This window comes from Cyprinodon tularosa, unplaced genomic scaffold, assembly GCF_016077235.1.
Source record: "Cyprinodon tularosa strain WSP-4 unplaced genomic scaffold, ASM1607723v1 ctg352, whole genome shotgun sequence".
Taxonomy (NCBI): domain Eukaryota; kingdom Metazoa; phylum Chordata; class Actinopteri; order Cyprinodontiformes; family Cyprinodontidae; genus Cyprinodon; species Cyprinodon tularosa.
The window spans coordinates 137,683-259,578 of record NW_024039066.1 but is presented as its reverse complement, the minus strand read 5'-3'; the positions used below and the strand labels follow the sequence as shown (position 1 = coordinate 259,578).

At 38.9% G+C, this 121,896-nt stretch overlaps 7 protein-coding genes across 12 annotated transcripts; 4 read left to right on the top strand and 3 right to left on the bottom strand.

Moving 5' to 3' along the window:
* The first annotated feature begins 438 nt into the window (after nucleotides 1-438).
* On the top strand, nucleotides 439-7,727 carry rundc1 (RUN domain containing 1). Of its 2 annotated transcripts, XM_038295292.1 has the most exons (6): nucleotides 439-980; nucleotides 3,503-3,511; nucleotides 3,603-3,761; nucleotides 5,998-6,196; nucleotides 6,293-6,388; nucleotides 6,476-7,727. In XM_038295292.1, exons 1-6 carry the CDS (start codon nucleotides 600-602, stop codon nucleotides 7,336-7,338), a joined length of 1,707 nt encoding a protein of 568 aa, XP_038151220.1. In that variant the 5' UTR covers nucleotides 439-599; the 3' UTR covers nucleotides 7,339-7,727. The 2 variants fall into 2 exon arrangements, with proteins under 2 accessions (XP_038151220.1, XP_038151221.1); XM_038295293.1 differs by lacking the exon at nucleotides 3,503-3,511.
* A 2,922-nt stretch (nucleotides 7,728-10,649) lies between these two features.
* rpl27 (ribosomal protein L27) lies at nucleotides 10,650-15,561 on the top strand. The gene is made up of 5 exons (XM_038295219.1): nucleotides 10,650-10,738; nucleotides 11,227-11,309; nucleotides 12,901-13,070; nucleotides 15,215-15,325; nucleotides 15,478-15,561. The coding sequence occupies exons 2-5, from the start codon at nucleotides 11,229-11,231 to the stop codon at nucleotides 15,524-15,526; spliced, it is 411 nt and encodes a 136-aa protein (XP_038151147.1). The 5' UTR covers nucleotides 10,650-10,738; nucleotides 11,227-11,228; the 3' UTR covers nucleotides 15,527-15,561.
* A 1,967-nt stretch (nucleotides 15,562-17,528) lies between these two features.
* ifi35 (interferon-induced protein 35) lies at nucleotides 17,529-23,133 on the top strand. Its single transcript, XM_038295210.1, has 10 exons — nucleotides 17,529-17,640; nucleotides 17,950-17,978; nucleotides 18,162-18,239; nucleotides 20,242-20,400; nucleotides 21,512-21,628; nucleotides 21,698-21,842; nucleotides 21,920-22,029; nucleotides 22,112-22,295; nucleotides 22,404-22,507; nucleotides 22,602-23,133. Exons 2-10 carry the CDS (start codon nucleotides 17,964-17,966, stop codon nucleotides 22,809-22,811), a joined length of 1,122 nt encoding a protein of 373 aa, XP_038151138.1. The 5' UTR covers nucleotides 17,529-17,640; nucleotides 17,950-17,963; the 3' UTR covers nucleotides 22,812-23,133.
* A 3,439-nt stretch (nucleotides 23,134-26,572) lies between these two features.
* bcat2 (branched chain amino-acid transaminase 2, mitochondrial) lies at nucleotides 26,573-41,584 on the bottom strand. The gene is made up of 11 exons (XM_038295233.1): nucleotides 41,094-41,584; nucleotides 37,181-37,252; nucleotides 36,635-36,835; nucleotides 36,361-36,471; nucleotides 34,710-34,829; nucleotides 34,445-34,608; nucleotides 30,269-30,411; nucleotides 30,088-30,173; nucleotides 29,847-29,987; nucleotides 28,908-28,982; nucleotides 26,573-27,488 (listed from the first exon to the last, which is right to left on the bottom strand). Exons 1-11 carry the CDS (start codon nucleotides 41,109-41,111, stop codon nucleotides 27,447-27,449), a joined length of 1,173 nt encoding a protein of 390 aa, XP_038151161.1. The 5' UTR covers nucleotides 41,112-41,584; the 3' UTR covers nucleotides 26,573-27,446.
* Nucleotides 41,585-41,595: 11 nt separating this feature from the next.
* Nucleotides 41,596-48,719, bottom strand: hsd17b14 (hydroxysteroid (17-beta) dehydrogenase 14). The gene is given in 10 exon segments (XM_038295234.1): nucleotides 41,596-41,750; nucleotides 42,749-42,792; nucleotides 42,795-42,841; nucleotides 43,890-43,957; nucleotides 44,029-44,133; nucleotides 44,976-45,067; nucleotides 45,165-45,231; nucleotides 48,223-48,320; nucleotides 48,452-48,490; nucleotides 48,574-48,719. Coding segments are annotated over 10 exon segments (789 nt in total). The 5' UTR covers nucleotides 48,656-48,719; the 3' UTR covers nucleotides 41,596-41,603.
* A 3,396-nt stretch (nucleotides 48,720-52,115) lies between these two features.
* LOC119789969 (potassium voltage-gated channel subfamily A member 1-like) lies at nucleotides 52,116-62,127 on the top strand. Of its 2 annotated transcripts, none has more exons than XM_038295232.1 (3): nucleotides 52,116-52,361; nucleotides 52,748-53,485; nucleotides 60,599-62,127. In XM_038295232.1, exons 2-3 carry the CDS (start codon nucleotides 52,796-52,798, stop codon nucleotides 61,532-61,534), a joined length of 1,626 nt encoding a protein of 541 aa, XP_038151160.1. In that variant the 5' UTR covers nucleotides 52,116-52,361; nucleotides 52,748-52,795; the 3' UTR covers nucleotides 61,535-62,127. The 2 variants fall into 2 exon arrangements, with proteins under 2 accessions (XP_038151160.1, XP_038151158.1); XM_038295230.1 differs by having other exon boundaries at nucleotides 52,117-52,361; nucleotides 52,745-53,485; nucleotides 60,599-62,125.
* Nucleotides 62,128-73,543: 11,416 nt separating this feature from the next.
* On the bottom strand, nucleotides 73,544-117,373 carry slc1a9 (solute carrier family 1 member 9). 4 transcript variants are annotated; one of them, XM_038295214.1, is made up of 12 exons: nucleotides 117,355-117,373; nucleotides 113,839-113,953; nucleotides 94,729-94,887; nucleotides 93,848-94,000; nucleotides 92,800-93,053; nucleotides 91,042-91,147; nucleotides 90,819-90,945; nucleotides 85,062-85,295; nucleotides 84,154-84,348; nucleotides 76,570-76,704; nucleotides 74,022-74,448; nucleotides 73,692-73,934 (listed from the first exon to the last, which is right to left on the bottom strand). In XM_038295214.1, exons 3-12 carry the CDS (start codon nucleotides 94,880-94,882, stop codon nucleotides 73,692-73,694), a joined length of 2,028 nt encoding a protein of 675 aa, XP_038151142.1. In that variant the 5' UTR covers nucleotides 94,883-94,887; nucleotides 113,839-113,953; nucleotides 117,355-117,373. The 4 variants fall into 4 exon arrangements, with proteins under 4 accessions (XP_038151144.1, XP_038151142.1, XP_038151141.1 ...); XM_038295213.1 differs by lacking the exon at nucleotides 117,355-117,373 and having other exon boundaries at nucleotides 113,839-114,000; XM_038295215.1 differs by lacking the exons at nucleotides 113,839-113,953; nucleotides 117,355-117,373 and adding an exon at nucleotides 103,194-103,342.
* Nucleotides 117,374-121,896: the final 4,523 nt, after the last annotated feature.

The window sequence follows — 121,896 nt, the reverse complement described above, 5'->3', positions numbered from 1 at the left end:
ACCAACATTCACTGAGAACATAAGACATGAATCTAGATCCAGATATAAAAAATAGTTTATCACTCATAGACTCGTCTTATGATCTGGTAAGTGATATAGAGATTTCCAAAATATCTTGAAATCAGGAGTTTGTCTGAAAAAAAAAGTCTATAGGTAAAAGATTTACAAAACAAATGCATATAAATACTATACTCATAAGGTATAGTCATTTAATGCATTCCCCAAAAGAAATAAAAGAGGAAAAAAAGAAACGAGAGAAGAAAAAGAGGAAAAGAAAAAATATCGTTTATCAAAAAATCTTTAAAAGGAAATTATGTGAAAAAGTCCTTAAACTCCACAACCAATAGTTTTTTTAATTAATATTAAAGGCTTTTAATTTTGAAGGTAAGTGGCTGTTCTTCCGGTTTGTTCTTGTTACTTGAAGCTTCACTTTCCTCTGTTGACGTATGAATCATCATTCCCAAGATGGCGATTCACCTGTTTCTTCGGTGATGATGCTGCTCCATTTTACACACTTTTTAAAGCATAATCCCTGGGAATAAGTTACCAACTAACTGACATCTTCGAGGGAAAATCTGGATTGACCCACACCGTCCAGGATGTCCACGGAGGAGCTGTCAGCTTCGGATAGCGAGGCTGTGTTCGCGGGCGCCGGGGAGCGATGGGCACCGGTGGGTGCCGTAGCCAGCCCCGAGGAGGAGAGCAGCGTTAAGCCGAGGCAGAGAGGCTTATCGTCAGCCACGGATGAGGAGATGGCCTTCCGGCTGAGGAAGCTGGAAGAGGAGCAGGACTTGTTGAACTCGTCTCTTTTAGCTCTCACGTCGCACTTCGCCCAGGTTCAGTTCCGCCTGAAGCAGATCGTTCACGCTCAGAGCGAGGAGAAGGAGAGGATGCTGGCCGAGCTGGAGGAGTTCGCCTTCAGGGGCTGCCCGCACGTCCTGGGCTGCAGAGCTCAGGATGCCAGGCAGCTGGAGAACTCGGTGAGGCTTTCAGGGCTTCGGAAAATACGTTTATTTACTCAATTACATGTGACTGTTTGTCTAGAGATGTGGTTGAGCTTATTACAAAAAAATGTAAACAAAAAAATCTTCCTCCATGTTTCACAAACATGGGAACAAAACTAAACAAAACGCCATATAAAACATTTTAATTTTCTATATACAAAAATTAGAGTAGGCTAAAATCAGGAACGAAAATTAATATTTATATCGCATTACATGTTCATAGGCTATAAAATTAGAACACACAACCACCAAGAAAACATACTTTTGATAAATGATGTTAAATGACTATTTTATTTCAACAATGCTTCAACTATCCATTCATTCTTCAAAGCGAGATTTCTTTTTTTTTATTATTAGATTAGGTATTCTATATCACATAATAAAATGTAAACAAAGATCAGATATTTTGGTCTCACTCAGAGATGCTTGGATTATGGCTGAAACAATTATTCAGATTAATCGATTATTCAAATAATCCTCAGCTAATCTAGTAATCGATTAATCGTTAACTGGAGTGTAGAGACTCTAAAACGTGCCTTTAGTTGACAGAGCGACCCACTTAGAGCAGTAATTATATGAAAATTGTAAAAAATTATATATGAATATTTTGCATTTAAGATAAAAATAAAAATGTTTTCCTCAAGTGGAAAATTCTTTGTTTCACCTGGTTTGATTTCATAAAAAGTCTTCTATCAGATTATTAATCGGAAAAATAATCAACAGATTAATTGATTTGCAAAGTAATCATTAGTTTCAGCTCTAGTTTGGATTTTTTTTATTTAGAAAGATAAAAAAATGAACTGATGCTGAACCAATAGTTTATGGTAACTGGAGTCCAAAAAAAATGGCTTATTTGTGTTTTATGAACTGAATATCTTATTAACTGGGTCCAAGCTGAGAATCACCTTTTCTATTTTACAAATAAATGAACCAACAGCAAATACAGTTGATTAACTTCATATTTAAATGCAGAAAAGACATACTTTTTATAGCAAAGGATCGTCATTTGGTAAGCCATCAATGTTCCTTTGCATTCAAAACTAGTCGTGCTATCAAAGTACTGGCTGCTTATTTATTTATTTTTTTTTTGTACTTTATTTTTGATAAGATTTTCCAGAATACAACACCAACACAAAAAAAGTGGTGTTAACATGTATATGTATAGAAAGAGAAAAAATAAATAAATAAAATAAAAATAAAGGAAAATAAATAAACAAAATTGCAACGAACACAGTGAAAAGCAATCAAAATATGGAGGTCACCAAGGGAGGGGTACGAAAATACATCACGGAAAAAAAACTTTCATTTTGAACAGTTTTTAGGTGTATAGGTCAGAGTATGTAGAGAGCCTTAAAGAGTTAAACAGGTTAAAGTCCCTGTGCAGAATTACCATGTCCTGCCCAACAGTACCGCACAAGATCACTATTATCACCCCGAATGTTAAGTTAATGATCCTCAACTTACTATAGAATTCCTATAACTTAGCCATTTCAACCAATATTTATGGAATTTGTTTTCCTGGAGTCTTAAGGAGAATGTTATTATTTATTTTCTTATTTTTTTTTAGTTGTTCAGAGAGAAACAAGTCAGCTTAGGCAGCGTTTCCATCTGACAAACACTCTTTGGTTCTGGACCGAAATGCAGATAGTCTGTATGGTGAGATTTGAGATCTGACTGAAATTAAATGAAAACTCTAAAAATGAGAAAAAAGAGAACTAATCTAGAAATACAGAATAACCAACTAGAAGAACTAGAGAAGCATATTGCATTCACCTGAAAAAAAAAAGAAAGTGGTACATTTTTCTGAATTAATGAGATACAATTTTATAGAAATAAATGACAACATAGGATTTTTCTGAAGTAATGAGATTTTATTTTTTAGGAAAATAAACAATAAAGCCAGTTTCTTGAATTATGGAGATAGAAAGTGGAGAGAGGAGGAAGGGGGGAAACAACAATGGAGGTGTTTTTTGCAAATTCGAGAAACTAATGATTGCATCTACATAACTTAGAGAGAAGAATTTCCCAGTGTCTCAATCCCAAAAGAAAGTAAAAGTGAGCTCAACTCAACAAGCAGGAAACGTTGAAGCCTCTCTGAAGGAAAGGTGTCATGATTAGGACACAATCACAAGCCAAATCAAAACCCAACTTGCAGATCCTGACACAAAATGTAATCCATCCTGGAAGTGATTGCAAATGATCTGATTTAATGGTTGCAGCTCAGCAGACATATGCAGATTAAGTGACATGCTTTATGTTCTGTGATCTGTTTTATTTTAATCTGATATATGTGTTGAATTAATGTGTTTGTTTCTGGAGTTTTCTGAGCCCCGTTGGGAAAATGCTGCCCTTTGATTCAGTGTAAATGCCTGCTGCAGATACTTAAAAAACGGATAATGCTGCTTTATTCCTGTTGCTTTTCCTGATGAGAACTTTCAGCTCACTTTTTTATTGATCTAAAAACCTCTTGTTTCTTTTGCCACATGCTTCATTTGCAGGAAGATCTGGTGAGTAGACGCCCTGTGTGCCAAAAACCATCTCCTGAGACGTGTCTGCCTCTCACTTTCCATGTGTTTGTGTTTGTGTGTCTCCTGTCAGAGCGAGAGGGAGAAGAGAGAACGTTTGGAGGCTCAGAGGGAAAAACAAAAGGATCTCATTTTCCAGCTGAAGACGCAGTTGGACGACCTGGAACGTTTCGCCTATCAGGAGGGCAGCTACGACTCGCTGCCGCAGTCTGTCGTCATGGAGAGACAGAAGGTGTGGAAATGCAAACATGCTTAAGCTCTGTCACATCCAATGTTAGTGCTTTGTTTAAAATCCTACAGTTTATCCAGGCGAATGACTTGTAATTTCAGTAAATTATAGTTGATTCCTCTTTTAAACAGCCGCCCTGTCACGCCAAACATGCTTGTCTTTCGTTTTTTATGAAAACATTTAAAACATTTACTCTTTGCTCTCCTACCAAGGACGTATCCACTGGGCGCTGAAGTTATAATTAGACAAATATGAGCTTGTTTGCTCTTCCCAGAACCAAAAGGCACTTCCTTGTTTGCATAACTCAGCGATGTACATAAGGAGGACCAGGTTTGACCGCTTCTGGAAATCCCTGATTTGAGGGCTCGGTTATTTGACGGGAATCAGCAGCGAGTTTGTTTAGAATCAACTTCAGGATCAGGAAGTGTTGAGCGTGTCCTGGGTTCCCTCACAGATATCTGGGTTCTGCTGGACCTGAACTCAGCTGGTTCAGCAGGAGTCGCTTTGCATCAGCTTGGTGTTCTAACTTATAGTCTTTAGCAGTCTGGAGAAATATCGCTCAGATCTTAATAAAAAAAAAAAATTTAATTTTAACTTTTACAACCTGATCTGGTTGTTTTTTTTAGTATCCTGCTGATTGATCTAACTAACAGCTCATTAAATAATGACAGCTCAATGATTCCAACTCTGGACCCATTCTCTCAGACCTTATTTTCAATTTAATATCAAAGACACACCGCTGCATGGGTCGGTTGATATTAGGGGTGTAAATCTCACCCATCATGGCGATTCGATTCAGTATCGGTTTCCTGACCCAACGATTCGATTATTTTCTATACTCAAGAATACACCACGATACGATTCGATTCGATTAATTGATTCTTCTTTTTTTTTAACACTTTACAGGCTAGACAATGTTTCAAATTTAAAATAAATCAATCAAAGCTGTAATATCGTTATGCATTTTCTTTTTGAGAAACTACAGATAATAACAGAAGTAGAAAAGTTGCACTCAACCTATTCCTATTAAAACCTCATTCACTGAAAAATAATAATACCCCTGCGTTATAGATTCTGCAAGGCCTTGCATAAAAAATACTGCACAAAATCAGTGCAATTCAATAGCTCGGCTCCAGACGTCCCGCCCCCTCCACAGACGCTCCACTGCTCCTCTCCCAAATTGTAGCTGACCGCAGACAGGAGGCCGGCTTGTTTTGTTTTTATGACCGAAATTGCGGAAAACAACTCGTGAAGTTTGACACGCTAGACGAGCGAGGTGCGCGAGAACGCTGGAACCCTTTTATCACCTGGATCTCCGCTCTTTTTGGCCCTCATGTCCCTCCGTCGTCGGACTAAACTCGCCCCCCACTTCCTCACCGCCTCAATCGTATCTAGACCCACAGTGTGTAGCACAGACCACGCTTCAATATTGAGCATAATTTAAAAATGTCTGCGTCAAGCTTGCTGCAACGCACTGCTGTAAGAGTATAACCAGGAAGCGAGGTAGGAGGGCAAAATAGGTTTAGCGCCACCGCAGCACGGGAGGGAGAATTACGTCCAGGAGCAAATGGATAAAAATAGACCGGAGAAAAAAAAACATGAATCGATTCTCTTGCGGACGTATCGATGCATCGATACAAAATGACTATTATTTACACCCCTAGTTGATATATCTGGTCGATAGCGGTTTATTTTTTCTCCGCATCAGTATCGATCTGTGCAAACATTCGCCGATTCATCGCCATACTTAGTAGCCATGCCTTAAGATGCACAGGATAGTTACACATCAAAGCTCTATACATTTGTGATCCATGTTATATTTGTTTTGGTAATAAATTTTTATTTCATGTTTAAGTATTTATGGAGGAAAAATTGGCGGCATGTATAAAGGGATCAATTAGGCTGACGTCAGAAAAAAAACAAAAATAAACTCTTAACATTCCAGGAGTTTTTCAGCTTGGAATTTGATCATTAACAGTTAATTTGATGTATTATTATTTTTTGTTAGAATTAAATCAAAATCTTAAATTACCAAAAATATTTACGGAGGATTATTTTAGCAATGATAAAGAGATTCTGGTTTATTTATTTTGATGACTGGAATTTGAAAGTAAAGTTGATGAAAATTCCCACAAAATGTTAATTTAATGCTTTTTCGACGAGTTTCTACTCTGTACGCTTTAAGAAGCCTTAAAATCCCAGCGAAGATGTTTTATCTTCACCCTGTTTCTGTTTTCAGGTCATCATTGACGAGTTGATAAAAAAGTTGGATGTGAATCTGAACGAGGACCTTGGGAACCTGTCCCCAGAGGAGCTGAGACAACGCGTGGACGCCGCCATCGCTCAGATCATGAACCCGGCCAGAGTCAAAGAGCAGCTGGTTGAGCAGCTCAAGACTCAGATCAGAGACCTGGAGATGTTCATCAACTTCATCCAGGGTATGCAGGATGGCCACGTGTCGCTGAGATAATTAGCAGCCTTTTCTTTACTGCTTTTATGCCTTTTATTCAGATTTTTGTCTTCTCCTCCTAAAGATGAAGTGGGAAACCCTCTTTTGCCGGATGGTGGGCGGAGTCAACAGCCGAAACCCGCAGCAGCCAACGCCGGAGCTGCGCGAATGAAAAAGAAAGGTAAGACGGTTTTTTAAAGACGTCGGACTCTTTTAAACTGGAACATCCTCCTCATCCTGTGTGAACTGCTCCCCCCCCACCCTGCAGTGGATCCGGTCCAGGCGCAGAGGATGCGGGAAAGCGGCCTGCAGCTCATCCAGAAGGCTCTGGCTGTGCTGCAGATCTTCGCTGCCAGTCAGTTCGGCTGCTCTGCCGGACACGTCCCTCAGAATATGTGGCCCCAGGACTCGCCGGGGCGGGACTACGGCCCTTTGCTCCAGCGTCTGGACGCCGCCGTGGAGAAGGTGCGAGTGCTGGGCTCGTGCCGACATCCCTCAGTGGAACATGTAGTCAGTTACAGCAGCGCGTCCACTTTAGGGGCCCGAGACGAGCTGACGACCGCCGTGAGGAAGGAGCTGTCGCTGGCTCTGAAGGACTTGTTGGCTCACGGTCTGTTTTCCCCTTCGCAGACCATGAGCCTGGTGCTGGCCCCCATCTCTTGCCTTCTGCCTTACACACCCGCCCCACAAACCCTGCACCCCTGGGAACTCTTTGTGAAGTTTTACGAATCCAAAAACGGGAAAGCCTTTGTGGAATCGCCAGCACGGAAGCTCTCCCAGTCCTTCAGCCTGAACGTCGGCGTCGGCCCAGGACCGGTGACCCCGAAGCAATCTCTGCTGTGGGCCATCCACACGGTGCTGAAGGAGCACGGACGCTACAAGAGGGGGCCGGACACGGAGTTCAAAGCTCTGGTGTGCATGGCTCTGAACGAGCAGCGCCTCGTGTCGTGGCTCAACCTGCTGTGTAAATCTACCACTGTGATACACCCCCATTACCAGTGCTGGAGCTACATGGCCCAGACGGGCTTCGAGGGAGCCCTACGCATCCTGGGCCGCATCAGCCACCTCAGGTTCAACCTGCCGGTGGACCTGGCTGTACGGCAGCTCAAGAACATAAAAGACGCTTTCTGACGAGGCCCATCATTAAAGCGTTTAACCAGCTTGTGTTCGGGACCAAAAGCATGATCCTGTTGGTATTCTTTAACCCTTTAAAGGTTGTTTACGTGTGTGATGTGAGCAGTACGTGTATGGATGTGGTGTTAATCTGCATATCCCACTAAGACGGCAGCGCTGCTTGCACTGTGAACATGCCTTAGATCTCCGACAGCGATTACCTCACCTTTAGTAAGCCTTCTTGTACGATCTATGTGACCTATGCTCAGCAGCATGCATCTTCCTCTGCTGTACCTGATAGTGCCCTGAACCTATGCAGCAAACATGGTGGGAGTGATAAAAAGCTACCATAAATGGAAAGGTAGAGAAGGAAAAGATGTGAAACTGTGCCGGATGCTGTTACCAAAACGGCATCAAAATCGAAGCTCTCTGGCCGTGCCAGAGGAAAAATGTCCGCTTTGCGTGACGCTGGTGTAAACATGCAGCTTTCTGCCATGTTAAACGAACCACCGAATGTGTTCCTGTGTTTCGGCTCCGAGTGTTTTTCATATTAAGTGAGTTTACCGTCCGGGATATGAGGAAATCTCATAATTAAAGGAATCCTTTTTATTCCAGAATCTCTTTTATTTTCCATCAGCAGTAGATTATCTCAGTGAAGACCTGAATGTATGAACCGTAAACGCTGTTAATCTTCAGTTTAACTCATATTGGTTGTTTATTTTATTACCATGTATGACACTAAAATCCTTTGTATGTATTTTCAGCTGTATTCTCGTTGTAGAGCACCTTCTTCAGTCACATTTACTACATGCTGTCTCACTTTTTCCTTGTTTTTGTCTAGATGTTTATTTATTAGATGCAATTCAAACACTTTAAGTACGTAGCTGCTGTGCTGTAGCAGTTGAGTCTTGGAGCTTCACATGGGATCATTTAAAATAACTTATGCTATATTTAATTAGTTAAAGATAATATATGAGGATATATGAAATTTTTTGGTTTTACTATATTTAATGTAAACCTGCAGTTGTAAAATAAACTGAATCTATTAAATTAAAAGAACAGTTTTTCTCTTTATGTTTGTACCTTTAGAGGGCGCCAAACTTAATTACCTGCCTCCATCTCACCCCATCCTATCCTATCAAGAGTGGTGTGTTTGAGGTCCGTGAAAATAAGGGGTCCGGAAAAGTTTTGGCTTTAGATTCAAACAGGTCCAGGCTACTCCAGCTTTCACTGCCCATACGCTATGTCGCCTAGCAACCGCGACACACAAAGCAGGCAAAGAATAGATATCAAACTTCTCACTATTGTCTTATGTGCTAATTACATTTTCAAGGATTTTCAGCAACATTGTTGTGAATATCATATTTATAGTCCCCAGACTGCATAAATATTGGAATCTGTGCTAAATAAATTTGAGTCTAAGTCTGAATGACAGTTAACCCATTTGCAATGGGATAGATAGAACCTTTTAATAAACCAAACATTATCTGCTACATATCTGACTCAATAACCATTTAAAATGACAATTTCCAATAATTTCAAACGGAAATATTCACATACTTGTATTATATAAAACTGCACTTACAATATTCAACACTGTTCAGCACCATTTGCCTTTTTCGTCTGAGCTCGGGGCAGTAAGTTTTCTTGGACTCTCAATGAATCATGGGATACCTATGGCTGTGTAGGATACAACGGATCTGTCCTTCAAAATGGGCAAAAAGAAGGCTGCATTTCTCAGCCGCATAATGAGGAGTCTTCCAATCTGAATAGCACACCGCGCTGCGCTATGACATAATCTGGGAGGATGCTGCCCATGAATTCGATCTCAGCATACACTGCCGTAAGTGCTGTCTGAATAGTGCTGGCAGCAAGTAGGAAAAAAAGCCTGTATCCTTCTTATCTTAGTTCCTTTAACATTGCTTGGGTGGTCAGATGCTGAGGACCTATAAGAAATCCCACAATCATTTGCAGAAATAATTGTTTAGGTACAGACCTCCTTATGGAAATTAACCAAAATAGTTTTTTGCTACAGGTGTGACACAGCAATGTTCACATGATGGAGAACTTCAGCATGTCTCCATGGTGAAGTGTTCCGAGCACGTCCCACAGGTAGGAGACCCAGGACACGCTGGAGGGACTATGTGGGCCGGGAGCGCCTTGGGGGTTCCTCCAGAGGAGCTGGCCCAAGTGGCAGGGGAGAGGGACGTCTGGGCCTCCCTACTGAAGCTGCTATCCCCGCGACCTGACCCCGGATAAGCGGAAGAAGACGGATGGATGGAACTTCCTCACTTCGCCACATTCGTGCGACCTGGGTTTTTCATGGTTCTTTTCTGGAAGGCTGTGGTTCCAGATTTACAATCCTCATCAATGTGCATTTTCATCACACAACAAAATCCTGAAGACTGACGGCCATCCAGAATAATCACAGCAGAATCTTCCTTTCCACAATAGAGTTCTTACCGTTGACCCCATGAAAGGTGAAGGAAGATCCTAATTTACTACATCGAAGCTGCAGTTCCTTGTTTCTCCTACTTTCTACTTTCACCATGTCATCTGCAAACAAACATCACCTGTCAACCTGTCGGTCACCTTTGTAAACCATGGAGCTTATATCTGATTCTGTACAATCCATACTGACTATGATCCCATCTGTCAGCTCGATCTCTAATGTCCCCTCATTTACTCATTCTTTAATGCTGGTTTCCCAATCCATACCACTGTTCTGCTCTTGGCACCAGGATTTCTTGATATGCTCTGTGAGGCTGTGAAACTATTTTTTTAGCCTTCTTTATTAACCCTTTAACATCTGCAGAAATCATTCTTTGCCTTGTTTTAAACTGCTGCTCTGTGATTTTATACTTTTATTCTCAAACTAGCTTCAACAACTCCTTCCAATATTTCTAATTGTACGGCTCATCCTTACTCCTCTGTAGTAACTAGTAGCACAGATTTCCATTGTTTTTGCCATAGTCTTCAACATACTCTTACAACCCTTTAAGTAATGTTTGTGTTTAAAAACGACCAAATTTTTTGCATGTTTTTTAATTTTTTTAGTTAAAAAATAAAATTATGCATTTCTTCCTGATTTTGTTAAGCTCTTATTGATATTATTATCGTTACTTTGCAATCATAAATGAGTGACATATTTTAATGTGTGTTTTTTTCCCGTTTTGTATCATCTTTATTTGCCAAATATTTGCAAGTAAGTACATTTGTTTAAAGTCCTTTTTTTCCCCAAATGTTTTCTAAAAAGTGTTGAAGTATTAGCCTGTGTTTTTGGTTTATACGTTAAGTTATACTGCATTTTATTTTGGCAGGATTCCTAAGTACTGTAACATTATTTAGGAAGTGACGTAGGTCATGTTAGGCCTCTGGACTTCCTTTTCCTGCTAGCGGCGGCCGTAGAGCAGCATCAGTGAGTGAAATTTTCTTCAATTTTATCTACATCCATCGCCTTAAATCTCCCCTAATTTAATGTTTCTATTACCCCGTATCCCAGGCAATCATCTCCATTATCAAAATATACCTGATATTTAGTGAGATATCGCTTGATTAAAGAAGAAAATGATTTGTTTTGTTCGAGTTAGTTTGCCTTCCGAATGCTCTTTCCAACATGGCAGCCCTCTGAAGGCTAATGCTGGACACTAGTTAATAACGTTGTTCGTTTATTATTAAACACGAATTCACCTTTGTGGTTTTTGTTTTGATTTTAAAGCATGTTGCTCAATTTAAGGGAAACACCCAGAGAGTCTATGTAAGCATAGAAATTCACATATTGACTGCTAGGTTGGCTTACAGTTAGCATAATGCTAACTAGCCTTGCTGTAGGGGAGAGACCGCTAGGTAATGTAAACGTTCACATCGGATTTTTGCAGATGGAGTAATTATGTTTGTTTTTTCCAGCAATGGGCAAGTTTATGAAGCCTGGGAAGGTTGTAATGGTCCTGGCTGGACGCTACGCCGGGCGAAAAGCTGTCATCGTCAAGGTATGAGTTTGTTTTCTAGAATTAAATGTTGGATCAATGGAAAGTAACAATAGGCTACAGTCATTCATTTAAAGTTTATCCAAACTATAGACTGCTTTGACAGTTATCATGTGAAATGTTGGTAAAGATATCATAGATCAGTAAATCTATTAGTTCATAACAAACTAATATAAATATAAATTGAGATAAAAAAAAACAGTTAAAACATGATTCCCAAGGTAAATAATGAAATGAAACCGTTTTGCTGACAAAAAATAGCCGAACATTTAAATTGAATTGCAACTTTTAGCTTTAGGAAGAATTTTGCAAATTGTTCAAATTCTTGTTTAAGTATATTGGGGCTGGTGTGGTATTTTTAGCTGTTTTCCTGCCTCGGTGTACCTGACATATCTTAAGATCAACAGTATTTTAACTGTTGAAGTTCCTTAAATGCAGAGATTATTTTCACCATTCGATCTGTGTGCATTTGGTAAGGGACTTCTATGCAGTCAAGATTTAAAAAATTGGCAGAAATGTATATGTTCCATTAATCTATTGATTGACCGTATGTCTTATTCAGAGCTTGCATATTGAGCTTGCAAAGTTAGGCTAAACTTATATTTACAATATACAGATACTAAATGTATAGTTTGCAGATGAATTCTCTCTGCATAAAGACATTAAAGTAATAGTACACCCAAAACATGATTAGCCTTCATTTTCTACTCGCCCCCATGCTGAACAACACCCTGGAGTACTTTTTTGATATCTCAAATGCATCTGGAGATCTGGGAGGCTTCTTGCTGTCTGCTGACATTCAAATAATGGAGGTCTATGGTGCCCGAGGCAGAAAGGTCCATAAAAGTCCACAAAAAACGTGTCAATATTCCTCCATACTGCTCGTCCAATGTATTCCAAGTGTCCTGAGTGGCGTAGCATCCAGAATTTACTCAAAACGAAGTCATTTAGAATGTTTTCAGAGCATAAACAGTAGTGTATAGGATTTCCTTAAAAGCGCGCACATGCGCGTTCACGACGCTACGGAAGCCGGCAGACCAAACCAGATGAAAGTGCGCATTCAGCGTCTGCTCTGCCAATAATGCAAGCGTAGAAGAAGAAATGTGCTGTTTACCTGTGCAAAGAAAGAAACAACGAAAGAAAAATGTCTGAGGACTTCAGTGTTGAGGAAGAGCATGAGTTCTTTGCCGAGCTGAATGCGCTGGTTTGGTCTGCTGGCTTCCGTAGCGTCGTGATCGCGCAGGTGCGCGCTTTCAGGAAATCCTATACACTACTGTTTATGCTCTAAAAACATTCTAAATGACTTTGTTTCGAGTAAATTCTGGATGCTACCCACTCAGGACACTTGGAATACATTCCAGAGTGGTGTTCAGCATGGGGGTGAGTAGAAAATGAAGGCTAATCATGTTTTGGGTGTACTATTCCTTTAAGCATATTAGAATATTTTAAGTTAAATATTTAAGATTTTGGTGCAGGATCTGCACTTGGAGAAGTTTTAATCATCAATTTTTCTTGTAATTATATTTAATTAAATGTTTTAACATGTTTCCCAATCTTACTGTAGTCAAACGTTCTGTTATTGATCTTCTTACAGAACATAGATGATGGCACCGCTGATCGTCCCTACAGCCACGCTCTGGTCGCAGGCATCGACCGCTACCCCCGTAAGGTGACCACCACCATGGGCAAGAAGAAGATCGCCAAGAGATCCAAAATCAAGGCCTTCGTCAAAGTTTTCAACTACAACCACCTCATGCCCACCAGGTCAGCGCCACACAGCCACCTATAATGTCTGGTTCTGCTTCTGGGATCATTGAGTGTTTTTGTCTGAGACAGAAAATTGATTTTAGTGTAGAAACAGAAATATTTGGCCAAATTATTGGGGATTCTGATAGTATGACTGATGGCAAAAATATCGTTTTTTTTTTTTTTTCACTGCAGCATTGTACTTTTATGATTGTGATGCTGCAGCTGCACTTGCTCTCTGAGGTTTATACACAAAAATTGCTTATATCATTTAGCATCAGAGAATTTTAATCCATTATTGGTGTTAGATATGAATCTTGGCAGTAAATCTTGAATCATCTGTTAACTAGGGGTGTGTATTGGCAAGAATTTGTGGATTAAAATGTGTATCACTATACTGGTTTCCTCCTCTTTATATGGCTGTAAAGATAAGTCTTTCGTTTTGTCTATCAATAACCATCTAACATTTAGCTATTTGAGCAAGGACCAGGGGAAAATGTGACCCATTAAAGGGGTCAGCTCTACCACCAACTTAGCTTTGCTCTGAGAGTTTTAGAGGCTAAATCTTTTCCTCTGCCTGTATTTCCCAGAAAGCCAGCCTTTCTTTTACTCATGGTTATGTCAGATATTGAACTGAATCCACTGTGTTTTATCAGTGTTTCTCCCCTTTCTCTGTGGAGAAGGATGAAAATAGCTTATATTAAGCATCAGCTTGCAGTAGTAATACCCCTGAAAAAGCCTTTAGAACCCAGGAACCATCAGCTTTTAGTGGCAGTGGGAACAGCTCACTGATCCGTGTCAAACCGCCAAATCGAAGGTTGTCCTGTGTTTGGAAAAACCCAGGTTATCCTTTTAGTTTCAGGCTTCACAGGACTGCAGTTTGTTTCTTTTCAGGCCAAAATGATTGTGAGCCATTAGGATTGTCAATGCATCTGGTCTGAAGCTTTGCATTCATTAGAAATTTTCTAGTTTGGCCTTTTTAAACTACATTTGTAGCTTTTGGTAACATAAAAAATTGGCCAAGATTGCAGGTCAAGCTTTTTCTTTTCTGGATGTTTTTTTTAACCAAATTTTTAGCAAATAAAAGAAATGGGCAGTCAGGATCTAAAACATCCACATCGTTAGATGGAGTCTGTCTTGTTTAATCAATAAGGGGTTTTTAGATGCATTTATTGGTACTAAACGGGTTTCTGGGGTTCCTCTGATTGCAAATATTGCACCCAATCTACCAAAGATGGACAGATTTTTTTTGTGTCGTTTAGATACAAATCTTAACTCATTTGAATCATTTGGAGATGCAGAAATCAAACTGATCAAAACCTTCATCTGCTCTGATAAAAGATTTGTCTAAAATTCTTAGTGATATTTTTTTTCTCCCAGTTCATTAAATACAGCTTAACTAATGACTAGTCCATAAAGCCTTTTTGTCATTACATAAAACTCAACAGTAAATGAGAACATTAGAGTGCTTTGAGATAATCTCTTAAATCCTTATTTTTTTCTGTTGAACCCACAGCCCCTACTAAAACAAACCTGCTGCACATTTTATATCCATGTAATTTAAAAAGATTCATAATAAGCCCACAAGACCTGTGGAGAAAGTTGGGCTTCTTTTTCGATGGTTAAATGCCTGATTGGTGCATCTTTGGTAGGACTCTTGGTCATTAAAACAATTGCAAGAAAAAAAAAAAGTATATTTCATAAATTTCACAGTCTTTTTAACTAACGCCCACCCACATACACCTAGAGCAGGGATTCTTAACCCCGGCGCTCATGGCCCCTTGTTAGCCACCTTTTCATTCAGGTCAGGTGTGTGAAGGCTGAGAAATGCCTAAAACATGTAGGAAAGTGAGCCTGGTTTAGAAGAACGAAGCCATTGAGTAAATTTGTGATCAGCTTTACTTGTAGTTGCTTCAGCTTTTTGCCTTTTTTTCCCACATCTGAAGCTTTGTTCTGCTCATTTTGCTCTTCTCCATTGGAAATTGGCCCAAAATGTCAAAATTTTGTTAATACACCGATTTATTTGTCCTGGTTAAAAGCATTTAATTGTCTCTTTATTCCTTGCTTTTTTGGCGGGTTGAAACTGATTGAGGTGTAGAAACCTGCTAGCAGGATCCAAAAGGTCCCTTCATATTTTCACCACTGTGCTCGTTCATCCTCAGATACTCTGTGGACATTCCTCTGGACAAAACTGTCGTCAACAAGGACGTCTTCAGGGATCCTGCTCTCAAACGCAAGGCCAGACGGGAGGCGAAGGTCAAGTTTGAGGAGAGGTCAGAACAAACTTTGTTTTTTCTTTCTATCTAATTTTACTATGTAGGGTTTTGGTGCTTTATTATTTTTTTTCCTTTGGTGTTTTAATTGTAATCATCCACCATGACCCTGCTAAAATTGTGCTATTTTTTTCCTTTGTTTCTGTTTTCAGGTACAAGACGGGCAAGAACAAGTGGTTCTTCCAGAAGCTCCGATTCTAATTTTCCTCGGTTTCAGAAAATAAATGTTTATAAATAAAAATTTGGACTCTTGTTTTTTTTTTGGTTCAGAATCGGTGCTGGTGAAAAAGGAAATGCTATTTGAGCTGTAAGGACGTCAAAGTAAAGCAAATGTTTTTCCAGCGCAACATTCCATGGTTCTACGACTATATGATGATGTGCAATATTTGATCAACTAGTTATCCTGTCTACATGGAAATAAGTAAAGAAAAGGCAGAAGTTTGGAGGAAAAAATTTTTTATAAATTTTACTTTTCTTCATCAGCGACATGTTTCTAGCATACTGAACATGACTACAACACAAATGTTTTTTATAAATACTGAGCCACTACAAAACTCCAGTTAAAATCCTTTCAGACTATATTCTGCAACCACTCTCCCATCAACAAAAGTAAAAATCACATCCTTATGCTTGTTTGAAAAAATTATTCAAAACATTTTTGTCTCGAACCAAACCCCCCTGCTCCAAGATGTATTTTTATTTAATTCACAAATCTTGCTTGCAAGGTAATTCCATCGCACCCAAAAAGACTAAAATGCTAACAATATGACAATACATTATAGAAAAAGAATCTGGCTTGTCAAAAATATTCTTGGATTATGTGTAATTTAGAAGGAAGCCGGAGTACCGGGAGAGAACCCCCACATGATTAGGGACAGCATGCAGAAAGACCCCAGGCTGGGAATCAAACCTGGAACCTTCTTGCTGCAAGGTGGTAGTGCTACCCACTGCTCCTCTGAGCAACCCTAATTAAAGCTAATCTATTATGAATTTACTGCTTGCAGCAGTTTTCTATGTCTTACTATCAACGGTTAGCTTAGCTTTGTGTCCATCAGCCCTTCAGAGGGAAATGACATGTCACCAGTCCATCATAGCCAGAGGGATTAAAAGAAAAGCAACACATTTCTTGCAGAGGTTGTAGCAGCCTTTAATGCCACACCTGAAAATAAAAATTTTTAAGCACATGGCTTACCATATTAAGCTACACAGAGATTTTCCAAAGACATACTTATTTTTGTTTTTCTTTGTCAATGGCTGCTTCTTTTGCATTTTAGTATTGGGCATTTTTAGAAGAGACTTTTATGTTTTTGTAGGAGCATTTTGGTCAGATTTCTCCCAATGGGTTTTGTATTACAATTGAGACCCTGTTACAGAAAAATTCTAACTCAAAGCTACTTTTTTATCATACCACTATTTTTACAGTCTACCTCAAACTGATTAGATTCATATGCGTGCAATGAAAACATATTCACCACTAGATGGCCTCAGTGAGCATAGTATGAGGCTTAAAAAGCTTTGGAGAAACGAACCATTTTCAACACTTTGAATAGCTTTGAATAGCCTTATCTCACCATCAAATGCTTTTTTTAAAAACCGTTTTACTATTTCTATGCTATTTTTAAAAACTGATTTATATTGCATCGTAAGAAAATGCATACAAAAGTGAAACTTGCAAAAAAAGATGCACTTATATATATAAAAAAAAGATGTATTAATTTTGAATTATTTAATCAAAAACCTCAAAGCTCTTCTAAATGCTATAATGCAAAAGAGTTTCTTTTTCATGTATGACCTGTTACAGTTTACCTGCAGCTGGACAGACATTGATGTTATAATTTTTAAACATTGCAGTGTTTCTAGGTGAATTTGAGTAAATTGCCAAAAGATAATTTATTTCTGTAAGTCGGTTGAAAATATATGCTTATGTTAATAAATTATGCATGAAAGATGCCTGAAAAAAGTCAGTTTCTGTTTGTCTTCCTGATTAAAGAGAGCAAAAAAAAGAAAAAAGCTTTTTTTCAGAAATAAAAAAAAACAGAATATTATGTTAAACAAATAAGAAGATAATGGAATGTAAAAATAGTATGGCCCATATACAAAACACATGGAAGAATGTTTTATTTCAGCTGCCCAGAAGACAATCCCCGATTTACGCCTAGGGAATGTATCTGAATTCCGACAGTCCCTGAACGCAGCGTCATTGATAAATCAAATCGCCCTCTAGTGGAGAGGGGTGGTACCTCCATGTCTTTTTGGTTTGAAGAGAAAAGAAACTGAAAGAATAAATAGTTCAGAATAGGGATCGTCGCTGGAAGGTAAGTTCACAGCGAGCTATCTACTTGTAAATATATATATTTATGTTACTTTGAACGCTTCGAAATTTAATTTAAAGTTTACATAAAGTCAAATTGTTTGTGTGATTTTTACAAGTTTGATGTCAAATCTGAAAGGAGGCCTACAGATTGCCTGTACAGTTCAACTACCTGCGCATTTAGTTATTGAGATTATGTAAACATGTTGATGAGTCATATTTATATGTTTTTGCTGAGTGAAAGTCACCCATTTCTATAAAATTTTAAATATGTTTAATCTGTTAAATATCTAATATGTTGTGATGATTTCAGGGATTATTTTCACCATGTCATCAGACGAGGTGAGATTAAGTTTGATCATGTGCATTATTCAACCACTCAGACACTTTCTCTTTCTTTATTGACTTAAATCCAACTTTCTTTACTGTTCTCCTTTATTCATCAAACATATCTATCAGGAATGTATGTTTATCCCATATGTTTGTATTCGCTTGTTTTTCTGACTTCCTGTTTGCTCCTGTCAGGACTTCTCCCTGGTTGTGACGTCAGGGCCAAATGAAGACACCATAGAGGGAGTCCAGGCTCTAATTAAAGAATACCAGGTGCCCATGTAACTACCGCCCACAGTTAACTGCTGCTGCTCCTCTAATTTTGTTCTAGAATGTGTAAAATAATTTAAAATAAATGCATCTTGCCTTGAAGTGTTTGAATCGCACACTGAAACATTTAAGTCTTAGAACATGTTTGATATTTTTTATGACCCGTCCTCCAAATTGGAGAACATTTAACCTTCTTCTGTTCAGTTTTCTAGGGTTGGATGATACAGAGTGTTGGAAATTAGCATTTTTTTCCCTCTAAGTCATGGATTTCCTGTTATGTCCTGTTAAGAGAAACAAGCCCACAGCATCACACACTCTCTGCCATACCTACCATTAGGCAGTAGTTGCTTTTCCACATGTTTGTATGTTGTTGTCTTCCCTACCAATATGGAGGAATAATTGCTTTAAAGCGATCAATTTCAGTTTAATCTGATCGAGGAGGAATGTTAAGAGTTTGGGCTGATTGGACAGAGAGGGCCTTTTAATGAAGCACGGCTGTCGAACACATAGAAGACCTACAGATCATCTCTACTTTGGGTTTTCCCAAAATGGCTCTCATCATGGCTGTTTTTTTTTTTTCTTGCATGTTTGCAAGATAAAATTAGACCCACAGCTTCTTGCTTTATTTGAATGTTCTGTTCTGAATAGAGGCTCAAATAAACAGGTTTTTCACTTTCTGGGGAAACCATAGAGTTTTAATTAAAGGTTTGTAATCAGTCTGATGACCATAAATTGAAAACGGCTTCAGCTTTAATCATTTATGCAAATAGTTACTGATTCTTTTTGAACGTTAGGAATTTGTTACTTAATGACGGAATGTTCTCCAGGTCCAGAGAGTAAAAACCCTGTAAAGAGATTACCATATTTTCGCGGCTATAAAGCGCATATAAACGTCATTTTTTCCCCACGAAAAGTGCGGTGCGCCCTATGTGTGTTGTTACTGCGGACGTTGTTGAGACCACCATGAGAACGTTAAAGGGGGAGGTGTGGGCGTGGTTTGTGTATAAAAGAGCAGGTAAGCGCTTTATGCAGAGCATTGTTGTCTTAACGACCCTGAAAATGGCACAGTTTAAACTGCAGGCTATCAGCTACGCAGAGGAACATGGAAATCGAGCAGCCGCGAGAGAATTCAAGATTAATGAATCGATGGTTCGCAAGTGGAGGAGGATGGAAAACCAACTCCGACAGGTGAAGAAGACGCAGCTGAGTTTCCACGGACATAAAGCGAGGTGGCCCGAGTTGGAGGAAAGACTCGAGCGTTGGATCATCGAGCAAAGAACGAGTGGGGCGAGCGTTTCGACGGTCACTGTTCGACTAAAAGCAGTAATGCTAGCGGAAGAAATGAAAATTGAACATTTTCAAGGAAGTCCGTCGTGGTGCTTTCGTTTTATGAAACGGTGCCATTTTTCCATCCGGACCAGGACTACAGTAGCGCAGCAACGTCCGGCGGATTATAATGAAAAGCTGGCGAGCTTCCACTCTCACTGCAGTGAACACATCGCCGACAAATGCATTCAGCCAAGCCACATCACCAACATGGACGAGGTGCTGTTCTATTTTTAAATACGCAGTAGAGGTATTTAAACAAAACCCGCGCCCTATAGTCCGGTGCGCCTTATGGTCGTGAAAATACGGTTCCGACCCTATCCAGCTCTATATCACAGACTAGGAGCTAATCTCCTGGTTATGTGAACAGGAGGAAACAAAACAAGGCAGGATTTTTACTTTCTGGACTGGGATTACCCACCTATGTTTTTCCTGCATTATTTAGTGTGTTATCAAGATACTAGAACAAAAGTTTATTTAAAGGCTGCTAACACATCTTTACTGGGAGGGAGGTGGGTTTAAAAAAAATGGATGAAGTTTCCATTTTTACCCTCTTCATCTCTTATATTGAACAGATGGGTCTAAAACTTACATTTATTGAAGTTTTACACGTTCTGTACATTCCTATGTTCTTTGTCAATGTTTTCATAGTAAAATGCAACTGTTTCTGTTTCTTCAGAAAAAGTATTCTGAGATCCTGCAGGAGGAGAAGGAGCTAAAGACCTCTATCAGCCAAAATCAGGATATGACCAAAAAGTTCAAGGAACGAACCCAGAAACTGACTAAGACTCTGACGTTGGAAGAGGCCTCCTACAAAGAACAGTTTGAAAATGAAAAGGTTGGTTTGTGTTTCTGTTTCAAGCTCCCACTTCCTTTTCAGAGTATTTTGCAGCACAGTCCAGGGAAATAAAACCAGCGTTTTGTTGGATATAAACCCTAGGGATCCTGAAAGTTTCACAGAATAGAAATGAACAAAAGTTTTTCTTTTTATTGACAAAAAAAGAAAATGTGTTTTCCTGTATGAGGCTTTAAGGAATGGTTCTGCAGTTATCGACAGGAAAGAGAAATATCTTCAGAACAAACCCAAAGGAGAAAACTTTTCCAGGCTATTTTCAGGTTTAATAGTTATTTAAAAATGAAAGGTTTTAGTTTAGCTTTATTTCTAGGATCATGCTGCGTTGAGTCATGCTGTAATAATAGTTGATAGAAAAATGGCTGAAGCTGTCTTGGTAGGAAACCTGTTAGGCTGGAAGAGGTTTTCTTCATCAGGAGGAGGGACATCCACATGCAGACAGAGCTGCGTGAGATGGTTTACATCAGGGGTTGGCAATGTCTGTCCACTTTGTCACCTGCAACTTTCCATGCATTGCTTCTTCAACACACCTAAAGCAAATGAATAGTTAATGGCCAGACCTCTACTAAACTTCCCAGCATGCTGAGGAGGTCATTTGGCCTTTTGTTTCAGAGCAGGGATGCATGCAAAAGCTGCAGGACAGTGGCATTCGAGGAACAGCGTTGCCTACCACGGTTTAGATTTAACAATATCTATTTGTAGAAATGGCCCAGTCAAAGTCTACACCAGCATCCAAGCAAGAAAACAGTTGGAAAATATAAAAACTGCTTTTCCCAGGCGGTTTCTGACCGATCAGACTGAGCTTGAACTGTTCTGCAGAGGAACTGGTAAATATTTAAGTCTCTAGATTTGCAAATGAGTTTAAGGCAGCATTCGTTCTGCTGTATTTATTAATATAGTGTAATAAAAATGTTACACTTCAACCTTTATACAGACAGGAATTATGAATCATTCAGGCTCTTATTTTTATTCTACACTGAAGTATTTGTGAATCATAAAATGAAGTTTGTTTTAAAGATCTAAAAGTACATTTAAGAGAAATGTTATTACTTTTGTTTTGAACATGCAAGCTGTCTGCTCACTGTCTGAACTTTAGGCCAGGCTGGCTGCTCTGAAGGAGGAGGAGGGCCAGCTGAAGGAGGAGCTGCAGAGATTCCAGAATGAAATAGAGGAGGAAGACTCCAGAAACAGCCACCTGATGGATCGGGCCGATGTAGGTGATGTTCAGGTTTAAACTTCAGCTTCTGCGCTTCTCCTCTAAACACAGACCCTTTTATCGTAGGTGTTCGCCAAAATGCCAGAGAAGAAATTTGTCTTCTATGGAAAGACAGGAAATGCCAACGATAAGGAGGATTTTGAGATGAAGCCGCAGATCACTTACCCCATGGAGGAAGGAACGGCGCTGCTCACGTTCGAGGAGGAGGACGGTGAGAAGACAGAGGATGTTGTTTTTCTAGTGGATATAAAGCTGACTTTAACAGGGATTTTAAAATGTTGCTTCCAGTGGCCATGAAAATTCTGGACATGGGGAAACATAAAGTGGATCTGGGAGGAGAGTGCAGCATCACGGTGGAAGCCCAGCCGGTCCACCTGATGATGCCCAGTCGGGTCGAGGTAAAACCTCCTCTCATGCCGAGGTAATAAAATCAGCCATTAGAGCGCAGCCTGCAGGTAACCCCACTCTGTCTCCGCTTAGATCGACACTGAGATCTGTCCTCAGCGGGTTTTAGTCTCCAACCTGCCCAAGATGGACACAGAGGCTCTGCAGAACAAACTGGAGATCCACTTCTCCAAATCTAAAAACGGAGGCGGAGAGGTGGAGACCTGCGAGTTCCTGCCAGACTCTGGGACGGTGGTCATCACGTTCGTTGAGAAAAACAGTGAGGAAGCATGAATGTTTTATACTTTTCTGAATTTACAGCTGCTGGGTGCAAAGAAATATCTATATTTTTTCTGAAATGGTTTAACTGAACGTCTTGAACTTTCAGTTGCAGAACGTTTGACGCAAACAGAACACCATGAAGTGAAGCTTGCCAAAAAGCACAAAGTGAGAGTGACTCCTTTCATAAACGGAAAGATCACACGCTTAGAGGTGAGAAAGTTTTAGGAAAACATTAAAAAGCAAAAAATTTAATAAAGAAATTACACATTTGAAGCTGGTTTGCTTTAAATGTTTTCTCTCCCAGACCAAGACATGCATGTGCCCTCGCACCGTCCTGCTGACGGGAATACCCGACATCATGGAGCAGGAGACTCTGCAGGACATGCTGGAAATCCACTTCCAGAAAAATGGCAACGGTGGAGGGGAGATAGAGGCCTTCCTGTACAACCCGGTGGGTCAGCAAACCTTGGCCTTGTTCGGAAGCACCTCCTCAGCGGATGAAGAGGAGGAGTAGATCCAGCTGCTGCTCCTACAGAAAAGAACTGCTCACTTATTTGTTGTTTTGGGAATAATCGGAGTGGTGAAGGATTATTTAAAGGTGCCAAACTTCATGGATGAGGAAAAAAATGTTTGATTCCCAAACTTCTAGTTAAAATTAATGCTAACTATAAACTCATGCAAATGGTTGACTTATTCACATTGAATCTTTACATTTACTGACAATTACTGGTACCAGTGGTTCATGGAAAAAGGTTCCTTTCCCTGGTTACAATGATTTGAACTAAAAGTTAATACATAATACATGATATTTTACTGTGCTTAAGATTGTATAATAAAAAGAATAATCAGGGAAATCTTTAGTGCATCTTTATTCATCAACAGCAAATCAGTACAGATACTTCGCATCAACAAGTGTTTTAGTGGGTCATGGTCCCAGACAGAGCCGTCGTTCTGACACAATGACAAACTGGTACCTAACGTGCTTTTAACTTAATAAAAAGGAAAATGATTAGATAAAAGGGCTGATTTCCAATGTAGGACTCCTGCCTATGACAGATCCTTTGGTCATGACACCTATGTTGTACTCTATAGCATAATGTGTGTTCCTACATTGAAAAAGACTACTACTTTCCCAGGATATCGGCCCTGACAGGCATAGTGAGAACATGTCATCCTGAAGCTTTTCTTTAGAAGAGCACCATGTTTGATAGAGCCTTAAATTGTATCTGCTGGAAGTGCCTAAAACCTTAAGTTTTTGTAAATAAAAATTGCCATTTGTTTTAGGAACATCAAAGCCCCATTTGAAGGATTTTAAGGAGGAAAAAAAAAATAATCAAAGGTAAAAAGTGGGTGATTTTAGATGCTAACAAAACCTTTTTTTTATACATGTCATCACATACACCATACCCTGACCAAGACTCCGCAGAAAGGCATTGACATTTTGTATTGTCTTAGTCTCTATTATGAATTTGTTAGCAGAGCTAACACAATAGCTTACCTATAATTATAATACATTTAATTTTCTCACTATATCAGCTTCAGTTTTGCTAAACAGTAAAACATTTCCTTAAAGCAATTACTTATTGGTAGACGCTAAGGTTACCACGACCAAATTCAATTCAGTGTATTTATAGTCCCAATTTACAACATGTCACCTGAAGGGACTTTACAGAGACGATTCAACCAGATCATACAGTCAGATTGGTTCATAGTTTTCTATCTAAGGAAAATCAGCTGACTTGCATCGACTTGCAGGGTACACTCCTCCCTGATGAGCATACCATGTCAGTAGATATTGTTGACTCTACAGCAATCCCTCACATGCAGCCAGCATGCATACATAAACAGTGAGGATAACTCTGTTTGAGCAGATTAGGTCTGAGCAAGTTTTCACATCAAAGGGATTGAAGAGACCACATAGAGTTGGGGGTGGATCTAACTAATACAACAGAATTGGAGAATAGAGATAGAATGAAGCAGAATGATGTAAAGTGGTCCTTATGTCCTCCAGCGGTCCAAGCCCATAGCAGCATAACTATAAATTTGGCTCAGGATAATTAGTTTAATTCATTATAGTTGTCGGACTTTCTGATATTGAATCGTAATAGTCCAGTCTTGAAATAAAAATACGTAGACTAGTTTCTCAGCATCACTCCTGGACAATATATTTCTAATTTTTGCAATATTCAAGAGGTAAAAGAATTAAGCCTGTTTAAAATTTAATTTGAATGACGTCTTGATCAAAACAAACAGCAAGTTTTTTTTTTACTTTATTATCTGATAGCAATTTAATCCCACCCAGATGAAGTGACTGATTACTTATTTTTCAGAGACTCTGGTTTATGTTCAAGACATGCCTGTAGTCTATGTAATGGGTTAGTTTCATCTGGATTTATAGACAGACATAGCTGTGTATCATCAACATAACAGTGGAAATTAACCCCATGCTGTTGGGAGAATATATAATAAAGAAAACTGGCCCTAGGACTGATTCCTGTGGCACCCCACAGGTACTAAGCATGGAGAATGTATAAGATAAATGATTTAAACCAGCCTGGTGCAGTTCACTTAATTCCTGCAAAATATTCAAGTCTTTCTAAAAGAATATTATGATCAACTGTATCAAATGCAGCACTGAGGTCTAACAGGACAAATACAGATACAAGTCCATTATATGAGGCCATGAGAATATCATTTCTGACTTTCACCAGAGCTTTTTCAGTGCTATGATGAGCTCTAAAGCCAGACTGAACTCTTCAAAAAGTTCATTATGGTGTAAATGATTGCACACTTCTTTGGCAACTACTTTCTCAAGAATTTTAGATAAGAAAGGAAGATTGGATATAGGTCTATAACTGACCAAGTCATCTGGGTCAAGAGATGGTTTATTTACAGCTACCTTCGCCTGAGGTACATATCCCTGTAACAGGAACATTAATCACATCTAAAATGGAGATCAAAGTTATCCTTTAATAACTTGGTTGGAACTGGATCTAATGTACAAGTTGAAGGCTTAAATGAAGATAATAGTTTTGCTAACTGAAAGTTCAACTGGATTAAAACAGTCTAAACCTGGTTCAGATTCTATAGTTACCTCAGATGCATCTTATGAAACAGCTCGGGTATAAATTCTTTGTCCTTTTCTTGGTAATGTTAAAGTTTAATTTTTAGTCTATTTGGTTCCACGGTGGCATTAAATGAACACTCCATGCAACAATTCAAACTCGTTATCAGGTAGCTGCTGTTGCATCAAACAGTGCAGGAGGACATTTTTTTTTGTGTGTACATTTACTGAGCTGATAGCATCCTTAACAGGCTCTTGTACAAAATGTACAAATCAGAGAGAATGACATTTCTGAATTGTTTTAATCAACTTGAACTTGAGGAATCTTAAATGTCCGATAACAGTCCAACAGGAGGTCGGTCTGATTCTATTTTTAAAGTCTGGATCAGAGGAAAAATTACTGAAAACTCTTACGTTTTCTAAACCTGTCAGTGAAATTCAGAGTTTTTAGTTTCAGAGTTTACTCAACCTCTGTTTCTGTAGTAACATTCTCCTCAGAGCTAACCTGGTCATGAGCAGGTTTTCTTCAATAAACTCAGTGTCGTCTGCCTCTGCCCCCCTAAGGCAATCCTGTTGCTTTTCCTGATTTTAGTCGGGGGGAATTCTGCTTTTGTTTTGTGCAAAAAACAAACAAAATCATTTACTCTGTCATTAGACACACAAGGTTTCAGAAGCACAAACCTAGCATGGCCTTTTGATGAGGATCCCATTAAAGAATAAGCGAAATGAATTGAGAGAATTAAATATTTATAAGGAGAGGGTCTTGAGGCTGCATATAAATGTCACTTTATATTCATAATATATGAGAACTACACATACATCCATGACATCATCGCCCTCATATTTGCAGCATTGACTTCTTTTACAGGTATTTGATGAAAAAACATTCAGGTGTGATAGCAGAATCGTACAAAACAACTGCACAGTCAAACAACCACTTAGTTTGTCTAAGGATCAAAATGAGGAACCCCATGAGATGATGCACAGGTCCTACCTGTTTGAACAACTTTAAACTTTTAAATCTTCAGCTGCTGATATGTGATTGCACCTAAATAGAATAAATCTACTCAGATTGATGGGCAGCTCCTTTAGTCATCACTGATTTCTTTCAATTATGTCACTGAGTTAAACATAGTGCACGTTGAAAGTGTGCAACTGGGAGCCCTTGTGGAAACTTTTTTTTTTAAAGAAAGAAAACAAAAAGACAAGCATTAAAACCTAAAATAAAAATTTACTGTAAAAACCAAATAAAAGTAACAGCACGTTGAAAAGAAATCTAAAAATGACTCGTTTACAGCTACAATGTGTAGAGAGTAAACACAAGAAGTAGGGGCTAACCGGAGGCGGTCAGGCACTTGGAAGAGAAGGACACGGGTACAGGCTGTGCACAAATACAGTACATTCAGAAAGAGGAGAAAGAAACCGTTAAAGGAGAATACAGCAAGATGTCGGTGACATTTTGGAAGACAGCTGGCCAAATTTCACATCAACAACAAGGATACAATAATTTACATTGCTCTCATAAAAACACAAACTAGTGCAGGAGTAACAGTCAGCGTTTAGTTCTCTTATGCATCTTTGCTTTCTACCACTTGTGCTTGGATCAGTGAGTGCACAACAGTAACAGGAAATACTCACACAGGTGTAACAGCTAAAAAGTTGTTCTACAGTGAACTAATAGTGCAAACTGCAGAGAGGCTGATCTACACACTCATTATATGTAGCTGCTTTTTTAAAATAACCCAAATGTGTCAGTTTGTGCTGACAAGTATGATCACAATGTATGTTTGTTCAGCTAAAATTACATATGGAGCTTTCTTATTCTAAAACGTTAAATGAAATAGTTGTATTCTGCTATTTTTTGTCCTCTTGGTGCTTTCCAGAACCGTTACATTCAAACCTCCAACTGTTTTCCTTTGAGGGGGTCCGTAATAAAAGTAGGGAGGGGAAAAGAGCCCGAGAAGACAGACGGGGACACCCATCCGTCCCCTCAGGCTGGTAGAGTTTAGGAGGAGTGCATTAGTGGGCCGCTGGTCATTCGAACTGGAATCACAGGACTTCAAAACCGTGTGCAAAGACAGCTGCTTAGGCAACCACTGGCGCCCATTCGCTTGGTTTCCGTCCGTACTAGGTGGAGCAAAGAAAAAAGGAGGAGAAAAAGAAAACAAGCCAATGAATATTTATTTAATTAGCACTGAAAAGGTTAAAGAAATTCATATTTAAAACAAAAAATGAGTAATTGATCCAATCAAAAGTGTTCTATGGCCACACATGTCGCTCCTACCTGGCTTTGCTGTGCTGGTTGCTGGGAGACCAGAGGAAGTTGAAAGTTAAAATGAGTGCGCAGGAGGAAAGCATTCTGTCTTGAGCTCATTTAATGTATTTAGGGACTAATTTACAAATATTTCAGATTAGAGGGGTAAATGACAAGCATCTTTTCTGCTCTGCAATAAGTTGGCGTATTGTGGGTGATCTACAAAGATGGCTGCACAAATGTTATGACCTGCAAACCATATTGTATTTAAGGGGGCAGGCTGTTCACCAGGCAGTTTGAGAGTGGCGGTAAAAGGCAGATGAGGTTCAAAGCAATGGAGATGGAGGTAATAATGATGATTAAGAAAAAAATTGTGAGTACTAACTGATATTTATAGTGCACCTCATATGTGCACTATAGGTAGGTAGCCTACCTCAGAGTGCTACCACGCTTCATATAGTGTTATGTTTTATACACTAATGGAGAAAATAAAATATGATTTAGAGATGTGTGCTTTCATATAGCCTCCAATGTCTATTTGTAGACTGTTTTTTTTTTTTTTTTTTTTTTACCAACATGTTCAGTCATTTGTTTAGTTTTGGTTTAGTTGTATAAAGATTCTCTGCTCATCTCACTGCATTATTTGGTGCCAACCTGTGTAAATTTTATTTCTTGCACACAGAATCTCTCCATCCTCTGTAATTGTACCAACAATGACTTTGTTTAATGTTTCCTGTCAGTTGCACCCGAGTTTCACACTACTAAAAAAGATGCAATAGCTGCACCTGCAGTTTATTATTAGAAATGGAAAATCTGCATTTTTCATATAACTTGTGAATTTGCACAGTTTGGTTATTAGAATATGATCTGAATATTGATTCAAACACACCCGAAAAAAACTGGTTTCGACACACTTTGTTAAAAAAAAAAAAAAAAAAAAGGGCACTTTGTGGCTCCTGGAAAGATCTATTCTGTTTGAACAAACATGCTTACAACTATTTTAAGATGCACAAACCTTCTGAAGATCGAGGCCTTAGTGTTTAAATCTGATGTCATTGACAAAATGAACAAAATCCATACATATGGATATATATAATCTACATATAATCTAGCTGACTTTTGTTAATTTAACGCATAAAAATGTGCAACTTTGCAAAAAAAAAAAACAGCTTTGAAAATCAATATTTTTTCTCTTTTGTTTTTACTCCTTACCTTATTAAACAGTTTTACTTAAAGCGTGAATTAGTGGGTTGTAAAATGTGGAGACACAGGCGACAGCAGGATGATCTTACCTGAATATCAGTAAGCTCCTTGAAGAATCTCTTTGCAAGATCTGGACCGTTCTGCATGGTGGGGATCTGATAAGTCTGAAAGAAGGAAAACAATTCCAGGCATCAGGATACAAAGAAATACGGAAGAGGATTAGGGCCACTAAAAAAAAAAAAAAAAAAAAAAAGATAACTGATTTTTAAATTTTATTTCAATTTAGTATGGGAAAAAAGTCAGAATTCTGACTGAATTCTGACAATAAAAAAAGTCAGAATTCTTAGATTAAAGTCAGCATTCTGAGATTAAAGTCAGAATTCTTAGATTAAAGTCAGCATTCTGAGATTAAAGTCAGAATTCTTAGATTAAAGTCAGCATTCTGAGATTAAAGTCAGAATTCTGAGATTAAAGTCAGAATTCTGAGAAAAAAGTCAGAATTCTGAAATTAAAGTCAGAATTCTGAAATTAAAGTCAGAATTCTGAAATTAAAGTCAGAATTCTGAGATTAAAGTCAGAATTCTGAGAGAGTCCATACTAAACTGAAATAAAATTTAAAAAATCAGTTAACTTTTTTTTTTTTTTTTCAGTGGCCCTAATCCTCTTCCGTGAAGAAAAAATTAAAAAAGGACAAAAGCATAAAAACATGACAGCTCCTCCACTGTACTTCACAGTTTCACATCAGATCAAAACTAGTGTGTTTGTGCTAATACAAATCCCAATCCTAGCATTATGTTGACCAAAGAGATAATGGCACAAAAATATATATTGCTCTTACAGTGGATGCTGACAAATTTAATCCAGAAGCCATTTTCTGACTGAACGATAAGCAAACATTTAGTTTATTTAACTGCAATATTCTCTTGTCTTTTGCTTTTCACAGTAAGGAGTGAGCTTTCTCTGTCACTTCATGTGTTTATTTACATTGAATTCTCAGCAAGAGATAGAAACGAAACCAAAGCTCATACCTTTCCTTTGTAGAGGAGGCTTCCAACGGGACAAACAACGCAGGCTGTTCCGGCTCCAAACACCTCCAGGACCCTCCCGGCATCTAAAGCCTCGAGGATCTCCTTCATCCCCATCGTTCGCTCCGTCACTTTAAACTCGCCCTGAGGGAGACGGCATAAAGATGGATAAATCTCTGGTTTCTCCACCCTGTTCATTGAAGTTGCTGAATTGCTCAAATTACAAATGGACTCCCATCCTCACCCAGGCTCTGCCCAGGTCCAACAGAGACTGTCGGGTCACTCCTGGGAGGATGATGCCGTCCAGAGGAGGAGTCACAAGCTCTTTCTCTGCAGACACACAAACACAGAAATCAAATCAGCTGATGGATTTCCAGCACCAACATTTAACAAACCCGACAGAGAGGAACAAAAAAGGAACTCACCTCCTTTTGCGTTGGTCCAGTAGACGAAGAGGTTCATGGTGCCAACCTCTGTAATCTCCTCCTCCTCTCCGTAAAGCCAAAGGACCTGCTGACAGCCCTTCTTCATCGCCTCGTTCTGCACGGCAATGGTCGGCCCGTAATTACTGCACAGAGTGAAAATCAGTTTAAAGATACTCATCTCAATCTTCTACTTGAACGACAGATAAACCAACAGTTATTTTTCAGGACGATTATTCTGACATCAGTCTAACTGATCCCAGACGTGTGCTTCCCTTTTTTCCACATGATAAGAACAGAAGCCTTCACTAATAAATCAAAAAACAGTTGATAGTAAATGGAGGGAGCAGAGCTTGAATCCACTGATGAATCTGAACACATGCAAAATACTGATATCACCCCATAATACAGCCTGGCTGGTGTCGTCTCTAACCCACTGAAAGGGTTTCTAATAAGAAAACATTTGCAGAAAGATGAAGGTACTTCTTAAGCATGAGGTAATAGTGACACCCAGTGTTTGAAATTGGAACTACGGTACTCACAAAACGCTCCCTCTTTCCTCCTTTTGGAAGGTAGAAGCAGGGAAGCTAAATTCAAGATGATGATCGAAAATAATTCAGGCACAGAAACTCTTTATGAAAATACCTTTGAAGCTTTTTGATGCTGCTTTTTGGGTATTTTTGACTATTTCTGCTAAGGGTGTGCAAAATAATCGTCATGACGATGCATTGCGATTCTAATTTTTGTGATCTACTGTATTATATAAAAAAAAATAAAAAAATGAACAATTAAAATACATTAATGATTGTCGCACATCAGCCAAACTAAGTGGAATACAACTTCCAGTCTGGCAGATGTCGCTGCGGATGTGTTGACGCCCGCTGCCTTGTGTCACAAGGATACTACGACGAGTCATATAAAATAAAACATGGAGGACACTGTGAAAATTCGCCCCGCGACTCCATCACATTTCAAGTCAGATGCTTGGATGCATTTTGGCTTTAAAAGCAAAGAAGGTAAAAATGAAATTGATATGATGCACGTAATTTGCAAAAGGGGAAATAAACATTTGAATGTTTTCATTTCATTGGTTTAAAGGACCACTGAGGCCATGTAAACGGCACTGATTATCCTTATTTTGTTATTTTAAGTTTAATGAATCCTAAGATCTTTTTGTCAGTGTGTCCACGCCAGTAATAGTAATATTTCTGTCCAGTATTTGTTTTCATGGCAACACCTCCAAAAGTCGTTTCAATACATACAGCTATGTATGAATTAAGTTGCTTTCAGTTATGTATCAAATGAAGACACGATCCAGATCACACCCAGCCAGTCAGCCACTGGTAAGGGCTGGATCTTTTTCTTACAGTGTTCAGTGAAAATATCGCAATGCATCGCAATATTTCAAGTATCATGATTAGGGCTGCAACAACGAATCGATAAAATCGATAAAAATCGACTTTTAAAAGCGTTGGCAACGAATTTAATCATCGATTAGTTGTGTCGCGCGATTAATGCGTCATCCGCCGCCGCCGTCATCCCGGGGAAGAAAAAAAAAATACGGCGGAACGAGTCAGCGCCGCAGTTGCAGTGTTGCCAACTCAGCGACTTTTCAGACCCCTCCAGCGACTATTTTTTTAAAAAGCGACTAGCGAAAAATCTGGCGACTTTTTACGGTGTCACTGGCGGCTTTTGGAGACTCTTACGTGAAAGCATGTATCTTCCTACTCTTGTCCTCCAGCGGCAGCTGCTGCCGTGGGGCGCCTCCCCCATCCCAACCCCTTTCTCCCTCTCCCACAGGAATCCCTCTCAGCGCTGCAGTCAGAGCCGCAGGATTTTAGTGAGGAGTTTACCCTCAGCGTCCAGACTGCAAATGAAGCGCGCATGCCCCGGGATTGACGGCGCAAATTGATCACAATAATTAAAATAGCCTGCGCTTTGTAAAGTGAAAAAAGTCGTAACATGCAACTTTTGTAAAAACAAATGAACATGGCACGGAAGCACCACTGTTATGACGCAGCACCTGAAAAGAAAACACGTTGGAGCCTTCAATGGCAGTGAAGAGAGCTGATCAGCAGGATGAGCGGCCATGTTTGTTTCATTTTAAAGTGGGGAAACGTAACGTTAGTTTCTCAGGTAGCTCATCTGATGCTTTCCTTAGCTTGTTAGTAGGTTACAGACAGTGATAAGGTTGGCTTCTTATTTTACTTTTAATTTCATTTGAATTAGCTTAAGCAGCGTTTATATTTTCTTTATAAATAAATTAATTTGCAAATTATGAGGGCAAGGCTTTTAAAGTTTAAATCTTCTGGCAAAGATAAAGTAAAGATCCTGCAATTTATGGAAGTAAAGCAGAAAAAAATCCAGCAAGATCAGTAATATGTCAATTAATTATATGCCACATTTCCATGTAAATATCTGTCTTTGGAGGATGTGTTTTTTAACACCCCTAGTTCTCTCATTTTTATTCCAAATACAATTTATAATTTGAATCACAGGGCTATTTTTATCTCTATGGTTCAGTATTTTCTCAAGTAGCAACTTTAACTGCTGTACTTTCCTGTCTTAAAAGGCAGAACTCTTCTAGTCTAAAAAAAACCTCATTTGTTAAAATGGGGGGACCTATTGTTTGAACCCCTTAGGGGCTTTAAAAACAAAAATGTCTCTTTTTGCGCTTTATGAAACAAAGTACCCTATATTTTGTGGATGTACAGCTACATTTCTCATGTAAGTTTGCGTAGTTTTAACACAAACATTTATTTTTCATATTGCACCAGTACAGTTAATGAGCAACCTGTACTTGTGTGCTTGTTTGTTCTGTCTAAAATGTTTATTTTGGAATAAAGAGGTTAATATAAAAAAAATATTTTGTGTCCGATTCATCGATTAATCGAAAAAATAATCGGCCGATTCATCGATTTTTAAAATAATCGTTAGTTGCAGCCCTAATCATGATGCATCGTGATAGAATCGCATCGTGGCATGTGAATCGTGATTTGAATCGATTAATGACTTCTTTGCAGATACCCACCCCTAATTTCTGCTCTGTTTCTCTTGCGACCTCCATAATGCTGCTATGTTCTGGCTACCCTGAGAGCTCTCATTTGATTGGTTTAGGAACCAGGATGTAAACACGGGCTACACTCACTAAACCAACACTGTTCTGCTCCATAACTCAAAGTTTCAAAGGAGAAAATCTTGACTAAGATGTTGTTAATTGAGAGGAAAGCTTGTTTACAGGAAATTTTAAGTCCATCCTGGGTGAAAAACGAGAATCACATTTTTCTCCTCTAAACAAAGAAAATGTAGATTTTGTTAAGAGTCTTGCTTTCTTCTTCTTCTTTTTTTTTTTACTATTTTTATTTTTGTAACTATTTATTTGATCTTTACTTGAACTAGTTTCATCTTAAAATATTAAATAAGGAAACCCGAATGTGACCAAATTTTATCTACAAAGACAAAGATACCTGAAAGGAGAACATTTGGACAGGACTGATTTAGGAACCATGTTATTTGAAGACATATTACTAAACCTTTGCAGCGTGGCGATAAACAGGCGTCCTGTCTGACTAGTGCTGCTAAATTGGGCTTTAGGGCGGATGCTTTCTTTCACCTTTTGATGGGAAGAGAGCGGCTCTTTAATGGCTCACCAAGCGGAGTGGATGTTGAGTGTGATTATGCAATTATCCAGGAGCTTAGCAGGTGCTGCAAGCAGAGCCACGTGGAAGCCTGAACAAACCCAGAGGAAGGAGCTGAGAATCAAGCTTTTCTCTTTTTGTTCAGAAGTGCCGATCAGGTCCCCACAGACCATCAGCGCTCGTTGACAGTAGAGGCTCAGCCACACAGAGGGAGATGAAGTGCCTCTGGCGGTAAACCCAGCCTTTACATTCCCCGGATTCCAAACTGACTCCACATCTGGGAAAGCAGAATATGAAAGGATTCCGACCTGAGGAGCTCCAAGCTGCTCGTCCAAACAGGCCCCAAAGATTTCTAGGAGGCAAAGTAGGATTAATTTTCTCTCTCTTCTGTCTAAACTCCATTTTCTCTTTCTTCCTTTAACAGATAGAGATGTCTGGATTCTGTCAGCTGAACATCAGAGTTCTAACCGAAAGGAGCTGGACCGAACCCAAACCACCACAAAAGAGAAGTCAGTCTATCACTCTGGGGATGAAAACTCACCCGCCCATCTTGTACGCCCCGACTCCTCCTTGCCAAGCACGGACAAACCCTGGATCCGCAAGCAGAGAAACTGGGTTGAAGGTCCCCGTGGCGAAGTACGGTCCAACAGGCCCAATGATGACGAAGATCATTGCCTTCCCGGGTCGAGACACACCGAGAGACGGCTGGACAGGGAGGCAACAGTAATAGGAGCAGGAAAACATTATAAAACATGAGAGTTTCAGCCATTATGGAGGAGCGCTGAGATCATCAGGCCCAAACTCACCTCAGTTCCTATAAAAGTGGGTCGGATGTAGAGGCTGGCGTCCTGGGAGAAAGGAACCCAGTCCTTGTCCAGCTCCACCAGCTTCTTAATGCACTCCAGCAGTTCGGCTTTATCAAACAGCTAGAAAACAAACCAGAGATCACCTTTAAGGTCCAAAAAACATTTTCCTTTTAAACACACATTACTAATCAGACGTTTCACAGGGCCTATGCTGACGAATACGATAATGTTCTGAAACATGTTCTTTTAAAATTATTTTTTAATCCCATACATACCTTTTTTTTATGCTTTTTTTAACGAGGTGGCCTAGTGCAACTGCATGGTAGCCTGATCGAAAATGGACTCTAGAAATTTGGAATTACATCTGCGACCAGTTGACAGCACTAATACATGAAATTTGTAAACTGCCAAAAAACGCTATAGAAGAAGAAGAATGAGCTCTATGCCCTGCTTCGCTACTTCCTGAACTTCAGCAGCTCTTTTCTTTACGGTCTTTCATTACTGAACAGACTGATTAATCCAGGCGTCTGTCCTTTCTTTGTCTGCAGAGACAGACTGAGATGAATCAGGCGAGTGGGTTTTCAGTGTTCCTACAGCATAAGGCAAGTCAAATTCAAGACTTTTTAATGCCACTTGAAATACAAATTTAAGACCAAATTCACAAGAAACACAAGAAAAACCTGCTTGCGACAACTTAACCCAAAGGTTTATTTTAACATAAACCACTGCACTAATGTTTCAAATCTTAAAAAGCTTCCCATACAAGAAGAAAGCTAAAAACACAGAAATTACAGATATATTTTAACAATTATTTAACTGAATTTACAAACTTTGTTTTAGCAGGGAACAAAACAAATCAGTTTTAAGGACACAACATAACCAGTGCTAAGTCTTTTTTGCAGCTATTTTCCTTTGTAACGTTTTCTTAGTATGTTTGATTTGGTGGTAAGTGGAGGCGTTGCAGAGACAAGGGTGGAACAAAACTGAGAAATACCGGCTGTTTCTCGGTAACTCGACTTTGACGCTTTGTGTTTCATGCTTTGCATGTGCGACTCCACTGCCTTAATTCCCATCGTTCTGAGCTTGAATCGCTTCTTGCACAAAATCCACTGAGCCTCATGTATGTTCCCTGGTTTTAGCCATGGAGAAAACTCTTGGCTGGAGACAATTTTGGTTACATTTACACTTGCTCGTATTTTCCAGACAAAAAGTTAATGCTGCATCTCCCAAATGTCCCGGCCGCAACAACGCTTTTATTGGTTCCACTATCGGGACGGAACCAATAATGGCGAGCCATTATTTTTTTAAATAATAAAAAAAAAAGGTCAATTTTATTTAGATTACAAAAATAAATCATAATAAAATAAATCCTGTTTATGATGTTTTAAAAATTAAGACCTACGAAAGAATGATTTAAGACATTTTAATACCAATTAAGGCCTTAGTTTTATTTTGAAGAATTCAATGCCTTTTTAGACTTTTTAAGGACCCGCGGGAACCCTGGTTTTGTCCAACAGGGCAGCGGTCTTTTGGAAGGAGGCCTTTTTATTTTTAGCAGTCCTAAAATCTTTCAGTGCTGTTGCAGCTCTGATTAATGACATATGGGCTGATAAGGAGCTGCATTAGCAGCACATTTGGGGTTCAAACTCACAGGCAGGCAGCTCCTCTCCGCGCTCCGATGCATCCTCTCCATGTTCAGCATCGGCCTGAACAGACGGATGTGGTCGTCGACTCCACGGAAGGCCTTCATGCCTTCAAACAGCTACAATAGAAAAAATATATATTTTTATAATGTTAAATGTGAGGAAGCAAACACAGGAAGTGTGGGGAGTGCGTAATTAATCCATCAATCCTCACTTAACTGCACAGTAAACAGTTGCTGCATTTAATAACAGAGGGTTCAGCTATTTGTTCTTTTTCTTTACCTCTACAGAATAGTGCAGGGCGGAGGAGGCTGGGTGCAGAGACAAGTTCTGGAAGGGTTTGATCTTTGGAGCTTCCCAGCCGTCCGCCTCCGACCAGTTAATTGTCAGCATGTGGTCAGAGAACTGTTTGCCGAACATCAGCGTGGACGGGTCGGGCTTCGGCTTGCATTTCGGGTTGCGTTCGATGGTGAGATCTGCTGCCTGCGGCAGAACCGGAGAACCAGAGGAAGGAGGAAGGGAGAAGAACAGAACAGAGCAGGCCACGAATACAGTGATTGTTTTCAAACCGGGTATTGATTAAGCATGCTTAAATAAAAAAAAAAAAATAAAATATTGGAGTAATAGTTCTGTTTTTTTTTTTTAATCAGGTTCAATTAAACTGAATTAAAAAAAAAATTAAACAAGGAAAGAGTGAGAAAAGGCGAGAGAAGGAAATTGGTTATCCATGAGAGGAAACCTTTTTTTTTATAACAAAAATCTAAAAAAAAAAAAAAAATTCAATAAACAAAGCATGTGCAGGTCTTACCCGACAAGTTCCCTACTTACCTTAAAGGAGCTGGCAAATCTCAGGGAGCCAAAGGAGAAGGGGAGAGTCTGAACAAGTCGTGCATGGAGCGCCTGGTAAAGCAAACAACAACATCTCAGTTATCTGGAGGCTAAGAATAAAAATAACGTTTCACCAGGTGACTTGCTTCCTTCTCATTAAGCTATAGTGAACAAACACATCAGCTGCACTGTGTCTGTGGGAGTGTGTGCCTGAGCACCAATCAGTTTATCTGATAGTCACGGTATGCCTCTCCTGACACTCGGCAGCAGGACACCAGACTGGAATAGAAACACGAGGCCAAACCTGCACAATTCAATTCAATTCAGTTTATTTATATAGCGCCAAATTCACAACACATGTCATCTCAAGGCACTTTACAGTTCAACCAGATCATACAGTCAAATTGATACAAAGTTTTCTATCTAAGGAAAACCAGTTGATTGCATTGACTCATTGACTCAAATACAATCCCCCACACTAAGCATGCTTGTAGCGACAGTGGAGAGGAAAAACTCCCTTTTAACAGGAATAAACCTCCAGCAGAACCAGGCTCAGTGTGAGCGGCCATCTGCCGAGGCCGACTGGGGTTCAAGGAGACAGAAGCAGAGATACAAAAAGCAGCTGTAAAAGGCGGCCCCGTCCAGGAAACACGCAGCCAGGCAGACGAGCTCCAAGGCAGCTCCCATGCCAGAGGACGAAGAGAGCACATCCACTCAGTCACGGTCAGAGAAACAGGACCACACTGGAAAACAGGCCGATCTCCAACATCTATTAACAAGGGTGTTGATAGAAGCAGCACAGCTGATGTTTCTTTCCAGGATGACGTCACAGCCAAACAGGAACAGACGAGGCAAAGCTACTCTGAGGAAAAGCAGAGAGAGCAGAAGGTTAGAGATTGAATTAACAGATTCTGCAGAATAGGAGAACAGAGAGAGAATGAAGCAGAATGATGAAATGGGGGTCCCTATGTCCTCCAAAAGTCTAAGCCTATAGCAGCATAACTATAGAGATAGCTCAGGATAACCTGAGCCACTCTAACTATAAGCTTTATCAAAAAGGAAAGTTTTAAGCCTAGCCTTAAAAGTAGACAGGGTGTCTGCCTCACGGACTAAAACTGGTAGTTGGTTCCACAGGAGAGGAGCCTGATAACTAAAAGATCTGCCTCCCATTCTACTTTTAGAAATTCTAGGAACCATTAGTAAACCTGCAGATTGAGAGCGAAGTGCTCTGTTAGGAACATAATGACAATGAATTAAAGTTAGATGCAGAACTGCCAAAGAACTGAGAGGGGGGGGACTTAACATCTCGTGGTTCTGAGTTCGAGTCCCACTCCCACAGACTGCCACTCTGGGTCTCTGAGAAAGACCCTTAACCCCACACTGCACCGAAAAGTGGCAGCCCACTGCTTCCCAAGCAGATGGGTTAAATGCAGAGGTAAATTTCTCTAATGTGAGATCAATAAAGTTAAATTATTATAATTAAAATTAGACCTGCAAAACAAGATAAAACAGCAACATCTGTTGTTCTGGAAAACCACAACAGAACTGCAGACAAATAGATAATCTGTGGTCAGAGATTCAGGACTGATCTTTGGAAGTAATTACAACAACTTTCAGCTCCTTTTCTGCCACATAATAACCTGCAGGGTGTTTACATAGTTGGTCAATATTTAGTTCTTGTAAAACAGGTTCTGTCAGTATTGATTTACTTTTGCAGCTCTTGTGGAGGTTGGCAATAATCTACCTGAACAGACCTCTAAACACAAGAAGGTCAGAATCAACTGTAAACTATGACCAGGCTTAAGAGCCAAAACAAAGGAGCTTTTTGTTATAAGATCCAACTGAAGGGAAACTGGAGACGCTGATAAAGAAACACCATACAGGGAAACGCCTCCAGAGAAAGGAGAAAAGAACAGTGGACCTGCTCTGATGGATCACATTCAGAAGTCCTTCATGATTTCTTCTCACATTTAGATCCTTTTACAAACAAACTGAATGGGAATAAAAAAAAAGATGGGTGGATGGTGGAGGAAAGGGTTAGGGATGTCTTGCAACATTTGCTAACATGCTAATATTTACCCAATACGATATTAGAATCAATCATATGAACTTTAATTACTTATTTTTTAGCCTGAAATCTTAGAAAAAGTTCTATAAAGGGAAATAACCGAGTTAGTCCAGCCTCCCTGCCATGACTACAGCTGGTGTAAGATGATGCTGCATGATTTTTAACATCTGCAGGTAAATAATGTCATAACTCTGGTATGTGCTAACTTACACCACTTAGCATCTTTTATTGGCTTCCTATTCAGCTTTGAATCTATTTTAAAGTTATTTTGTGTGATTTTGAGTCTTTACATGATCTTAACCTTTTTTATTAGTCAGAATTGCACATTTATACTCCATCACATGCTCTTGGATCATCTGCTTTAGGCACTCCCAAATACCTCTGCAGCTCTGGCTACTATATAGTGAAATAAGTTGCTAATGAGGGTCGATAAGGTCCTGTATCTCTTTTCTGTCTTTTAAAAAACAATTTTTTCCTCTGGCTTTAATCCCAAAATGAGTCAATGTCTGTATTTTAATGTGCCACTCTTTCATTCTGTTTGGGATGTGTTGATTACCATTTATCAATACTTTACTTACCGTTTTATATATTTGTCAAACACTTTGGGCTGCTGCTGTGTTTAAAGTGCCGCAGAAATAAACATGGTGTGGTACCCAAAGAGACCACACCCATTTATTAACCAATGGGTTAAATAAACTTTAAACACAAGCAGCGTTTCTATCAGCTTGCTTATATTGGAGATTTCATATGCAGACTGATAAATTCCAATATTTGTTTCTTTTGGCTGATATCAAAGAGATTTCCAATGTCCGATTGCGGCCATCGCTATAAAAAGTTGCCTGAAAAGAAGAATAAAATTACTGAATACATCAGTTTTTAAACCAGGTAGGGAATTTTTGTTATATCATTTATTTAAAAAATATATTTTTAGTGCTATATTTTCTTTAACGATACCCATTTGGACCAGAAAAATAGTTTAAACTTGCTTTAAATGTTTTGATAAACCAGTATTAGAGATTGGACCAAGTTTACCAATCAAAGTTTTGTGCAAAGATCCACTTGTAACTTGATAAAGTAGATAGATTCTTAAGGTTTGAACAAATGAAGCTGAACCATAGAAGACACACTTTGCACCTTTCAGGATTGAATCAGCAGCAGACATAGATGCATTATAAATGGATTAAGTTATTGCTCTTTCTGCCTTCTGCACTGACATTTTACACCAAGCTATATTTCTTTTTTCCCTTTTTGCAAATTCTGGAAAGGAAAACTATGCTCAATTATTTGAATATATATACAAAAAACAAGGTTGCAGAAAGGGAAAGCATGTGAACATTCTGAACTAATACATTTTAACCATGCATAAGAAGCACATCAGCCTAAATCAAATAAGACTTTTTTTAAATTTATGGTTTAGCAGCAGGTGAAATCGTGAATTAACCTCTATGTTGCAGTGTCCAAAAAGAAAGTACACGTTTTCAATCCATATGGGGTCTAAAGTTGCGCCAATATAAAAATACCTTATTTCTTACATTAAAATTATAAAAACGAACGCCACGCGTAAGCCGAATTTGTCGTCTACCCTTCAGAGTTCATATTCCAACTTTTCTTGGTTGCTGAAGATTTTAACTTTTAGGAGAAACTTTATTTCAATCTTTAATGAAGGAAGTCTGGTGAGCGGTCCTTTCCCCGCAGACAGAGCTGAGGAATTGGACCCCTGGCGGGAGCCAGTCAGATCTACTGTAACCGCTTTCTTTTTTCCCAGTGTAGTCTAGTTAAATATTGTTCAACCACTGCAATCTGGACCAACAGATAAGGGCCACATCAGCCAGTGAAGTCACTCACCGTCCGGAGGGCTGCCATCTCCTCTACGCTGATAAGCAGAGATTATTCGTCCGTGTGGAAACAAATAAAACTCCAACTCTGTTCCGCTCAGCCAGCCGCACAAAGCCGATTTATAAACAGCTTATTATATTTGAACAGTTGTTCAGTAATCGTGTTGTATAATATATCACAGTTTTAATTTTGCAGTTTAATAATTAAAAAACATATAAGATGTGCTGATTAAATACAACAAAACATGAGTTTTCCAATGGCATTCAGGAAGTTATTGGAGGCGTGACAAAAGCCTGGAATCTGATTGGCTCAGAAAAACAAAGGTTACTCTAGGTCAAGCTGCTTGGTGTGGATTGGTGTCTCAAGAGGGGAGTGGTGTGGGTCCTGTTACAGTTGACCTGGATACCTAAACATGCCTTAACCACGGAAAATGCCTAAATTATTTTCTTTTTCCACTGGAACACAAACATGTCTGTTCTAATTTTAACATAAGCTGTGTTGTCATAGGTTCACAGACCCTCAGGTTGGGATCTGACTCTTGAAGCCATAATTGAGTTCAGCTCCTCCACTGAGCAGCAGGTCGATGCCTGTGCAAAACGAAGCGTCTGCAGCCAGAAACACAGCAGCAAGTCCACATTCGGCCTCCGTCCCCATCCGACCCATCAGCTGTTGGAGAGGAAAACACAAGAAAGAGCTTGAACAAGGCCACATTGTGTGTTTGGAACAACGCAGTTGTTCCCACAGTTGCTGCAAAGCTGTAAAATCTGCTTAAATAGCTTATATTTAAAATGCCTCTCGACTTATACCACATAACGTAACATAAAAAATAAACTTTATCATGCTGTGAGAGAAAGACAGCCGTTGGAAATAAATCAATACAGTGTTTTGCAAAACTATTTATATTGCTTGACATTTTCCATGTTTTGTTGCATAACAACCACAAATTTCATTCTATTTTATATGTAACTGAGTGAAGGAAAACAGCCTCTAAATAATAAATTGAAACTACTAGTTCCATGATACTGAAAGCAAAAGTTGATTTAGGGTTTATTTAAGCATATCAGGGGAAAGATGGGCTACAAAAACAAATGGAATTTTACTTTTCTATTTGCATCATATTTTGAAAACTCTTGTACTCTTCCCACTTCTTAGTTGTTGGTGTCTGTGTCAGTCTGTCAGATAAAAATCTGTGTTTGCAGAGAAAGATTCAAGACGTAAAAAGTCTTTAGGAAAATCAAACAAAGTATAAATAACAACAGATCACTCACTAGGAAAAAAAAAGAAAAAAACTATATTTAGGGATGAAACATCTGATCATCAAGTTGTTCTATTTTCAGTTAAAACAATGATCAACTAGTTTCCTCAGATGCTTGTCTAATTAGCATTTCAACATTCCAGACTTGGTGACTTATTCCCTGCTGGTCCTAAGAATAAAGGTGTTCCTTCTACAACATAACAGACCGGTTGTAATGAAGCCATTTGCCTCGTTAACAAAACAACAGACTAGAGCAGGAGTGTTTTGCTAATGCACTTGAGCTGTTACTTTGTAATACCAGAAACAGCTGGAGACTTTTCACAAGGCAAACCAGTTCACCACACCAAAGCCCTGAATGCTGATTTTATATGAACGACCCCCAATGCTTCATACATTCTCCAGGCCTCACCTGCGCATTTTCCCCCGCCCGGATGGTAGCTTCCGGGCCGTCTGGGCTGCAAGTTCTTCCCACAGAGGAGTCAGCACGTTCCCTGGAGAGATGCTGCAGCACATGTCCGACACTCATTGATACCCAAACTAATTAATACTTCTATAGTTTCTTTTTCAACATAGATTTTTGTAAATGCATAAACATTTTGTAAACTTCTGTTTTTTTAGTGAAACGATTTGCTATAAAGATGGCTTCAATGATGACAGATTGTCCGTGGATGTGTTTATCATCAAGCCTGTGCAACAGAATGGTGTCCCCACCAGTGCAGAGCTTGCTTAACAATGGCAGCAAGCTACTAAAGGCATCTCCACACCCAGTTAAGTTAAGATTTTTGGGAATCCTCTTTGCTAAGAGGGTCAGCAGTAGAGACAACTTTGCCTCTGAAAGTAAAAGACCAAGATTAGGAGGAACAAACACAGACAATAAAAAACAAAACTTTTACTTTCTGATGAATTCAATATTGAGTAGAGGGAAGAAATTATGAGTACAGTAAAGCATCCTGATAGATTCTTTTTGTGGGGCACCATATTATCCCTGGGAAGGTGCTCCCCTAAGAGCACAGACACGAGGACAGGGAGCAAAACATCCTACAAAAGCCACAACTGCAAGCAATTCAGGAATGGTTTAGTGCAGATTTGTGTTTTTTTTTTTTTTTTACATTTAATATAGCAAAAGAAATCACCTGGTTCAAAACATAAACCTGCTGGTCTGGTAAAAGGTTACATCTCCGGATAATTAAAGGTCACTTTTAGGAACTTTAATTCTAGCCGTCTAGAATTTCTTCTCTTTGGAGCTCAGAAGTTACTCCTGGGAATTACTTTCTGGAACATACATGTAACTTTCCACAAGCTTACAGGTTATATCTTTAGAGGCTAAAGGTTACAGAAACTTAAAGTTTAACCTCAATCTCTCCTTTCTGATAAGCATGAAAATATGCACAAGTATATAAAGCTGAAGAAATGATCTGTTGGTCAGTGTTAAATAGAAATGGCTTAGGACTCAAAAAGCTAAAGAATAGAAGCTTGTTGATTTGACCGGATTTTGTTTAACTTTTTCTGCTTTGACTGAGTGATTATTTCTGGAATAATGTTTTGCTCACCAGTTTACTCTCACATTGTGACCACTCTCATCCACAGCCATAGCCTTTGTCATGGAAATGATTGCCCCCTTGTGGAGGAGAATTTGCATTACAGAACAGCCATATGCATTTGTAAGTTTCTGATTCTTTCTGTACTTACTTTGGTTGCAACATAAGGTGCAGCATCTTTCTGACCTATGGTGGCTACTAGACTGGAGACATTAATGATGTTTCCCTGACGCTGACGTAGATATGGTAATGCAAGCTGCAGGGAGAGGGAGACAAAAACATATTTCCAGTTATGTTTTTTGCCCTTATGAAATAAAACAATTCTAGAATAGATTATATGGAACATATAAGTAGGTAACATACCAGTTTCCACTCCTCTGATGATTCTTTGGATTTCACATCAAGGTTTAAATCAATATATCTTTGCAAATGATTACTTTTTTTACGGAAGAGGATTAGGTCCACTGAAAAAAAAAAAGTTTTTTTAATTTTATTTCAGTATAATATGAGAAAAAAGTCAGAATTCTGACCCTATCTCAGAATTATGACTTTAATCTGAGAATTGTGATTTTAATCTCAGAATTCTGAATTTTTTCTCAGAATTCTGACAACTAACAAACATGTTAGCATCAGCCGTAGTCATGTCTGTTTTTGAGACTAAACTAGCTCTCGTGTTTTAATCACCTTCTGCTTTTCCATCAATGAAATGGCATCACTGGAGACCCCTTGAGCACGTAAAAAGTCGCATAATTCCTTAATTTTCCACCAATGTGTCACTGACCCTCCCAAACAACTCACATCTTTGTCAGTGAAGCTGAGTGCTCCCACATCTCTTCCATCATGGTGCCCATCTACATTAAGATCCACAATTCTGAGATTAAAGTCAGAATGTGAGAAAAAAGTCAGAATTCTGAGATTACAGTCATAATTCTGACTCTTTTCTCATATACTTAAATAAAATTTAAAAATCAGTTAACTTTTTTTATTTCTTTAGTGGCCCTAATCCTCTTCCGTACTTTTTCTTTAACATTTGTGTTAAAAAAGCAAAATAAATAAAAAATAAATAATAAAAAATTGTGGACACTCATAAAAGCTTACTTTGGAAGCTAGGAAGTAGCTGATGATGTTCAGATTCAGGAGATCCCTGAACTCCTCTGCCGTGATTTCATCAGTCGGTTTGTGAGGAGGGTCTGACATGAAAGATAAAAAAAAAAAGGAAAGAAAAACTCCAACATTAGTCGCTGTATCTCGATACCGTTATGACAGCTGCTGAAGGAGGAGACCTACGCCAGCCTGCGTTGTTCACCAAACAGTCGATGTGTCCATAAAGCTCCACGGTGGCTGTGATTAATTGCTGAAAAGACAAAGAAAAATATTAATCAAAACTGGAGATTTCCAGATTTATGGTCATTTTCCCAGGATGCAATTTTAACTCACTGAACATTTATTGTCAGTCTTAATATTTATGTTTTGATATTTTTTTCCAATCTTTTATGCATAATAATCAACACTGACCTGTAAAGAAAAAATAAAAAAGCATTTGATTTTAGTTCAATATTTTTAGAAATGAAAATTATCATGTTAGGACATATGTACCTCACAGTCGTTGATATGTCTATAATATTTATAGAGTTAAAGTGAATGAAGCATGCCATTCAAATAAGCTCAAGTAAAAGGGTCTTTTAAGCTAAATGTTTAAGAAAAGAGAGTCATCTTAGGGATATCGAGTCTCCATAGCAACCATTAGATGCTAGCTGCATGTTAATTGGTTGTTTTTAGAGCAAAAAGCTGGCATCACAAACTCACATGGAGTTTGCTCAACTTTGCTAGTACTTTGTAAGGAAGCTGTTTGGCACCAAAACACTCAAACAGGACTTTTGGTGAAACAAAGGTTCAACAATCACTTGATTCCCAATGTAAGGCATGGTAGAGAACTATGATAGTAGTAGCAATATCACTTTGATAGGCCAGGACATTATAAATAAAGATCATATAGCCTTAACCAGAATGCTGGACCAATTAACCTCCCTCCATGATCACAACAGTCTCAAGACAGTGATAATTAATAACAACAACATAATAATAAAGGTTTATTGATCTCGCACTGGAGAAATTTTGCTCTGCATTTGACCCATCCCCTTGGGGAGCAGTGGGCTGCCACTGTGCGGCGCCCGGGAAGCAGTGTGGAGTTAAGGAGTCTAGCTTTGAGACCCAGAGTGGAGGCTGTGGGGATCTAACCAGGTACTTGGAACCTTCTTTGAGCACAAGCGCACTGCTATAACCACTAGGCCAACACTCCCCTATAACATGTGTGCTACTTTATTTCTTGATAACCACAAAACAGCATTAGATCGAAGGCAACCGGACTGTAGCTCAGTTTTTCTGAAGTAGTTTCGACATCTATCCAGGAGGCTTTGTCAGTTCTGTGGGCTCACACTGATGTTTTTAAGCAGAATTGAGGTCCACCCTCCTAAGCACATTTCAAATCAGATGCAAATCAAAGACCCACCTGCCATTTTCCTGTATTCTTTTTAAAAATGGATTTGTGTTTGGCTATTTCAATTAAGATGGCTGTGATTGTGTTACTTCTAGGGAATGAGTTTCAGCAACAAATAACAAAGGCCACAAACTTCTTTAAAGTCTGTAAAGTTTGGAACAAGCTCCAACTTGGTTCTAGAACTCATTCTAAAGAATTTAAAAAAGCACACTCATCATGATTTAAATAGTCAAATACAAAGCCTGTACACAACAAGACTATATAACAACTGAGGAGAACGACGGGTGGGCTTTTGATTTGCATCCGTCTTGAAAAGTGCTTAGATAAAGCTTATAGTTAGGGTGGCTCAGGTTATCCTGAGCTATCTCTATAGTTATGCTGCTATGGGTTTAGACTTTTGGAGGACATAGGGACCCCCATTTCATCATTCTGCTTCATTCTCTCTCTATTCTCCCATTCTGCAGAATCTGTTAGTTCAATCTCTAACGTTCTGCTCTCTCTGCTTTTCCTTAGAGTAGCTTTGCCTCGTCTGTTCCTGTTTGGCTGTGAAACATCCTGGAGAGAAATATCAGCTGTGCTGCTTCCATCAACACCCTTGTTGATAGCCTGTTTTCCAGTGTGGTCCTGTTTCTCTAACCGTGACTGGCTGGATGTGCTCTCTTCGTCCTCTGGCATGGGAGCTGGCTCGGAGCTCGTCTGCCTGGCTGTGTGTTTCCTGGACGGGGCCGCCTTTTACAACTGCTTTTTGTATCTCTGCTTCTGTCTCCTTGAACCCCAGTCGGCCTCAGCAGATGGCCGCTCACACTGAGCCTGGTTCTGCTGGAGGTTTCTTCCTGTTAAAAGGGAGTTTTTCCTCTCCACTGTCACTACAAGCATGCTTAGTGTGAGGGATTGTATTTGAGTCAATGAGTCAATGGAATCAACTGGTTTTCCTTAGATAGAAAACTTTGAATCAATTTGACTGTATGATCTGGTTGAACTGTAAAGTGCCTTGAGATGACGTGTGATGTGAATTTGGCACTATATTAATAAACTGAATTGAAATTGAATTGAATTGAAATTACTTAGGAGGATGGACATTGCTCGAGTGAGAGCCGAAAGAAATAACAAAAACTCCTGGATGGTTGTTGAAACATCTTCAGAAAAAACGATCGAAGGTCCGATTTTTGTAGTTTCTGTTTTGTAGTTTCAATGATGACTTAGAATTTGCAAAACTATTTCTCTCTTGATGTTATTTTGCTTTTACATGATGATTATCAGAACATGTCTGTAAACTAAAACTTTTGTGAAATGTTTTAGTAATCTGTGGTGGCTGGTAATTATTCTTCTTTTCAAAGCCTCCATGTGGTTGCACAGTGGGTACATGGTCCGCACTAGTACCTGAAAGTATTTAGATCCTGCGGTCTGGGCTTGTTATGTAAAGTTTGTTAGCTCCCTTCATACATGCCTGCCTTGTTAGGTACTTTGGTATCCACCTAAAAATCCACATAAAACATGCATATTGGGTTAACTGGCAATTCTAAAGTTTCAATAGGTAAATCTGGATTTTTTTTCTCTCACCAAATGACTGCTGGGAAGACTGGATTCCCCAAAGACCCTTAAAATGGGACAGATTTATATACATCCTCAGTCTTGTTCTGCTATGTAGAAAATCAGAGTTTCATGGTATTCCAAACGATTTAGATACAGCTTTTTGTTAAGTTTACTTTTAGTTTTAATATATTTTGTGCATTAATTTATTTTAAAAAGCTGATTTTCATCAGGTCATAAGATAAGAGACAAAGTGAAGAGCCTCCAGCTCAAATGTTGTATTTGTGAATGTTTGCACCTGAGTATATTTTACTTTACCTTGATCTCCTCTTCCTTGGTCATGTCACACTTCACAAACTTGCATGAACCTGGTCCCTGCGTGTTGAACTCTGCTTCTTGGGCTTCACCTGCTGCAACTGAAACACATAAAAGCTCCAAGTTTCCCACTCAGCGAGCAACTATTTGTTAGTAAGGAAAACCAATGTTGTGGTCGGATGCATTCAGCAGTTTTGCATTGAGAAATGTGAGGGAAATGTGCAGAACTGACCTCCTCTTGCACAAAACACCACCTTGGCTCCATTTTCCACTAAAGAAAGACGCAAAAATAATCAGAGCTCCATTTCATGTTGCAATCATAACAACCACTAGAAATACAAATGTCCACAATACCAAAGGCTTTGACAATCCCTCTACCAATCCCTTTGGATCCTCCAGTGACAATAACCACTTTGTTTTGGTAGCGCAGAGGCATTTTGGTACCCTTCTGTCAGCAGCGCGACGTGTTTATCTCCAAAAGCCCTGACGTTAGCATTAAATCAATATTTCAAGCTGACTGCATGTCTGGGTCACTTTTACTTTACAGTCTCCAACTGTTTGTTTTGTAAAGTTTAAAGTCCCAGAAAAAAAAGTGTTTTGCTCTTAGTGGAAATCTAGCAACTTGTTATAAAACTCCCGAAAAAGCATTATCAGCAATAAAATAAATAAATAAATAAATAAATAAATAAATAAATAAATAAATAAATAAAATCATTACATACGAATAATGATGTTATACAGAAAATATAGACATAAATTAGAGATAATAAATAAAAAATCCTGCCTCAGAACTTAATTAATCCTCACACAAAGTAAACCATGAGACAAAAGACACAAGATAAGACAGATACAGGTCAAAATAAACATGGAAACTATTTAATATAGATTTGTATAGAAGCCTGAATTAGGATATTTACCGGTATTCAAAATTTTGATTTTTTTTCTTGTATATTGTGAATCAGCTGAGATTTCCATGATAATGCAGTTAGTGTTGTAGCAGTCTCTATGGGGGGAAAATGATGCCACAATCCAATAAATCAGTCAAATAAATATGTATAAATGGTAAAATTCTATGCATATAAATAATACTTCAAATAAGTAAGAAACTAGTATTTAAAGAAAATAGCTTTATCAATTCTGAACAATATAAATTAATAATGAAATGAATAAATGTATAATCAACATTTTGTTAATTAAACAACTAATGATTACTCATTTAAGTATCTTTTTAAGAATTTCATACCTGCTTAGCAATTGCAAACCCCTAAAATATCATAAACTCTCATCAGTGCATTAAAAACGTACCCTGAAATCTGATGTTTTTTTCCGAATCATTTGAACTGTAGGTCACTAATCTCTTCCATGGAAATGTCAGCCAACTTCATTATAGGACCAAAACAAATGAAGTAAAATAAATGTTGATATGTTTTCAAAATATAATGCTTAGAAATTTTATAATTAGCTAACTTTTGAGTAATTATATGTACGTTATTTGTTGTTTAATATACACAATTACACACTTATTCACACAATAATATAAGAATATTCATCAGGTCACAACTTTATTATTTATTTAGGAATTTGATTAAAAAAAATTTTTTTTGATTTACTGTTAAATAGTTTATTTGTATTGGTGGAAAAATGTTTGTTTTTGTCAACAAAAAATGGGTTCATGTCATCACAGGATGCTGACCAAACTGAAAAAATAATCCAAGGAAAGTAATTTGGTTACACATTACAATATCTACCAAAACCATAATTTATCAAAGGTACGGACACCATTTATTATTAATTCACAGATGATTAAAATTTGATTAATTTCTAAACTGTATCCAAACCATTTATAAAGGTAAATAAATAATACATTAAGGTATTACCTCCACTAATGTTAGGTTAGGGTAAGTCTAACACAGCAGGGCAATATGAATCAGTCAGATTAAGGTAAGGCAAAAACTAACTGGTGTTAGGGTTAGGGATAAACTAACATAGCAGGGCAATATGATCGATTTATCTTTCATAATTGTTTTAGATTCAGTTTATACATGGTAATCAAGTGTAACACGGGGGAATTACCCAGATTGTGACCGAGGACCTGACCCTAAACCAACTAGTAGACCGCTAAAAATAACATCAAGTGGCCTAGGGTCTCCCAATTAAATGTACATAGGTAGGTCTGGCTTAAAATGAGGAAGCAGAATTAGTATACAAATTATATATTTTATTTATGCATTATTTTACAATTAGAAGACAAACTTTATTATTCTACTTTAAAATTCAATAAGGCACAGGAACCTGTGACAAAACAAGAAGCAATCTGAGACTCTAGAAACACACTGCAAACCACGTTAGTAACACACAAGATAAGACAAGATCATATTAATTTAGAAAAACACGAATCTCATTTTGCGTCCTGCGTCCTGTTGCGTCCACGTGCCGAATCAGCTTTTTTAGAAAATAAATAAATGGTTGTTCTGGTTCTGTAGTGCCCGTGCTACAACTCCAACCACCCGGTTACACAAGCATTAATAAGCAACATGTTAATCATTGATAAAAAGTATCTTTACCATTTTTAAATGATGGTTATGGTTACTAGTAGTGCTTTTACCTTCAGCTGCTGGGATTACTGTCTCTGCTGAAAAAACAACCATCTGAAATTTACAGGAATGTCTGAAAAAATAGCTTTTTTTTATTGGGACCAGAGCAATCTGTTTGGGCATTATCCTTTCAAAATAAAACCAGAACATATACAATTTGTTTTGTATTTATTTCTCACAGGAAGAGTGTGAAATAATACAATGAGTAATGAATGTGCCTGCGTAAATCCTTAGACACCAGTGTCATGGCAACCTCAAAAGAGGCTTAAACTGAAGGCAACCTAACTTTGCTCAGCTTTCTGGCGCTTTAACACCTATACAGAGAGTAGCCACACCCCATCATTCCTGAAAATCAAGGTAAAAAAAGTAGTTTGCTCAATGATTACTAATCAAATCCACTGATCATCAAACTAAGTGCATGAATCATTACTACTGACTGAAATAAAATCCTGCTTAGGGCCCCATGCAGGCTTGGGCCGGCCCTGCAGAATGACAACATAGTCAATCTGCTCTGTTCACAGTTTAGTCATGATTCCTGGTGTTTGTTAACGTACAGATACCACAAAAATTCCGCTTGCAGGCAACATTATCCTTCAGTACAAATAAATCCCATGTTTCCAGGCTCATCATGGTACAAATAGATCTGGATAATTAGATTATTTCTCCTCCAGAAGGGAAATTAGCATTGCTGTACCAGTAAAGGGAATACGGATTAATTATAGAAAAACTTTAAAAGAAAAGAATGAACACGAAATATAAAAAATAAAGAGATTAAAGTAAATAAAAACAACTACAGATAGAAGTACAGTTTTTTTTTATTTAAATCAATTCATAAAACAGATAAACGTACCAAAAAAACACATTATATCCAGCAAACCCAATGTTTGTTGTAGTGTTTAAAAAAAGCAAAGCAAAAAAATATATAAATTGAAAATTTAAACGAATAATCTTAAAATTGTTCTTTTCAAGAAATTTATTTAAATATAAAATGTAATTTTTAATTTTAATTGTTAATTTTAACCTTTATATTTTATGAAAAAAATCACTCGGCACTAATAACAATTGCAGTGAAAGATGATATTGAGCTTTCTTTATTGTCATTATTATTACTATTATTCATGCAGGTATGTACACTATTCATGTATTCAATATGTACAGTATGTTTAGCAGGTTTAAGAGGTTGACATTTTCATACAGCAAAGGTGGCGTCGAGTATGGAGGGGTGCAGCGGCAGTCTTGGATCCGGGTCAAAGATTAAATTTCAACCCGGCAGCATTCCCTTGGGCGGCGCGTAACAGAGAGGGTGCAAGTGCAGTGACCCACAAACAAGCTGAACTACAACAGATTAACACCACAGCGGCTCCTGAAGGAGCCACGGCGCTCCGTCTGCCTCCTCCTCCTCACAGTTTATCAAAGGACAGAAGATCGGGAGGACCTACCTGGATATCGGGATGAGGGAATCAATACAGAGGGTCAGCACTGCAGACATCTGGTGTTGGAGGTACAGCAGGAGAGAGATGTGGAGGTGTGAGTAGTTGGTGAAAACAGGTGAGGAGGAGGAGAGCGGTCTAATCATGAGATCTATAAAATGTTTAATAAATGTGAAAGAAAGAGATTGAGGAAGATGCATGTTTATCCTTTATATTCTGCAGACAGTCATATAAAATCTAAGGTACACTTTAACAAAATCCAATGCAACCCTGCAGCAGTCAACTTTCAATCAGACTAAGTTTCAGGTTAGACTCAAAGAACTGCTGTGATGATGTACTTGGAGTCTCTATATCGGATAAATCTCTAGGTTGTGATAAAAGTGATAAATGGAAGATGTGTTATGTTGAAGGAGTTACGAAACATTTTACCTGCATTGACTCATGACTTTATGTACTTTTATATCATTGCTCTGTGTTCAATCTTGATTTTCTTTCCTCCAGTAGATAGATACAACACAATCAGCCAGTTTGAGAGACATCAGACCTCGAGAAATGGATAATCAAGGCACAGAAGGACCAGGAGAAGGAGGCGATGCAGAGGGGAAACAAAAAGCAGAGGAGATCAGTGATGAACAAAAGCAGAGCAAAGACAAGTACAACAAGTTGGAGAAGGAGAGCAGTGAGAAGGAGGTGAAGAGTGAGGCCAGGAGGGAGAGCCGTCGTCTCTGCAGGAGCGGCTGGGCGCTGAGTGAACGTCTGGCCATAAATGTCTCGGGGATGCATTATGAAACCCAGCTCCGGACCCTTGCTCAGTTCCCTGACTCTCTGCTGGGTGACCCCCGGCGCCGGCTCCGTTACTACGACCCCCTGCGCAATGAGTTGTTCCTGGACAGGAACCGCAACTGTTTTGACGCAATCCTCTACTTCTACCAGTCGGGCGGAAGGCTGAGGAGACCCGCCAACATCCCTTTGGACATGTTCCTGGAGGAGCTGCACTTCTACGAGCTCGGAGAGGAGATCATTGAACGCTTCAAGGCGGATGAGGGCTTTCCAAAAGAGGAGGAGAGACCCTTGCCGGCCACAAAGTGGCAACAGAAAATCTGGATGTTGTTTGAATATCCCGAGTCCTCTGGTGGAGCCCGGATCATCGCCATCATCAGCGTCATGGTCATCGTCCTCTCCATCCTCATCTTCTGCCTAGAGACTCTGCCAGAGTTCAGAAACGAGAAGGAACGAAGGGAGGTGAGGAGTGAAGTTTACCGTAAGCAATGGGAAGAGTAGCAGAGAATTAAAAGTGTAACTTTTTCATGATATGGTCTAAAAGTTCAGAGTGAAGTTGGATAGAAAATCAAGTAAAGCATCAGTGAGACTGATGTCTCAAAACCCGATCCCCTCAGTCTGAGTCAAAGGAATGAAGAAAGCAAAGAGGCATTCTACAGATAGTGGAGGAACACTGTGTGAAGATGCTTTGCTTCTTTTGAGCAATAACAGACACCTGCCAGAGTCATTCAGGTGATTCTTCAAAACAGGCGAGAAGTTAGAACGAATGAGAGACCTTAGAAGTAGAGAGGAGACGGTGAATGCAAGAGCTGGTCTAAAGTTACTGCTAGGAGACCTAGACGGTTAAATATAGCCTGGACGGCCGTTAGAGAGCATCGACACATAAACTGATGTCTGTATTAATAAACGGTGTGACTCAGAGGCTCTGAGAACGGCATGGAAAAGATGGCGGCAGATCAGCTTTTCTCCTCTGCATGAAATTAGAACCAAACGTGCTCATGGAAGCCAGAAAAACAGATCCCGTGCCACTGCAACATGGCACAAATAGTCTGATAAGACTTGTATTCTGTTTAGGAAGTCTTGATCAGAAGTTTTTATCGTTTTCTTAAGTTTGGGCACCTTTCTTATCCATCTTCTTCCCACATCTTGACAGTTTGTTAATAAAAAGCCACTTAACTTTGACTTATAAACCTTTTAGGCATAAAGATGGCCCTAAAACACGTTACGAAGGCCTTCAAACTGTTCATATGACAGAAAATTAGTATAGCTTCACTTCTGTCCGGAGAATATCATTAAATGTTCAATCAGTGTTGATAAAGGCTTCTTAGCGGTCGTTTTTTTCCACACTTTGTTTTTTATCGTACTTATTTTGAGGCCAGTTCGTAAACAATAACTTGACAATGCAAATGTAATTCTTGTTAATTAACCCAGTTAATTAACATCTGAATTATTTTAATTGGACATTCAACAGATGACCTTTCATTTGGAGGATCTGGATAAGAAAAAAATCTTAATAGGTCTTGGTTATTGTTCCACTGGATTTCTAAAGATTGTCTGGGTTTTTGACTGCTTTTTTTTTTTACTAATTGGAAACCAGCTTTGATCCTCTATATGCCTCTTATGCTTAAACTGAAAAAAAGCTTTTATCTAAGAACCAATGAAGCACAAAAAGGCATTTGAAACACCTTGATGTAATCAAATTGTGAATAAAGATGGCAAAGAAACAACTTAACATAAGTTTCTTTTGCTTCAGACGACCACACTTTCTTGTAACCTTTAAAAAATGTCCCAAGCATAAGTTCTCCAGGCTTTCTGAATATCTTTGAAGGTTTTCCTTTGGGATGTAGGGGCTTGGCTAATCATATCATCCACAACTTTCTGGTTTATCCAAAGACAGCACATTAGCATCTTTTTTTCTTTTTTAGCCAATTGGTTGCAGCCACCCAGTTATTCACAATGATTGCAAAATCCCGTTCGACATTTCCTTAAAGAGATATATAGGACACTATTCCTGCCAAATTTGCAAATTGATGAAAAATCTATAATAGAAGAAATTTCCTCTAATTTCCTGCTGTGGCTCCCTATGGAGATTTTCATGATATTCTCCATGAAAAGGAGACGATGCAGCCACGGATTAAGCCCAGAAGGGACTATATGTCCCTTCTGGCCTAGGGATGCCTTGGTATTCCCCAGAATTAGTTGGAGAGTCACTTGGTCCCCCCCCAAGGACCTGTTGCTCCAATGACCCAATTTTGAAAAGACAGAACGGGATAATTGGATGAATGGAAGAATGGTTGGATGGATGAATGGATGGATGGGTGGATAGATTGATGGATGAATGAATTGACAGATGAATGGTTTGATGAATGGATGGATGGATGGATGGATGAATGGGTGGGTGGATGCATTGATGGACGAATGAATGGACAGATGAATGGATGAATAGTTGGATAACGGATGTATCGATGGATAGGTGATTGGATGGATGGATGAATGGGTGAATGGATGGATAGTTGAATGAGTGGATGGATAAGTGGATGGATGGATGTATGAACAGTTGGATGAATGGATAATTGGATAGAAGGATGGATGTATGGGTGAATGGATGGACAAGTGGATGGATGGATGAATAGCTGGATAAATGAATGAATGGATAATTGGATAGATGGAAGGATGGATAGATGGGTGGATGGATTGTTCTGATTTGCTAACATCACTTGAATTTGAAAGCATTTGTTTGCTCTAAATCTGGCTTTTTGTCGAGTGAGGGACATAGCAGCAGCTATTTAGAAAAGTCATTCAGATTACAAGATTACAGGATATGTGGCTTTGTAGCTCAGAAGCAATGTATTAAAAAAAACAACCAATAATTAATTGATTTATATAACAAATAAAGCTAGAAGAACTGGGAAGAAAATCTGAGAAAAAAGCAGACAACCAAATAAAACTTTTAGAATTCTATAGCAACAATTGATCAAAACCATTTGAACAGAAGAACGTCTGGCTCTTCTCAAATAAACCCTAACAAAATTTAATGTTAATTTACTTTTGAAGGCTAAAGAGCAGCCGTTTATTCAATTGAATTTTTTTTATATAGTGCCAATTCACAACACATGTCATCGCAAAACACTTCACAGGGACAGTCAAATCAATTAATTAAGTCACACTGGACAAGTTTTCTAAATCAGGAAATCCAGCTGAATGAATTATTCACTTAGAAGGATTTGCTCCTCTTTGGTCTGCTATGATGCCATAGAGGTATCTGGTTTAGCTAACAGAAAAGAACTAAAATGCACTAATACATAAGAAAAGGGGCCATTTTAAAGAAAACATTTGGAAAACATAGTGTTATTAAGATTACTCCAAAGGATTGCACGAAAGAAAGTCCAAAAAGGTTACAGTTAAACTTTCATTGGTTTCTCCCATCTTACCCACTATTTGAAGACTTGGATGCCATTTTCGGGTTGCTAATGATTAAGGTACACAAAAACCCAGCCATGGGTTGAATTATTTTTCAGAGTACTGTGCATGAGAAAATTCATCATACCTGGGTTTTAGACACTATTCAGACCTGTGCAGTCGCTCCAACCTAATCAGTAGTTTGCCAGATGTAAACTTCTTCAAAGGTGATTAAGTCTTTTCTTGAATGGTCGACCAAAGCAGTAAATGGACCAGCTGAGCACTGGAGCATCAGAGCTATTCAAGTTCAAATATAAAAGGCAAACGTCTAAAAAAAAAGCGACAGAGCAAAGTGAAATCACCCACTCTAATCAAACTACAATTAGTTTTATGTGTCTTAAACTAACATTTCTTTGTCAAAAAAACAAAGAATTTTGATAAAACAAGAGAAAGAAGACAGAAAAAAGTACAGACAGGCAGAAACATTAAAGGCAAGAGTTTGGTTTCCAGTTTATTAGGTCAATCCAGCTGAAACTAATTTAATGTAATACACCAGTCCTGCAATAAATCCTTCTTTTGAGGAGGTTATAAGGTCCAGTGTGAGTTGAAAGAAAGGATGTTTGTTCAGCTGCGTGTTGATTTTGGAATATCGTTCATCCTGTTATTTTATTCATCCATCCAACCAATCTAAATTATGAAAACATCAATCTAAGTGATGCAACAAACTGTGAAAATGCCACAAACCACAGTCTGTAAGTTGATTCAACAACATGGTGTCAACTGTATCTGCCCGTCTTTAGGACAAAATTCAGCGCAGAGCCATCAAACACTTAGTGTAACTTTATCTAACTTGTTAAAAGACACTAATGCCTGGTTAAGTCAGACGAGTATCTCCTGCCCAGATAAAAACGAAATGTCTGCGTTAAATGAAGCGCCAGATGCCTGTAATCCGAACCCGAGTCACATGAACTTTAGGTTTATTTGTGCGTATAAAAATAGAGAAGGTGATTTATATAAAAGTCGGTAGGAAAAAAATGAAAGCTGGGAAAGTGAAAAAGGAGAGGGGTGAAAAAGTTATCACAGTATCATAGAGATCATTATATCCTCACCCAGGATATGATAGCTACTTTGAGTCTGTTTTCTCTTCTGTAATTATCATCTCCATGGAGATACAGTTTTGCTCTGAAGCCTTTTTCAAACTTTATGCCCGAGGGTCCAGGCTTTCTTTTAATCTTTTAAAGTGTATCAATCCACAGTTGTCAAACCTTTAGGAAGATCCTGCAATTTGTCAGAAATGGAACTTTGATTTGTTCAAACATTAGAAAAGGAACAAAACTCAGTGGATTATCTTTTGTATCTACACATAACAGAAAACCCATTTCACAACAGCTGACCTGTTGAAGTAAGGCAACTAAAAGCCTTATTTTAGATTTAGATAATGTATTAGCTCCCATAGTTTTTACGTTTGAAATGATAATGATAATATATATATATATATATATACACTATATTGCCAAAAGTATTTGCTCACCTGCCTTGACTCACATATGAGCTTAAGTGACATCCCGTTCCTAATCCATAGGGTTCAATATGACATCGGTCCACCCTTTGCAGCTAGAACAGCTTCAACTCTTCTGGGAAGGCTGTCCACAAGGTTTAGGAGTGTGTTTATGGGAATTTTTGACCATTCTTCCAGAAGCGCATTTGTGAGGTTGCACACTGATGTTGGACGAGAAGGCCTGGCTCTCAGTCTCCGCTCTAATTCATCCCAAAGGTGTTCTATCGGGTTGAGGTCAGGACTCTGTGCAGGCCAGTCAAGTTCATCCACACCAGACTCTGTCATCCATGTCTTTATGGACCTTGCTTTGTGCACTGGTGCACAGTCATGTTGGAAGAGGAAGGGGCCAGCTCCAAACTGTTCCCACAAAGTTGGGAGCATGGAATTGTCCAAAATGTCTTGGTATGCTGAAGCATTCAGAGTTCCTTTCACTGGAACTAAGGGGCCAAGCCCAGCTCCTGAAAAACAACCCCACACCATAATCCCCCCTCCACCAAACTTTACACTTGGCACAATGCAGTCAGACAAGTACCGTTCTCCTGGCAACCGCCAAACCCAGACCCGTCCATCAGATTGCCAGATGGAGAAGCGCGATTCGTCACTCCAGAGAACGCGTCTCCACTGCTCTAGAGTCCAGTGGCGGCGTGCTTTACACCACCGCATCCGACGCTTTGCATTGCACTTGGTGATGTATGGCTTGGATGCAGCTGCTCGACCATGGAAACCCATTCCATGAAGCTCTCTGCGCACTGTTCTTGAGCTAATCTGAAGGCCACATTAAGTTTGGAGGTCTGTAGTGATTGACTCTGCAGAAAGTTGGCGACCTCTTCGCACTATGCGCGTCAGCATCCGCTGACCCCGCTCCGTCAGTTTACGTGGCCTACCACTTCGTGGCTGAGTTGCTGTCGTTCCCAAACACTTCCATTTTCTTATAATACAGCTGACAGTTGACTGTGGAATATTTAGGAGCGAGGAAATTTCACGACTGGATTTGTTGCACAGGTGGCATCCTATCACAGTTCCACGCTGGAATTCACTGAGCTCCTGAGAGCGACCCATTCTTTCACAAATGTTTGTAAAAACAGTCTGCATGCCTAGGTGCTTGAATTTATACACCTGTGGCCATGGAAGTGATTGGAACACCTGATTCCAATAATTTGGATGGGTGAGCAAATACTTTTGGCAATATAGTGTATATATATATATATATATATATATATATGTATATATATCTTTATAAGAGAATTTATAACGGATTTTATTTCTCTGTATATCACCTTGTGAAAATTATAAGTGTAGGCAGTCCTTTGAAGTATTTGCGCCCTTACACATTTAGTCAGTTTTTGCTTTTTTTTGTCACACTAACATGTTTCAGGCCATTAAAAAGTGAAAAAAAAAATTATCATTTAACAATATCAGACACAGCTTAGCAGTAGTGAGTAAGTAGTGGTAGTAGTAAAGACAGAGATGCTCGGACGCTCTGGTGCTGGGATGCCAAAACGTCCGATGCATTGCTTCCAATGCTAGGCTGCGCTGCTTGACCTCTCAATGCCGTCCCCCATAGACTTTGCATGTAAATCAAACATTTGGACACCAGAAAATGCATTTGAATCCGTGTATCATTCGTTCTTTCTATTTTCAATTGTCAATCAAAAAACAAAAAATCAAAAATTGACTGGTTATTTTGTTTTTTTGTTTTTTATCGTTAAACCAAAAACGAAAAAAGGATTGGTTTTTCATATTTCAATTCTAAGCTCAGATCAAGAATACGAAATGGAAAAACGGACAGCAACGCAGAATTTGATTTTAATATTTAATCGGTACAGTTTACATGACCCGGAAGTTTGGTGGAGCGTTAGCTAAAAAAACAATTGGCTTACTCCCACCACGTTCGATCAAACTGCACCAGATAAGGCAGTCGGACCTATCAGCCATGGACAGTTACGTTTTATTTCGAGGATCCAAGCGTGTGACTCTTGAGGAGGACATGACAACGGAGAAAATTTGCAGGATTTTCCAGGTATAACTTTTTTCTTGAAACTTTTCTGTGCACTGTACTTTTAACTAGCAACAACAAACAGCTTCTCGATCAACATAGTGTGTGGTTCTAGCGTCGCCATGGTAGCCACTTCATTACCCCAACTGCTGCGCAAAGAGCTATTTCCGGGTCACGTAAACTGTACCGATTAAATATTAAAAACAAATTCTGCGTTGCTGTCCGTTTTTCCATTTCGTATTCTTGATCTGAGCTTAGAATTGATATATGAAAAACAAATCCTTTTTTCGTTTTTGGTTTAACCATAAAAAACAAATAACAAAATAACCAGTCAATTTTTTATTTTTTGTTTTTTGATTGGCAATTGAAAATAGAAAGAACGAATGATACACGGATTCATTTGGTGTGTACGCACCATTTAATTCTGTTTCATTTTGCAAAAGCAGCAAGTAAAAGAAGACAGGAAAATCACAATATCATCCATTATAGAACATTCAATGACAACTCAGAATGTTTTGTTGACATATTTCATTTTTCACTTGAGAAATCATAGTAGCAACTGTCCTGTTCAATAAATAAACCTCTTCTCGTTGTGTAACCAGTATCTCATTTTCTCTTTCAGCAATACACAACGACGCCTCATCCAACTATCCCCAACACAACCATCCTGGTTCCACCAAAGTTTTCCCCCTTCCAAGACCCCTTCTTCATAGTAGAGACCATCTGCATCTGCTGGTTCTCCTTTGAACTCATCATGCGCTTCATCAGCGCTCCTTGCAAGATACACTTCTTCAAGGACATCATGAACATCATCGATTTCTTGGCCATTATGCCCTTTTTTGTCACGGTGGGCACAGAGCTGGCTAAGGACAAAGGCACGCCACCATCTGTCTCTCTGGCCCTCATCAGAGTCATCAGGCTGGTAAGAGTTTTCAGGATCTTCAAGCTGTCTCGTCACTCCAAAGGCCTTCAGATCCTCGGCCAGACGTTGAAGGCCAGCCTGCGAGAGCTTGCCCTCCTGATCTTCTTCCTCTTCATAGGGGTCATACTTTTTTCTAGTGCTGTCTACTTTGCAGAGGTGGACAGGCCAGGCACGCTTTTTACAAGCATACCTGAGTCGTTCTGGTGGGCTGTGGTGTCTATGACCACCGTCGGCTATGGGGACATGTGCCCGGAGACCTTTGGAGGAAAGCTGGTGGGCTCCATGTGCGCTATCGCAGGTGTGCTCACCATCTCTCTGCCGGTCCCTGTCATCGTGTCAAACTTTAGCTACTTCTACCACCGAGGGATGGAATGTGAGGACAGCAGGGAATACCACCATGTCTCCACGTCACTCTGGGAAAATGACAAAGAGGATGATGAGCAGAACAATGAAGAGGATGGAATGGATCATGATGCTGAGTTCGTTGGGGACTATGCATCGCCGTTTGAACAGAACAGGGCTACTTGCCCGCCACTCAACGGGAACCTCCTGACTGGGTTATGCACAGAACAGGGAGCAAGGGATCAGCAAGGGAAACAGTTCTCCCTCAATGAACCTCTGGTTACCCAAGTGTGACAAAGATAATGTACTCTTGACACTTTGTGGAAAGAAGCTACTGCTGATGCAACTGAAGAACTTATTATGTTGAACCTTGACACACATTGAGCTTATTTCTAGGATTCTTATAATAAAAGCGTTTGTTGGGTTACATTTTGCAAAGTCTAGAAGTGAAGTAAAAGTGGTTTAAACCAAGATAAATATAAAAACATTCTTTGTTTTTGCTGGTAATGCCAAGTCATTACAGCCGACCACCCTTAGAGATGTACATAAGAAAAATATTTTAATTAATACCTGATTTATGGTAGAGCCAAAGGCCTTGCTGAAAAAAAAATCAAACCATTAAATGGAAGTCATTTGAACCCCCTCCTCTACCAAAAAGGAAGTTTAGATTTTTTTAACCACTTGGATTGTGCTAATTTATTCTACACATACAGTGAGAGGGATCTTTGCACAATCTTTATAAATTCTAACCTTATTCTCTATCTGGAAATTGATATGTATTATAAAAAGGTTTTTTTCTGTTTTAACCAGTAAATAATTTCTGCATGGGTTTTCTTGTACCCTATAGATCTTACACTGCAAAAATTATCTCAAAATGAATACAAATGTCGCAAATTAAGTGTATTTACCCTTAATTTGAGCAGGTAAATAAGATGATTTGCCAATGGAATGAGTATATTTACTCTTTAAATAAGGTATCTAGATATTATACACTTAAAATAAGGAATACGGATTTTTTTTCTTGTTTAAAGAGTAAATTGTCTTGTTCCATTGGCAAAGTGTCTCACTTCAATCCTTAATTCAAGAAAAAATGGACTTATTTTAAGAAAAAATTACTTATTTAGATTATATTTTTTCGCAGTGTAATCCTACTGCAGATCAAATCCTAACACCTTTCTATTTCAGATTCGATGATAGTTTCACCAGTTTTTCTAAATTAAACTTGTTCATGAACTGTATCAAGGCTTTTAAGAGGTTTGAGGAAAAAAGGCCCACAGCATCACAGACCCTCTGCTTTCTACATATTGCCTTTTTTTTTACACTGACCTCCTCGTTTTTTCTTTTTTTTTTTTTTGCTTTTAAACTCTATCTTACATTACAGTTCTGATTAAACACCCAGTTGATATTCGAGAACTTCCTGTGTTTACATTTGTGATGCTGGTACAGAGATGTGAACTAGTTGATACCATCTTCTGGTTTTAATGAGCTTCAGAATTGTTATTTGCAGCTTCTTTAATAATGTGCTCAGTGTTCATGGTGATAAGATAAATTGGTGGTTGGCCAGCCTTATTTATCACCTTTTTAGTTGTTATAAACTTTTTTTTATTGCTCTGATTAGCAAATGGCTGTTTTCCTGTAGCTACTTGCATATTTTTGAAAACAAAAACAGCCTGATTTATTTGCATATTCCATTGTCTTCCTCAAATAAAGAGCAGCGAAGAAAGAAATGGGCTGCTTTGACAAGCACAATACCCTGAGAGATCAGGAAGTCGTTGGCTGCTCATTAAAAGTCTCCAGACACTTTGATTTATGTGATGTAAAAAATGTCAAAAAATGTTTCATTTAAAAAAAAAAATCCTATTATTCTTTAAAGTCCCCACAAAATTATTGTGTTTTACTTTCTCCAATAACACAAGAATAATGCATTTTAAGGCTTTTTGCATTTCTTTACAAGTTCTAATTATTGATTAGGATGGTCAAAGTCTCTTTTAAGGACCTTGTATATTTTCTTTGCCTGGCTAGACAATTTGACACTAAAGAAAGGAAAACTATGGACTTTTTACATAAGAACTATTGGAGAAACTGAGATTATAATGCATGTTTCAACCACACTTATGCATCCAAACAGGCTCAATCACTTCTTTGTACCTTGTTGTTACTGTTGTTGTTTTTAAAACATTGTGCTGTATGAATAAATACAACAATTTAATCGTGAGCCTCTTGCAGCAGCTGAATTGTGAATTGGGCGTTACAGGTATTCGTGCTGCACTTTGCCACAGTTATGGCAAAAATGAGGTACCGTAATCTCACCCTGACCAAGACAATAAAGAGATCGCTCATCGGCTGGCGGTTGTGCACACAGTTGACGCAGTTGGTCCAAAGCCAGTTTGTGTGTGACAAGTTTGTACAGCGTAAGTGATACAGCTCAGACAGGCAGGTAAAAGCTGATCTCAGATCAGAGCTGAAGCCTGAACTTGTTTAGGGCAGATCATAATCTGACTAAAGAGACAAGTCAACAAGCCTTGCAACTTCATTCAGACAAACACCAAAAAGTATTCTTTGTCACCGAAAATCTGATTATCTGACTTAGCACTTTTTATGTAATAACGTTTTAATCCAAATCTGATCACCTGAAATGATAATTAGTTGAAAATTAAACTTTTACTCCAAAAGCCTTGGGTCTACCGAGTCAGAAATGGCGTAATGCTTCGTCTAGATTGGAAATGAGTCTGTATGGAGTTGATTTACTGATGGATTAGAGCTTCATCTGTCCATCTACCTCCCCATCTTGTCTGTAGTGTTAAGATATAAACAATGACTCCAAGAACAAGAATCCAACCACACATGAGAAGATCTTCCTTCATAGGGATGCTCTGTCCTAACAGATAAGCTTAAGAGCTCCGTGATTCAGAGGGAAGCTTGGCCAATAACCTCTGCTCCTACGCGTCCAAAGGAGTCAGCTAAGGTGGTCCAGTCTTATCATGGTTCCACCTGGACAGCTTGTTTGGGAAGTTTCCACAGAAATCTAGCTAAGACAACTGTCATAACTCGTTAGAGCTACTTCATACGTTACATTCTAGTATGAGGTTTGACCCCTTCTTTGTCCTTCAAGACTCAGTTTTCATAGCATAGATGTTGGGAGCTGGAGAAGTTCCACCTTTCTCCAGCAGAGTCCGCCGTGGATCCTTCTGAGTGAGCCTCCTGCACAGCTGCAGCCCATCAAGATCATCAGAGGATCCACTATATAAGCTGTCTTCAGACCTTGCCTCAACGCCGCAGTGCTGATCCAGTTGGTCAGCGCCTAAGCCTAGACTCTCAGTGTATTTTGTGACTCTGAATCCAGCCAGGATTCTAACCGTTGTCTCTATTTTCCAGGAAACCAGTGTCTCCTCTGTGAAGCTCTGGAAGAGCTAACCTGCCGAGCCGACCCTCAGAGCCAAACCCGAAGAACCATTGAGAACTTCCATGCAGCTCAGGACTAAGAGCTGGAAAACCCTAAGCCAAGGTCTGTTCTTTAATAGACGTGAGACGCTGAAGCAGCAAGCGGACTCTGCTGATCAACTCCTCTCCAGATCCAACAGTGACTCTCCCAAAGCTAACCTCAAGAACCCTCAAGGTACAATCAGTTATCATCAAGAAATCAAGTTCCAACTTGCAACGCTAAGTGAACTGTCTCTCACGCAGACTCCGGTGAACCAGTGTCCAGGCCCGAGCCAGAACCTGTACATTCAGTGTGCTTGTAACAAAATAAACTTGTTGAACTTTTATTCCTGTGTCCGTCAGTGGTGTTCTGCATACTTGGGTCGCTCTTTGAGAACCCATCATGACAATAGAAACATCAAGCTGTGTAAAACATTCCTCAGAAATTTTTCAGTCCAGACTAAAGGAATGATAACCCACAGTTGCAGCAGGTTCATTGGCCGCCATTAAGCATGTGAGTTTTCAGCTCTGAACAAAGTTATGTTTGAACCTTGAAAATAGTTGAGTGCAACAGAATCATTGTCATACTCAATAAAACAGTTTAAGATGATTTGAGCTTTGGAGGTGGTGTGTTACCCTGCAGGTAGTAGTGATCAGAAGATGTGGTCATAAAGGAATGGAACCAGTCAACGCTTCTGATATGTTTGACTTTCATTGACAGTCATTTTTTTTTTTTGGAACTGAAAAACGAAACCATAAGTGGGTAAATTAAAGGTTTTTTTTTTTTTTTTTTTTTTTTTTTTTTAAAGAGGACTGTTTCTGGAACAACCTCCAGATGCTTTAATTTAGCTCAAAGAAATGCATGAATAAATACACAAATTACAAGAACGACTTGTAAAGATGTGCCTTTCACAAGGCAATTCCTTAACTTTACCACTTTAACACATACATTTTTAGAGTAAATCTAAGAGGTAAAAATAGGCACAGGGTCTACCAAGACATCCCATCCACTGCCATACCTGAATATAACTGCTGCTTTCAGATGCCTCCTGGAAATCTTCTCTATCTAGAAGATTAGATCTATTTTTAGACCAAACATCTAAATGCATTAGGACAACCAACTATCTAGTACTGTTGACACACAATTAAATAGATTAAATTAAATTCATTAAATTAAATAGTGTCTAATCAGTTTATAGAGCATCTCTCTCTCTATGTATACATATATATAGAGATCTATCTATATATCTATAAATATATATATATATATATATATATATATATATATAGATCTATCTATCTATATATCTATATATATATATATATATATATATAGATCTATCTATAGATGTATATATATATATCTATATCTATTCATCTATATATGTATTTATATATATCTCATATCTCTCTCTCTCTCTCTCTCTCTCTCTATATATATATATATATATATATATATATATATATATATATATATATATATATATATATATATATATATTATTATTTTTTTTAAGGCTTTTTCTGTTTGGCATTTATATGATTTTCACTAAGCAGGCATGACAGATCTTTAGTTTACTCAGCACAAAAAGGGTAAGTCTATACTGCAAAAAAAACAATAACAAAATGCAAATTTTTGTCATTAGTATAAATTTGGAGTAGCCTATGTGAAATATGTGGATAGCCATATTATAATCAAAAGCTGACTTACTTTAATAAATGTAATTAAAAATCAGACAGAAATCCCCAACACTGACTGTTAATTTTGCGAGTCGGTGGATATCGTAGAAGAGCTGAAGGTAGGTGGCTTTGGGAAGTGATCCACAATCAATTTTTTCTATTAAAAAAACTTTTTTTTTTCTGACCATTTGTAGAATATCTTTGTTCCAAACACTTTTTAAATAGACCTATTATTTATCCCGTTATTGTGATACTGATAGAGGACACTGGAATGATATGGATGATTAATTCATTCGATTATTTCTATCCTTACACATTTTTATAAAAAGGATATTTATTATATCTTCATCTTGACTGAGTCGAATGAAAAAAATACAATGATTTAAAAAAAAATTAAAATCATGAAGTGGAAAGAAAAATTGAGCACTTAATAATACGTTTTTGCATTGTTTGGGGGGAATAAAAATCTCATAATTTTAAACCTTTTAAGACACTGGAAAAATATCATATCATTCTACTGTTAAGGAAGGAAGTCTGTATAAATGCTCCAAATCAGAAAAAATCTTTAAAGGCTTTTGCAAACAAGGTGGTGTAACAGCAGGTATTTAAATGAATATGTTTAGTTTATTAGGCTAAATTGACACCATGTTTCCTACCCATTAACAGCAGATGTTTCCATGTATATGTGAACGTCTTTCTTTACTTAAAAGATCATGTTTTACCACTTAGTTTCTGGATTTCTGCATTCCTTCCACATGACTCCCTGTGCAGTGACTCTGGCAGAACGTGATGATGAGGGTTGAATCTAAACAGCTTTTTCTTTTCTTTTTTAAGCTTCATGAGGCATGAGTGCGGAGGCGGACACACAATGGACACTGAGTAATTCTGCTTCTCTGATTCCTCTGGTTCTGGGTGTTGCGAAATCTCAGAATTTCAAGAGCCTAAGTTGTAGAGTTATTCCATTTGACTGCATGTGAGGAAGGATCCTGCCTCTAGAGGTCAGAATGAGTTGTAAAACAGCAGAAAACAAGATGCCTCCTTCTTTCCTGCAGCCACTGCACTTTGCTTTATGACTTAATATATGCAGAGAAAACATCATTCATCTTGAAATATATCATTATAAATCATTAAATTAAACTAATTAATTCATTATATCATTATAATCATCACATCATTACAAATATACCTCCCAGAGTTTTCATCCCCAAGTTAAGAAAGAACTTGTATGAAACTTTGAATATAGCATTAATGGGCTATTTTTACCTAAATGATTTAAGCCTTCAGACAAATATAGTCCAGGAATAAGATGATCAAACAATGTTTGAAATTGAATAATAGGAAAGCAGCACTGAACATGTACATGGTGTTTTTCATATGACAGACTGGAATGTTTTATATAAACCTGAAAAGGCCTTAGTGTCTGGGTGCGTGTGTGGGTGTGTTTTGGGGGTTAACTCATGGGGGTCCCAGCAGATTTTTGAAAGTCTGTTTGAGAGGTACATTTTCTATATGATATATTATCTTTGGAAAACAAACACACGGAAATACAAAGAGAACAAAACTTTACCCAGAGGGAGACATTCTGACTTCCTCACAGAAAGTCTCTTAAACCCGTAGTGTTTTGGGGGAAGCCCTAGTTTATCTTCCTCACTACGGAGATTTTTCTGGAGGACTGAGGTCTGGAGACTAGTTGGGCCAGGCCTTGACATAAGGTGCCACTCCTTGGTTGTTTTGACTGCTTGTTTTGGGCCTTTGTTGTTCCGTCCATGACTCATGGTCAGTGTTCTGGTTTAGAAAATTAGGAAAAATTTTCTTGTACTCCTCAATGCTGTAAAGTCAACTTTTAATCTCAGCAAAAAAAAATAAAAATATCCCAATCAGTGATGTATCCACCTCTGGGCTTTACTGTAGGGAAAGTGGACGTTGTTTTGGCTAATAAAGCTGATTCTGACTAAATCTGTATTACATTCAGAAATCCTTGTTTTATTGAACTCCAAGAGTTGAGCTTGATTTTGGTGAAAATGACCAAAGACCCATCCCTAGTCTTGCCATGTCCTCTCTATTCCTCCCATATCTGTTGATCATTATTCTAAATTGCTGATAATTATAGATTTAATTCATATCTGTGCTTTTGACTTATTCTGTGTTAATCTGAGTTCCAATTTTCTTTTGATTATCAATTATCTTTTAAAGGCCCTGTCTCAATACGCACACTACAGATTCCAACCTCTATGAATTATGTATTTGGCTGAACTACAAAAAAGGGGACAGGTGTGCTGTATAGAAGCACGCAGAAATATGAGAGTTGAGACTGTATGTGTTAGTTTTTGCAATGGTATTTTTTAAACATTTATTTTAAATCAGCAACAGGAAATATATTTGTATTCACACGGGTAACCTACAAGATACTGGAATATTGTTATTTTGATAAACACCTTTGTAAACACACATGTTTTAAGAGTACACAAATGTACAATTTTTACATGAAATTAAACAGAGTAGAGGAGATATCGACAGTGAGGAAAGGATGCAGAAATAGAAAATAACCATAAAAACATATGTTGGGGGAATACGTGTAGCTAAAGTTAAAGGCCAGGGAAATGAAAATTAAACACGTTTTGAAATAAATATTTAGACGTTTAATATAAATGCCTTGTAGGTTTGTATGTTTTTATAAGAAGTACATTTTGAAATGACTCGAAAACCAGTAAAAAAAACAACATTTTCATTTATTTCCATTTGCTGCAATGAGTTTGGTATTTTACCAATAAAATAACAAAATTTCAGTCTGGATTATCTTTTCAGTGTAGAGTCAAAGTGTTTGTTCAAAACCTATAATTTTATCAGTTTTGGGTGATAACCAATCACATAATAAAACCTTGGTCTGCTGACAAAAGCTTTTGGGCAATAGAACAAAGATGGTGTAGACACTCCTATACTGCATGACAAACTCAAGCACATTTGATTGTGGCTGTGTGTCAGCAGACAAGAGCTGCTGTTTTAAGGAGCGGACCAAATGAAATTTCTTTTTCTGTAAAAATAAATCCTATATAATCCAACTACTGCAACTAAAACGTATGAGCTGACAGCTACTTGCAAGTATGCCTTTGAGATATTCCCATCATGTTTTACCAGTCTTATAGATTAATATAAAAGTATTGGTCTATCATGAAAAAAAAAAAAACTTCCTTGCTTCCATAAAGAAGGCATATAAATCCTGGTTTGTGTTTAATGCATCTGGGACGTCCTTGTGGACAAATTATATAGTTTTAAAACATGGTGAAAAACCACAGCTTATACTGGCGAGAGTTTGAAAATATATCGCTCTGATAACATAAATTTTACTTCAATAAATAGATTGTCAGAAAACAACATTTCTACATGTTGTGTGGTGTTGAAAACTTGCAGTCTGTGCTTTATAGACCCCTACAGTCCGCAAAGCCTCAAGAAAACATTATCTCTGTATGGAATGCATATGTTTTATGCATAACTAAGCCATAACTATTAAGATGTGTTTTGTGTTTACCATGTCTTACAAAGCTATTAATACTCTTGTTGTGGATTCTCAATTAGATTATTTCTAGGCTTTGACGAGGCTGTTTAAAGGTATAGTGGAGGATGCTGTTTTTCTGGGTGGATCATCAATATAAGTGGTCCTCCTAATTGTCAAACCTTTGGGTGATTCTATGTTTACGTAAAGTCGTCCTATGTGCTCGTCCCCCTTTTCACTTACTGGTGGTGAGTCTGACATAGTGGAAAAATTGCAAATCTTCTTTTGGAAAGTAAGCTTGTATGAGCGATGCAAAGAGCAACTTTTAAACAGAACGTGCATGAGGAGAAATGGGCTCCTGCATGCACTCGCACGCGTTTAATTCCCTCCCGGGAGCAGGTACAGGGTGGTGCATGTGCATTTTTTGCAAAAAAATACATTTAAGTATTTTTTTATTTTATTTAAACCATTCCTTTGTATATCTTATTTGTTATAAGTATTTTCCCATCTAGAAGTGCTTTAGCTGCAATAATCTCCATCTGTCCGCTACTAAGCTACTCCAGAGTTACCGTGGGTTTGGAGCTGCTTCTCTGACTAATTTTTTTCTTCTGCTAGCTTATCATTTTATAATCAACCTTATCTTGGTTCATCCTCCTGCCATGTTCAGATGTTTGACTGAACAGATTTCTATGAGATGTTTAAAGCTTTGAATGTTGTTTCAGCAACTAATTCTGCTTAAACCTCTCCAAAAATTTCTCCCTGATCTATCTCCTGTACATCTATTGTTTTCATGATGCTGTTCGCTCTTTAATGTTTTTTTTTTTTTAAACAACCTCTTAGACCTTCACAGAGCAGTGTGATTTATTAAGAGTTTAAATTGCACACAGGTGGATTTTACTTTCTTATTAATTGGCTTATTGATTTTATCATGGGTATCACAGTAGGGGGTTGGAATAAAAACTTCAACATATTTAAGTGAAAAGCTCAAAAGTCATTATAAGTTTATGAAATAAATTGTATACATTTCCTTTCCGATCAGAAAGGGCTACAGGGTTATCTTAGTGTGGCATATAAATCCCAGCAACACATAGAAGTTTAGTAGTTTTACTTTGGAAAGGTGTGAAAAAAAGCATGATTTAGCTCATTTCAAAATGTTGCTTCAGGACAAATGGAAAAAAAGCCCAGTTAGAACCATATGGTGACCCAGAGGTTAACAGCTGCTCTGGTTAGTGTGAGCTGTTTAAATGTTTCATCTATACTCAAATCCAAAAGCACAAGATGCTTACAAACTCATGAACATTTACTAATATAGAAATATTTATTTTAATGGTCAGACATGATTAAAAAAAAAAAAAAAAACTGCTGGCTACAATATCCTCATGTCATTTTCTGAAGAAGCAGCACTTGATCATGATGTGTGGCAGGTTAGTGCCTTGTTGTATTGACACAGTCACCCACAGATCTACAATATTAGAAAAAATCACAACAACCTAAAAAACTGATCTGGATGTCAGGCTGCAGAAGAGCACTAGACTGAAGCTTTTCACCTTTTGTCTCCACCTCATTTGGCTCCCCCATCTGACGCGCAAGGACCCGAAGCAAACGTCAGCCCTGATTGCAATTACCCACAGTGCCATTATGCTGTCTGGGAAGAATAAAAACGATTGACGTCTTTCTGACCATCTGCTGCTCTGCGATTCCTCTCCCATCTATCACTTCCCCTGGCCTCGCCCATCTCTGACTCTTCTTTGAGAGGATTAAGAGCGCTGGTATCCCTGTGTGTCTTTTTCTCATCAATGTGCAAGCACAACCTTGTTGTGTAATGTGCATACTTTGCTGTGTGTTTGTTGCGATCTCTTCATCCAGTAATATCTTTGTGTCTGGGATTTTTTAGTCACCAAACACTGACGCGTGACCCCTTTCTGAAGACAAATCCTTGTGCAGATTGTACAAGACATTATTTAAGCAGCGGGAAAGAATAAAGCATAAAAATCCCAGTAATTTTAAATAAATCTATAAGGTTTTATTACAATGTACACAGAACCTAGCGAGTGAATCTGATTATTGACTTAGGGATGCAGGTTAGCAGTTCAAAAGAAAACGGGATTCAGGGGAGATCAGTTTTACAGCAATTAGAAGATAAAATGACAGAATGAGAGTAAAGTACTAATACATTTCAACATACAACAACAACATTAAAGCAGCTTGCTTAGATCGTTGATCATCATTTCACACACACCAAACCACAAAAAAATAAATAAACCTTACATTGTATGGACAATATTACTGAGAACATTGAATGTTGTTTGCAGGAAATAAAGAAAAGTACCAAGGGTTTAACCTGAAGTTTATGGAAAGAAATATGTAAAAATAACATGCTTTCATGCTTTTAATGTAACATTCATAACATTGGGAAGATTAGTTCACATGAATTGTCCATCATGATTGTTTAAGATATTCTACTCAATGTTAAGCAAAATATGCTTAAAACAAAGAGCAAGTTAAACATGTCTTACTGTTCAAGATTAAAATTTGTAGGTTTCTAAATAGCTAATTTTGAGCTGAAGGAAGGAAGGAAGGAAGGAAGGAAGGAAGGAAGGAAGGAAGGAAGGAAGGAAGGAAGGAAGGAAGGAAGGAAGGAAGGAAGGAAGGAAGAAGGAGGGAGAAAAAAAAGTTAAGAAAAGAGAAGAAGGGAATGAAGGATGGATAGATAGATAGATAGATAGATAGATAGATAAAACTTAAAACCCCTTCAAACAAAGTCTGTTTATAAACTTGTTTCCATACTTGTGTCTGGAAAACACTGGAAACTCCTCACTTTTTCAGACTTCATGTGGTTTCTGAAGTAACCATGTCCTGTGGAAAATAGGTGCAGTCCATTTCTTTGCTTTATGTGTACCGGGAAAGAAGGTGGGGCTGATTTAGCTTTACATTTGTGTGGTTGGATTGTACAAAAGTCAATTACTGGGCTTGTCTGGCTTAACGAATTTCCCGCAAGGGATTAATAAAGTAAAGTAAAAATTCTGATTGTCTCGTAGAGTTATTGTCATTAATGCCATTTATAGGTTCCCCTTAAATAAAGGGGATCTAGAGCAGTTCCAGAATCAGTCCACACAAACAAGCTCAGAACCTCCTGGATAGAAACTCATGGTAGAAAAAGAGACACTTTAATGACAGGAAGTATAGTTGGGATGGTTCAAAATGAAGCTTTTAGACCTAATAACACAGTTCTAACTATCAAGCATGGTGGTGGCAGCATCATCTTGTGGGGTTATATATGAAATATTGCTAGGTCTCGAATGAACAATTAAAAACGATACATTTGAACAGAACCAAACTGTAAAGTCGGGTTGATATTTTTACTTTTGACAGTCAGTAAACATTTTAAAAAAGGTAAAGCTTAGGTAAAAAATTCTGGTTCCTTGGGTGCCAATGTCCTACAACTTCTAGAGGTTTCTTTTATTTAACACAGCTAAAGCAAACAGTAAGATCTTTAGCAGGATTCTGGAGAACTTGTCTGCATGTTGAGGATATGATTTAGCCATTTGACACCAGTGTGTTCAACCAGAGCGACTTCAAAAAGTTAGAAATCAGCCATTGATGATTGGAGTTATACACCCATGTTCTAGACTTTTCTGTTGCAGTATTAAACATATTAGATTTGGGCATTAAAAGGCTAGTACACAAACATTCAGGACCATTTTAGGTTTGTCGATTAAATAAATAAATAGATGAAAAAAAAATAAATTCAGACACTCTTATGCAGATTTAAATTACCCACCCCTTCATTGGACTTGCCTAAATTATAATGCCAGAATTGGAAACATTTCACAAAACCTAGACAAACAGACCAAAACGCCATCACGGCAAATCACACGGTGATATGGCACACCGTCGATCGTAAGCGGTGTCGTCACTTTCCTCACCGTCGCTCACTTCGCCCAGAGCTCGCTCTCTGTCCTCCTCCTCCTCTGTTTCACTCTCTGGTCTCAGTCGCTCCCGTTCCCTGTCCCGTTCCCTGTCTCGCTCTCTGTCCCGTTCCCTGTCTCTGAGCCTGTCACGTCCCCCGTCCCACTCCCTGTAGCTTCGTGGTAATGTGGAAATCTGAGTTCGGAAAGAAGGACATGAGATCATTGTGTGCTGACAGACCTACACAAATATTTACTTCTAACATGTAGCATAGATAGATACCTGATTATCATGGCTAGGCAGGGCAGAGTAGCCCGGCTCCGTCCTGCGGAGGAGGCGTGGCGAGTGAGTACGGAAAGGGCGAGGGGAATGGGAGCAGACGGATCGCGGAGAGGGAGAACGCACGGAGTGTGGGGATGGTGATCGGATAGAACATGAAGGTGAGTACGTGGCAGACTGGGAGAGAACATGGCTGTGATGGTTTTGTTTAGGTGGGCGAGGGGAACGAGGTGGCAGCTCAGGAGGTTTGAGGGGATCTACCAGGTCCATTTCGGTAAGGATCGGCGGAGGAGGGATGAAGAGTAGCTCCTCCTCAGTCGGGAGCATTTCTGCCGCATCAAGTTCAGCAAGTTCTGCCTTTGACAAGTGGTCCACGATCCCAGCACCAAAAGAATCACCCACCACATTGATGGAGGTGCGCATTCTGTCTCTGAGTGGACATAAAGAAAGTGTTACGGCTTTGTAGGTTCTGATAGAGCAATCAGCAACACAGGAGGTAGACCTGTAGATTTATTTAAGCCAACACATTAAATAATGATTTTTAATGTGCAATGATGCGCAGTACAATGAAATTTGATCTTAGCATCAAATTGATCCATTTGGCATAAGATAAGACTCAGATTCATGCTTTCAGCCAGAAATGATCCAAGTGGGTCTTAAAGGAATAGTACACCCAAAACATGATTAGCCTTCCTTTTCTACTCACCCCCATGCTGAACAACACTCTGGAGTACTTTTTTGATATCTCAAATGCATCTGGAGATCTGGGAGGCTTCTTGCTGTCTGCTGACATTCAAATAATGGAGGTCTATGGTGCCCGAGGCAGAAAGGTCCATAAAAGTCCACAAAAAACGTGTCAATATTCCTCCATACTGCTCGTCCAATGTATTTCAAGTGTCCTGAGTGGGTAGCGTCCATAATTTACTCGAAACGAAGTCATTTAGAATGTTTTTAGAGCATAAACAGTAGTGTATAGGATTTCCTAAAAGCGCGCGCCTGCGAGTTCACGAGCCTACGGAAACCGCGGCAGACCAAACCAGATGAAAGTGCGCATTCAGCGTCTGCTCTGCCGATAATGCAAGCGTAGAAGAAGAAATTTGCTGTTTACCTGTGCAAAGAAAGAAACAACGAAAGAAAAATGTCTGAGGACTTCAGTGTTGAGGAAGAGCATGAATTCTTTGCCGAGCTGAATGCGCACTTTCATCTGGTTTGGTCTGCCGCGGTTTCCGTAGGCTCGTGAACTCGCAGGCGCGCGCTTTTAGGAAATCCTATACACTACTGTTTATGCTCTAAAAACATTCTAAATGACTTCGTTTCGAGTAAATTATGGACGCTACCCACTCAGGACACTTGAAATACATTGGACGAGCAGTATGGAGGAATATTGACACGTTTTTTGTGGACTTTTATGGACCTTTCTGCCTCGGGCGCCATAGACCTCCATTATTTGAATGTCAGCAGACAGCAAGAAGCCTCCCAGATCTCCAGATGCATTTGAGATATCAAAAAAGTACTCCAGAGTGTTGTTCAGCATGGGGGTGAGTAGAAAATGAAGGCTAATCATGTTTTGGGTGGACTATTCTTTTAAGTCAAACAAGGGAGGAATATGTAGAAAAACACTCTATATCAACTGTTCCAAAAAAGTAAAAAAAACAATCCACTGGACTTTTTTTCCAAGTTTGATGACATTTCTCTTCCCATCCAGGAAGCTTTTTCAATTGAAAATGTCAAAATTAGCGTAGAGTTTGAGGCTTTATAGATTGGATCAAAACAAAACCATGTTTTGGCTTAGAAAACATGCAAATTGAACTGGAAGAGTGGGTCCACCCCTTACTAATTGGGAGTCATTTGGGTTCTTTGTTAGCCTGCAAAAGCAAATACTGTTCTATGTCTCTGAAAGGGGGGTCGTTAGGGGGGGTTGTTGGCCTGGCTGAACAGGCAAGATGTTCTGGTCCCCTGTATTGGGTTGGGGGTTTCGATGATAGCAGGAAGGAATCTTGTTTTTTTTACTTTTCTGGAATTACAATGACCTGGATGACTTCTTCACCAACATGTCAACTGTTAAGCATGAGAGAGGATCTATAGTGCCGTGGGGCTGTTTCTCTTCAAATGAAAGCAGGAACCTCTTTAGAGTGTACGGGTCATTAACTGTATTTTTGAGGGAGAATTATTTAAAGCATATAGACACACACAAAATCTACATATTAACATGACCTCCTTAGTCTCCGGAAAACAATAAAACAGAAAACATGAGATGTTATCACATTAGATCTTAATAAATTACTTAAAGAATAAAGGTAAAAAATCAGTGTCTCTGTTTCATCCAACTTTGTGAAATGTTTTGGGAAAACATAGAACTAATTGCATTGCTACGCTGAATGAATATTCTCAAGTCAAAGATAAACTTCAAATTGAGCTGTGTTAGCTTAAAATAATGCAATAAAATGCATTTACTGAAAACTTTCTCCCAGCAGAGTCAGTAACTGCAAAAGATGCATGAAACAGAGCAGCGACATATTTTTATTCCCTGCTCATCAGACACCTTACTCACAGCAGCCAGTCAACAGCGATCAGCAAACTGATGTCCTGAGTGGGCAGGCCGACAGCAGTCAGGATCAGCAGCATGGTCACCAGTCCAGCACTGGGAATACTGGCAGCTCCAACGCTGGCCAGGGTGGCGGTCATACTGGGGCAGAAAGAAAATGTTTCAAATCCCACAAAAAGAAGTGTATGGTTGCTTGACCAAGAACTCTAGGCAATGTGTTTTAACGTGCAAGCACCCTAACATAACCTTCTTGGTTTTATTTGGGGTTGCTGTTGCCTCAGCATCAGCCACAAACTCATTTGTTTGCTGGCTTGGACCTATCTGTTAAAATCAACATTATATGAGAACAGATGAAATGATGAGATGCAAATTGAACATTTCTATGAAGGGTCCCACAAAATCAGAATAAAATAAATAATGATTGCAACAGCTAATCAGAGCATGAGCCTTTAAAGCTGACTTATCATTGTTGAACGGCTGCCATTGAACCCCATTAGCCATTACTCTATTAACTTTAAAATTCTATTAAAGACACAGAATGATAATGGAAAATGGGGAAAAGTTTACTTTTTGAGAAAAAAAAGATGGTCTAAACTCCTTAAATGTTGTTTGGCTAATAGCCAGTAAGCCAAATAAAAAATAACCATCTACAGGGCTGCCAACTTTTCACCAAACCTTGGAGTGAGATTATAGATGCAGCTATAGGTTGTAGGTTTTAAGAGGATTAAACTGAAACAAAGTGGCAAAATGTGGAATTTTTGGTAACACAGTAAATGTTACTGAGTAACAATGAGTGATCTGTAGTTATGTAGAAAAATTTTCGCACAACATACATTATTTTCTAAATTCTGGTGATTTTCAGAGAATTGAAGTCGTGAATAATGGACCCTACTAATATAGATGAATCTTAAATATACTGTAAACTTAGAATTTCACAACTTTGTTAACTAATTATTCTATGCAGTTAAAGTAAAATAAACAACGGGGAACTAATAAGCTATTACTGGGTTTCTGGCACTAAGATAGGAACCAAATCGAATTCCTTGCAAACTACACTGTGTATGAATATTTGGTAATAGGCTAAGGATTAAAAATCTTAAGTTATTATATTAATAGTTTTTTTTTACTATTGAAAAAACAGCTAAACAATTCAGACCATCTAGGAGGCTATATAGTCTATAAAAACTCTCCATGACACAAAACAGCACTTCTCTAGATGTTTAAATTTGGTAGATGTGATGGAAATTAAGTTTTTAAACATATTCAATGGACCAAAATAAGGATAAAGGAATAAGATAAGTAAAAAAAAAATAAACAAATACGAACAACTGTCTGTCTCTATGAATCCTGGATGACCTCCTTCTGCACATCCTCTTATGTGGCTGGTCTTTTCTTGGGTGGCAGATTTTTTTTAAGATAAAATACAACGGCTCTTTTTCTTTTTTGTGGACCTCCTATGGGTTTGTGAGGCAAACCTGACAGCTTTAAGAATTTAAATATTTGTGTTGGTTTAATTAGTCCTAAAATCCAACGGGAGATTAATAAACTAGACTGAGCAATAATCATTCAACTTGTGAGTAAAACGTGGACTAAACCTGGGACTAAATCAGGTGGCTAAATTAGAGAAAACAATGATTAAAGCTCACAAAAAAATCACTAGGTATAGAGAAAACGATTTGATTTCACATATTTCATGCTTGCTCATCATTGACAGGTTCTTTCAACCTGTGTTATTCAAACTAGACTTCTATCTTCCAGGTCCCTGAGTGAAGCTCTAGTATCAGCTCTCTCAGTCCACTGGATCTCGCCATAAAGCTCTAGATACCATCTCACTAACCAGCAGTCTACAGACTGACCAACTTCATCTATCTTCACTCCACCACCACTTTCAGGCCTGGGGGGGAAACAGCCCTGTTCTTTACTGCTATTCATGCATATCAATTAAAATTCAGCCCTATGTTTCCTGGCGAGGTCTGAGCGCCAAAGCATAGGAAATTGTTTAAAAAAAATTCTTTTAATTTTCTTTTTTCTTCATGTGAGTTTTTATAGATTGAACTGTTATAATTAACAGAGTTAGCTTAACCAGAATATATCTGCTTGCTTAATCTGTCTGTAATCTGCTGTATCTTTGTATTATGAACACTTAATATTTGATTCAACACAAAACTGTTCTTGTGTTTTTTTTATTTCAGTTTAGAAAGGCCAATTTGATTAAAGGAACCACATTTTCATAATAAAATAGTTAACTTCATGTTTACAGCAAAGATTGTTGTCACAGTTCTCTTACGTGTACAGCTTGGTGGATGGATGTTCCCCATATAATATATCGTTTTTTAATGGTTTTCAAGATCAAGACAACATGAATAGAGTTTTCCTGGTTATTGAGGGAATCCTGGAAGAATCTTAATGTCTGACACAGATCACCAACCACATGGTCTTTATTTTTTAGTATTTTCATCTTAAATGCAACCAACAAAACCTTTTGAAACGTTGCTGCTTTTCTGCAATTTGAAAAAAATGATCATTTCTTTTGATCTTTCACCACAAACCCATTAATCAGATCTGAGGGTTCTGAGTCACGTCTTAATTTTATTCCAACAATCTAAAGCTCCGATCTTCAACTTCAATGTAAGAGGAGGAGTTTCACATCCCATATGGATAATATTTTAACACCATTCTCCTCACACGATATAAAAGCTCCACAGCATGTTTCAAAAATTAGATTGTGGAATTTGGTGGTGAACAGACATTGTTAGAAAAAAATACAATAAAGATTCAAGTGCTGAACATTATTTGTAACCCGCAGCTATAACAAGCTGAGTCCCATCCAAGCAGACTGGTTCCAATTAGACTTAATGTTTAGTCAAAACCTCAGACATGGGAAAAAATGTCTGATTACTTCTTTACAGCATTCATTTTCAGGATTTACTTCACCATTAAGTTCCATATATCACAATAATCTGCCTAAGTCATGCAAGTTTACCAAAGTCGCTTTTCATTTTGTTGACCTTGCTTCAGCTGAATGCATATTCATAATAAACCCTAATGTCTCATGCAAAATGTTGCATATGCTCTGGGAATATGGAGCTCCAGTGTTTTTAAATTTATTTAGTTGTGCGAAACTTAGCAAATCCTTGTGAAAGTAGCTGCAAATTTAATTTGAACCACAATCAGGGCAAATAAGGTTATCTTAACAACCTTTGACTCCTTTCTGATCCTGCTACTTTAAGTTACAAAAAAAGAAAAACAACGCTTATATTTATTGAGTTTTATCAGGTCTGAACAGAACCAGAGACACAAGCAAAACACTACGAAGGATCCATGTGGGTCACAAAACTATGCATTTGTATAATTTACAGCCCCAGTGTTGTTGTCTTTAGCTCTCATGTAAGGCCATGGCTCCAGCTGTTTGCGTTTACAGCCTTATCCACAGTTTCCTGTGCAATTCTGTTTCTGGACGAAGCAAGTAAATTTTGTCCGAAGCATTTTTATGCAACATAATAATGAGGGAATGGTGTCAAATCCCAGAAAAATGCAACGTCTAAAAATCAATCGTTTGAATGAGTTGCTAAAAAATACATTGAAATGCATCTTTACTGAGGAAATGTTTTGTTAAATCATCATTTTGGTTGTTTGTATTTACATCTCATACTAAAATAAAATAAAACAAATAACTCCCCCGACAGGTTCATCTTTTGTTTCCTCTTCCCCATTTAAATGTTTCAGATTTTGAAACAAAAAAAAGTTTTTACATTTTAGTGCTATTTATTAAGGGTCCAACTCAGGCATGTGTGAAAACATATAAAATACTTTTTTACCCAGTGTGAAAGCCTTAGCTGCAAAACGTGGAGTCATTAGTTTCCAATGTCTGAAAATTATCCTTAAACATTACTATAGTGGAACTCTAACTCAATTTTCTTTGCAGACTTGTTTTAATTGTGCCAAATAGGGTTTTTGTGCATAACAGCCATAGTTAAGTTGGATGAAGAACTCGACTTTGCTAGTCCAAAATCTTAATATGGTAGAGTTCTTCAGTTAGGCTGTACACAGAAACGTTCATGGCGCCATTAATTACAAGTCGTGCAGTTAATGAAGACGCTTAACCAGATCATGATGGCACCATTACCATGCTTGACTGTTGGGGTTTTATCTAGATTGCTGTTAGTTTTACCATTTTTAAGGCATGGATGGCGTGTCAGTTTCTGATACGGACAGTTTGGCATCCACCTGATGCAACACATGGATTCATGAGGTATAAGAAGGAGGAGATGACCTTGTTCACGGCTCAATCTTTGCCGGACGCTCGCTGACGTTTTTGAGCCCACAGCTGTGCCAACTCCTAGCCATTTCTCTGTCCTGTAACGACCTGGCCTGGAATAAACGCTGTTACTTTTTTACTCCGTTTTATAGTCCTTTTTATATGGTTTTACCCAGTTTGAGTTAAGAGTAGTAAATAACTTGCTCCCAGGTAAAGAACCGGTAGGGAAGTTCCGGGGCGCAGCTGCCTTCAGGGTGACCTATCTTCCATATTTAACATAACAGGACCAAGGCTTCCGGAGCATGGTTTGGTAAAATAAAAAACAAATGCTCTGTTCTTTGGCTCCAATTTTGGTTATGCCCCTGGATTTTTATTGGGGATTTTTTCCCTGTGTCTTTTAAGTTTTGAAGACAAACTAATGAAAGTCAGACCTGCAGTGCTTTAAATGTTGCTCTGATTTCCCTCTCATATACTTTCTGCATTTGCTGTTAATTGCTCTTACTGTGGTTTACAGGAGCCGTGAAAGATCACAGTCATCAACTTCTTCTGCACCTTCTTTTTTTGACAATTGAGTCGGTGTAACAAGTACATTTCTCCACTGTGAGATCAATAAAGTAAATTAATCAATTAACTTTATTTTCCTCTATTGTGGAATTGCTTTAGCTTGAGGTGTGATGCGTTTCTGCTTGAGAAGTTAAAATCAAATGCATGTTATCTCACTGGTTGTTTTTGATTTATTTATTGAAGTCCAATTCAATGACTCAATAAGCTGTCTTTTCCTTGTACATAAAAATCCATCTGCTATGGTTTGAATTAATTGTCTCAGTAAGGTGCCTTGAGATGACATGAATTGTAAAAAGTTGCTATATAAATGAGCTATAAAGGAATGCAAGAGGGACAATCATGAACTAGCTGTGGGTCTAGATACGGCGGTGAGGAAATGGGGGCCAGTTTGTGCAACAACGGAGGTACATGAGGGTGAAAAAGAACGAGGATCCATGTGGAAAAAAGGTCCCAGCGTTCTCATGCACCTTGTTGTTCTAGCTGGTCCAACTTTACGAGTCGTTTTCTGCAGTCGTACAATGGCGGTAATACAAACAAAACAAGCCGGTAAGGTACCAAACAGTAAATACGCATAGTGTAGAGCAGATGTAAATTTGAACAATCGAAGGGCTCCTTTCTGCGGAACTGTCTCTGGTCACCTACAATTTTGGAGAGGTGCAGCAGAGGCCACATTTGCATTCACTGCAACACACACGCAGACGACCTGGTTCCTGAGTATAAATCAGCCTTAAGTAAGACCGAAACGTCTGTAAAGAAATATTAAACTAAATAGGTTACTATTCATGAAAGCAACCAGGAGATGCTGTCTGTTTGCATGTGAAAGTAAATGGATCAAAAAGTAGTTTATAGAATCATTAAATCTCACAGGGTGCACTTTACTTTCAACGATTTAGCTAATCCCTGAAATGCTCTGCACTCCTGTCCCTGCTCCTCCTTTTTAAAAACTATCTCAACTACTCCTGTGGGGTCTGGTTTTTGACTATCTGCGCTCCCTGCCTCACCCATTCAATGTCAATAAATTGCAGCGATAGCTGAAGATAGTTAAAATGATCTTTTTAATGAAAAATGACCGCAGTGAGTAATGATTCTCCAACTCTGCCAAGAAAGATGTTTATATGGCAATAGAGGCCAACAAGCAATATAACTTTTGAGAAAATAAATAATAAAATTAATAATAAAACAAAACCCAGACTGCTTTTCTTGCCTAGCTCAGCAGGCCAAATGTGGTGTTAAATGGTTATAAAAATTGATTACTGGTTTCTGGTAGCAGAAGTAACTGAAACGGCCTTAGAAAATCATCCAATCCTTAATAGATGTGGAGTTTGGCAGCACATTTAATATCTCAAAGCATGGAATTTAACAAGCAAACCACAAATATACAGCTGACAGGAGAAAATATGGGAATATTTAATTTGGAATAAACAAAACAAGTTGTAACTGTATTAGAATGAACAGCAATGATCTGCCACTGAATACTGTTTTCAATTAAAGAGATTTGGTTTCAGCAGGGATTTGTTGTGGCAACAGATGACCCAGCCCATTAAAAGTTGCTACAATTCTCCTATACTGCGTATTTATATGCATATTTTGCACCTTGGTGTAAACAGTTGTTTATAATAATAACAAACATTGTAAGCGGCAGACAGTAATTTAGTCCTTATATAGTGCCATGCAAAAGTACTTATACCCATTGAACTTTTAAGCTTTTAGTTCAGTTTTAACCACATTTAACCACATATCAAGTGAGTTTTATTGAAAAATAAAACACATAATTGTGAAATGTGAAAAATCAACACATAATTATACATGGTGCCCCAGCATATATATTTCATGAGGCGATAATTTGAAGTCTTGCCGAAGATTGTTATTTTGATTTAAGTTTCAACTCGGGTCCTTCTGAGACATTATTTTGCTTTTACCTAAACCATTTCTGATAGTATGTTTGCAGTGGTTTTTCTGCTGGAAAGATCTTCCACGTCAATAAAAAAACTGGGAAGTTCATAATTTGAGCATGTTTAAGAGTGTGTACACTTTTGAATTTAATATAAAGCAGAGAATATACATTTTTTAGATCAACCATCATTATGAGATCTTAAAATGGGCAAAATTAATATTTAACTCTTTGTTTGCTTCATTTTCTGACGTTTCTGTTGTTTTTTTTTTTAGCATGACTGATGTTTTGCTGGAAAGTGTTGAAAAAAAAGGAAAAAAAGAGGAATGTATTGACTTCTGCATCTATTGTCTTCTGCTACCATCAGCTCAAAGTATCAGATTGGAAACGAGGGGGGAAAGATGTCAAAGTCTAAAGAAACACTTCAGAAACTCTGAACTCTGGCAGCATGGGATGGGTTGAGGGGTTGAAAGGAATAAAGAATGATTCAAGATTTACTTAAAATTGTATGTTTGTATAATAAATATTAGAAATATATAATATATATTTGTGTAATACACTCTGTAAGATAATCTTGTTTTTTTAAATTAGCTTATAACTTATGAAGTTTGTGGGGGGTTTTTTGCTTTCTGTGTTTAACCATTACCGGTACATGCAATCAGAATGTGGCATTTACACTTAAGAAATAATTGAATATTGTTCCTCATTCAATCATTTATTCATTTTAATTTTAAGATCATTTCATCCATCAGCCATTTTGGGATGTCTTGCATCATTAAGCCTCCAATCACAGGTGATTGATACTGAGGAAGACTTGTTTTTTCCTTTGGAACACTAAGGACATGGAGAGTTGGAGCGTTTCCTCCTTTATTCTTACCTGACTGTGACAATCTGTCCAGCATCCAGTGCAATGTCGTTCATCTGGGCAATAAAGATGGCTGCCACAGCCTCATACAAGGCTGTGCCATCCATGTTGATGGTGGCCCCTATGGGAAGCACGAAGCGAGTCACTCGCTTGTCAATCTTGAGGTTTTCCTCCAGGCAGCGGAAGGTAACCGGCAGTGTCCCTGCACTGAAGAAAAAGGGGGGAAACCCCGCAAAACCACCCGGTGCAGGAAATAAGTGCCAATTTTTAAAAGATGAGGAGCAAAGTGTCTATTTGGGGATATAAAATAGGCAGACAGGTGGTGCGAAACATAAGTGCAGAGGTGGGGAGGAAGGTGAAGGGGTAAAGCAGACATAGCAACAAATAAAAGGCAGTAGAAATTTGAGTCGGCCAACAGCCTCCTCCTGACAGCTGCTGCAGGCCACTGTTATCCTTCAATCCTTCAGTTCATGAATTAAAGGAATCTGATTTCTGGCACTGTTAAGCTGTGGTCATAATATAATTAGACAAAATGTTGATAGGATTACCAGATTTCACTAAAACCTCAGTGTTGTGCTGAAATGATATTTGGTTCCAGCAGATTCTCAGGCCAAATGTGTGCTGATACATTGGAGCCAGTTTGGCTGCTGACAACTAATCCAAAGGCTTAGACATTTACAACATGGGATGTCTCTGACATTGAGTTACTCATGATAGCCTGGACTCACACACATTTAGCTCTGCTGCTCTGGATTGCTAGTGGCGCTGCATGAAGGCTGAATTAAGCCTTTGAGCTTTAAGCTAAATCAGTGATAACAGTGATCAGGAGGCGGTCCTACCTAGTCATTTTAAACAAAGCTGCTGATTTTTACTAGATGCATGTTTGATATAAAAGAGCAAGATACCAACGCCTGTAATACCTGCTGGCTGTTCCTAAAGCTGTGATCCAAGCCTGGAAGATGCCGGAATAGAAAGCAAATGGGCTTTTTCTGGTGATAGCAAAGAAGATGGCGGGCAGGATCAACCCGCCATGGATCACCAGGCCTACCATGACGGTCACCATGTACATGCCCAGCTGCCTGGCAACCACCTCCAGGTCCCCGATAGCCGCAATTTTACCAGCAATCAGAGAGGCGATGCCGACAGGAGAGTACCTGAGTGCAGTGAAAGGAGTGGAGTTATCCATCCATCCATCCATCCATCCATCCATCCATCCATCCATCCATCCATCCATCCATCCATCCATCCATCCATCCATCCATCCATCCATCCATCCATCCATCCATCCATCCATCCATCCTAGTGTAACAATGGAAACCAGATTGGTGGAGGCAAACACACAAAAAAGGTTTGTACATGCAGATCACTTTGCTCCTTTAAAGACTTGCTCTGCACGTAAAAACAAGTTTGCACCTTATCTAAGACCTGCAAATCTTCTAAAAATCAGACTCTTTATCATTCCCGCAGTTTCTAGGTCTACAGTACCTTGAGGTCATCTTCCAAAGGAACATAACCAGGGTCCATACTGATCAGATGCTATTTCAAGCTCTTCTCAGACAAAACAAAAAAAAAACAAAACAAAATAATTATGGTGTAAAATATTGAATTTTACCTCTGGAACAATATCTGAAAAAATATACATTATAGGGATTCAAGCTTTAAATTACAAAAGGCGTTTGAATATCACTACCAAAGCACCCTCCTTTAGAGGATAACAGAAAACTGGAATCTCCTTTCTCAAAAGAATGAGATCCTGGAAATAATTTAAACAGGTTTCAGCTGTACAGTCAAAAGACGTGACCTGTGCAATAAATTAAGAACCTTGTAGTTCAGAAGGAAATCTGAGAGCCATAAACCTCCAAATAAAAAGGAGTCAGCTCAGGAGACTTAAATTTTTTTCCCAGGGAAATCAATAAATATGCCATCAAAGATCCAGAAAAAGTTTTTTTTTCTTTCCCAACCAGAAAAAAAACAAGTTTTCATGATGACGTAAGACTAAAATACTGCTTTTGTGAAAGCCACATGGAAGGCAGCTTAGTTTGGGCCATCAGAATGAGATGCTTAAGGTGTTTTCTAACAGAGAAAAATATCTCTGTTACAGAGATGGGAAGTAACGAAGTACAAATACTTCGTTACTGTACTCAAGTAGATTTTTCTGATAGTTTTACTTTACTACTTATTTTTATGGCGACTTTTTACTTCTACTCCTTACATTTTTACACAAATATCTGTACTTTCTACTCCTTACATTTTAAAAAATTGGCTCGTTACTTTAGTTTTGAATCATTTCAATGGAGTTACCGTTATTATTTTTCACGTCATCAATACCAAATTCAATCTAATTGGATGGGAATCTACGTTGCATTTGACGCACCACTACAAGATGAATCGACAGATTCGGCGGGATTCATTGGCGGCAAATCATTGCAGCTTGGTGGCGGTGGCGTTAGCATAGTAGCATGGACGACGAGATGATTGAAAATGAACACAACGGAGATCTAGTCCTATTGGCAGACATCCATTTAAAATGTAGGCAACGGCATGAAAAAAGTGGTTTCTACTTTTACTTTTATACTTTAAGTAAATTTAAAAGCCTGTACTTTGTTACTTTTACTTGAGTAAAGAAGTTTAATCAGTACTTCCACTTTTACCAGAGTATTTTTTAACACAAGTATCTGTACTTTTACTCAAGTACGGAAAGTGAGTACTTTTGCCATCTCTGCTCTGTTATTAGAAAGGAAGATGACAATACTGCTGCTCCTCTGGATAAAAAGGTTTGCTGATCAACAAAATATCACTAGAAGGTTTAAATACAACTTAAAAGCAGTTCATAGAATAGGGAAAATAACATATTAAACCCTTTTACCCATCACCATGAGCTTGAATAGTTTAAGGGCTCCCACAGTGCCCTATAAAAACATTTGTACCTTTGAACTTTTCAAACTCAAACAAAAAAAAAAAATAATTCTTTGTGAAGAATCAACAATTGGGACATAATCACGGAGGTGAAAAAAAGTTATTGGATATTTAAAAATTTTTTTACAGAAAAAACAAAAAAATTGGGTGTGCTAAATTATTCAGCCCCTTTCAGTTAATACTTTGTAGCTCCATCTTTTGCACTGATTATAACTGCAAGTCACTTGGGGTCTGTCTCTATCAGTTTTACATATTGAGATATTTCTGCCCATTCTTCCTGCAAAACAGCTGGAGCTCAGTGTTGTTGGATGGAGAGCGTTTGTGAACAAGTTTTCAGTTTTTTCCACAGATTATTTATTCGATTCAGGTCTGGACTCTGACTTGACCATTTTAATACCTGGATATGTTTATTTTTTAACCACTCCATTGTAGATTTTGTTTAATGTTTTAGATCATTGCCTTGTTGGAAAATAAATCTCCGTCCCAGTCTCAGCTCTTTTGCAGACTCCAACATGTTTTCTTCCAGAATGGTCCTGTATTTGGCTCCACCCATCTTTCCATCAATTTAAACCGTCTTTCCTGTCCATTCTGAAGAAAAGCAGGCACAAACCATGATGCTGCCTACACCATGTTTGACAGTGGAGATGGTGTGTTTAGGGCCATGAGCGGTGTTGCTTTTATGCATGACATTTTATACTTGCTGCGCTGAAAAGGGAGCGAGGGATGCATGCCAAAAGTGACGCAATCATGCCATCCCTGGCCCTGAGCGCGGGCCTGGCTCGCAGCCTCAGTGCTAGGTCGTTCACCTTTGAATTTATGTCTTGCATTGTTGCCAAAAACTTCAATTTTGGTTTCATCTGACCAGAGCACTTTCTTCCACATGTTTGCTGTGTTTCCCGGGTGGCTTGTTGCAAACTTTAAAACAGACTTTTTATGGATATCTTTAAGAAACCACTTTCTTCTATAAAGGCCAGATTTGTGCAGTATATGACTGATTATTGTCCGATGGACAGAGTCTCTGCAGCTCATCCAGAGTGATCATGGGTCTCTTGGCTGCATCTCTGATCAGGCTTCTCCTGTTTGAGCTAAAGGTTTAGAGGGACGGTGGGTCTTCTTAGATTTGCAGCGGTCTGATACTCTTTCCATTTCTTTCTTTCTTGTTTTTTCTTTTTTTAATGGTGTCCTGTCTGGCAATGTGGCAATAAAAATAATTGTCTTGATGCCAAAAAGAGCCCTTCAGATTTTACTTTCATTAGTGGAGCGGTATGGCTATCGCCATAGTGTTCCGCTTGATTTATGCATATAAATTGCTTTATTATAATTATGCAGTTTTACAGATTATATGGACACTGCAATGTAGGTAGAACAGGAAAGGAAAAACAGAAAAAAAAGAAATAAAAATCCCTTTTAATATCATTGCTTGCACAGTGCTCCTTGGGATATTTAAAGCTTGGGAAATCTTTTTGTATCCAAATCCAGCTTTAAACTTCTCCACATCTGTATCTTGGACCTGCCTAGTGTGTTCCTTGTTCTTCATGATGATCTCTGCTCTTTAAACAGACCTCTGAGATGATCACAGAGCAGGTGCATTCTTACGTACACTAGATTACACACAGGTGGATTCTATTTATCATCATCAGTCATTTAGGCCAACATTAGATCATTCAGTGTCATAACTGAACTTCTGGAGGGAGTTTGCTGCACGGAAAGTAAAGGGGCCAATTATTTTTGCATGTCCCAATCGCTAGTTTTTTATTTGTTAAAAGAGTTTAAAATATCCAATACATTTTGTTGCACTTCATGATTGTGTCTCATTTGTTGTTGATTGTTCTCAAAGATTTTACTATTTTATGTCTTAATGTTTTAAGTCTGAAATTCACCAAAAAGTTAAAAGGGGCTGGATAGTTTCGCAAGGCACGGTAAATCTGGATTATATGGTGATGAAGAAAACAGAGGAGAAAATATTTTTACACATGGTACAACATGAAAAAAAATCCATCCATCCATCCATCCATCCATCCATCCATCCATCCATCCATCCATCCATCCATCCATCCATCCATCCATCCATCCATCCATCCATCCATCCATCCATCCATCCTGATAGCTAAAAGTCAAAGTAAAACCGTAATGTGCAGGTACAGACCCCCTGATTTATCCCTCAGCAGAGATGGCAAAAGTACTCACTTTCCGTACTTGAGTAAAAGTACAGATACTTGTGTTAAAAAATACTCTGGTAAAAGTGGAAGTACTGATTAAACTTCTTTACTCAAGTAAAAGTAAAAAGTACAGGCTTGTAAATTTACTTAAAGTATAAAAGTAAACGTAGAAACCACTTTTTTCATGCCGTTGCCTACATTTTAAATGGATGTCTGCCAATAGGACTAGATCTCCGTTGTGTTCATTTTCAATCATCTCGTCGTCCATGCTACTATGCTAACGCCACCGCCACCAAGCTGCAATGATTTGCCGCCAATGAATACCGCCTAATCTGTCGATTCATCTTGTAGTGGTGCGTCAAATGCAACGTAGATTCCCATCCAATTAGATTGAATTTGGTATTGATGACGTGAAAAACAATAACGGTAACTCCATTGAAATGATTCAAAACTAAAGTAACGAGCCAATTTTTTTAAATGTAAGGAGTAGAAAGTACAGATATTTGTGTAAAAATGTAAGGAGTAGAAGTAAAAAGTCGCCATAAAAATAAGTAGTAAAGTAAAGTAAAAATATCAGAAAAATCTACTTGAGTACAGTAACGAAGTATTTGTACTTCGTTACTTCCCATCTCTGTCCCTCAGTGGTGCTTTTACTTCCCCTGATGACTGGAGACATACTTGGATCTTTGGTTTCATGCTTTTCAGCACAGTTGTTCCCATTCATAAATTCAGACTGCTCTTTTGGGAGATCCGATTTAAACCAAGCCCCGCCCCCCTTACAGGTCCAATCACAGCAGCGGCCTGTTCCTCCAGGTCAGCTGCCCAGAGTGCTGAAATCCGAGGCATCCGCCGGACAGTTGTTTGTTGGAGTATATGACGAGATGGATGTGCTCCTTGTATGATGCATTTTTTCCGTATACACTGGAGTCTGTGTTTGGCCCTGACTAATATGTTTACACTGAGTGAGTGAGGCGAACAGGACACAACTCCTCTGGAGTCGAGCTGCACATATAAACTGCACAGGAAAGCTATGAGACAGACTTCCTGGTGATTCTCCAACAATCTACCCCTACTCACAGCTCCCCCTCTCCCTTCCCATCCATAATTTTAGTGTCACTCCACTGTCTATTTCTGTGGTGTCCTGCAAAGCCTCAATTCATGCTCTCTGCTCTGAAGTCATGCTTTCTCATGCATCTCTCCACAACTCCTCTGCTTCTTATATTGTGTGCTGTCAAGCTGCTCCTCTGCCCATTTGTGGATCAATTTCATTTTGGAGATTCTCCACCCCAACTCCCCTGGGAGCCCACTACATCGCTCCTGCTACTCCCTAGCATACCACAGACTCCAGGACGTCCCCGGAAGACCCTAACCCCTTCCATCTGTCCATGTCCTTCACTAATACACTCTCTCCCTCTTCCTCCTGCTTCCTTTCCTTCTTGGTCTTCAGCATCCAGCCGCTCTGCTTGTTCCCACAGTTTGTCTCATGTAAACATTAGTCACTGCCGCTGACCTTGTGTGCGGTATCTCCTCGACGTCACAGCAATGCAACCGTCGATGACACAGAGCAAAAACAGAGATGCATGCCTGCAAACAGATACTGACCACATGATCATGGAAACCATCGTCATGATGATTTCATTGAGGATGCTGAAGAAGTCGCACATGATTCTCCCACGCTCGCCCATCCTGCCCATACAGATCCCGAAGGTGATGAAGAAGCCAATCAAGCCTCGAAGAACAAACAGTGGAGTTAGTTTACAGCAAAAATAAACACAAACAGATGCTTGCAGGCCAAACCTGTTGCATACATGAGCTATGAACTCACCAAGAACATTCATGCCCCATTTGTATTCCAGTTTTTTCCTGTTTACTACTATGGGCTCAGTTTGGTTCGGTGCTGCCACCGCCACCTGTTTCAACACCGTCTGCACCTACAAGAAGATCCCAGGCTGATCAGTGGCTTGGACAACCATCTCAGCAGCTGGAGACTTAACTTTCAGATGTGTTTAAAGAGAAGGCTAATGGAGAACAAGAGCTTCTAACATAAAAGACAACAAAGAGACATAAAAGAGTCGAAAAGGCTGAAAGGGGAAGGAAGATTTCTTTCCACTTTAACATTCAGGCTTTTTATGACTAATGAATCCCTGATCCTTACAAACAAAAGGACCAGTAAAACAGAAATTTAAGGAGCGGTATAGGGGGAGAAAGGAAAAGAACGGATGGATTACCATGGGAAAAGACAGGAATAAAGGGGTCTACAAGGTCAGATCTGTCAGCATTCACCAGCAGATTCCTCACTAAGGTAAGTGCAAATGTGGCAAATAAAAATATGTCACTTTGCCAATTTAACAGAGAGAATTTAATAAAGAAAGTTCTTTTTTTTTTGAAGAGAATAACCTATGCTTCACTTCAATTAGGTTTGCAGACTTTCACTTCTGCACAGTTCTCTTAGGGTCACGCCGCAGCTTTAAATCAGTTTCAGGTGTGGATTTTGTTTTTTTCCCCGTTTGTGTTATGCTTTTTCAGTTCTGCTGACATGTTTGGGACCAGTGTTCTATATAAGACCCAATTTATTCCCGGTAAACTCCACAATGGCCACATTTGATTCTTCAATAGTTCAGGGTCTACTCAACGGCTTCATGCTGTTCGGTCAGTATGAATGCGAAACAAAACCAAGTAATCACCTCTCCACCACCATGCTTTATGGACGCTTTTTGGAGTGTGTTGTTTATTCCGAACACTGCGCTGTGAATCATTGCCAAAGGTATTTAATTGAAGCTAATCTCTCCAAAGAACAAAGTTCCAGAAATCGTATAATTCAGAAGTTGCTATCTGAACAGTGCTGCCATATTCTTAGTCTTTCCATGTCTATTTTTTGAACAAAAGCCACATTTATTCCTTTTTCTGCATGTCAGGTCATAAAATTTATATCTAACATTCTAACTGAGATTTTCAGAATCTGACACAAGGGTCTAAGAAGGCTGCGTAGCCTGAATTTAGGGAGAATGTGAGGAAAGACCCATTCCATGAGCGTCTTGTTCTTGTGAGCAATCTTTATGTAGAATAACAGGCTTTGTAAACTTTGAAAATCTTCTTATAACTTCTTACTAAACTGTCTAAACTCCTGCTTTAGTAAAGATAGCCACAGGTGTTGATTAAGTTGTGTTCATGATAAAGAACATTTTCTGAAATTTAAAGCATACCTACTTAGTGCAAACGAAAACATGAAGACTTTCAGGTATTTTATTTTTAAGAAAAAGCTCTTGTAATGTGAATGAACCATTCCCTAGAAATACCAGGAGGTCTTTCAAAGAAAATTTTTATTCTTCTTTTAAACTGATGCACAGGCATGCTTCAAATAGCCGAAAAACATCTAAAGAGGACCAACAGTAGCTTTGGTGTCTGTATGACAGGTTTGCGAAGGAAAGGAATTCAAATGAACAAACACAAAGGTAGGGACACAATAAACTGGATTGCAAAGGTAATATGACTGGCTAACAGGCATGCTAACTTATGGCATGAAATGTATATAAGAAATCAAATTAACAGTAAGTGTTAATTAACAACAACGCATGTTGAGTACCTGTTGGAAGCAGGCCTGCACCAGGTTCTCCGGAAAGAGGTTTCTGATCAGGTCCAGAAAGGCGTCCAGGCTGCTGACCTCCTGGTTTTTTGTTCCTGTGGATGACGTGCTGCCCCTCAGTTTGGGGTTCCCTGGGTGAATTCCCAGAACCAGGATCACTCCCAAGACTGCAGCTATTACAGTGGTGGACATGTAGTACACCATGGCTCTGCTTCCCATCCTTCCACTGGAGCGAGCGTCAAGACCAGCGAGACCTGAAGCACAACATAAGGGTACGATACCATTCCTTCACCAATCAACGAGTGATGATGTAGAGCTGAAGGCAATCGTTTCTGCTCAGACTTGAGATGAAATGGCTCTTTTACAGTCAGTGACAGCACTTCTTTTAGCTTGTGTCTAAGTTGCAGAAATTTGTTCTTCGGCTGCTAGAGGTCTTGGACTTTGTTCAGCCTCCCTAAAGAAGAGCCAAATCGCCGCAAGGGGCCTTATTATATGCAGTAGTGCCTGCATGTAGGTTTCTTCATATTGGTGTGATGCTGAGCTCCTGCAGCTAAAGGAGGCCCAGCTGGTTTCACTCTGTCTCCTAATGAGCAGAGTATAAAGCGGGGTGTGGAACTGATCTCAATGCCTCATGGCCACTTGGGTGGCATGCATGTTGAAGGACACTTATGTTTTGGTGTCCTTGCCCATTTGTTTTAGGAATAAAAGTGTACAGTATTGAGGTTTTAGAGAACTGATTGCTTTAGATGACTGCCTATATATATATATATATATATATATATATATATATATATATATATATATATATATATATATATATATATATATATATATATATATATATATATATATATATATATATATATGAGGGAGGGAGTCAGTAGAGTAGCTGTCTTTGGGATGGAGGCTTTTAGGGAAACCTTTATTGTAGCAGGGCCACCTTTCATGAATTAAATCTTATCATCAAACAATGAAACATTTCTCTCTATTACAGCAGAAATCAAGTTTTCTTACTACAATTTGTATTGCTTTAGTAAACCTTTCTTACCAGTAATAAGGCTGGAGATGATTAGAGGCAAAATGAGCATCTTTAGCATCCTCATGAGGATTTCTCCAGGAAAGGAAATCATGGTGAGAGCAGCAGCATCTTTAACCATCATGTAGCGCAACAGCATCCCAAACACTGCTCCCATGACGACACCTGAGGAAGAGGTGATAGCAAACACCAGTTATTTCCCAAACAGTTTCGATTAATGAAAAAATTTAAATACGGGGAGTAATTTTAATAAAGAAAAATCATTTTCGATAATATAAATTCTTATGAATAACTGGTCAAGGCAGTTAGAGTTGAAAGTCGTTAATTAGTTTTCAACAGAAAGGAAATTATGGTTTAAGTAAGAGTGGGATCCCTCCTCATAAGTCAAAATTTAGGAATAAACACAGCTTCCACACCTGTTTAGCAGCAGACGAAAAAAAGAATCCAGATTTTCCATGTAGTTTACAGCCCTTGAGTGGACTCATTGGCCAGTTGTTTCACATCTGAGATGTAAGGGTTCGCTGACTAATGAGAGCCATCTACCGTAATGTAAACAACTTCATATCTTAGTTTAAATCTTAGTGACAAATTACAGACAAAAAAATAACACACTTCTCGACTTTGCACGGACTTTTTTTGTACAAGAATGCAGCTGTGGCGAAACACACCAAAGTGTTTACAAAAGGAGAGTAAAGACAACAACAAGCCGACAAAGTTTTGTGGGAAAATGATCAGGGAATGTGTAAATCTTGATTCAAGTTAAGCAACGTTTGCTGCAAAATGAGATTAACAGGAGAAAACGATAATCTTGCCATTAAAGGGAGACTTGGTTCTTGCACAGTGACACACATATAACCTTAGGGAACAGCCTGAGCCTAAATGTCCAAGCCTACCAAGAACAGTGAGTCCCAGGAGCAGGTTGTGAGTATTACGGCTGCAGTGGCCGGCATCCTTATACGCAAGCTCAGTATTGTCATCTCGAGAGGTTTCTTCTTTGTCCTTCTCCTTTTTTGTGTTGGACTGGTTGGCTGTCGGCTGATTTGTCATCCTGCCTGTGGAAAAATTAAGAGAGTTGAATTTGTTTTTTTGTTCTGTGGTTTCTTGCTACAAAAAAAACCTTGGACTTTAATCTCATAGTGTGTTGCATTAGTTTGTTTTACTCACTTAAAATATATTATTTTATATTATCTTTTAAGATGCAGCCAAATAAATCGGTTTGGTACTTACAGGAAACCCCAGTAGTACATACTGCGGATCTTTAAGGATAAATGTGGGAATACTTGGAAGAAGGGTTTATTTAATGTAGGCTTTATTTGAGCACTAGTCTAGGGTCTTTCTGAATAAGGTATGCATGTTTTGCCATACTTACCTGTATTTGGGTACTCCAGATGCCCCCCAGATTAATGACTGAGTGAATTGTCACATTTGACAATATTAGAAGAATTATAATGTAAAGATAATAAAGAATGAACATAAAAAAATTAAACAATAAACACAGTCTCTCCAGAAAACACACTTTGTTTGAGATGACAGAATATACACATAAATGTGGATGATGTGTAGTCAAAAAGAAAATGTTAACCTCTTTCCATATGCTTCGTAATTTTAGGAGAAGCCAGATAACATTTTCATTACATAGAGTTATGCCTCAAGAAAAAACAACTTTGTCAGAGTGATTCGATAAAAATTTTCCTTGTACTTGTTTCAACATTTCTCCACGTTTTGGTGGCTCTGTAAATGAGGGCCACAACCCCTGGCTGTTTTGCAAATCATTTAAAGGAGAAAAAAGGGGAAAGAGTCCAGCACGCAAGTAACAGCTACAAGCACATAGCTGCAGAACAAAGCATGATGCCCTTTTAGAGGGAGTTGGTGGGCGTATGCTTGGACTCATTGACCTGCCAACAGCATCCTACATATTAGTGTTTGGAGGAAAATTTGTAATTTAGAAAGCGCTGTGTGAAAAAAATCGTATTCAGAAACATTAATATTTGGAGATTTTACTGAACTGACAGCGTACAAATAGGGTAAAAATGTAGTTATTTACAGGGGGCATACAGGCTATTTTATTGGAAAAAGTGTAAGCAAGCATTTAGGTTGACTGCAGGATACCTGGGTGCCAATAGAATTACTTCCATGGTTTACTGACAGGGTTTTACATGTGAACTAGACATGGCTACAGTTCAGTTTGTTACCTCATACTTACAGAGTTCCTACTCTGTGGGGTTATTTTGTAATAAGGTAAAAACTCATCTTTTCAACATAGCTTTAATTCAACTTTCTTTAAGTACTTTGTGTCCTTCATCTATTTTTATTTTATGCAGCAGTCTGCAATTTATGTCTTAAAAGATGGTATATAAACAAAGATACAGAGATTATGTGTTGTCTCTTCAAGTTATCTATGGGATAATTACTGAATAACTACTTAAGGGGCAAAACTAATTGTCTGGTCTTTACAGTGCACTATAGGGTATATGGGGTACTTATGGGTGTTCGTAGACAAGGGCCAACTGTCCAAGAACCTGCATGTTAGGTTGATTGGACATGTCAAATTTCCCATAAGACTGAGTGTCAGTGTGCATGGTTGTCCATCTTTGAGTGTCTCTGTGTGGCCCTGCAATGGACTGGCGGACCGACCAGGATGTACCCAACCACTCGCCCATTCACTACTGGGATAGGCTCCACTCCCCCCAGACCACATTAGGGAATAAGCGGTTACAATAATGGATGGATGGAAGATTCCAAACTCATTCCCGAATGAAAACTGTGATCTTAATAAATATTAATATGTGCAAGTTATAAACATTAGTTCACAATGTCACTATCACTTTATATGGATTTATAGTTATACATATGCATGTATATGCATATATATAGAGAGAGTTATATGTGTTTATATTTATATTATTTTTGTGGTTTGTGGGCTGCTCAGTGGCGCTGTAGGTAGCACTGCTGCCTTGCAGCAAGAAGGTTCTGGGTTCAGTTCCTGGTATTTTGTATTTTTGTGAAGGGTTGACATTTGAGTCTTCAAGCTGATTAATCGTAGCAGCAACTTTTCTCAGGGTGTTGTCTGGCCACACTCACTGTCAACAAATCAGCCAATGAGGTTACACTGACCGGCACAAGGCTTCGCCTCTTTCAAATACTCCAATTTTATGTGTAGATTGAAGCTCAGTATTTTAAATAGTCAAGATTCATTTTATCTAACAGGTTCCAGCACTTTCTAAAATGAGTGTAAACAACAAGTTGATGAGAACTGAGTTGATAACTTAAGGTTTTTAATTAAACTGAATGTTGGGTTTTACTGCGTAGAGCTGGCCTTGGCCCCCACTTATGGCCTGTTTACTGGATACATCTTCTTATTATGATACGCTCAGGTACAGAAACTAACTCATTAGTTACTTGAGTCTTTAAGTTTATTATCATTAATGATGATTGAAGAATAAAATACTGTCCCAGTAAACCTGTCTAGAACCACCACTTGGGTTACCTACAGGGTACCTAGTTACAGGATACCCTTTGTGAGTCCCTGCATAGTAGCTTTTGGTATCAGAAGGATCCTCAGGATTGACATTTCCCAACTTATATTATACCTAAGCTGAACTTATGGGTACCACATAAGTAAGAGACCGTTTTTAACCACTATCCTAGTTTTCTGGTTCTTTTTTTAAGTAGGAAAACATGAAAGAGCACCTATATGTGCACAGCATGAAAGTGCTGTATATGTTTATGTTCCTGATGATTGTAAACATGCATGACTCTGTATGACCCAAAGAAAGGAAACAAAAACTATTTGCTAAACAGAACATGAACAAACAACTCCAAAGATGTAATCTGTTTATCTTTACTTTCAATTGGACACATAAAGTCCCAGAAGCTGCATATGTCATGGTATGGAGCTGCTAAGAAAATATTTAGGTCATAACTGTAGTTATGATGAGCGAGCATGTGTGTTAACGGTGGTTAAACAGTTTTTTAGATCTGGGAGCTGGCTTTGCTAACCCCATAGGCTGAATATTTTAAAGCTAAATTGATGAAACAACCTTTATTTATGTCTGGTTATCAATATATTTTAAATAGTTGGAACAATTCAGAGTGATAATTAACACCAAGCATACAGTTTAACTTTAGTGCCATCCTCACTTTCAGTGTAAAGTCATGGCTACTTTCCAACATGGAGGGAAAATCCTTAGAAAATAAACAACAGAGCCCCATCAATAAATTACGATTGACACATTTATAGTTTTCAGGGTTTTTTTTTAAATCCTGTGAAGTTATTTTATTTAGACCTAAAGTCATTGGGGCTTTTGTTTGCAAACTTTGTAGACCATTGTAGACCACAAACTATCCAGATGGCAACTTGTCTTACAAGGAAAACATGAGACGCTAACATTTCATCTAAGAGAGGTTTAACATCTCAGGAGATGGTGGAGTCAAAGAGGCTAATAACAGATTGCTGCGCTGAGTGCTATTATATTTTTTTCATCCACTGGCACTTCTAAATATTCATTCTCGAAGGCAAGTTGATAATTTTCAATCCAGCACAAAGAACTGGTTGTCCCATATGTTCCCAAAAGACCACATGTTCTCAAACTGCAGGTTCACTGGTGGCTTCTATATTTTCCAAAAGTGCATTGGGAGGGAGACCTTTTCATTATTGTGCTTCTGTCTAAGATATTTTCTGTCTACTGAAATATTTGTTTTTGCGAAGGATGTAGTAAGAGTGGCCCAAATTATCCTGAGTTATCTCTGTAGTAATGCTGCTACAGGCTTAAGCTGCTGGAGGACATAATCACCTCTTTACCTTCTGCTACCTTCTCCAACTGCTCTCCAATTAGGGATACCTGCAGGTTTTTACAGCCATTTATTTTACATGCTATCTGTTTGTTTTGTCTTCTAAACCTGGCCTGGGGTTCTTTTAGCTGTTACATTTCCCTGACGAAGATAAGCAACCGCTGTTAAAAACTTCATATTTTATTGTTATAACTTAAACACTTTATCTCTTTGAAAAAGCAACTAATGGAACGAATGCTGCAGCCTACACAGTTATGCACTAACTTTAGCAGTGATTATCTATTGCATGGAGCCCTTAAAGGATCTACAGCCTGTATTAACTCCTTAATTTAATATAGAAAGTATTACTGCTACGTTTGTTTTTTATGTCTGTCCTTTCTTCTCAAATCCCCGGTTTGTGGTTGCAGATGACTGCTAACACTGGGGGAGTTTTCCTTTCCACTATCCTCTACATATGTTCAGTATGAGGGATTGCTGCAAAGTCAACAACACTATTTAAAAGAACTGTCCACCGTTCATACATGGACATTCAGGTGGAGGGATTTCTGCAGTGTGTAAGTGCAATTGGGTGGGTTTTATTAAAAAAGAAAACTTTTTTTTAATGTGAAACATCTATGAAAATTGGATATATGCAAAAGTTCCTTTAAGGCAGGCATCCCCAAACTCGGTCCTCGAGGGCCGCTGTCCTGCAGGTTTTAGATGTTTCTCTGCTCCAGCACAGCTGATTTTAATTGATAGTTGATTAACAGGCTTTTGCCCTACTGCAATCATCATAATCAGCTGTGCTAAAGCAGGGAAACCTCTAAAACCTGCAGGACAGCGGCCCTCGAGGACCGAGTTTGGGGATGCCTGCTTTAAGGCAACATTTGTTGTAAATCAATGCAGTATAAATAAGCTAAATTAAATGAAAAATGACTCGTCCCCTTTGATCGGTTACCCACGGCTCAACCTATTTTATTCAATGCACAAACACTTTATTGGTTCCAAAGGGAAAATGAATATTGTGGTAACTCTCTATATATGTCGATAGATGTTGGCAGGAAGGATCTCCTCTCTTGCAGTTGATCTGGAGAAGCCTTTGACTGAATGTAGTCTGTTAGTGTTCTTCTGAAGAGAATTATCTTCATAAAATGAATAATATACAAATTTTCTCTATTAAATTGTCTCTAGAGGTTCTAGAAAAGTTCCTGGAACAGAGCTGGTCTTCTTTCTTGGCAAATAAGATTACACTCCTCACAACAGACTGATAAAAGATGTCCAGCATGTTGCTACAAACACTTGAAGGACCTAACCTTCCTAAAGAAGTACAGTCTGCTCTAACCCTTCAGGTAGACTGCTTCACAGTTCCATGTCTGTTTATAGTCCTCCACTACACTTCTTCTTCCATGGTTTTGACAGCTTTGCACTTGTTCCTGTTTCTTCTTAACCCCTTGAACCCTACGGACCCACCGGCGGGTCCAGCTGCTACATGACCTCGTAATTTTACCAAACCCCCAGTATTGATGTAAAAAACATATTTGGCACAGTTTGGTGACATTTATGGATAAATGTGCCAAAATGGCCTCTCCGCCTAAGAAATTTCTCACTAATACCATTCTAAAATAAATATGATTCATCTGATTGAGTCCAAATTTGGTATATTTTTACACAACATTTAGATTTGAAAGTCTGTACTACTTTTTTGTGCTATAAATAATATTTTGGTAGTGTTTTGCAATGTTTATTTCAAAGAAAATTTTGGCGAGGTTCAAAAAATGCAAAATATTTTTTATTTTGTCCCTAATAGTTCAGGCAGGGTCAAAGCTACAATGGTGCTGACCAGAAAACCATTCTATGACATCTTACCTTTACAGACGTACCAAAAGTTTCTTCTTAAATCTAATAGCTTTGAGGCTATATGTTATTTACTTTTGTGTGTTTTTGTCAGGCAGAAATTTATTTATACCCCCTTAGGGTGTAAGAGGTTAAACCTACAACCATCTTCTTTTTCAGTTCATATTCCAGATGAAAAGTTTGTTTCCACACCATGCAAAAAAGTCATCCACCAGCTCCCTGTACTTATCTTCTTATCCGTCTCTGATGCTCTCAATAACTGCAGAGTCATTTGAGCTGAATTGTTCAGACTAGAAAGGTTTTGTATCCTCTTCAGAAGAAAAAATCCTCCAAAGTAAAGCCTCATGAGGGCATCTCGATCAGATGCAAACCCCAACTTTGCTGACTTTGATGTAAAGGAGGATTGGGTCCATTTGGAAGTCCTCTGGATTACTGTAGCAAGCAGCTCTGTTTAACTCCTTAAAACTGGGCCAGATAAGGCTATAGTAGCAGGTTTATTCAACAAAACCAGACCTCAGATTCAAGACGCTATAGACGTTTTTACATAAGGGGATTTTCTGTATTTAGAAGGGAGGCTATCAACATCTGTCCAGTAGGAGCTTGGAGTCATGCCACAAAGTTTTGTTTAAAAATTTTTTGCTTTACAAATATGATTCAAAATGATGGGTTTACACTTTCTGGGTTTTCTGGAGAAGGGAATACCAATCCCACATCAGGAGGTATGCAAATAATTTAATTTAAATACCACTGTGGAAGAAATACTTGGGCTTGAAGGAAAGAATTTGACAAAAAATTATCTACAGGCATTTATTTTAGTAGAAGTAATGATTTATTCAGTAAAAGACTCTGTGAGCTTTTAGCCTCGTGAGACCATCCTGATCTCGTGAACTTTCAAGATTTCACTTGCTAATCAGTCTGGAGACTCTCAGTTGAAGAAAATTTGGAGCCGTTCACCAAACGAACGTCCAATCAGCGTTGACTTTGAAGCGGGTTGAGGTGTGACGCAACGAGAAGCGCGACAGTTCAGTCTAAAGAACATGGCAGCTTCAGCCGATGAAACTAGCGTTAGCGTGGCTATCGAGCAAGTTTTATCGGAATTACAGAGTATTTCTTCACTGAAAGAAGAGCAAAACACTGCTCTGGAGGCTTTTCTCAGAGGAAAAGATGTTTTTGCTCTTCTCCCGACTGGTTTCGGCAAGAGTTTGATCTATCAATTGGCTCCTCTTCGTCGTCGCTCTGTTACGTTGCTTCGTTGATCTGATTGGTTTATTTGGCCCGTCTATCACCAACATAGGCCAATCAGCTAACCAGTATTTTCGCCCCTTCCCAAAATTACTTCAACGGAAGGTTTCCAGATGGATATGCGGAGCAAATCCATCTGGCGGAGTCAGGTTAGTGAGCTTTCTGGGTCATGTCAATATACTGTGTGTCTCAAATAGTAAAAAAAAAAGCTGAGTGTTTAGGAGTATCATACACCATGCAAGCATTAGTTTTTGATAACATTTTTCAAGTAACAGAGGTTGTTAATTCAACCTTCTTTAAACCAAATGTTCAGAGATTCAGTGATTTCATATTGGTTAGGAAATGCACCAAATGACACCGCTTTGAAATGCTAAATAAATAAAGAAGTGTGAGAGGACCTCCAGAGTAACCAAAATTGTAAGCGTCGAGTGACTATACAATCATCTTTACAGGAAAATGTGAGACTTGTTAACATGATTAGGGAATCAGCCAATCACTTAACAACTGATCCCTTCATGCATCTAGATGTGGTAAAGAGGAACCAAGCAGTGCAATGAAGAAGTCAAAGCATTTAAGCTACTTTGAAAGTGAGATGGTTGTGTGTGCAGGAAAGGCTGCGCCAAATATTAAAGAAATCTCTAATCTATTTAAAATTTTATACCCAGATATCCCCAAAATGTATAGAGAACAGACAAACGGTACACTGCAAAAATAATCTAGAAATAAGTAAAGATTTCTTAAATTAAGTGTATTTACCCTTACTTTGAGTAGGTAAATAAGATGATCTGCCAATGCAATGAGTATTTTTACTATTAAAATAAGATAATTAGATAATATGCATTTGTATTAAGACAATGCAATTGTGTTTTCTTATTTTAAATGTAAATGGTCTTGTTCGATTGGCAAAGTGCCTCACTTACCTCCTCAATCCAAGAAAAATTTCACTAATTTAAGAAAAAAATTACTTAATAGGATTTCAATTTTTTGCAGTGTACAGTTACAATTTGCTGTAAACAAAATAAAAGTTTAGTGCTTTTAGTGTAACAGAGACAATTTGTCTATGAATGCATCATAATATCACTTTCTTTATGTGCCGTATTTTAGGTAAAGATACATGGGGGGGATATCCCTTAATTTCTGTTTATCCAAAACACTTCATCTCTATCCATCTGAAATTAAAATAAAAATAACTTACACTTGCAAAAAAAGGAGTAAAATTATTTAAAAAAAAACACCTGTAAATCAGTATTTTTTTCTTTTCATCATAATGCACCGTTTTTGTGAAATGGGCCCAAAAAACCATCCAGCTAGAAAAAGACTAGAAACTGAAAAAGTCCTCCAAACAAAACCCGAAATATTTGCCCAGTTAGCGTCAATATAAATAAACACATCTACGGTAGTCAAATCTACTGAGTCTGAATAAATAATAGCAGTGTTAACCATTCATTATTTTAGCGAATGACAGAACAGAGCAGAAATCAGAGAGACCTACTGTTTTTATCTTCTTTTAAGGATTCATCTCCACGCTTTCATCTCTGCACCTCTATGCTGTCTGCAACGGCTGCCAGTCCCAGAACTGATCTGAAATTGTGTATTTTAGTGCCGGCGATTGTACTGCCAAGTTTCAGTCAAAAGAGATGTAATCCTCCGTGAATGGAGTTATGAGGAGAGGAGGGTGGAGAGAGGAGGGAGGGGTTCCACTGTTGTAGTCATTGCAAATCCTCTTTCCAGTCTTAAAATCATTCTTAGTATGAACACTGTTTGGTGATGTAAGCTGGCCACATGGTCATACTTACACACATTTGAGGAGCCATGCACAGAGGAAAAGGGAAAAATATTTAGCAAAAAGGTAGTTACAGGCAGATTGATTTGACCTGGGGGATTAAAAACCAATGCTACAAAGGCGATACATAAAGAATCAACGAAGATGGTTGAGATGAAACATTATCCTGCCAATGGAGCAGATAATAACAAGTCTAAAGTACAAATGCATCAACATTTTTTTCTTTGGGCTTTAGGATATCTCAAAATCTAAAAAAGCAGTAATCGAGCTGTCAGATGGTCCTGCTGATTCTCAGCTCTGTTGACCTCTTTAGAGTGTAAATGCTTGCCTGAAAAGCCAGAAATCAGACCTACAACCAAGACAAAAAAAAAAAAGAGCAAAAGTAATATATCTTATTATATCTTAGGATCTCTGATAACTGAGAGAAATGAATTTAACCAGGTTCAAATCAAGCAGCTTAAAGTAAATCCTGGATCCAGGTATTATCAGTCAGCTGATTGGGGTAGAAACTACGAGGTAACATCATATAGATGAGTGTAAATCCACCCACAGTGCAGAAAAAAACTGCCATATAAAAGGTAAAGTAGATGAGGACGGTCAGTAGTGATTAAATGACCATCACCTTTCATAACAACCCCAGCAGTATATATTCCTCAGGGAGCTCACCCTAATGCTTGTGTACGCAGGGTGTGAATAAGCCTGTTTTGACTATTCCAAATGTGAACCTAAGTTGCACATGTTGCTTATCAAAGTGCTCGTCCTCCCTTTACTTCCAATGCTTTTTCCCCCATGGATGCATCCTGATCTCCAGTCAGTCCCAAAGTCAAGATAGTCAACCAAAAAGATATATGCAGCCATACAAATTCTGCAGTTGTGCTGAAATCCAGCACAGAATCTGCCAGGAAGAATAGTAGGATCAATATTTCCTATTGGCTCTCTGATATTACAGGGTTTACAAAGTTTATCTCTGATTGGCCGATCATGATTGGCTTCTTACTCAGCTGAGCTCTGACAAAAAGGATCAGAACCTCAACCAGTAAAATTTTCTGCTTTATTAAATCAACCATTTTGGATTTGGTTGTAATCTTTATTTCTCTTTGTATCGTATTCTTTTTCTCCATTTGTCTAAACTATGTGTAAAATTCCTGTTAGATGGTTTTTCATTTTTTTCTCCACCCTAAAACATCTCTGGCATCCTTCATTAAATGTTGGCTATATTTCTGATTCCGTATCTGAAACAAAGAGGGCCTGGGCATCCAAAAAGCCAGGAGACAGCAGTATTCAGAGGTGCGTAAAGCACCAAAACATGTACTCAAGGAAAAGTAGCACCACTTCAACATGTTTCTATTCAAGCAAAAGCAGCAAGTAGCCATTAAAAAAATACTATAGTAAGTGTAAAAATCTATTTGGTGAAAAAGCTACTCAAGTACTGAATAACTGTTTTACTATTAAAAATTATGGAATTAGACAGGCCATAATATGCAAATTCCTTTTTTTAAAAGCCTGAAGGAAAGCACTTCATATGAATTCAAAAAAAGTAATGAATATAAATAAAAAAATAAATGGAAAACAAACATAGGTAGAGGAAACAGCTCTTCAAATCCATTTTTAACATAAAACACATCAAACCATTTTTACAGTATATAATGTTTGTATGATTGAACTACCTCAAGTGACAATATAGACTTTTTAAAGTATAATTCCTTGACCTCAATGTCAAAGAAGTGCCAACATTAAAACACCACAATTGCGGTTAAACTTTAACCATCTGTGTCTGCTGCATTTCAGGTTAAAATATGCAATTTTTTATACAGTAAATTTACTCAGGGTGTGTAAAGTTGTCAGAAATTGTTCTCAAGTAAGAGTCGTGAAGTATAATGACTCTGACTTAAAAAGTAGAGTGCAGTAAAACTATCACTAAAAATACGCTATTGACAAAAGTTACTCATGTAAATAGAATATATATACACTATATTGCCAAAAGTATTTGCTCACCCATCCAAATTATTGGAATCAGGTGTTCCAATCACTTCCATGGCCACAGGTGTATAAATTCAAGCACCTAGGCATGCAGACTGTTTTTACAAACATTTGTGAAAGAATGGGTCGCTCTCAGGAGCTCAGTGAATTCCAGCGTGGAACTGTGATAGGATGCCACCTGTGCAACAAATCCAGTCGTGAAATTTCCTCGCTCCTAAATATTCCACAGTCAACTGTCAGCTGTATTATAAGAAAATGGAAGTGTTTGGGAACGACAGCAACTCAGCCACGAAGTGGTAGGCCACGTAAACTGACGGAGCGGGGTCAGCGGATGCTGACGCGCATAGTGCGAAGAGGTCGCCAACTTTCTGCAGAGTCAATCACTACAGACCTCCAAACTTCATGTGGCCTTCAGATTAGCTCAAGAACAGTGCGCAGAGAGCTTCATGGAATGGGTTTCCATGGTCGAGCAGCTGCATCCAAGCCATACATCACCAAGTGCAATGCAAAGCGTCGGATGCGGTGGTGTAAAGCACGCCGCCACTGGACTCTAGAGCAGTGGAGACGCGTTCTCTGGAGTGACGAATCGCGCTTCTCCATCTGGCAATCTGATGGACGGGTCTGGGTTTGGCGGTTGCCAGGAGAACGGTACTTGTCTGACTGCATTGTGCCAAGTGTAAAGTTTGGTGGAGGGGGGATTATGGTGTGGGGTTGTTTTTCAGGAGCTGGGCTTGGCCCCTTAGTTCCAGTGAAAGGAACTCTGAATGCTTCAGCATACCAAGACATTTTGGACAATTCCATGCTCCCAACTTTGTGGGAACAGTTTGGAGCTGGCCCCTTCCTCTTCCAACATGACTGTGCACCAGTGCACAAAGCAAGGTCCATAAAGACATGGATGACAGAGTCTGGTGTGGATGAACTTGACTGGCCTGCACAGAGTCCTGACCTCAACCCGATAGAACACCTTTGGGATGAATTAGAGCGGAGACTGAGAGCCAGGCCTTCTCGTCCAACATCAGTGTGCGACCTCACAAATGCGCTTCTGGAAGAATGGTCAAAAATTCCCATAAACACACTCCTAAACCTTGTGGACAGCCTTCCCAGAAGAGTTGAAGCTGTTCTAGCTGCAAAGGGTGGACCGACGTCATATTGAACCCTATGGATTAGGAACGGGATGTCACTTAAGCTCATATGTGAGTCAAGGCAGGTGAGCAAATACTTTTGGCAATATATATATATATATATATATATATATATATATATATATAGGCAGATAAACCCTAGCCTTGTGAGACCATCCTGATCTCGCCAGCTTTCAAGGTTTCACTCGCAGATCAGTCTGGAGACTCTCCGTTAAAGAAAATTTGGAGCCGTTCACCAAATGAACGTCCAATCAGCGTTGGCTTTGAGGCCGGTTGAGGTGTGACGCAACGAGAAGCGCGACAGTTCAGTCTAAAGAACATGGCGGCTTCAGCCGATGAAACTAGCGTTAGCGTGGCTATCGAGCAAGTTTTATCGGAATTACAGAGTATTTCTTCACTGAAAGAAGAGCAAAACACTGCTCTGGAGGCTTTTCTCAGAGGAAAAGATGTTTTTGCTCTTCTCCCGACTGGTTTCGGCAAGAGTTTGATCTTGTGGTTGTGTTTTCGTCATCTCTCTGTTAGTACGTCATATGCTTCGTTGATCTGATTGGTTTATTTGGCCCGTCTATCACCAACATAGGCCAATCAGCTAACCAGTATTTTCGCCCCTTCCCAAAATTACTTCAACGGAAGGTTTCCAGATGGATATGCGGAGCAAATCCATCTGGCGGAGTCAGGTTAGATAAACCCCCCTTAGAGCCAAAGCAGCCTATCCCTCTGATTCAGAGCGATACTGAGGTGGAAGATCAAGTAAACGGCCTAATCTGACCCCCTGTCACCACTCTTTATTCTCTTTTAAGCATTTATTGTGTGAGAAGCAGTTGCATTTTCAATTTTCAGTTGTTTTTTGTATTTTTTTCTGTTTCTGATTACGTTGACTTCAAATTAGTAAATAATAAAGAGCAGACATTTGTTTAATTGTTTTGGCTAATTAGAAATGAAATAGAAGTTTGATTACAAAGATACAGACTTTTCTAACTTCAATAAGTTTTTGAAATTGTCCTTTAAAGAGTGATTAAGTTCAGATAAATCAGTTGTGTTAAAGTCCCTCTTTTAGCATCTTTTAAAATGCTCCTTGTTTGACCATAAGACATAAATGACATATGAGGTGAGAGTCACAAAATGAGGTTTACTGTAGTGCAGATTCTCTGTACATCTGCATTCATATGTGTTCTTAACCACGGGCGTGTACGAGTGTCTGTGTGTCTCAGAGGATTATTTTCCAGCGGTTGATTGTTTGGTGTGAGCTTTGCAAAAGGGATCGAGAGGTAATCCTCCACCCCTCCCCTCTGCAAAAACTTGTTTCACTGCGAGAGGATGATGGTGGCTGCAGCTCTTCAATACTCTGCAGCGGCTCTCTGCAAGTCAAACAACATTTGACGGAAAGGACAATTTGTACTTGTCAATTTGTAAGTGTAAGTGTGCAAAATTAGGAGATAAATCACCTAGATATATTGAACTAGACCAGACAGCCTCAATTAGGGATTTTCTTCGGTAAATTAGGAAGATAATTTTCATGTTAGAATCTGAGAATGATTATTTTTAACACTGACTTAAAACATTTGCTCTTTTCAGTATAAATATTACTTTGTATTGCTTATTTTGAAAAAAATTATATAAAAAAAGGAGACAGAGTAGACATCCTACAAACAACTAAAAGAAAAAATAATTGTAGATTTATTTTGTTTATCAAAAACAAATTAGACAATTAAGTAAATAGAATAAAATCTCTCCTGTAATGCTCATCGTATTTGTCATCATGTTTGTTGCGACAATAACCAACCTTTCAGTTAAACACACCATCTGTTTTCAACAAGCATCAAGGCACCCCTTAATTCCCTCTACATACGCACTGCAAACACGTGTCTAGAGTATGGCTTCACCACATCACTTCTACTGGTTGGTGTCTGTGTTTGGGGCGGGGCTTAAAAGGTATACATTAACTCTGTCAGAGAATGTCGCTGTCAGTCAGATCAGGCTCAGATGGGCCCCTCTGCCCTTTCTTTAACCCTTTCGTAAGAATTAGAGTAGATTGCTTCTGTGCACATTTGATTATGGGTTATTTAAATATGGATTTAGCTCAAATTCAACAGATTTCCCTTGAGGTACACCCTCTGCATGTTTTCCCTTTTTACATGTTGGATTTACCCCCACAAACCAAACAAATGAATGTTAGGCTAATCAGTCTTTCTGAAGCTGGCGTGAAACTCAGATGTTTTTCAGAGTTGTGATGGAGAGCCGACATGCCCAGGATCTAAAATGTCTGTCAGACAGTAACGGCTCCAGCCCGATTCCCCGCAGGTCAAAGTTGTTTAGTTAATGGATTCAGAGGAGCTGACTTGTGTTTGCTGATAATGATTGCAAGCTTTAAGATTACAATCATGCTTTCAGTGGCTCTGCGTCAGATTACTCTTCAGATGTTTGGTTAAATGTTCAGAAAACTACTCGAGGACGCTTTGGCATGAGCTTCCAAGTAACCTGGGGGACAACACCGAGGTGCATTACTGCACATGCAGAGAGCAACAGAGAAGCCGGCAACCAAAAAAAGGGATCCTTGAGGCTCAGAAATTTTGTAAATACTCTTTTCTCCCACATAAATGATCAAACAGACACAAATGTCATATAGATTTAATGTAAGATACCATTTTTAATAAGTATGAAATTGGCAAACAGGGCGACTGAGCACGAACATTTGGATTTTATTATTTTCTTTATAAAATGTTCTGTTCATTCTGAACAGAATGAATTCCTGCATATTTCTTTTTATTATTTTTGCAGTAGTTTTTTCTTTTTTCTTCTTTAAATGCTTTCTTTAATCAGCGGTGTAAACTAACCTAAACCTGGTAATAAAACTATTTACAGTATCATGAATTTTAATTTAGAAATATTAGATTCCTCTGAAAACAAGCCCATTTTCAGATGTTCACAATCATTTATATTTTCTACGCAAATGACCCCTAAATCAATGATGAAAAGGTGATGTGGATGATCCTAACTTTTAACACATTATGTTTACTTCTTCTATTCTATTCTATTCTATTCTATTCTATTCTATTCTATTCTATTTGTTTTCCATTCATTATATACTATGCTGTTATGCAGTTTTCTGTCAGTTTCTATGTTTTCTGCTATTTCTGTTTAATTCTAGCATAGTCCATTATTATTTACGATTATTTTCAAGCTTTATTATTTGTATTATGATCTGTTTTATAGCCTTCAAACTTTTCTATTCTACTCTTACCTCCATTCTATTGTACATTACTTTATTAGTCTATTTATTTGATCCAATAAATAAAGTATTTCTGTTTCATTATTTTATATTTTGTCTTTTCCGATTCTGTCAAATTAATTTCTGACCATTTATATCTGCCACTTTTTTTTTTATTTCTTTAACCTTTCTTCAAAACTCTCCAGTTTCTGCCATCTATTTCGATCAGGTAACTGTTTTCCCTACTCCTACGTTTGATCATATTTCTTTGATTTATTTGAGTAATGTATATGCAACACTCTTACATTTACTTTAATGCCTATCATACTGATAAAGGTATCACCTAAACCTTGTAAAAATGTGTGGAAATTGTTGGGAGCTGGAGAAATTCCACCTTTCTCCAGCAGAGTCCGCCGTGGATCCTCTGAGGGAGCCTCCTGCACAGCTGCAGCTCGTCTAGATCATCAGAGGATCCACTACTTAAGCTGTCATCAGACCTTGCCTCAACGCCGCAGTGTTGTTCCAGTTGGTCAGCGCTTAAGCCTAGATCCTCAGAGTAAATCTATGACTTTTGAATCCAGCTTGGATTCTAACCCCTGTGTCTGTTTTCCAGGAAACCTGTGCTTCCTCTGTGAAAGCTCTGGAAGAGCTAACCTGCCGAGCCGACCCTCTGAGCCAAACCCGAAGATTCACAGAGAACCTCCAAGCAGCTCTGGACTTGAGCTGGGTAACCCAAAGCCAAGGTCTGTTCTAAGTAGACGTGAGACGCTGAAGCAGCTACGGACTCTGCTGATGAACTCTTCTCCAGAACCAACAGTGACTCTCCCAAAGCTAACCTCAAGAACCCTCAAGGTACAATCAGTAGACTTCTGGAAATCAAACCTCTGTTGGCAACGCTAACTGAACTGTCTCTCACGCAGACTCCGGTGAACCAGAATCCAGGCCCCGAACCTGAACCAGAATATTCTGTGAATTTGTGCAAAATAAAATTGTTAAACTTTCATCCTTGTGTCCGTCAGTGGTGTTCTGCATTTTTGGGTCACTTTCAGTGAACCCATCATGACAGAACACTGCGGCCAAACTCAAGGCCCAGCAGATCACCTCACCCGACGACTGGAGGAGCAGGATGCCCAAATTCAGGGACAAACCCAAACGCTCCGTGAGTTATACCGTCTAGTTGACTCTCATAACCAAATGCTACAGAACTGTGCTAATTATCTGAACAGCGCTAATGCTGTACCACAACCATTTCCGGGTCCAGTTCCTCCTCCGAGGTCACCAGCAGTGAAGTCATCTGAGTTCCGTCCTAGTCTCCCAGAAAGATTTTCTGGCAACATGAAAGAATGCAAAGGATTTTTATTTCAATGTCGGTTGATTTTCCAGAACTCCCCTGGCTGTTTTTCCACGGATCACAAGAAGATAACTTTCATTCTCTCTCAGTTAACAGGAAGAGCCTTGGAATGGGCTCAGGCAAGATTTGCCGCTGACGACAGTTTAAATTGCTACTACTCTGATTTCATTTCTGAATTTACCCAGGTATTCAACCAAGAAACTGACCAAACTATTGATTCTAGAGCTCTTTTCAATCTTAAACAGGGAAACTCTTCGGTGGCTGAATTTTCAATTAACTTCCGGGTTAAAGCGGCAGCTTCCGGATGGAACCAAAGCGCCTTGAAAGGAGCCTTTTTCATGGCATTAAACGAGCACATTAAAGATGAACTCGCAACCCTCGATGAACCTGCTACCCTCGAAGATTTAATTCGCCTCTCCATCAGATTAGATAATAGAATTCGAGCCAGAAACAGTTCAAAGAAGCAGAGTACACTTTATTCTGCCTCACATAACGTGACTGTTTGTTCTCCCTCTACAGAGCAGCTGCCCATACAGAGGCCTAAGCCCCAGTCTCTACCGTTGCCTGTTCAAGCCTCTCATTCGGGCGAAAGAGATGTCGAACCCATGCAGGTGGGACACACCAGGCTCACACCAGAGGAGAGACAAAGGCGTTTGCTAAGCAAGCTATGTATCTACTGTGGTGAGAGTGGACACTTCATTGCTGCCTGCCCGGCTAAATCAAAAGCCTGGGCCCGTCAGAGGATCTGAGGAGTCTGGCGGGCCAAATAAACACTAAGAAATCTCCTCGATTGTTGCTGCCTGCCACACTTTTCTGTGCTAACCAGAGCCTATCATTCTCTGCATTCATCGACTCAGGCTGTGAACGTAACCTTATCGATTCTAACCTCGTCCAGCAACTCCAAATTGAAACTATTCCTCTTACTCAGCCTCTCAGTGTATCCGCTATTGACGGAAGAAGACTCCATCAAGTTACCCACCAAACTCAGCCTCTCGAGCTACTTCTGTCAGGTAACCACCGAGAGACTATAACTTTTTTTGTTTTTCCCTCTGCATGTTCCCCGCTGGTGCTCGGTTTCGAATGGTTGGAGAAGCATAACCCTCACATTAACTGGACTAAACGTCACCTGGGATCATGGTCCATCTCATGCCACGAGACATGCCTTCGTTCTGCTGCCCCCTTGGTGGGGTCTCCTAGAGGTGGGGGGGAGATGGACTCTCCTGACCTTTCTTCAGTTCCCTCTGAGTACCATGATCTTGCCCCTGTCTTCCGTAAGGTCAGTGCGACGTCCCTACCTCCACACAGACCATACGATTGTGCCATTGAACTTCTACCTGGTGCCCCTTTACCTAGCAGTAGATTGTATAACATTTCTAAGCCCGAGAGAGAAACAATGGAAAAGTACATCAACGAATCACTAGCTGCTGGAATAATTCGCCCTTCATCTTCCCCATTGGGCGCCGGGTTCTTCTTCGTGGGAAAAAAGGATGGTTCCCTGAGACCTTGTATTGACTATCGAGGTTTGAACCAGATCACTATTAAAAATAAATACCCACTGCCTCTTCTCGCCTCTGCTTTTGAGCCCGTACAGGGGGCTACTGTATTTTCTAAACTGGATTTAAGAAACGCTTATCATCTCCTTAGGATCAGTGAAGGCGACGAGTGGAAAACTTAATTCTAAGTAGACGTGAGACGCTGAAGCAGCTACGGACTCTGCTGATGAACTCTTCTCCAGAACCAACAGTGACTCTCCCAAAGCTAACCTCAAGAACCCTCAAGGTACAATCAGTAGACTTCTGGAAATCAAACCTCTGTTGGCAACGCTAACTGAACTGTCTCTCACGCAGACTCCGGTGAACCAGAATCCAGGCCCCGAACCTGAACCAGAATATTCAGTGTGTTTGTGCAAAATAAAATTGTTAAACTTTCATCCTTGTGTCCGTCAGTGGTGTTCTGCATTCTTGGGTCGCTTTCAGTGAACCCATCATGACAGAAATAACATATAACTTTCTGGTACTCTTCAGGAAAAGGCTCTTTTGTGATTTTAGATCAGCTGCTGCTGTGTGAGTGCAACAAAATACTTGCATGTGAATGACTGTGTTGCGTAAACACATGTCAAACACACACACACACCGCCCTCCCCTCCTCTGTGGGATGATAATCTCAGTGTATTAATCTGTTGTTTGAACTCCTTAAACACAGACTGTCTATCACATCTGCTCTCCTCACCCTTGTAAAGCCCAGCTATTAATAAACTCCATCTTTCCCCCATTTTTCTCTGTTTGATCCGTTGCTGCAGTTCTCCCCAGTCCATCAGAACGGAATTTCACCCAGCTTATTCCCTCCATAAAGTAAATCCACCTCTTTGGGCCAGCAGACTTTTTGGAAAGCCGTTATTCCTTCTGAAATCTCCCTGAGCCTCTTCTTTGGGAACCACTTTCACGAGATTTTACGAGTTCCACATGCCTGGAACAACCACTGTCTACAAATTTAACACTGAAGTATTGGTGATGGCATCTATGAAGTACTTACAATTCAGCCTCTTTCTAAAAATGAAAGTCTATAATCAGAAATGACATTAAAATAACAATCTAAGAAGATAAATAGAGATTGTTTTAAATTTCTGAGGCTATTAGAAGAGGGAAGGGTTGGAGATTAGGCAAACAGGCTTACCTGTGGTGTGTCACTGTCTCCCATCCAACAAGAACGAGGCATCGGGGGAGATCCTGAGCGGAAGGATGTGGAGATGAAGAGAGAACAGGAGGCAAAGGCACAGTCTTTGCGTCATCTGAGAAAATGTGCAGATTAATACAACAGCTTGTTGCGCTGAGCCCACCAACCCCCCTCCTTTTATTTCCGTTTTTCAACCTCTCTTCCATCAGCGCTGTACGTCCATATTTCAAACCATCTTAGCAATATAAAAAAGGTGGTGGTCACTTCTAGCCAATTAGGAAATAATTGAAGGCTGAAAAAAGGTGTTATCAGTATCCTCCCTTCCACAGGGGGGAGCTATAAATCTGTTGAAATCTGTACATCAGCCTCCTCCATGTAAGGTGCCCTGTGACTGGTATCAGTGTCAGTCATGAGGCTTTGAAGGGTTAGGAGGCCCCAGAGTGAAGCTGCTAGGTGCTGGACACACGGGGCTCTCACGTTTTCCTCAAACCATGACACTGCACCAAAACGCAGAGTTAGAAATAAACCACCGAAGAGGCGGAGGGTATTAAGGTGTTCTTACAGAGACATTGCTATTAAAGACTGCAGGCCTTCTGATTCCTTCATGAGCTTTACAGCAAAGCTAAGGCTGATTTATGACCGACTGTCAAATAAGACGTATAACAACGTAACATTCCCGGCATTTTTAAAACCAGCCGGATAACCTGCGGCTGTGCCTGTGGCGGATATAGGAATCTGTGCTTAAAGAGAATTTATTTATAATACCTGGACTTCAAAAAGAATTTCTGAAAACACTGGTGTGTGACTTGAGCCTCCCTAAAGCAGGAGCTTGTCATCGCTGGTGGCTGAGCTCATTCTAATTTTAGAAAGGAAGACTGACAACACATTTTGTCAAATATTCAGGTCAGTGCAATGCTCAGAATTTCAGAAATAGCATCTGTTTTCAGAGAAACCTTTTTTATTTAACAGTGGTCTACTTGGAAAAAGTAAAAAGGGGAAATAAACTGGAAGAAACCATGGAAGGAAAAGTGCATTGGTCATAACTTTGGCCCCAAAATCCAAAATGGCAGCCATGTGTTCAGTGCAAAATATAAAATGCAGTAAAGTTACAATTATTTGCAGTTTTGTAATAAATTACATTAAATTTATCCTTGAAGACAACACTGGGGAAGCAACGCTGTTGCCGTACAACAATCAGGCCATGGTTTCAAAACTTTGGTCTTTTTGTGTTGAATTTGCATTTCCCTCCGCATGAACATTAGTTTTCTTCCACAGTCTAAAAATATGCATGTTAGATTAATTAGTGTGATGTGTGAGTGAGGAGGAGAGCTTAATACTGGTGGGACATTGAAAGGGTGGACAGACATGATGTAAACACTACATTCATACGACTTCCTAGTAGCAGTTTAAAGGGGACATTTATGTCTGGATTGTAAAAATTATAATGTCAGTTAAAATCAGCTAAACACAATTCAAAATAAATGATTAACAATTAAGAATAAATTCAATTTGTATTAGAATGATCTTTAAGTTTTAGTGATTGCCCTAATCTACCAAAGGATTTGCACCAATGGTAATTTCTCAGATAAAATGAAAACCTTTTGGTCTTTTTAAATATAGGCAAGATTGAAGTAGAGAAAATCTACTAAGTCTGCTTTTCAGATTTTATACATGTACATAAAACAGAACACAAAACACGCTAATTGTATCTTAAGTGGCTCACCCTCCTGATAATCCCATTACAGTAGATGAAACTTGGTTATTGCACAACTACCGCCCATAAAGTGTATTCTAAATGCTTATCTATGCCATATATTACAAAAAGGAACTAGTCTTTTGAACCACTGTTGGAACAGATCCATAAAACACAACTTCTTTCAAGAGCCCCATTTCCACTACCCTTTTAAAACCATGCTGAGTGCGGTACCAGCACGGTTACCGAGATAACTTGAGTGTAAATGGAACTGGACTGTGCCAGACACAATCGAACCACGCCAAATCTGGTACTAGTTCTCTAAGCTCGGCATGGTTCAATTGTAGCACGGTTCTCTGATGACAAAGAGAGCATGAGCAGAGTGCGGCATCTCCTTGCGGTCAGCTTCCAGTAGTTGGGGCTAATGCACATCAATAAGTTTCTTGCCAACCACCATGAAACATAAGAAGAAGAAAAACTGTAAACAACAACCAAAAGCTTCTCAACATTACATTTTATAAAATGGTTTCAAAAAAGCGTGTTTTGACCAAAAGCTGCGTTCTCCGCCTGACTCTGCACAAAATATCACATTTATTATAACATTTATATTTATAATAACCAAACATAACTTCATGAATGTTACGGGCGCCACCATTTCAATTTGCTTGATTCATTCCTAGCAGTAGTACCATAGATCGTCACTAGGAGGCGAGGAATCGCGCTAGCGTGATGTGTAAACGGTCGTAAGGATCCTAGCTTAGTCCGAACTTGGCACAGATCGTTTTCAGAGGGGTTGTGTAAATGGGGCAATAGAGTCCTAAATCCCACCTCTTTCTCCTTGGAATATAAATGGTCCTAAAAAAAATAATATTTACTATGAATATTAATCACAGAAAAAACAACATGGACACTCCAGTGTCGCATCTGATATTAATTACATATTACAATAATAATACACTATTGTATCTTGGGAGTTTAAAAAAAAAACTGCTGTGACATCTAACAAACTTTAAAGAAGATTCCTGACGTTATGTTGATGCCGTAAAGTCATGATTCTTCTGAACTTCCAAACTGCATCAATAAATATGAGAAATAGATAGAGAAAAAATAGAGATTAAGAGTTCAAACATCACCGCTGTACTAACATCCTACGTCTCACTGGGTCCCACGGGAGTGACAGATGGAGAGGGGCAAAATGCCTTGTACAACGGGGCTGGTCCCTCCTTTGTGGATGTAGGTGCTCTGTAAGTCAATCCTCTACTAATTGCCCGAGCAGTTCAAACACAAAGTCTGCCACTGAAATCCAATCCTGCGGGTGTTGTACAGTGAGTAAAGTTTACAATGTGTAACATTTTTACCTCCTGGCAACAAAGAGGGACAAAAAAGTGACTTATGGACCGGGAGGTGAGAGACACCGAGGGGCGGATGAGTTCAAAAAATTCAGAAAGACACGGGAAGGTGTGGAAGCGTGCTTGCGATATGGAAGGCGTAACTGTAAATAGACCATTCAGTATTTAGGCTGCAAGTCTAACGCAGAGGGACGGGGTTGAGAAGTGCACCCGCTGTAGGTGGACTGAGGCCTGAAACAAGACACCAAGGAGGGACAGATAAGGAGACAGGGAGGAGTGATTGAGAGGTAATGTAATGAGAGAAAAAGAGAAGACAGGCAACTGCGCGAGAGATGATGTAAACAAGACGTGCAGGATTGTATGCATGTTCTGTCTGAAGTCATTTAATAAACTGCACATCGATAATCTAAACACACAGACTAGGAATGGGACGCCTCTGCAACCTGTTTCTAATTAGTCATAAAACAGAATTACCTAACTGAATCCTCTGTTCCCGCCTAATGAGGGCCGTGCAGCTCTGATGCTCAGGCTCCCTCTCTCTTTCTCTAAGGTGAACATTCCAGACATGTATTTCAGTTCCTTACAGAAAAGACGTGTAGGCACATGTGTTGTTTGTTTGTCAGAGCAGTGGTGCGGCAGCATGGGTGCGCGTACTTCCCTCACTGAGCGTTGCACGTTATCTGGCCTTGTGCTTCACGTTGGACATTTATTGAGCTGTGAAATTTGATTTCAGCTCAGGTTTGCATGTTCTGGATGTATTCCCCACCTGTGCCAAACCTGTCTAAGCCATGCAGACTGACAGGAGGTGACACAGTCGTCAGAGAACACCTCCCCACCCCAGCCCATCTCATTGAACAGCATCACCTTTGACCTATTACCCCCTTGCCACCAGGGTTGGCGACTGGGGCTTTTCCAGGAGGCTCTCTCTCTAATTGGGTCAGATTGCGTGGAGAGCCGCATTACATCTGAAATTGGAAACACATGCAGCTATACCTTAGTTTGCAAGTGGTAATGGAGGCTGATTTCACTACAGAGAGGATTTTAGAAAGAGAAAATTTCAAATGAAGTGGAGCTTTGTGAATCAAAAGGAAAACAAGTGGAGAAAAAGAAAGGGTAAAGAGAATGAAAGGTCAAAGAAGAGACAATAAACATATCACCCTGATGTACCTGAGTGGATCCGTAACTCAAGTCCGACTCACTGGCTCAGTTTCAGACAGGCAAGCTTCAATCTTACAACACAAGTCAGCTATTCGCAATAATTGCCATAATAGCTGCCCTCCAATTACGTTTAGATCCGAGTCTCAAATGAAGAAAGATGTCCAGTGCAAAAACAATAATTTGATGGCTGATGCCAGAACATTTAGGAAGATTTCATCAGAGGGGCCGATGGGTGTAAAACTGACATCTGGAAACTTCAAATTACTTGTGGGTGTGTTTTTTCATGGAAAAATGAAAGGCATTTGAAGACAGTCCAGAAGAGTTGCTCCAGTGAAAATACTCTTTTGGCAGCATAATACTAAAAAAAGAATTGCTTATCCAATCATTTGTTAAAGTTTTAACCTTTCAGGTCATAATGAAATATGAATTGGCTGTTCTTTAAATGTTTATTAAAGTATTGAAAACACACATAGAAACATACAAAAACACACAACGGAACAAACAGAGAAGAGCCATTTGAGATTTTAAATACGAGCAGTAGAACAGCAGAAAAAAATACATACATTAGCCCAAATACAGTTTGTAAAACTGCCAATAAATAACCAAAGATCCTTCTGGAACAATGTCCTTATGACAGATCAGACAAAAATAAAGATGTTTGTCTAAAATGTCTAAAATTCAAATTAATTATGTTTTTAAAAAAACCCAAAACATTTACAAATAACATTTTATCAGACTGATGTGTTAGGGAGCAGTGGGAGGCCTTTATGCAGTGGGGATCAAAACCAAAGGGCAAAACACGCTGTTTAAGCTACTCTAATCTGCTCTCCTGAAGCCCTCCCCCTGTGCTTGTTCTCTGTCACACTGGGTGGAGATGAAACGGTACAAAATATCAAAGAAATTGATCACATCTGTGTCTAGATTTTCTTATGATTTTCTTTAAACTCTGTCTCGAACAATATGCTCCAAATGGATTTTGTAGCATTTTTACTCAAAATGCACCAAATAAATAGACATAAGGGATTTAAACAGAAGTGGGATTATGTTATTGATAGCAGATTTTTTTATTACACTGCAAAAAATGTATATCTAAATAAGTCATTTTTCCTTAAAATAAGGGCATTTTATCCTGAATTGAGGAGATAAATGAGAGACTTTGCCAATGGAACAAGACAATTTACATTTGATATAAGAAAAATCAATTGCATTGTCTTATTTCAAGTGCATGTTATCTAATTAACTTATTTTAAGTGTAAAATACTCATTCCATTGGCAAACTATCTTATTTACCTGCTCAAATTAAGGGTAAATACACTTGATTTAAGACATTTTTACTTAATTTCAGATGGTTTTTGCAGTGTATAACCAGCCATCCATTCTGAGGCAGATTATTAGTTTTAGTGCATTTATATATATATATATATATATATATATATATATATATATATATATATATATATATATATATATATATATATATATATATATATATATATATATATATATATATATATATATATATATTTTAGCTGTCTGTGCTCTTATTGTATATTTGGGTGATAATATTGATCCATATTGAATGAAACTTGGGCCTTTTGAGGATGAAAATATCTTGTTGTCTAATCACAAGTCCTCCACTCCTTTCAGTCATTAAAGTAATTAAGATGACCATTTCAAACTCTAGACAGCCAGACAAGCAGTCTTCATGGAGTCCATTTTGAAGGAATTGCTTATTCCTTGGAATATGTTTGCCTAGTGCTTAGAGCAGTTCGTTTGTGCTCTGAGAAGGTTGCAAGTACGCGGTTCGATCCTCACAGCCCGCACTCTGGGTCCCTGAGCAAGACCCTCAACCCCCCACTGCTCTCCGGGCGCAGCACATTGGCAGCCCACTACTCCCCAAGAAGATGGGTTAAATGCAGAGGTAAATTTCTCCAATGTGAGATCAATAAAGTTCAATTGTTATCATTATCATTCCTTAATGAGAGGTCTTGCTACCTCAGACTAAACAGGACTTATCCTTCAGGCTTCAGAAACCATCTTCGGTATTTATCAGATTCTTGTTCTGGGGTTTAAAAACCCATTTGACACCAAACTATTCACCTCTGGGACATAGACCAAGTGTCTTTTCTAAAAAGGTATGGTGGCTGGAAAGTTCTAAAAGATAAACAAAATCTCTGTACCTTTGGGCGTACAGACATTGTGAATCAACCACACACTTGTGGAGGTCGACAAGTATCCTTCCCTCTTATCACACAATGAAGCAGATTAAGATTCTCAGCTTTGCCTCCAGATAACTGAGATATGAAGATCACAAAGCAATCTGATGCTTCACCAATCGCTTAAAGAAAAGTCATCCCTCATAGTTCTAGCATTTAACAAACAAACAAATGTTTAACCTAAATAGAGAGTTTTGTCTGATTTGCTTTAAGCGACCTAAAAAAAAACATCTCCCTCTCCTTCTAATCATCCTTTCTGATCCAGCAGACGTCCTGTCTACGATTATCTCCTGCTTTTTGTATCTTCCCCTTCAGACTTTCACTGATGCACCCAGAAGTAAAATATCTAAGTACATGTGGGACAAGTTGAGACATGGATAGAGACAGAGTGCATGGGTTCCAAGGATTTCGGGTGACTGACGGTAAATGCCGAGAGGTAGGAATACCGAGAGGGAGACACCAGGGAGTGTGTGCGTGGGTGCACTTACGTGTTTGTGGTGAAGACAAACAGAAAACAGAACAGAGAACCATCTAATGTGCTGCTACTGTGCGGCTAGGAGTGAAGGAGAGGGAGGGTGCGTATTTGCGTAATCAGACAATAAGTACGAGCATATCAACGGTTCCTCCTCTTTGATGACAGTGTTAAATGTCTCCATCCCTGAGTAAAGTCTGCACTTTAGTCTGTCTCTCTATACAGAATGTCCCGTTTTAGCAGCTTCAAAACCCTCTTTTCATGACCTCCCCCTCCAGTCCGTCTCTTTCTGCGTCTCCTCTCTGGTCCCTATCTCTTCCATCCCTAAACTCTTTCATGAGCAGTCTTTCAGGGGCAGGGTGGTAACACAACCCTTCACTCTTTTGTCTCCATTCTTTTCCTTATCCTTTCATCTTTTTAAGCATTCAAGGGAAAGGGGGTTCGGTGAGACAGAAACCACCAATTGGTAAAAGAAAGAAAGAGATAGCATGTGAGAGAGTGAAAAAAAAACAGGGGGAGGCAGAGTTTCTCCCAATCTGTGCTCATCATCCAGTTTATGACTCTCCTTTTCAACAAGGCCATTCAAGGTGGGAAGGCTCAGTGAAGGTGCTTTTCTCGCATGTCAATAGCACTGAACCCTTGTCTGGTGTGCGCCGCGCCGAGGACCCGTTGAACTGTCTGCCAGCCTGTTCCCCCCCCCCCCCCCCCCCCCCGTAGACCTCGGCTCTGTCTCCTTAGGAGACTCTGACCAGAAAAACCCAGGGGTGCATGAAGCAGCCAGACAGCAGCTTCTGTTTGCAGCTTTGAAGCCTAGATGTCCGCGCTCATCCCACTTGCTCTACAAGAAAATACACGCCTGTTCTGCTCTGGCTTCAATCAAATCACATAGCATTGCAGCATTTAACCATGAAAACTGATGAAGGTGGAAATCTGCAAGACTACAGGTGGTTAAGTTAGACAACAAGAGACAATCAAGCATGCAATTCAAATGCAGTATGACAGTACGCCAAAAATCTGTTTCAACGTATTGCATTTCCTGACGTGCCGACAAAAAAAAATGTTTAACAACCAACTGACTTAATGCCAGAGAATATCTTCATTGTTGCTGACATCTGGAATGAGACTTGAGAGTCTCACTTTATGACCTTACTCAGTAACATTTTTCTCTGC

Coding starts and splice junctions, on each gene's coding strand:
- ifi35 (XM_038295210.1), top strand. Junction 21,629..21,697: donor ACCTGATGGATCGGGCCGAT/GTAGGTGATGTT, acceptor CTTTTATCGTAG/GTGTTCGCCAAAATGCCAGA. Junction 21,843..21,919: donor CACGTTCGAGGAGGAGGACG/GTGAGAAGACAG, acceptor TGTTGCTTCCAG/TGGCCATGAAAATTCTGGAC.
- rpl27 (XM_038295219.1), top strand. CDS start 11,229: ATGGGCAAGTTTATGAAGCCTGGGAAGGTTGTAATGGTCCTGGCTGGA. Junction 13,071..15,214: donor AACCACCTCATGCCCACCAG/GTCAGCGCCACA, acceptor GTTCATCCTCAG/ATACTCTGTGGACATTCCTC. Junction 15,326..15,477: donor AAGGTCAAGTTTGAGGAGAG/GTCAGAACAAAC, acceptor TTCTGTTTTCAG/GTACAAGACGGGCAAGAACA.
- rundc1 (XM_038295292.1), top strand. CDS start 600: ATGTCCACGGAGGAGCTGTCAGCTTCGGATAGCGAGGCTGTGTTCGCG. Junction 6,197..6,292: donor GTTCATCAACTTCATCCAGG/GTATGCAGGATG, acceptor CTCCTCCTAAAG/ATGAAGTGGGAAACCCTCTT. Junction 6,389..6,475: donor TGCGCGAATGAAAAAGAAAG/GTAAGACGGTTT, acceptor CCCACCCTGCAG/TGGATCCGGTCCAGGCGCAG.
- slc1a9 (XM_038295214.1), bottom strand. CDS start 94,882: ATGACAAATCAGCCGACAGCCAACCAGTCCAACACAAAAAAGGAGAAG. Junction 90,946..91,041: donor ATGGGGCATGAATGTTCTTG/GTGAGTTCATAG, acceptor TTGTTCTTCGAG/GCTTGATTGGCTTCTTCATC. Junction 84,349..85,061: donor GCTTTAGGAACAGCCAGCAG/GTATTACAGGCG, acceptor CTTTTTCTTCAG/TGCAGGGACACTGCCGGTTA.
- bcat2 (XM_038295233.1), bottom strand. Junction 36,472..36,634: donor CCCTGCACTATTCTGTAGAG/GTAAAGAAAAAG, acceptor TTTCTATTGTAG/CTGTTTGAAGGCATGAAGGC. Junction 30,412..34,444: donor GGGGCGTACAAGATGGGCGG/GTGAGTTTTCAT, acceptor CACTCTGTGCAG/TAATTACGGGCCGACCATTG.
- LOC119789969 (XM_038295232.1), top strand. CDS start 52,796: ATGGATAATCAAGGCACAGAAGGACCAGGAGAAGGAGGCGATGCAGAG. Junction 53,486..60,598: donor ACGAGAAGGAACGAAGGGAG/GTGAGGAGTGAA, acceptor TTTCTCTTTCAG/CAATACACAACGACGCCTCA.